We start from the raw sequence: 121,896 nt of genomic DNA, 5'->3' as shown, positions 1-121,896 counted from the left end.
TCAAGGATCAGGGTCAGTGACCTTGAGGCTGAAAATGGTTTTCAGTCAATAACTTTGGAATGCTCTGAACAAAAGCAGTTTTCCCTATGGTCAACAACTAATCATTGTTGTATTTTGGGGATCAGTGTATGTAAAAGTTTTTTGTCAGTTTCTGATTATGTACTGGAAAATCCCTGGAGCACCAAACTTGTAGGATGACTGCTTGTAGTCAGCATTAATTGACCCTTGTTGCATTTTGGGGTCATTACATGTAGGTCATGAAAAGACTGAAAAAGAAAACGAAAAGTAGTGTCCATGGACAGGTCCTCATAGGGTGTGTATGTGTTTTAATTAACAACTTGTTCTGGACGTTCTCATTAATAGTATTTTAACTGTGGCCTTTCTTTTTTCAGGCTGGGGATAAAATGTGGCCATCGGTGGAGGTAGCATACTGCAGGAAATGGAAATTTAAAGGGTATAGTAAGTAAAAAGATTTTTTTCCCTTTTTCAGATGTTTGTCATATCCCACTATGTGGCAAAATGTTTTAATAGTTCTATTAAATTTTACCAGATTCCTTCTATTTGAAGCCATTCATTCTCAGCTATAGTTGTCTTCTGGACTGTTGCGATCTTTTCAGAACTGTTATGGATTTGTTATGTTTGATTGTTTGTTTTGGGTTTAACACCATTTTTCAACAGTATTTCAGTCATGTAATGGTGGGCAGTTAGCCTAACCAGTGTTCCTGGATTCTGTACCAGTACGAACCTGTTCTCCGCAAGTAACTGCCAACTTCCCCACATGAATTATCAGAGGTGGAGTACGAATGTTTTCAGACACAATGTCTTTTATCAAATCATCACAGAGAACATACCCAAGGAGGCCCCCGATTACTGAAAGGATACACCAGATGACTTAATAATTTCTACAGATGCGTTAGGGATGCTATCCGGAACTCATCTGAAAGACCATCCCTAGCTTAATATATCGCTATGAATAAGCTTTATTGATAGCATCAGGTAGTTGATTTTGAATAAAAAAAACTGGGGAGGAAAGAACTTTTTGATAAGTTAAGTGCTCCCGGATCTTTATACAGTAATCAAACTAATTTTTCAATCCATTTTGGTCCTTTTTCCTTGAAAAAAGAAATAGTGATTAAAGATATTGCAATATGTACGTGCATCTTGTCAAGCTCAGCCATTTATGCACTTTTGATAAATATAAATTACCTTGAATTTAATGCATGCGCTTTTCAATCAGATGAGTTTTTCAATCAGACCATTACTCATTAGTTGGTGATGTGCAGATGTGTGGGCAGAAAACAGTAGTCTCAATGTAAGGTCTCATTTTTATGGGTTTGACTTTATGAACACAGGGATATAAGTTATAAAGTTAGCCCGCTTGCTAAGCTCAGTAGGGAGAGCAACGGTATATGGATAGCGGAGTCGCGAGTTCGATCCTCGGGTGGGGCGTATTTTCTCTGTATCAATTTGATCAAAGACATTGTGTCTGATATCATTCGTCCTCCACCTTTGATAACTCATGTGGAGAAGTTGGCAGTTTGTAACTTGCGGAGAACAGGTTTGTACTGGTACAGAATCCAGGAACACTGGTCAGGTTAACTGCTCGCCGTTACATGACTGAAATACTGTTGAAAAACGGCATTAGACCCAAAACAAACAAACAAATGAACATTTTTATCTCCTACTTAGACTAAGGTATTAGATTTTTTTAAGGTTAAGGAGTAATATCATCAACACTCACAAATATTTGATAAACGAACATTATCTTTACCAACATAATCTACCTGCAGAACATGTTCTGCAGTTCTGTCCCTGATGATAGATACTAAAAATATTCTGAAAAAGTTGTGCCCCTTTAAAATTGAATGCCATTTGTATTGTAGGAAATAAATATAAACAATTGCTGAAGACTATGTTCCGCTAGATTTGTGAAATTTCAGCTTTTGGACATCGTTGCAGATGCATCGAAAAAAAGATATAGTGCAACAGTGAGTTCTTTGAAAATGGTGAGTTTTTAACGGTGCTTAACTGTCCAAAATAGGTGACCACTTTATGCAGTCTTTTTTCTGGATTTCAATGTATATATTAGTATACTGACAATTGTTTCTCCAACATTAAATCACCCCTATTTGATGTACACACATATTGAGCATACTATATACTGACTAAAGGTTAGGGTTAGGTTTAACATAGGTTTAATAGTGAACATTCAATGGGTGTGTTTTATCTCAAAATGAGCACAATCTACTCAAGGTGAGAAAGATATGACTCTTTGTATTCAGGCCAATCATTAACCCTCTAATCAGAATTTCTGGGAGAAATTGAAATTTTTGGACATTTTAGTAGGAGTGTATGATTTGGTGTTGTTTGAGATTTTTATCTCAAAATGAGCACAATCTACTCAAGGTGAGAAAGATATGACTCTTTGTATATTGTTTGAACTTTAAAACCCTTCTTGAAAATCTTCTTGCCCAGTTTTGAAATAATTGCACGGAAATGCTGGTTTAAGGTCGTCCACTAGGTATCGATAGATTGATTGTTTTACTGCAGTATGGGGCAACAGTCACGTTTCCCTATTTGTATGTAGTTGGTTCTTTAAAAATATTCGTGTAAAAACTGCTTGTCCAATTTTGAAATAATTGAACGGAAATGCTGGTTTATGGTCATCCACTAGGTAGATAATTCATTTTTCTGCCATAAGGGGCAACAGTTAGTTTCCCTATGTGTATGTAGTTGGTTCTTTAAATATATTCATGAAAAAACTGCTTGTCTAATTTTGAAATAATTGCAAAGAAATTCTCCTTAAGTGGTACTGGAAGATTGGTCAAATTATGGTTTGTTAAAAAAAACAAGGTCGTCAGAGGGTGTAGTCATTTTTATGTACATATCGTGATCTCTGAAAATATTCTGTAATTATTATGCTGCGTTTACACTTAGCCACGACATCCACGATTTTAAAAAAACTCGGAGCTTCACCATTTATTGCATGAATTTATTCATGCTTTCCTACACTTTCTTACACTCTCAGTACGTTTTTTTACTACCTGTAGCGTTTTATTATGAAACCAACATGATTCTGTTCAAGATCTGCCACGATTTTCATCACGTTCTCTCAAGTTCTCTTACGATTACCACGATATGCTATCACATTCTGTTTAGATCCCTCATGTTATCAAGTTCTTTTAAGCTCTCCTACGATTTATGGCCACGATTTGATCAAGATTGTCACATTTTGAGCACGATTGGAGTATAAATAGGAGGCATGGGTCATCCTCTCATTCTCTCCAGAGATTCCAAAGAGGAATGAGCTAGGCATCAAAGAGCTGAACAGGGTGCTGAATTGGCAATTTTCATATATGCCTAATAGTTACTCGTCGGCAGCAGCAACAAGGGACGGAACAGGGCAGGATAGAAGAGAGAGGAAGGAGAAGAAGAAATAGAAGGCCTAAGACCTGCTGGGTTATACCATGGTTAAGTGGAAAATGAAGGCAACAATTGGGACAATACCCTCAACTTTTCAACAGAGAACTCAGGCGTTGGCTCCAACGTCAGCTACGTAAGGATGCCTCCAGATCTAGTGGAACTTAGAATCGTGTTTCCAAGTTCACCAAAATCCCCCTAAGATGGAACATCAAGGTCTGATGCGCTACGTTAAGCTGCATTACGCTCTACAATGATTTCACCGTTCTATCACGCTCTCTCAAGATTTAACGATAAATCGGTATAATCGTGAAAATTTGGACTGTCAAAAATTTTGTCACGATCCTTACGATCATCGCGATTCCACCATGTTCCCTCAAGATCACCACGATTCGATCCCACAACCCCCCACGCTCACCACGCTTCTCTCAAATCATGGACATTGTGGCTAAGTGTAAACACAGCATTACACAGAAATGTTCATTATGTGACCTGCAGTGAATGAAAATGTTCTAATCTTCTTGACTGAACAAGCTAGTCTGATTTCAGAATAACTACATTCAGCAATTCCTTTCGAGACCATAGTTGGTACAATGTTAATTTGTTAAAAACACATAGCTGCCATTATTGTCTCTTCTTGTATTGATTTGGAAGGCTTAAATTTCAGATATGTTTTTGTGATCGCCCTGTGTCCGTCGTCTGTCGTCGTCCGTCCGTCCGTCATCCATTGTCAACAATATGACTGTTAACACTCTAGAGGTAACAATTTTGGCCCAATCTTAATGAAACTTGGTCAGAATGTTACCCTCAATAAAATCTTGAACGAGTTAGATATTGGGTCATCTGGGGTCAAAAACTAGGTCACCAGGTCAAATCAAATGAAAAGCTTGTTAACACTCTAGAGGTCACAATTTTGGCCCAATCTTAATGAAACTTGATCAGAATGTTACTCTCAATTAAATCTTGGACGAGTTCGATATTGGGTCATCTGGGGTCAAAAACTAGGTCACCAGGTCAAATCAAAAGAAAAGCTTGTTAACACTCTAGAGGTCACAGTTTTGGCTCAATCTTAATGAAACTTGGTCAGAATGTTACTCGGAATTAAATCTTAAACGAATTCGATTTTGGGTCATCTGGGGTCAAAAACTAGGTCACCAGGTCAAATCAAAGGAAAAGCTTGTTAACACTGTAGAGGTCACAATTTTTGCTCAATCTTATTGAACCTTGGTCAGAATGTTACCCTCAATAAAATCTTGGAAGAGTTTGAAGTTGGGTCATCTGGGGTGAAAAACTAGGTCACCAGGTCAGATCAAAGGAAAAGCTTCTTAACATTGTAGAGGCCACATTTATGACTATATCTTCATGAATCTTGGTCAGAATGTTTATCTTAATGGTCTCAAGGTCCAATTTGAATCAGGGCCATGTAGGATTAAAAACTAGGTCACCAGGTCAAATCAAAGGAAAAGCTAGTTAAAACTGTAGAGGCCATATTTATGACCATATCTTAATGAAACTTGGTCTGAATGTTAATCTTGATGATCTATAGGTCAAGTTTTAATCTGGGTCAGGTGAGGTAAAAAACTAGGTTACTAGGTCAGATCAAAGGAAAAGCTTGTTAACACTCTAGAGGCCACATTTATAAATTTATCTTCATGAAACTTAGTCAGAATGTTAATCTTGGTGATCTTTAGGTCAAGGTCGAATCTGGGTCATGTGGGGTCAAAAACTAGGTCACCGGGTCAAATCAGAGGAAAAGCTAGTCAACACTTTAGAGACAACATTTATGACCATATCTTAATGAAACTTTGTCAGAATGTTAATCTTGATGATCTTAGGTCAGTAGGTCAGGTGAGCGATACAGGGCCTTCATGGCCCTCTTGTTTATGATTTTATTAGCTTTGAAACTCTGGTGAGAGATCAAGGGCCATGATGGCCCTCTTGTTTCTGTGAAGGATCTTCACAAAACTTTGTCTTTAACACAGCTCCTCACACACTAGCAGTAGATATGACTGTTCATTAATCAGTCAATAAAAAGAGACCTTTCATCCAGATTTTTGTTGTCACCCACAGTAGTCTGATTGAAAAGCTATTGCATAATATTCAATTTAAAGTAATTTATACTTATTAAAAGTGCATCAATGACTGAGCTTGACAAGATGCACGTACATTCTGCAATATCTTTAAAAGTTTAATCATATATATCTTTTAATCTAATACCTTTGTATCTTAAAAAGGATCAAAGTGGATTGTAAAAATTAGTGTGATTAATATTTAAAGATCCAGGTGCACGTAGCTCATCAAAACTTTCTTTCCTCCCTATTTTTTTAGCTCGACTATTCGAAGAATAGTCTAGCTATTCTACTCACCCTGGCATTGGTGTCGGCGTCGGCGTCGGCGTCACACCTTGGTTAAGTTTTTGCATGCAAGTACATACAGCCATCAATTAAAGACATATAGCTTTGAAACTTATTTTTTCTTTTTCTAGGTCAATTACCAACCTCTCTGGGTCAAGTCCTATAACTCTGACATGTATTTTGAGCAAATTATGCCCCCTTTTGGACTTAGAAAATTTTGGTTAAAGTTTTACATGCAAGTTACTATCTCCAAAACTAATGCAGATATTGATTTGAAACTTCACATGTGTCTTCGGGGTTATAAATCTAGTTGATAGCAGCAAGTCCCACAACTCTGACCTTCATTTTGACCAAATTATGCCCCCTTTTGGACTTAGAAAATTCTGGTTAAAATTTTGCGTGCAAGTACATACAGCTATTTCTAAAAGGCATATTGATTTAAAACTTATTTTTTTTTTCTAGATCAATTACCAACCTCACTGGGTCAAGTCCCATAACTCTGACATGTTTTTGAGCAAATTATGCCCCCTTTTAGACTTAGAAATTTTGGTTAAAGTTTTACATGCAAGTTATTATCTCCAAAACTAATGCAGATATTGATTTGAAACTTCACATGTGTCTTTGGGGTTATAAAACTAGTTGATAGCAGCAAGTCCCATAACTCTGACCTTCATTTTGGCCAAATTATGTCCCCTTTTGGACTTAGCAAATTCTGGTTAAAGTTTTGCGTGCAAGTATATACAGCTATGACTAAAAGGCATATACATGTAGATTTGAAACTTATTTTTTCTTTTTCTAGATCAATTACTAACCTCACTGGATCAAGTCCCATAACTCTGGCATGTATTTTGGGCAAATTATGCCCCCCTTTGGACTTTAAAAATTCTGGTTAAAGTTTTACATGCAAGTTTCTATCTCCAAAACTAATGCAGATATTGAATTGGAACTTCACATGTGCCTTCGGGGTTATAAAACTAGTTGATAGCAGCAAGTCCCATAACTGATATGCATTTTGGTCAAATTATTCCCCCTTTTGAACTTAAAACTCTTTTGATATTTAACCTTTTTGGGTAATATTTTCCTGCTTCTGGGACAATATTTCGAATAGTCGAGCTTGGCTGTCATACGGACAGCTCTTGTTTTTATTCAAAATCAACTACTTGCTGGTATCAATAAAGCTGATTCATATACTTACTAAAATACACCTTTTTTTCCGAAAGTAAAACTTTTTTTTTGATTTTCAAATTCAACTATTTACAGTAGTCAGTAAAGCTATTTCATTTCAATTCTAAATTGCTGTCTTTTTTATACCCCTGAAGGAAGGCATATAGTTTTTGAACCGTTTGTCGGTCTGTCAGTCTGTCCGCAATTTTCGTGTCCGGTCCATATCTTTGTCATCGATGGATGGATTTTCAAATAACTTGGCATGAATGTGTACCACAGTAAGACGACGTGTCGCGCGCAAGACCCAGGTCCGTAGCTCAAAGGTCAAGGTCACACTTAGACATTAAAGGATAGTGCATTGATGGGCATGTCCGGTCCATATCTTTGTCATCCATGGATAGATTTTCAAATGACTTGGCATGAATGTGTACCACAGTAAGATGACCTGTCGCACGCAAGACCCAGGTCCGTAGCTCAAAGGTCAAGGTCACACTTAGACGTTAAAGGTCATTTTTCATGATAGTGCATTGATGGGCGTGTCCGGTCCATATCTTTGTCATTCATGCATGGATTTTAAAATAACTATGCATGAATGTGTGACACAGTAAGACGACGTGTCGCGCGCAAGACCCAGTTCCGTAGGTCAAAGGTCCTAAACTCTTAACATCGGCCATAACTATATATTCATTCAAAGTGCCATCGGGGGCATGTGTCATCCTAGGGAGACAGCTCTTGTTTCTTCACAAGTACAACTTTTAATATGCCCAAAGGGACTTAATTATTATGTTATGACGCCAGTGTCCGTCCGTCCGTTAGCAATTTCATGTCCGCTCTGTAACTCTTGAACCCCTTGAAGGATTTCAAAGAAACTTGACACAAATGTCCACCACATAGAGGCCACAATTTTGGCTCAATCTTAATGAAACTTGGTCAGAGTATTACCCTCAACAAAATCTTGGACGAGATTGATATTGGGTCATCTTGGGTCAAAAACTAGGTCATAAGGTCAAATCAAAGGAAAAGCTTGTTAACACTCTAGAGGTCACAATTTTGGCCCAATCTTAATGAAACTGAGTCAGAATGTTATCCTTAATAAAATCTTGGACGAATTTGATATTGGGTCATCTGGGGTCAAAAACTAGGTCATCAGGTCAAATCAAAGGAAAAGCTTGTTAACACTCTAGAGGTCACAATTTTGGCCCAATCTTAATGAAACTTGGTCAGAATATTACTCTTAATAAAATCTTGGACGAGTTCGATATTGGTACAGCTGGGATCTAAAACTAGGTCACAGGTCAAATCAAAGGAAGCTTGTTAACACTCGAGAGGTCACAATTTTGGCCCAATCTTAATGAAACTTGGTCAGAATGTTATCCTCAATAAAACCTTGGACGAGTTTAATAATTGGGTCATCTGGGTTCAAAAACTAGGTCACCAGGTCAAATCAAAGTAAAAGCTTTTTAACACTGTAGAGGCCACATTTATGACTGTATCTTCACAAATCTTGGTCAGAATGTTAATCTTGATGGTCGCAAGGTCCAGTTTGAATCTGGGACATGTAGGATCAAAAACTAGGTCACCAGGTCAAATCAAAAGAAAAGCTAATTAACACTGTAGAGGCCACATTTATGACCATATCTTAATGAAACTTGGTCAGAATGTTGATCTTGATGATCTATAGGTCAGGTTCAAATCTGGGTCAGGCGGGGTCAAAAACTAGGTCACTAGGTCAAATCACAGAAAAAGCTTGTTAGCACTCTAGAGGCCACATTTATGACTGTATCTTCATGAAACGTGGTCAGAATGTTAATCTTGATGATCTTTAGGTCAAGTTCAAATCTTGGTCATGTGGGGTCAAAAACTAGGGCACCGGGTCAAATCAAAGGAAAAGCTAGTTAACACTTTAGAGATCACATTTATGGCCATATCTTTATGAAACTTGGTCAGAATGTTAATCTTGATGATCAATAGGTCAGGTGAGCGATACAGGGCCTTCATGGCTCTCTTGTTGTTTAATCAAGACTTTTACTTTAGTTTACACTATTTATATTAGCTTAATTGTAATGAAATCTATGAGCTTATGTAAATCACTTGGGTTCACTTCCTGGAAAAACCAGCACCGGGCTCTTACTCATCAGCATTTTAAAGCCTGCTGGCAGCAAGTGATAAGTGATTCTGCCTTTGTGACCAGAGCAAACCAAGATCAACCAGCATGTCCGTGCGGGCTGATCTTGGTCTGCACTGGTCACTATTCAGTCAGTAATGTTCAGTGAACACCCCTTTGAATAATAGTGGTACTTCCCAAATTGAATGATGGATCAGTCCAATTTAAAAATTTAGCAGAGTAAAGGTTAAAATGTCTCAATCATGAACCACTTGATGGGTCTTCACCAGTCCTGTTCATCAAATTTGGCATGCCAAAGGTATTTTCATGATCATTAAATTTTTTTCTCCTATGTATACATGATTGCTATAGAAACATGTCCCATTGTTATTCATAGAGAGATAGTGATTGTTGAAGCAATTAACCCTTACCCTGCTAAATTTCTATAATGAACTCATCCATCTTTCAATATGGACAGTACTATTAACTGTTAAAAACCAAAGGAGATACTGACTGAATGGCAAACAGTGCAGATTTTGAATAGACTGCACAGATGTGCAGGCTGATCATGATGTACACTTGTCTCAAAGGCAGAATCAGTTGTGTCCAGCATGATAAGGGTTAAAGGAATGTTAGTAATACATAAAAAATGCCTTGTGGGTGTGGCCGGTGGGGAGAGGGGGTGGGGATTTCTGCGGGCCTAAAAAATATCTGATTTATCTAGGGTTCTTTGTGAGTAATTGGTGTTAAATGATTTATCAGTGTTCTATTGTTGATTACTGTTTTTTGTACAAAAGTCCAACAAGTATATGACACCCTTATCCTGGTGATATGTAAAAAGTCGTATTTTGTAAGAAAATTGAACATGTTTAACATGCAACAAAAGAATTGACATATATCTTGGAATCCAGAAAAAGACTTCAGGAAGGGGTCTTATTTCTGGGTAGTATAATACTCAGCCACATTGTAGTCTTAGAATTATAAAATGAATAACTTTTAAGTATTTGCGATAATTTCTGAGCCTGAAAATTGAAAAATAAGTAACTTTTTTGTTGCTTTGATTTTTTTTCTAGTAGTCCAACTTATATATAATGTTTGAAAAAATGCCATTTGCAATGAAATCTAACTATTGTAAAGAAATGAACATAATATTAATAACTTTTAGGAAATCGACATGATTCATTCATAAAAAAAAGGAAAAATAATGTACATCTTAAAATGAATTTCTCACAATTATTGGTAAAGGACCATGTTTACCAATAGTCTTAGGGCTGTAACAAGTATCCGAGTACTCGGACATCCACGAGTTTGACCAGTAGTTCGAGTACGGATATTCGTCATTGTCAGGATCGTTGGATCACGATCTTTTTCAATAATACATGCAATTTGTAAAATTCTATCAATAAAACTATATTCAAGCCACATTAAACGTCTTCAATGAATTTTCTTGCACATCTAAAACGATTACAAGTTTTTAGATTCTAAACAGGATGTAAATAAATGTCTTAGGTAGAGTTAGCATCGGTCCTATTTTCGAACTAAAGTTAATATGGAATATGTCAAAACAGTGAATAAACATTTATCATTTAAGTAATTAAATTCAATAAAAATTTAGATACGAAATTTCTGTCCAAATAAAATTTTCTTATCAAAAAATGCAAAACTGTTACTAAATATTGTGATTATTAATGACTGACGTCATCGTTCATCTGCAAGAATGGCCGAACATTACAGAAGTCCACCAGAGAATCCCGACTTTAATTAATGAGCAAAACGTTAAACATACGTCAAAACTATTAAACTGAGCACTATGAGAACTGCAAAGCTTTGATTCCATAAAGAAAACAGTACAAAAATAACAGGCTTGCATTTTTGTATCATTATAAGTTGTTGGTGATCCGTGGTTTGATCTGTGAAACGTCAGCCCCGACTCGCAGATCGGATCGAATTGCCTCTTGTCTGACGATCCACAGCCCTAAATAGTCTACCTGCCAGTATATGTTTTGCTATACTGTCTTGTACTGTTCTTTTCTTCTGGATACTTAAAATAAAATCTCAAAAAGTTGCCGTCTTTTCAAAAAAAAAAAGGGCATTTGAAAAGAAATAAAAATAAACAGTTTTCAGACTCGCTTAAATTGGTATGTAAAATATTAGCACTGGGATGTTGCAAAATGCATCAAAATGAATACATGTAACTTACAGATGAGTTTTCAAAAGTGTTGATTGTGTCCGGAAATGTGCACTGGTCCCTTCCTGAAGTCTCTTACAAAATTCATGGCATATATCAGTAAAATAATAGTTGTTTTGTACAATGATAATGCTTTAAAGCTATTCAAGTTTCATGCAAAACAACTATTTCTTAAAATTCAACGGTCTGATGGTATTCAAATTTCTTGTAAAAATGTACATCTAAGCAAAAATCAGACACTTAAAGTACCTGGAAAATTACATATTAGTCAGCATCTTCCCATAAATCATGATTAAAACATTTTAAGTGGAATTTTTTTATACTTTAATCAATGTACTAATACTGTAATGGAAAATTCCCTGAAAACACAAAATAACAAGTGATGTAAGTTATATTTTATGTTTTCTTAGAATTAAATCGTTTCAGCGATTTCAAATATTAGTTAAACTGTTCAGGGGATTTTAAGTGTCATTAAATTTGTACGAAATGACACTTTTGTGCAGTAAACTGTTGTTCTTTGTAAATTATGTCTAACAAAGGTCTCTTTAAATGAAGACAAAAAAAAGCTAATTATAATATAATTATAATAAATTCGTATAATCATTACTATGACTGCAGCTGTGATACATATAATAATTATATGAGCTGCACCATGAGAAAACCAACATAGTGCGTTTGCGACCAGCATGGATCCAGACCAGCCTGTGCAACTGCACAGTCTGGTCAGGATCCATGCTGTTCGCTTTCAAAATCTGTTGAAATTAGGATGCGCAGGCTGGTCTGGATCCATGCTGGTCGCAAATGCACTATGTTGGTTTTCTCGTGGCGCGGCTCATATTTTAATTGTCAGGCAAATTGATATACTGTGAAATCATATTTTTTTTGTGAGGGGGACTAATTTTCATGACTTTTATGGTTAAAAAATATTGTTTCTGGTATCATGCTAAAAAATTAGGGTACTCGTAGGTAGGTCAGTAAATTTTTTTTTTGGGGGGGGGGGGATTCCTTGGCCACAAAATTAAATGAACTGCTCTTATCAATTCAATTTTAAAGGAAGATCATTTTTAGCCAAAATCTGGAGTACAGTCCCTCTATATAAATATCTTTAAAAAAAGTAAAAACAGCTAATTTTTGTTGTGTGTAAAAAAAGAAGCTTTGAATACATGCAAAATGGCCATATATTTCTCAAAAATAAGTATGTTTATCTTACTTAAAGCAAAAATTGCATTTTTGCCAATACTTACAAAGTAGTCATTGAATAAAGAATTGTAAATAAATGTTTCGTTACTTAATGCAGTAATGCCAAAATTCCAAATTAAGGTCCCATTGAACTTAATATTTTTCTTCTTGCTACTTGTAGCCATTATATTGAATGTCACCTGTATTAAATCATTGATCCAGGCACTGGCTCCTGATGGAGACAGTAAAAATGTACTTTTTCATGCATAAATCATGAAACTTCATGAGTGATTTCACATTGTACCTTATGTTGATGCTACTTTGTTTTCACCACACATTTCGAATCAGCTTTTATCATTCTAATGTCTGTAAACTGTGAGTATTTTTCATTGACTAAAACTTTTGTTGCTTGTTTCTTTTTTGTTTGAGATCTCAAACTGGCAGACTGTTAACTGTATGTGGAAGGTTTTGAGATATCTGACTTGCAAACTGTTAATTCTAAGTGGAGAGTTTTGAGCTTTAGCAGCTCTATGTGGAAGGTTTTGAGATATCTGACTTGCAAACTGTTAATTTTGAGCTCTCACAACTCTATATGGAAGATATTGAGATATCTGACTTGCAAACTGTTAATTCTAAGTTGAGAGATTTGAGCTCTTGCAACGCTGTGTGGAGGGTTTTGAGATATCTGACTTGCAAACTGTTAATTTTGAGCTCTCGCAACTCTATGATGAAGGTTTTGAGATATCTGACTTGCAAACTGTTAATTCTAAGTGGAGAGTTTTGAGCTCTAGCAGCTCTATAATTATGGAGGGTTTTGAAATATCTGACATGCTAACTGTTAATTCTAAGTGGAAAGTTTTGAGCTCTTGCACTTTATGTGGAGGGTTTTGAGATATCTTACTTGCAAACTGTTAACTTCAAGTAGGGAGTTTTGAGCTCTTGCACGGGCAGACTGTAAACTCTGTGTGAGGAGGATTTTAAAAGTTCTGACTGGCAGATTACTAATGCTTTTAGTGGGCTTTGACAAGATTCAAATTCTATCTAAAGTTGATGTGACATCTCTGACTGCAACAGTTAACTGTAACTGAGGATTTTGTGAACCCCATTTAACTGGCATACTGTTAACGCTTTGTGTAGGGTTTGAGGTCTCACCTGGTGTACTGTTAATGCTAAGTGGAAGGTTGTGAGATCTCTGACTGGTAAACTGTTAACTGTGTGGAGGGTTTTAAGTTGTTTGTTGACTGGCAAACTGTTAACTGTGTGAAGGGTTTTGAGTTGTCGTTGACTCTGTGTGAAGGGTTTTGAATTGACGACTTGCAAACTGTTAACTCTGTGTGAACGGTTTTGAGTTGTCGACTGGCAAACTGTTGACTCTGTGTGAAGGGTTTTGAGTTGTCGACTGGCAAACTGTTGACTCTGTGCGAATGGTTTTGAGTTGTCCTCTGGCAAACAGTTAACTCTGTGTGAAGGGTTTTGAGTTGTCGACTGGCAGACTGTTAACTGTGTGAAGGGTTTTGAGTTGTTGACTGGCAAACTGTTAACTGTGTGAAGGGTTTTGAGTTGTTGACTGGCAAACTGTTAACTCTGTGTGAAGGATTTTGAGTTGTCGACTGGCAAACTGTTAACTCTGTGTGAAGGATTTTGAGTTGTCGACTCGCAGACTGTTAACTGTGTGAAGGCTTTTGAGTTGTTGACTGGCAAACTGTTAACTCTGTGTGAAGGATTTTGAATTGTCGACTAGCAAACTGTTAACTCTGTGTGAAGGGTTTTGAGTTGTCGACTGGCAAACTGTTAAGTCTGTGTGAAGGGTTTTGAGTTGTCGACTGGCAAACTGTTAACTGTGTGAACCGTTTTGAGTTGTTGACTGGCAAACTGTTAACTCTGTGTGAAGGGATTTGAGTTGTCGACTGGCAAACTGTTAACTGTGTGAAGGGTTTTGAGATGTTGACTGGCAAACTGTTGACTCTGTGTGAAGGGTTTTGAAATCTTCAACTTGCAAACTGTTACTGGAAGTAGTGCATGGAATTGTACATATAGCTGAAGCCAGTCTCAGGAACACCTTTCCTTAAAACATGTCTGTCAGATTTTTAATTTTCTTAGAGTGGACACAGTGGTCCATTGGTAACACTGTTTGACTACGAAACCAGGGGTTGTGAGTTCGAGTCCCCGCATCTCCAACTAAGGTACACATGAAGATTAAAAAAAGTGGAATATGACATTTCATACAAATAAATACAAATACATGGCATTTATATAGCGCAAAAATTATAAAATATTCTATTGCGCTTTACAATTACATAACACACATTTAACATATATACATACAAAATATGAACAGGATTCTAGAACTTAGATTTAAAGATTTGGACATATATATATAACTATTTTACACCACTTCTGAATATTTTGTATTTTAACAAGACTACACTCATTGTTCATAAAACTGCCTAAATAAATGTGTTTTCAGTTTTGATCTAAAGCTGGCTTCAGACTGAATGTTTTTCAGATAGCTAGGCAGATCGTTCCACCATTTGGGACCAACGACCGCCATAGATCTGTCTGCTAGTTTTGTTCGCCGTCTAGGGATGTTAAAGTTAGTGTCACTTTGTGAGCGAAGTCTGTATCGTTGTCGAGTAGGTACAAACATTTCCCTCAGATATACTGGAGCTGTACCATTGATGACACGGAAGACTATTACTAAAACTTTGAACATGACTCTAGCCTTAACTGGAAGCCAGTGTAATTCTTTCAGAAGTTCGGTACTTGGTTTTTCATAGGAAACATTCTTGACTACTCTAGCGGCATGATTTTGGACTCGCTGTAGTTTATTGATTTGGTAGGCTGGAATTTCTGTAAATAAACTGTTGCAGAAGTCAATGTGAGAATGAACCAATCCATGCACTAATGATTCAGTTGACTTCTGTGTGAGATGTTTCCGTATAGCCCTAAGGTTTCGTAACTGTACATGAGCTATCTGACACTTTTTCTGAATGTGATGGTCAAAGTTGAGTGTATTGGTCATAGTTACACCTAGGTCTCTGACATGATCGACGCATTTTACGTCACACCCACCAACGTTTACACTTGTGATGTCCAATTTCGCTAACTGTTGTCTTGTTCCATACATAATAATTTCAGTTTTAGACTGATTCATTTTCAGTTTGAAGGTTGTCATCCATTTTATGATTTCATTTAGACAACTGTCGAGTTGTTGAAGAACAGTTGTCTCATTTTGAGAATTTCCTGCTTGAATTTTTAACGCAATCTTGTGGTCGTCCGCGTATCCATAGAGATCAGCTGGATATTTCTGCACCACTCGGTTAAGAGCCGATATATACAGGGTAAAGATCACAGGTCCGGCACAAGAACCCTGCGGGACACCAAACCTTAGTGGCTCCGTGTCAGATGCTGACTGTTCGACTAAAACTTTCATTGTTCTGTTCGTGAGATAAGATTCTATCCATTTCAAGGGAGTGCTATGTATACCAAAGTCATCTTGAAGGATTTGAATCAGTATCGGGATATCGATGGTATCGAACGCTGCACTCAAGTCGATCATGACCACGATTGTTATTTGATTTTCATCTATGGTTTCCAAAAGATCATTATACATTTTGACCATTGCTGTTTCAACCCCATGATACGTTCTATAGGCACTTTGGTAAGCTGGGAGGAGATTGTTAGCTTCAATATGCTTGTTGATTTGATTTAGTGCAGCTTTTTCAAGAATTTTGGAGAGGAATGTTAAATTTGACACTGGGCGATAGTTTTGCAATTCAAGTGGGAGACCTTTCTTCTTCAACAAAGGTTTTATCACAGCACTTTTCCATTCATCAGGGAACACATAGCAATTCATAGCAATTTTCGAGTGTTATCCTAACCTGGCATACAAAAGTCAGGTTAGCAAAAATCATGGAAATTGTGCTCTTATGTGGTCAGAGTATAATTTTTTTTTTTTTTTATGAAGAATGTAAATAAAATGTGAGAAATATTATATTTACAATAAATAAAACAAATTTAATCTTTTGTCAACTTTTCTACCTGTATATCCCTTTAAGCATGGACATATTGTCAGTAATTACAACAGATGTAAGTGAGAGAATTTGACATTATATTAAGAAGATGTATAAATTGTGTTATGCACGTCTTTAATTGCATCCCATCTTTTAATGGTAAAGCGTTTTATTGTTCTTCTTGACAGAAAGGTTTTACAGTTCTCTATCTAATAAAAAGGTGTGGATTTCTCTTTTGTAGGGTTAGAAGTAAATGCATTGTAATTGTTGCTTTTAAGTATATTGTGTTCCAGACAATGTCTTAATTTTGCCTGGGCCCTGGGGTTAGGTTGGTTAAGATATATCTATATATACATCAGTATTATCTATTGTGTATTAAAGAAAGGCATGGAATAGCCCCAAGGACAATGAAACTTTTATGAAATATATATGTGCTTGGAATTTTGTTTAGGTTCATTTAAAATGTGACGTAAGAAATAGTGGGTGAAATTTGTTATAAATGACTGAAATCTTATACGACAAACAGTAGTTTGGAAATTTTTATTGTGCAACATTGCGGAAGAAAAGGTAAGTTTGTTTTTAAAATATTTATTGATTTTTATTAAATGGCTAACAGTTGGTTATATGATCAAAACTGGAAAAAGATATAGCAATGTTTGATTTGTAAACTGATGATTTTTTCGTGTAAAGGTGTTGTAAGCTTTAATTCAGTTTTTGAGACAGTATTTTGGCATAAGTCATGATTATTCTCTAACAAGCTAAGAAGTTGATCAATGGAAATTAAATTTATTTTTACAACAATTTTTAGAATTAATGTTTTTAATTGAGGTGATATCTATGGAAAGCCTGGGCGCAATTCTTTTTGCGAAATGTGTCATGCTTTTTTGCAAAATGCGAAATGCTTATTGCTAAATTCTTTTTAAGAAATGCTTTTTACTTGTACATAGATGGTCATACAACATACTTGTACAGTATACTCAACAAATTCCTTATTGTAGTCTAATATAATCCAAAATGATAATTTATTCGCACGAAATTTTACATATGTTTATTTGTTTGAAATAAAACATTGGTTGTTTGCAATGAAGTTTGCATTCTTCTTAAACAAAGAATGTTCATCAAATAATTCATTAGCAATCATTTCAGTTGGTGTATTAACATATTTTTGTAAAGATATGTGTGTAAACATTATTTCAGAAACAAAATTAAAAAATTAGACAATGTATGCTAAAAAACTGGTTTTCCTCACTGGGCATTTCGCAAAAAGCATTTCACATTACAAGTATACTGTATAAGCTTCTATGTACAAGTACAAGCAAAAAGCATTTCGTAATAAGCATTTAGCAATATTAGCATGTCACATTTTGCAAAAAGCATGACGCATTTCGCAAAAAGCATTGCGCCCAGACTTTCCATAGATATCTATGATCATTAGAAGAATTTTGCAGTTTATTTCATCAAATTTGATCAAGAAATTTAAGTTTAATTTTTTTTAGTTTAAAATTTTCCAATTACCTTCCCTGTTGTGTCACTTGCTGTCACCTTTCAGCTTCAAGTACAAAAATGCACTAACAAACAGATAATAAAATGCACAAAAGGACTAAATGAACTCCCTAATCAGTTTGTCAAAAGTGGATAAACGTCAAATGTAAGAGATAGATTAGTTTGTATTTTGCAACAAAACTAAACAGGGAGTCATTACCAAACATATTTTGATAGCACTTATGCCTATACCAAACAAGTTTTGTGGGCTATAATGGTCATCTGTCTGTTGGTCAGTCCTTCCATAGTTCCATCTGTCATTTAAGACAATAACTCACTTCGCTTGAGGAGGAAATTCATGTAACTCATACGATCAAAGGAAGCAGGTGGTACAATGATTAGCAGGTTAAACTACAGCGCCAGTGATCCAGGTTCGATTCCCGGTCATGCCTGATATCCGGGCTACTAGTGTTCATTGCTGGGTGATTTATTATACCCCCACCAAACATGTTGTGGGTGGGGGGCTATATAGGAGTCAGTTTTGTCGCATCGCGTCGCGTCACATTCCGTCCCGAATCTATATTTCAGTTATTACTAAATGGATTCAGTTCAAACTTAAATGCTCCACCTTATCACCCACATCATGTGACACAAGGTGCATAACTCTGACACCAATTTTTCATGAATTATGCCCCCTTTTACTTAGAATTTAAGGTTAATTTTGATGCATTTTCACTATATCTCAGTTATTACTAAATGGTCTTGATTCAAACTTAAAATAGATGTTCTACGTTATCACCCACATCATGTTGCAGAACAGAAACACATGACAAATCGACAGACTGGAACCCAGGCTACATCACCCACATCATATGAGACAAGGTGCATAACTCTGACACCAATTTTTCATGAATTATGCTCCCTTTTACTTAAAATTTAAGGTTAATTTTGATGCATTTTCACTATATCTCAGTTATTACGAAATGCATTTGTTTCAAACTTGAAGTAGTTGTTCCACATCATCACCCACATCATATGACACAAGGTGTATAACTCTTGCACCAATATTTCCTGAATTATGCCCCCTTTTTGCTTAGAATTATACTTATATATAGTGTTTTGATACACCTTATCTTTACCTCTCTTATTATTATTTGATATTTTTTAACACAGACTCAAGCTGTTGTGCAATATCCATCCACCATTGGAGTCATTAAACACTCCAGTGACAGTTCTTGACAGATTTAAATGTTTTTGGTACATAGGTGTAACATCATAAAATATAGGTAAAGTTCGACTTTGGTTACAAACCGCCAATTTTATATGTAGTTATAGCCCCTTTCCAACTTAAAATTTGTCAAACTCATGGTTGCCGGACAATAACTCACGAAAGGCTTGATAGATTTAGATAAATTTTGGTACACAGGTGTAACATCATAAAATACAGGTCAAGTTTGATTTAAATTGCACCTTCTTTTGGCCATGTCTTTCTTATGGTTGCCATTTTTCTTTGACAAAACCGTATTGTGGGGGTATTCGTCCACCTGTGACAGTTCTAGTTTAAATTGGTACTACTTCCATTAGTATCGCTGGGGCCGTATATATTACATGGATCATTGCTGACTATATAGTATTCATTGCTAGGTAATTTTCTTAAAGCGGAACTGTTTCCAGCAGTATCGGCCAAGACTTGGTGCTGGGGAGGTAAATGTGACATTTGCCATGGGTGGGACTGTAAATAAGTTGTTCCATCGGTATACTACTAAACAAGGTATAAAAACCTTTGCCTTTACATGACATCAAGAGGAAATGAGGATCACAAGAAACATTACAGAGGTTGTAAATGTTACCGAGGATTAATTTGATAAGAAAGAAATAGTTACTGTAAATGAAAGAGCTGAAAACTCAATAAATATAAAAAAAAACAAGTAAAGATAATTTTCTGTTCAACTCTTGGTTTGTATAACAAGTATTTGCTACTCAAAGAAAATGTAACAAATGATCTGCACTGCAGACAGCTAGGTGACTCGGGTCCATATTTTGAAGAAAAAAAAATATTGAAACAACACCAAATCATAGAAAGAGCTGTTTTGCATGAAAATTGAACATCATATTAAACTGGTATATTACTCAACAAACAATTGCCAATTTTGTAATATATGTGCATAGGGACTTCATAAAGGTGCCACACTTTTGGACACTTCAGCGCCTTTAAAAACTCACCATTTTCAAAGAACTGACAAGTGTTACACATCTTTGTTTTGAAGAATTTGCAATAATGTCCCAATGCTGAAATTTCACAGAACTATTAGGTTTAACATAGTTTTCAGTGATTGTCTACTGTTATTTCTTCACAGATGGCATTCATTTTTAAAGGGGGACAACTTTTTGAAAATGTTTAAAGTTAAAAATCCAGTCTTATGGGGCAGTACAGTAAAATATATATTGGATAGATAGATTGTAGGTGAAGATGCTGTTTGTATGCGATTTGGTGATATACTGCTAAATCTTAATTTATACTGTGATTGTAATGTACATCTACTGCACCTGCAAAGGCAGAAATATATGGTAGTCATAGACCTATATGGGTGTGGCTGACCCAATGTGTTTCATATATTTGAATTTGGTATCACAATCACTAGTTTTGAAAAGATAAGTGGGAATTGCTGTATCATCAATATTGACAAATTTGGACCATATTTTATTCCAAAAAGTGGGAGATAACAGTTTGAAATTTGGTCCAGAATGCATTGGGTGTAACATGCAGGAGTGCAGTATCTGTCATACACGTGTGTACGTCATGGGTAATCCTAAATACATAACGTGACACCAAACCTGTAAGATGTACAGTTGTAAGTCAGAACTGTTAAGAGGCACCCTTCACTACAAGAGTAAACAAACTTTGATAGGTACGTGATTTCTTGCATGTATTCCAAACAGAATGTATTTATATATTATTCATGACTTAAGATGAACTGTATTATATAATTTGGTCAGATGTAATATGTCTTTTGCTAGTATTAAATTAGCTGTATATTCTTATAGTCATATGCCACATAAATTCAGTGTAAACATAAAATTTCGTGAAATGAAAGATATTGTAATATGAGAGTAAAATGAATGCAGTTAATAAACAAAGTACAACAAATATTTTATACCGCCTCGGTAGCCTAGTGGTAGAGCGTCCGCTTCGAGTGCGGGAGGTCGTGGGTTCGATCCCCAGTTGCGTCATACCAAAGATGTAAAAAATGGTACTAGCAGCTTCTTCGCTTGGCGCTCAGCATTAAGGGGATAGTGCTAGGACTGGTCAGCCCGGTGTCAGTATAATGTGACTGGGTGGGGTATCATGCCAAGTGTCTTTATCTGTACCAAGATAATAGAGGAGAAATGGATGAAGAAGCTTGCAACGAAATTTCCACATGGTTGCAATGTTAAATATAACACATAAATTGAGTGACAGACACATGTGAAATAATACGGGAAGTGACGTTACGTCGTTTGACGTCGTGTTTACAGGAAATGACGTCACGTCATTGAGACAAAACAAGTATTATAATATGGATGTTACATAGCTGTATCAATGACTTTTCATGTTTTGATAAAGGCCAGGTGGCCGAAAATTCAATAAAAGAGTGATTTTTAATGAAACATTAAAATAGTTATTAATTTAACTGGAAGTCATGGGTTAATAAATTTATTATCCATATAGATTACAACTTTGTATTTTAATTGATAAAACTGACAGCAAGCTATCTCAATTAATAACTGGCTGAGTTGTGAAAATTCTTGAATAGATAAAATTCTACATTGTGGATTTTTAGCTTGACTATACGAAGTATGGAAAGCTGTCCTACTCAATCTGGCATCGGCATCAGCATCTTATCACATCCCCAACTTGGTTAAAGTTTTGATGCACTTTCCCTTTATCTTTATAATACCTTGATTGATTTGTTTCAGACTTTGAATAGTTGTTCCTCATCATCGCCACATCATGTGGCACATGGGCCATAACTCTCACACCAATATTACATGAATTATCCCCCCTTTTACTTAGAATTTAAGGTTATTAATAAAGTTTTGATGCCCCTTCATTCTGTCTTTAAGTTATTACTAAATGGATTTGTTTTAAACTTAAAATAGTTGTTCCACATCATCACCCACATCATATGACACATGGTCCATAACTCTAGCACCAATTTGTTATGAACTATGCCCCCCTTTTACTTAGAATTTAAGGTTAATTTTGATGCATTTTCACTATATCTCTGTTATTTCAGAGAGGATTTGATTCAAACTAAAAATAGTTATTCCACATCATCACTCACATCATATAACACAAGGGCCGTAACTCTTGCACCAATATTTCATGAATTATTCCCTTTTTACTTAAGACTTTCAGGTTAAAATTTTGATGCAGTTTCACTCTATCTCAGTTATTACTAAATGGATTTGATTCAAACTTAAAGTAGTTGTTCCACATCATCACCAACATCATATGACACAAGTTGCACCAATATTTTATGAATTTTTTTGATACACTTTATCTTTCTTATTATTAATACTTCAAACATAGTTATTGTGCAATATCTTCATCCACATTGGAGTCATTAAACACTCCAGTGACAGCTCCAGCTTCCTCAGAAGTGCTCAGTTTCACTATATATCCAGCATCGAAATAGTCAAGCATGCTGTCTCCTGTGACAGCTCTTGTTTTTATCCCAGCACGCAGAAAAGCTACTGAAACACTACTTTTGCATAAAGAAATTGTTGACAGTTTAGACAGTATTTTAGATATGTTTATTGGAGTAAGAAATCGTAAATTTTCCTGTCATGTTTGTTGTTGACAGAAAACTAGAAAACACCATTTGTTAAAGAACTGTAAACATCAGTTATTTACTAAAATATCCATTCTAGTTTTTCCAGTAAAATTTCCTCATTAAATTTTCAATTAGTATGTTTATATATTTGTAGCACGTTTTAAACATTTTTGGCACCATAAAACCTTTACTTTGTTGGAACACTATAAAACCCAAATCAAATTCAAATCAAATTCATGCTGACTGGCTTATCTTTTAAGGAGGAAAGATGGGGGAGTCGGGTTTTCACCAGAGTCGTATGTAATCTTTTATATGATGTGCAATGCAAACAAATCCATTTAGGGCCTTTAAGTAACTATGCAAAAGGACCCTGTCGAATCTGAAGAACAAAATTATTCACATTTGTTAGTATGGTTACCTTCTGAACAAAATACCCACACCCCACTCAGTATGTACAACTTAATTTCAGACTCTACATCCGTCACTTTCCAACAGTTTTCAGTATGTATAACTAAATAGGTTCAGACTCTGCACCACAAACTTTCCAACAATACCAAATAATATTATGTACAACTTGAGTTCAGACTCTGCACCCCACACTTTACAACAATACCCGATATGTACAACTTAAGTTCAGACTCTACATCCATCACTTTCCAACAATACCCAATATGTACAACTTAAGTTCAGACTCTACACACCACACTTTCGAACAATACCCTGAATATGTAAACTTAAGTTCAGACTCTACACCTCACACTTTCCAACATTACCCAATATGTACAACTTAAGTTCAGACTCTACACCCTACACTTTCCAACAATTCCCAATATGTAGAACTTAAGTTCAGACTCTGCATCCATCATTTTCCAACAATACCCAATATGTACAGCTTAAATTCAGACTCTACAGCCCACACTTTCCAACAATACCCAATATGTACAGCTTAAGTTCAGACTCTACAGCCCACACTTTCCAACAATACCCAGTATGTACAACTTAAGTTCAGACTCTACACCCCACACTTTCCAACAATACCCAATATGTACAACTTAAGTTCAGACTCTACACCCCACACTTTCCAACAATTCCCAATATGTACAACTTAAGTTCAGACTCTGCATCCATCACTTTCCAACAATACCCAATATGTACAGCTTAAATTCAGACTCTACAGCCCACACTTTCCAACAATACCCAATATGTACAACTTAAGTTCAGACTCTACAGCCCACACTTTCCAACAATACCCAGTATGTAGAACTTAAGTTCAGACTCTACACCCCACACTTTCCAACAATTCCCAATATGTAAAACTTAAGTTCAGACTCTGCATCCATCACTTTACAACAATACCCAATATGTAAAACTTAAGTTCAGACTCTACATCCAACACTTTCCAACAATACCCTGAATATGTAAACTTAAGTTCAGACTCTACACCTCACACTTTCCAACAATTCCCAATATGTAAAACTTAAGTTCAGACTCTACACCCCACACTTTCCAACAATACACAATATGTAAACTTAAGTTCAGACTCTACATCCCACACTTTCCAACATTACCCTATATGTACAACTTAAGTTCAGACTCTACATCCATCACTTTCCAACATTACGTCGCAATCATATAACACCGGTTCTGAAGGAGCTTCACTGGTTGCCAGTGAAATACAGGGTGCAGTACAAGGTTCTGACCCACACCTTTAAGGCGTTACACAATCAGTCCCCTGCCTATATTAGGGATATGCTAGAAGTGTATAAACCGGTCAGGACCCTAAGATCGCAAGACACGCTGTCACTGGTTATGCCATAATCTAATACCATGATGTATGGCAATCGCAGCTTTTCGTGCACTGCTCCAAAGCTTTGGAACTCTCTTCCTGTCAAAATCAGGGAAGCTGACACGCTAGCTGCTTTCAAAAGCCTGCTCAAAACCCACTTCTTTGTACAATATTTTGTTAACTGACCGATACATTTATTTTTTTTTATTATCTTGTGTGTGTTTTTTTTTTTTTTTTTTTTTTTTTTTTTTTTTTTTTTTTAAATTATACTTGTTTTCATTCATGATTTTTGTTAATGTGGAATGCATTATCTTTGTATACGTATTTGTTTGTATTTTTGCAATTTATTCTGTAAAGCACTTTTGAACGTGTACAAGTGCATGAAAAGAGTGCTATATAAATGTGGTATAATAATAATAATAATTACCCTATATGTACAACTTAAGTTCAGACTCTACATCCATCACTTTCCAACATTACCCTATATGTACAACTTAAGTTCAGACTCTACACCCCAGACTTTCCAACAATACCCAGTATGTACAACTTAAGTTCAGACTCTACATCCGTCACTTTACAACAATACTCAGTATGTACAACACAAGTTCAGACTCTACATCCGTCACTTTCCAACAATACCCAATATGTACAACTTAAGTTCAGACTCTACACCCCAGACTTTCCAACAATACCCAGTATGTACAACTTAAGTTCAGACTCTATACCCCACACTTTCCAACAATTCCCAATATGTACAACTTAAGTTCAGACTCTACATCCATCACTTTTCAACAATATCCAATATGTACAACTTAAGTTCAGACTCTACACCCCACACTTTCCAACAATACCCTGAATATGTAAACTTAAGTTCAGACTCCACACCCCACACTTTCCAACAATTCCCAATATGTAGAACTTCAGTTCAGACTCTACATCCATCACTTTCCAACAATACCCAATATGTACAACTTAAGTTCAGACTCTACACACCACACTTTCGAACAATACCCTGAATATGTAAACTTAAGTTCAGACTCTACACCCCACACTTTCCAACAATTCCCAATATGTAGAACTTCAGTTCAGACTCTACATCCATCACTTTCCAACAATACCCAATATGTACAACTTAAGTTCAGACTCTACACCCTACACTTTCCAACAATTCCCAATATGTAGAACTTAAGTTCAGACTCTGCATCCATCATTTTACAACAATACCCAATATGTATAGCTTAAATTCAGACTCTACAGCCCACACTTTCCAACAATACCCAATATGTACAGCTTAAGTTCAGACTCTACAGCCCACACTTTCCAACAATACCCAGTATGTACAACTTAAGTTCAGACTCTACACCCCACACTTTCCAACAATACCCAATATGTACAACTTAAGTTCAGACTCTACACCCCACACTTTCCAACAATTCCCAATATGTACAATTTAAGTTCAGACTCTGCATCCATCACTTTCCAACAATACCCAATATGTACAGCTTAAATTCAGACTCTACAGCCCACACTTTCCAACAATACCCAATATGTACAACTTAAGTTCAGACTCTACAGCCCACACTTTCCAACAATACCCAGTATGTGGAACTTAAGTTCAGACTCTACACCCCACACTTTCCAACAATTCCCAATATGTAAAACTTAAGTTCAGACTCTGCATCCATCACTTTACAACAATACCCAATATGTAAAACTTAAGTTCAGACTCTACATCCAACACTTTCCAACAATACCCTGAATATGTAAACTTAAGTTCAGACTCTACACCTCACACTTTCCAACAATTCCCAATATGTAAAACTTAAGTTCAGACTCTACACCCCACACTTTCCAACAATACACAACATGTAAACTTAAGTTCAGACTCTACATCCCACACTTTCCAACATTACCCTATATGTACAACTTAAGTTCAGACTCTACATCCATCACTTTCCAACATTACCCTATATGTACAACTTAAGTTCAGACTCTACATCCATCACTTTCCAACATTACCCTATATGTACAACTTAAGTTCAGACTCTACACCCCAGACTTTCCAACAATACCCAGTATGTACAACTTAAGTTCAGACTCTACATCCGTCACTTTACAACAATACCCAGTATGTACAACTTAAGTTCAGACTCTACATCCGTCACTTTCCAACAATACCCAATATGTACAACTTAAGTTCAGACTCTACACCCCAGACTTTCCAACAATACCCAGTATGTACAACTTAAGTTCAGACTCTATACCCCACACTTTCCAACAATTCCTAATATGTACAACTTAAGTTCAGACTCTACATCCATCACTTTCCAACATTACCCTATATGTACAACTTAAGTTCAGACTCTACATCCATCACTTTCCAACATTACCCTATATGTACAACTTAAGTTCAGACTCTACACCCCAGACTTTCCAACAATACCCAGTATGTACAACTTAAGTTCAGACTCTACATCCGTCACTTTACAACAATACCCAGTATGTACAACTTAAGTTCAGACTCTACATCCGTCACTTTACAACAATACCCAGTATGTACAACTTAAGTTCAGACTCTACATCCGTCACTTTACAACAATACCCAGTATGTACAACTTAAGTTCAGACTCTACATCCGTCACTTTCCAACAATACCCAATATGTACAACTTAAGTTCAGACTCTACACCCCAGACTTTCCAACAATACCCAGTATGTACAACTTAAGTTCAGACTCTATACCCCACACTTTCCAACAATTCCCAATATGTACAACTTAAGTTCAGACTCTACATCCATCACTTTTCAACAATATCCAATATGTACAACTTAAGTTCAGACTCTACACCCCACACTTTCCAACAATACCCTGAATATGTAAACTTAAGTTCAGACTCCACACCCCACACTTTCCAACAATTCCCAATATGTAGAACTTCAGTTCAGACTCTACATCCATCACTTTCCAACAATACCCAATATGTACAACTTAAGTTCAGACTCTACACACCACACTTTCGAACAATACCCTGAATATGTAAACTTAAGTTCAGACTCTACACCTCACACTTTCCAACATTACCCAATATGTACAACTTAAGTTCAGACTCTACACCCTACACTTTCCAACAATTCCCAATATGTAGAACTTAAGTTCAGACTCTGCATCCATCATTTTCCAACAATACCCAATATGTATAGCTTAAATTCAGACTCTACAGCCCACACTTTCCAACAATACCCAATATGTACAGCTTAAGTTCAGACTCTACAGCCCACACTTTCCAACAATACCCAGTATGTACAACTTAAGTTCAGACTCTACACCCCACACTTTCCAACAATACCCAATATGTACAACTTAAGTTCAGACTCTACACCCCACACTTTCCAACAATTCCCAATATGTACAATTTAAGTTCAGACTCTGCATCCATCACTTTCCAACAATACCCAATATGTACAGCTTAAATTCAGACTCTACAGCCCACACTTTCCAACAATACCTAATATGTACAACTTAAGTTCAGACTCTACAGCCCACACTTTCCAACAATACCCAGTATGTAGAACTTAAGTTCAGACTCTACACCCCACACTTTCCAACAATTCCCAATATGTAAAACTTAAGTTCAGACTCTGCATCCATCACTTTACAACAATACCCAATATGTAAAACTTAAGTTCAGACTCTACATCCCACACTTTCCAACAATACCCTGAATATGTAAACTTAAGTTCAGACTCTACACCTCACACTTTCCAACAATTCCCAATATGTAAAACTTAAGTTCAGACTCTACACCCCACACTTTCCAACAATACACAACATGTAAACTTAAGTTCAGACTCTACATCCCACACTTTCCAACATTACCCTATATGTACAACTTAAGTTCAGACTCTACATCCATCACTTTCCAACATTACCCTATATGTACAACTTAAGTTCAGACTCTACATCCATCACTTTCCAACATTACCCTATATGTACAACTTAAGTTCAGACTCTACACCCCAGACTTTCCAACAATACCCAGTATGTACAACTTAAGTTCAGACTCTACATCCGTCACTTTCCAACAATACCCAATATGTACAACTTAAGTTCAGACTCTACACCCCAGACTTTCCAACAATACCCAGTATGTACAACTTAAGTTCAGACTCTATACCCCACACTTTCCAACAATTCCCAATATGTACAACTTGAGTTCAGACTCTACATCCATCACTTTTCAACAATATCCAATATGTACAACTTGAGTTCAGACTCTACACCCCACACTTTCCAACAATACCCTGAATATGTAAACTTAAGTTCAGACTCCACACCCCACACTTTCCAACAATTCCCAATATGTAGAACTTCAGACTACACCCACACTTTCCAACAATTCCCAGTATGTACAACTTAAGTTCAGACTCTACATCTGTCACTTTCCATCAATAACCAGTATGTACAGCTTAAGTTCAGACTTTACATCTGTCACTTTCCAACAATTCCCAGTAATATTATGTACAGCTTAAGTTCAGACTCTACACCACACACTTTCCAACAACACCCAATATGTACAACTTGAGTTTAGACTCTACATCTGTCACTTTCCAACAATACCCAATATGTACAAGTTAAATTCAGACTCTGCATCCTTCATTTTCCAGCAGTCTCCTCCAGTACATGTATGTACCACGTTCGGAATACTCACCACTATAATGAGTGTTATGATATTATCAGATAAAATTAGATGTTTTAAGACTTCTTCTTGTTTTGATACTGTATAGGTGTAGGAATGGCCAAAGTATAAACAATCGCCTAATTCGCCATTAACAAATACTCAGATAGCTTAAGTGCATACTAAACTATACCCTTTACCAAAATATCATCCTGTTGAGCCCTTTTTGCACTTAAGACTGATTTCTCCTACGCAGATAGTGAGATGTTTCAATGTAAATTTTCATTGTCTTTACAGAATATAAACAAACACCATATATGGTTATAAAGTACTCTATGGTCAATTTTATAAAATAAAGGTCACGAAAAGGACCGTGAACAGTTGACGTACTTTCAATGTTTACATTTAGTCATAATGTGCGGTACTTTGGAGGAAATCGGCAGTTTATAATTGTTTAAACTAGTAGATAACCCTTTAAGATGTTACTATGTCATAAACAAATATTTCAAAGTATTTGTTTTTGGAATTTACCGTACTTATGTCAATAAGAGAAATCACACATTAGCATTCTAGTCATTGACAAATAAGATTTTATCAAATAGAAATACCAAGTTCAATATCCTGAAAAGAAGTTTGCATAAATACAAGACAGGGAGCTTGCACAATCTGAAGATTTTTTGTCTTTTTTTTTTTTGAGTTTTGAAAACCCTTTTAAAATTATGCTAAAATATGAGATTCTGAAAGACTTATTTCAAGCCAGTGATGAAGGACTTTCACCAAATGGTTAGTTTAAAATGACTGAAATTAATCTGAAAAGGAAAAAAAATCAGAAAATATGTTGGTGATGAAAATGAAAGGCTTAAATATTTACAAAAGATGTGTAACTTTCTCTTTCCAATTTCAGTGCCATTTAAATGTTGTGTCACATTTTATGTCTGTAAATTGAAGAAAAAATCTACTTAAGGTTATGGAGGAGAAGATGACTCCAGTCCTGATGAAATTTTAAACTATAGTTATATTTAAGAACCCTGCTGCTGCTCATTTGCAAATGGAAAGAACATTTTTATACATTATATACTCACAGTTTGACTTAAAGGCTCATAATAAATTTGTTTATAATGTGACGGCCAAGATTTTTGTTATGAACATAAAATACATTAATTTTTTTATCATATCTTACATTTGATAATTGTTTTCTCATATATTTGTCAAACATTTGAATATTTTATTCAGTTAGTAGGAAATATCATTATACTCTGTTGTTTTTTATTACCTCCCTTTGTTGTGCTCATCATGTAAGAGCATGTCCAATAATGAAAGAAGTGCTTTTCTATAACCATTTCATAATTCATACTCCCTATTTGAACAGCTGCTTTATCTGTTTTTTAACATTAAATTAAAATTTTAGCACTACTTATTTTTTTATTACGCTTTCCTCATTTACTGATAGGTTTGTGATAATTTTGAGGCCCTTCGTGACAATTTTTACATGTAAAGCATTTTTATTTTTGTTTAGTGTTAATATATTATTTTGCATGAAAACATTGATGGTTGCAATCATACACTAAATATTTATTATCAAAACTATATAGTCTTATCTGGTTGTATATTTATCTTAAAATGGTGTTGTGAACGAATTCTTTTAACTTATAAATATTATCCACTATGCGAGCCTCAAAAGCCTGATCATTTACAGTTAGAAAGTATGTTTTACTGTACATACTAAGGTACCGGTAAATTGCTGTGTTTTTCTAGTTGCATAACTTGAATGTTGATGCGTGATGAATAGATGTCTTTAACATATATATATATATATTTCAGGCCATATTGAATTAATTGCTGGATTATCATCCACTCCCCCACCCCCACTCCATTCCAATTCCTTGTTAAGCCTTCACAATTTTTTTTTTTTTTTTTTAAAGTGAATCAGTGATTTATTATAATAATTAACATATTATTTTGTCATTCAATAACTATTGATTTTTATAAATACATAATTAAACATGATTCTTTTTATCTTAGCTCATCATTTTGGGCATTTTTTATACAATATAGATCTGTTACAGTAAAATAAAAAGATAAATCCACCGATCATATGGAAAAATAAGAAAATGAAGAAGAAAATTTTTCATGCTTTTCTGAAATTACACTTAATATTTAACCTTTCAGTATGTTAAGACGAAATTGTATACGAATTAATGTTATTTAATGTTTAGTTTTCCATCCAACTGTTCAATATCATGTGGTACTTTTTAGCAATGATGGTTTGTTCTGGCCAGTCAGAATATGTTTATTTATAGTTTATACAAAAAGAAACATTCATTTGAGATTCTACAGAAAAAGATAGTATAGAATGACGAATAATAGAATGGACAAAAAACATGTAATGTTGAAAGTAAAAAAGAAAAAACAAGAAAACTTTTAGGAGAATGATATCTGAGAGTTCGTATTGGCTTTGTTGTTGTTTTTTCTCTTGAAAAATGCTTGGATGAACATACCTTCACTTTTACAAAGAAAGAGCTTAAGTGTGATTAAGTTCTTACTTTCCATTTGGGACTTAAAACACTTCTGTCAAAAGATTTGGCCTCACATTTGTAAAATAAATAACAAAACGTGTATCAATTTTTTGTCTGATTTATGTTTTGTCTTGTGAAGACACTTGACAAAGCAAACATAGGGAGAAGTTGTTACGTTTTTTTGATAAATGATCAAATAATACCTCATTTATTTGAGGTGGTAAGCCAATGGGTATGTGCCAATACCGTAAAATGTCTCCTTGATGTACGAATGCAATTGACACTGATACCGGGATGTCTTGAGTAACGTAGGAATGCCAAAATGTAACTCCCTCACTTCCATCATGGTATATAAAAGTTTAAAACTGGGTAGTTCATTCTTAAATTGAAAAGTTTGAATGAAAATTTGTTTTGAAAAAGGAAGGCATTTAGAATAAGTTGAGTAAATAGTTGAAGAATAAAAATTGGCACTTGAATTTTTATGACATTGATTGTGATAAGTTAAAGTTTGTAAGTCAGAGATAGGATTTTATTTAACTGAATAGGTAGAAGTTACTGGATAATAGAAAAAAGGTACAGTATGGATATTTTTGCCTCTTTTTGCTACAGTTTAGGCATTTATTGTGTCTGTACATGATAGCTTGGTTTAATTTTAAGAGGTTATGCTTTTTTTTTTAACTTTGACTTGCTGGATCCACTTTATTTTCATTGCGTTATAATCTTGTCAAATATTAATATTTTCTATTCTAACAAGACCTAATATGTTCTATTGTATGAAAAAAGAGGACTCCTGAAAATGTGACAATTTGTAAGAAATATTTCTCAAACAGTGGTTTGTCATTGAATAAAGTCATAGTTTGGAGTTCAGACACGAAGGAATTACACCATGCAGGTGCAGTCATAGTGATATAATAATATGCAGCAGAAGGACAATGATTTTATTCAAGAGAAAATCAGTATTTGAAATACATTGTTTTGATTATAACATGATCTCTAGCATTATTATTTGCATACTTGCTGACATCCACAAAATATTTGCCTGATTTGTATTATTTTGTGTGGTTTTCTTTTCCAGTGCTTCACTATGACATCTAACGCTATGATGTAATGATTGTGACTACTAACAATTAGTTGCTTAATGGTACACGGTTTCAGTCTTCTTTGTTTAACCAGGAAGATATATGAGCCGTGCCATGAGAAAACCAACATAGTGGCTTTGCGCCCAGCATGGATCCAGACCAGCCTGCGCGTCCGCGCAGTCTGGTCAGGATCCATGCTGTTCGCTTTCAGAGCCTATTGTAATTAGAGAAACTGTTAGCGAACAGCATGGATCCTGACCAGACTGTGCAGATGCGCAGGCTGGTCTGGATCCATGATGGTCGCAAAGCTACTATGTTGGTTTTCTCATGGCACAGCTCATATACGATTGTGTTGCAATATGCAATAAAAGTCATTGTTCATACATCATAGTGGCAAACAGAATGCACTATGAAAATAAAAACAACAAAGAATGCACCCTTATATAATTCCTACATGTCTGTACTCCAAACAATGATTTTATGATATGTTTAGTATATAATCACTCCAGGAGAACTACGTTCCAACGTAAGTCAAGTCTCATCGATATCATGTGACATACCTCAACGATGAAGCTACGGTATCGCTTCGAATGACCTTGTTGATTCACTTATTATGTGTAATTAAGCGTATATTTTACGTTTTCATAACTGAAAAGATAAGTTTGATGTGTGAAAGATATATTAGCTATTTGCAGCATTTTTCAAGATACAACGAACTAGTTACAAATACACTCATGTAAGCTACATAAATGTTGCAAGGCCGCAACGATAACATACATTATGTGACAACGTCTCACATACAGTGTTGCAAAGTCTCAGCATCATAATTACCATTTGAACTGGTAGAAAATTACACTTATTGGATAGTACGTACATGCGTACGCCGGTAATCAATACTGTATAGATAATCAGGATCGTAAAGCATTACTTCAAGAACTTTCCACAAAAATTAGCTATTTCGTAACAAATGTTTTCGACACCATGTGCAGGCGTATTGCTCATTTTGTCCGCATATAATAATTATTATTACGTCGTGCAAATGTATTAGGAACCTGAGACGTCATAACTCGTAACCATACAAGGCGCAAGTGCCCTCAGGACGGATATTTCTGTCGAGTTCGTAAACACATAACTGAATTTTTTCTTTCATATTGTATAAAAATTAGCGTTTCATTCTGACAGATCATTTTTGTTGCATGCCGTATTTTACAAATAACAACATAAATTTTAAAAGCAGTTAGAAACACTTCATTTGCAGTACTCATTCTTATGGCAGAGCATGCACCCACAGCGCGGGAATTGAACGTCCGTAAGCCGAAGTGACGTCCTTACATTCAAGTGAAGCACAATAACACAGTTCCACTTTAGTTTTATCGTTTAAAGCGTAACGTTATGTTCTTTTCGTAAAATAACGTATTTCAGACCGACAAAAATACCACATTTAAATAGGACGAAGAGAAGGTCTCAAAGAACATGATATTGTCTAAGTTCACATATACAATACCATATAATATCAAAGCAGCACAAGTTGTCATAACCAGCACGAGAGCCTTCGCATGGGGTGCCAGATGGGTTTTGCAGGCATTGGTAAAGTCGACGGAAAGGCCAGTTCGGTGTGCAAGAAATATTTTTCCTTATTACGTATCTGAAATTATTTCAATTGAGTTTCAGTGGACTGCGATCGTGCACTATTTTTCCTCATTATATACGTTACTATAAATAGTAACAAAAAAGCCGTTTAAAACGGTCATTACGGCTTCTGTTTATGTATCTATAATGGCACAGTGCGCCTCTGGCGTCATAACCATAACGGCCCCGGGTAACCAGAACGTCAGCGCGTTCTGATGTTGACATCATGAAGCAACATTATTTATGGCGATTGAAAGGTCGCTGAATCAGATCGATTGCCAAATATTGATGACATTGCTGATAAAAAAGCAAAAAATACAATTCTTTTAGGTGTTTGGAAAATATATAAAATGAAAATACCAAGATAAATATGAAGTGAACGTATATGATAAAAAAGTCAATAAACGGCTGGTTGTGCCTTCTAGCCGCAATGGCATATCGGAGAGTAATGTTTTCTAAACTTTTAAATGGAAAGAGTCGCGTGATGTCCATGACGTCCACGCGCACGTTGCGACATCTATTTGACGTTTCAACCTGCGGAAAATATGAATGCGCGTCAGCTTGATTTGTTTATTAGATTTCCGGAGAAATTCTTCTCGTATTTTTCCTGTTTTTCGTACCAGAACGAAAATTTAGACATTACTTGATAGTATTAAAGTCGCGCAATATTACTGATGCAGAACAAGTGCATTATATCCACATACAAAGTTAATAACCTATAAATATTGACGTTTTGGTTTTATTTCGGGTGCGTGTCGTCAATTGTGACGTCAGTTTTCATGGATGTCGCCACGTTTTTAAGTTCTTTAACTAGGACATTTTCAGGTCCAACTGGGTTAAAGAACACTTTCTTATCATTGATATAATGAATAATACATACGTAGTAATTATAAAAAGTTTTTTAGATTTGCATCGATAAATAAGCATTCATTCTTCATAAAGTCGCGCAATATTTCTCTATTTCCGCTGCAGAACGCGTGCATATACCTAAATACAAATCTAATAACCTACGATTACATGCTCACTTCAGCGTTCTTAGTTGCGTCCTGTGCTTCAAAAGAATCTTTTTACAGAATAAATAATAATTAAAGTGTGCGCATGCAATAGTATAAGTCAACTCCGCGCTACCCCGTACATATTGCTAGTAAGATATCTTGGGAAACCGTCAAATGATAATAAAAGAAACGGATAAAAAATACTAGTACATATGTACATACTTTGAACAAAATCTAATTTTCAGTCACAGACTTGCTGGTACATTTCTCTCGAATATAAGCAATGTTCAGCCGCAAGACTTCGATGAGTGTCAGTAACGCTTGCCTATGTCGCGTTTAGAGTTAGTAACATCATCGGTTAGAATGAGGAACATGATATTAAATAAATATTGCCTGTTTATGATAAAGCAGTTGCAGTAATATATTTCTAAGATTAACTGGCATTGCCTTTAATCGATCATTGACTGTCAGTAAGTATTGCTGTTGAAAAATGTAGTATATTTGTTTTATTCTGGAAAATAGCAAAATGCTTCTATTTTCTAAATCACAGACAACTGTTTTTAAAATTTAAATGCTTTGATAAATTTATGCGATTACTTTTAGAATCTGAATACATGTTCAAGTCAAGACATAAGGAAATATCATAAAAGTAATTGCTATATATGAAAATAATATAAGCCGTGTCATACTGAGTGATACCGTAACCAGAAGTCGTTGAGATATGTCACATGATATCGTTGAGACATGACTTACGTTGGAACGTAGTTCTCCCGGAGTGATAATATTCTTAGAGGTAATATTGTGCGTTTTATTCGACCTGGCTGTGTGGATTTAATATCTGAGTTATGCAAATAATGGTAATCTCAAAAAACGAGCAAATCCCGTAATCTTTGGTAGCCAATGACTAAACTTCAATGCTATATTGGGTTAATGTACTAGTAACATAATAATGTAGTGGACCATCGTGAAACCCTGCCCCGCCAGGTTGAATAAAATGCACAATACAGTCAAACCTGTGAACAAAGACCACTCTTCGGAACAAGCAAAAGTGGTCTTTGTTCACAGGTGGTCTTTATTCGTGGGGAAGGGTCACTTCTCAGTTAGCCATTATATCATGTTGATAAAAAGTATTTTTACAGCTTCTTGCTTTCTTCATGTTCTATGTATTAATTTGCCCGGTGCAAACTTGCAAATTTTCAATCAAGCAGTAATTATTATGTTTGCTATAAGGCGAAAGTCGTGAAAATTCGGCAGATTTCAAATTTTTTCATGCCGGAACGGTCCAGCTTGGTCGTTATTGGGGGACAAATATGACCCATGGGAATGAATTAGGCCGGTCACTGGTCGCGGTCGCCAGGTGGTTGTTATTCATGGCCTTTTTATGCCATCGGGATTACCATCATTTTCCTACGGGGGGACCATAGACTGGTCGTTGTCGACAGGTGGTCGCTATTCACGGGTGGTCGCTAGCACAAGTTTGACTGTACTATCTTCTGGTGATAAGTTCAGTAATGATGAAAGTGCATTTTATTCTTTCAAAGGTTCTTGGTTAATGAACCCTGCCAAGAATAGAACTTGTCTACTTTGAAACTAAATTATGATGGCGTGATTTCTGTACTGTTTAATCAACATGGAAATCTGAACAGATTTCACAAAAGTACCCTCCTACTCAGAATATCAATCCTTGCTGTACTTATTTTCGAAAGAAAAGTTAAATTGTAACCTCACCTTCTGATCTGTCATTTTGTACTTTATGATCCGTGTGATACAGATCAGGTAGACCCCTGTATCAGTTTTAAAATGATTTGCGATGGGCTATAGACGTAATTGCAGCTTGCCTTCCAGGACAGAAGGTGCGTTTATATAAAATAATTAACAGCGTCATATAATAAAAATTGTAGGGACTTTGTACTAAAAGTAAAGTGCTCACAATTAAGACGGAACATGACAGAAATGAGATAAATATATTTATCAGTTTGATGTCGCAGGAGTGAAATAAAGCCATAACATACAATTGATAATACACTAGTGTAATAAAGCTTTGACTTCGATGTCGTTTTAAGTATAGGAGACAGTAGTCAAATTGATTTGTTTATAATAGTTAAAGAAAGTAGAATATTTGATGTTTCGGCAGGAAAAGCTAACATGTGATAAAAAGAATATTACATTTTGTGACTTTCCACATTGAATTTATTACTCTCGTTGAATAAAATTGATAAATTGCTTGGAAGAGCCTCACATTATATTATTTTATTTAACTCATTTAATAAATTCAATATGAAAAGACACTCGTGTAATAATCCTCTATTTATTATGTACCTGTAAATATTTCATAATTTAAAGTATGGCTTGTATGAACTTGGATACTGGACCACCAACCCAGTATTCCAGTATCTGCTGAGGGTTGATTGCTGTGCTGGGGTACACTGCCTAGTGAATTCCCTAATCCAAAGAACAAACTACATGAATTACTGCCCTGACGGCGACCCCCAGTCATTATATATTTCACAAATAAAAACTGACAGAAGTCAAAGTCCATATTGTACCGGGCAAAAATTCAGTGCTGTATCATACCGGTGTGAAGACGAACTTTCAGTCTTATTGTTGACCAGTTGAATGAATAGAGTCATTACAAGTTTGGATAGAAATAAGATGGTGTAACAAAAAAACACATATACTGTAACAGGTTCATCGTAGCGTGATCTGGAATGTACTTGGCTGAAACTGTAGACCTGGGCCCAGTTGTTTGAAACTTTATCAGGCCATTAAGCTAATGGGTGATTAACTTTTTGGGTTATATTTCAACATTTTATAAGACTTAGAAAAACAGTTATAAGTTAAGAATTACGAACACTGAAAGGTCTTTACAGTAAATTTTCATCATGATAGTATTACTTGTGTTTCCCACAGAGACTAAATATTGGATCAAAATTTAACTGGCGGTTAGTTTAACAGCCGGTTAAAGGCCCTGGATTGGGTTTAACCAGGCAAGATCTAATGGAGTGTGCAATAGTGTGATCTGGCCCTGATCAAGGCAGAATCCACTCAAGCCATTTCAACATCCAATATAAAGCTACTGTTGTTATTGGGAGACAATCAAAATCCCCTTGATCAAAATCCCCTTCACTAAAAAATGACAGGGTGTTACAAAATCCCCTTCAATAATTTGCAGGTATCATAATCCCTCTAACATTTTTACTTATTCATGCAAGTTCAAATACAACTAAACACCATTTTAAACGTCTACTGCATAAAGCACGTAAATACAATGCCTTTACCAAACATAATATAATTTAGAGCACTGATATCTATATATCTATAATGAAAATCACAGAGGGGATAATGATACCCCCTGCAAAAGTATGAAGGGGATTTTGTAACACCCAGTCATTTTTCCATGGAGGGGATTTTGATCAAGGGGATTTTGATATACACTCGTTGTTATTACCCTATCTTATTAGTGAATCCAAAATTGATCTAAAAAGATCACGTTTTGGAATTATGACAATTTTCACATGAAATAACTGCAATATTACACTGACTTTGGAACATATTGTCCATGCAGGCAAGCATAATATCAAATAAAAGCCATTTTATATAGAAATATTTTATAAATATAAATTTTTGTCTGGCAGTTGGTAGTTACAAATATTGCTTAGCGTATCGTTCAAGTATAATTTGGATTTCAAATTTTTATAAAAGATTCTAATTTTGTCAACCAGCACTGTCTTTAAGAATTTATTCATGATTTGTCAAAGTTTGATTAATAAACATGGTGACTCAATTGAAGGACATTAATTTTGGTTAGGTTGTTTAACAATATTTTCACTTAGAACCATGTTTCATTAATAGCTTTCTATATACCATTGAATAAATGAGCCGTGCCATGAGAAAACCAACATACTGGCTTTGCGACCAGCATGGATCCAGACCAGCCTGCGCATCCGCGCAGTCTGGTCAGGATCCATGCTATTCGCTTTCAAAGCCTATTGCAATCAGAGAAACTGTTAGCGAACAGAATGGATCCTGACCAGACTGCGCGGATGCGCAGGCTGGTCTGGATCCATGCTGGTCGCAAAGCCACTATGTTGGTTTTCCCATGGCACGGCTCAAATGCTCCTTGAGGTGTTGCATTTGGCAAAACGGTATGTAGGTGGGGGATGGGGTGTGTTTTTATTTATGGACCCAGTTCCCCTCCCCTACCCCACTACACACACACTCCTTCAATAAAATAAAATTTAAGGGAGCAGGATTCAAGTTGTCCTCATATCAAAAGTTAAGATCAAGTATCCTATACCAAGTTACTTTTCTTGAGCAGTATACTATGGATTGTCAGATCCGGCTAGCAAAAAACAATTTACCTAGTCTCGATTCACTTTAATAACACACCTGAATAGATACAGGATAAATGTAGTTACATACGACTTCTACTATTTCATTATTTTTTTTGTCAGATACAAAACATGTAGTATGTCTACTACATATAGATTTTTGCTTATTCATTTTCGCGATAAAAAAAAACGTATCAGCAAAAAAAAAAATGATATTATATAAACTTAAATTTGGATGATATTCATTACATTAGATATTGCTGTCGAGCATCTGACGACATAACATTTTGATTAGACTAAAATGAAAATATGTTAATGCAGTTATATTAGTTGCTAGAAATATGTGAAAACGGGTTTATTTCAGTTGGAATATTTTTAATCTTGATGTATCCGTACTAATGATACTATCATAAAAGAAGGTATGATAAATAATTTTACCTTTCCATAATGACAAGCCTAATCATTTATATACATGTTAAGATGTGTAAGAATTAATTGTTATACTTTTGTGTTGAAATAAGTTGTTAGACTTTTTGTTTCCCAGAATTTAATGTCAATTTTATTGCAAAAACAGTTTTATTTTGACAGAATGATATAACAATAATAATAATAATAGTAACTTTATTTATAGAGGAAGGCTCAGCTGAGGCCTGCGGTCCTCTTTTAAACATAATTATAATGTTTATATCTTTTAAGTAGTTAAATAAATATTTCACCACATGTTAATTATATTTTGTTTGTTTTGGGTTAAACACAATTTTTAAACAGTATTTAAGTTATGTAACAGCGGGCAGTTTAACCTAACCTCAGTTGCCCTAATACTAATACTGTAAAGTCATTTAATTTCGTGGGCATGAAATTTCGTGGTTTTGGTCAAAACGGCAATTTTCTTGGGGTTATGAATTCGTGAATTTCAACTTTTGAACATAAAATGAATGGGAATTTTACTTGTTTGTTGGGATTAAATTTCGTAGATTGACTCAACCATGAAATCCACGAAAATTAGTCCCCCATGAATATTAAGGATTTTACAGTGTTCCATTTTGGCTGAATTACAAGAGGTCTTTAAACAAACACTTAGTTCTTTGATTAAGTAACAAGTATTGATGACAGTTACCTGAAAAAATTGCATACTGTGAAATTATTTAATTTCCTTGGCATGAAATATTGTGGTTTTCGTGGTTTTTGGCCATAATTTAAAAAGAAATATCTTGGAATATTCTTTGTTGACATTTGACACAAACATGAAGTCCATGAAAAAAATTAGTCTCCCATGAACATAAGTGATTTCTCAGTAGTATTTTGTAATTGGTTTGGTTTTATTAAGTTACAATTAAGTTTTTTACAAAAACAGTTATTCATTTAAAGATGATTGATGCAAGAAATTGTGACCACAGTTTGAAGGTAAATGTGCCTTATTTGATTTAGGTCATTGTGTTCTGTCAAATTAAGGGTATGGGGAGGAATAGGTTTTGAATATGTTGTCAGAATATCAAACTACTGACATTCATTATTTGTTGATTTGATGTAGATTTGTCATCGGTCATTGTATTAATTTGCTGACATTTTTAGCTCATCTGATTTTTTGAAAAAAAATGATGAGTTATTGTCATCACTTGAGCGGTTGTCGGCGTCGGCGTCGGCGTCTGCGTCGGCGTTGCCTGGTTAAGTTTTATGTTTAGGTCAGCTTTTCTCCTAAACTATCAAAGCTATTGCTTTGAAACTTGGAATACTTGTTCACCATCATAAGCTGACCCTGTATAGCAAGAAACATAACTCCATCTTGCTTTTTGCAAGATTCATGGCCCCTTTTGTACTTAGAAAATATCAGATTTCTTGGTTAAGTTTTATGTTTAGGTCAACTTTTCTCCCAAACTGTCAAAGCTATTGCTTTGAAACTTGGAATACTTGTTCACCATCATAAGCTGACCCTGTACAGCAAGAAACATAACTCCATCTTGCTTTTTGCAAGATTTATTGCCCCTTTTGGACTTAGAAAATCAGTTTTCTTGGTTAAGTTTTATGTTTAGGTCAGCTTTTATCCTAAACTATCAAAGCTATTGCTTTAAAACTTGCAACACTTGTTCACCATCATAAGTTGACCCTGTACAGCAAGAAACATAACTCCATCCTGCTTTTTGCAAGATTTATGGCCCCTTTTGGACTTAGAAAATATCAGATTTCTTGGTTAAGTTTTATGTTTAGGTCAACTTTTCTCTTAAACTATCAAAGCTATTGCTTTGAAACTTGCAACACTTGTTCACCATCATAAGCTGACCCTGTACAGCAAGCAGCGTAACTCCATCCTGATTTTTGCAATAATTATTGCCCCTTTTGGACTTAGAAAATCATTTTCTTGGTTGAGTATTATGTTTAAGTCAACTTTTCTCATAAACTATCAAAGCTATTGCTTTAAAACTTGCAACAGTTTTTCACCATCATAAGTGGACACTGTACATCAAGAAACATAACTCTATCCTGCTTTTTGCAAGAATGATGGCCCTTTTTAGACTTAGAAAATCATGGGTAGGACAATATTTCTATTACACAAAAAAAATCAGATGAGCGTCAGCACCCGCAAGGCGGTGCTCTTGTTTAAAGTAATATCGACCAAATATATCCCTTTTCACATCCGTCTTGAGTGTAGCGAAAATCTGTCGTAACTTGTGCATTAAATTCAGTGAGTTATAACAGTTTTCTGTTCAGCCCTCGGTCTTTATATTCATTTTCAAATTTTATTGGATGAAAATTACAGTCGTTATCATACATGTAGTTTGCGGACCCACGTTATGCACTCAGTGTTTTCAAATTAGTCATGCAGGGTAATATTACATTATTGTATATCATTATATTTTTGTTTCGTGGACTTTTGGACTAATGATATACATTTGGAGAAAGGAATTTTTCAAGGGTCACAACTCCTGATATCATTTTCAGTAAATACCAAATAAAGAGATATTTTGCCGGGGGACCTTTTTGTTAGATTTAATTTCTAGAGCTGACAAGATTTTGGTTAAATTAATATTTGGTGTACCTATTTTTCTCATTTTTAATTTCAGCTGCTGAGTGATGAAAATTCCCTGTTCTGTGATTGTACTGTTGATTGTACTACAGTATGCCACACTGTCTGATGGAGGTAAGTTTTCTCTGCTTCAGTATTCTACACTGTCTGACGGAAGTAAGTTTTCTTTGCTTCAGTATGCCACACTGTCTGATGGAGGTATAAGTTTTCTTTGCTTCAGTATGCCACACTGTTTGACAGAGGTAAGTTTTCTTTGCTTCAGTATGCCACACTGTCTGACAGAGGTAAGTTTTCTTTGCTTCAGTATGCCACACTGTCTGACGGAGGTAAGTTTTCTTTGCTTCTGTATGCCACACTGTCTGACAGAGGTAAGTTTTCTTTGCTTCAGTATGCCACACTGTCTGACGGAGGTAAGTCCTTTGCTTCAGTATTCTATACTATCTTACAGAGGTAAGTTAACTTTGCTACAGTATCCTATATAGTATACCGCTGATGGAGGAAAGTTTTATTTGCTTCAGTGTGCCACACTGTGTGATGGAGGTAAGTTTCCTTTGCTTCAGTATTCTATACTGTCTGACGGAGGTAAGTCCTTTGCTTCAGTATTCTGTACTATCTTACAGAGGTAAGTTAACTTTGCTACAGTATTCTATACTGTCTGATGTTCCCATAGTATATCTCTCATGGAGGAAAGTTTTATTTGCTTCAGTATGCCACTGTGTGATGGAGGTAAGTTTTATTTGCTTCAGTATGCCACACTGTGTGATGGAGGTAAGTTTTATTTGCTTCAGCATGTCACACTGTGTGATGGAGATAAGTTTTATTTGCTTCAGCATGTCACACTTTGTGATGGAGGTAAGTTTTATTTGCTTCAGCATGTCACACTGTGTGATGAAGATAAGTTAAATGTAACTTTCCCATATCATGCAACAATGTCTGATAGTGGAAAGTTGTCTTTGTTTCAGTATGCCACACTGACAGAAATAAGTTTAACAGTTTGGTATACTTTGCATAGGTAAGTTAACCTTGCTACAGTATGCCACACTGTCTGCAGAAGGTAAGGTTTGTGAGTGAGACAAGTAAAACACTTCTACCACATTTGATGGAAGTGAGTAACTTTGCAACAGTATGCCACATTTTCTAACGGAGGTATGTTAATTTTGCTACAGTGTGCCTCACTGTCTCATGGAGGTAAGTTAACTTTGCTAAAGTATGCCACGTTTTGTGATTGAGGTAAATTAACTTTGCTACAGTATGCCACACAATCTGATGGAGGTAAGCAAAATTGAGCCACAGTATGCTGCACCGGTGGTAAGTTGAACTGTACTAGTCACACTGTTGGATGGAGGTAAGTTAAAGTTTGCTTCATTCTATCATACTGTGACTGTCTGCTGGATTTAAGGAACTCTGCTGCAATGGGCCACACTGTCTAAAATAAGTTAAGCAAAAGTATTTTGTAAGTTGACACTGCCTTATGACCACATTTTACAAGAAGAAGCCTGTCAGATATGCTGATTAAAATTTTAAATGTTATTAATGCAGTTATTAAAATTTTATTACTTCATTCCCTCTTGAATTTTGTTTAAATAAAATTGAAAGGTAAATAAAGTGAAATGAGATTTTAAAATAAGTTCATGAATTTTGAGTATCTGCTACTGAAATTAAGATATTGGATAACCAGTATAGAGATAACGTTTCTTTGTACCTCAGTTAATAGTCATTACTTTTCAAGATGTCATTAAAGACCATTTAAAAAAACCTGTCACAAAGTAAATGTTAGTTTTTCATTAAAAAGATGTTGGCAAGTTTATTCCTGATTTTGTTGATTATTTCCCATACTGGTCTTTAATCTGAAAGTGGAAAAATAACTGGAAAAGATGATGAGGATATTAATTCAGTGGAGGTAGACTTACCATATGCATATTAAACTTTTAAAGTACTGTAAAAGTACATGAGCCACGCCATGAGAAAACCAACATCCGTGCAGTCTAGTCAGGATCCATGCTGTTCGCTTTCAAAGCCTATTGGAATTAGAGAAACCGCTAGCAAACAGCATGGATCCTGACCAGACTGCGTGGATGCGCAGGCTGGTCTGGATCCATGCTGGTCGCAAAGCCGCTATGTTTGTTTTCTCATGGTGTGGCTCATGTTTTGATATCTAAAAGAGACTTATGTGTGACTACATTATGATAATTTTAAAATCAGACTTATCACTGAGTATAATTATAATCATGAGTTTTAAAAAAGAGACTTATGCCTGAGAATATATGATAATTTTTAAAAGAGATCAATGTCTGAGGTGATATCAAAAAGTATTTCACCGTATATAATGAAATTAATAAAACATCAATTTTCTGATATTTGCTTAGTGACATTACAAGTGGCCTTTTATGTTGGGGTAAACATATTATTTAAATAAGAAAGTGACACATACTGGTAAAAATCTCATTGATACAGAAATAATATTGATATGACAGAAAGATGAAAGTTAAAATGATCAGCCTGACCTTATTCAGTTTTTGTTGGATTTGACAAAGTTCCAAAAGATAATGAAAACATAGATTTGTCCTTAACTGTACTTAAAATACTGGCTGTTTTAATAGAAAATTTTGTGTTATTATTGTACAATTTTGTAGTACATTTATTTTGATGCAAAAGTATATTTCTGTCCAAAAATGACCGAAGAATTCAAACCATTTAACCTTATTCAGTTTTTGTTGAATATGACAGTTCCAAAAGACAATAAAAAACATAGATTTGCGCTTTAACTGTACTTTAAATACTAGCTGCTTTTAATAATAGAAAACTTTCATTTATTGTTGTACAATTTTTTAAATATTTTATATTATGATGCTTTTCCATGAACAAAAGTTATTATATTGCAGTCTTCAAATGTGTCATAAAATTACATTTTTATACAAAAGAAAATTTTTTTTTTAGAAATTCATGTTGATATCAAGTTTCAGCTGTACGTATTATCCACTAGTAAAATCAGCCACGCCATGAGAAAACCAATATACAAATGTAGTGCGTTTGCAACCAGCATGGATCAAGATGCGCAGTCTGGTCAGGATTTGTGCTGTTTGCTTTCAAAGCCTATGAGGACCATTAGCTTGTTACTTCCCTTGAAAAGTTTTATGGTAAAGCACAAGGATAACCAAATATTACATTGGTCCCTGTCAGTTGGATTCCTCTGACTTTTTCGTTATAACCTTTATCCAAGATGTTGCGGTTGGTCAAAATAAATATGCTTTTTATGTGTAGTTTTCTAAATAAAAATGATTAATCAAACCTAAATTTAGCAGAGGGCCACTAAAAGAAAACCTGTCCTTGATTATTTTCCAATCCAATGAAATTTAGTATAGATATTGCTTTTGAAAATTACAAAGAAGTCAACGATAAAAACAGAGGAAGGACCAATCTACTTCTTGGACATTATCAGGGGAAGTAACTGACTGATGTTCCCCATTGCAATTAGAGAAACTGTTAGCAAACAGCATGGTTTCTGACCAGACTGCACGAATGCGCAGGCTGGTCTGGATCCATGCTGGTTGCAAAGCCTCTATGTTGGTTTTCACATGGCGCGGCTCATATGTATTTGAATTTAAGTAAATGTCCATATAATTATGGTATACATTGTATTTACAGGTTTGAGTTTTCTACAAACACTGTTAGAGAGTGCTTGGACATCCTCGGACCCACTTGATGACAACACCGAACAGATTGGTAAGTGTTTGCCACGTCTGCAGCACGTCTGCAAAATGTCTGAACCAAATAATGCAGTAGTGCAGGGCATGTAAAATTTCTGTATGTGTTCCCATTAGGATGGTCTACAGTTTTGTACTGACTAGTTCAGTATACTTTGAAATTAGTAATGTTTATGGGGGACTAATTTTTTTGGTGATGGAACTCAGGGTTATGTCAGTGACGCAATAAACCACTAAACTTGCCAAGCCAACAGAATTGATAACAATGTTTAGCTCACCTGAGCCAAAGGCTCAAGGCAAGCTTTTGTGACCGCTCTATGTCCGTCTTACGTCGTGTGTCGTGTGTCAGTCATTTCTAAAAAAATCTTCTTCTTCAAAACCACTGGGCAGATTTACACCAAACTTCTCAGAAATGATCCTTGGGTGGTCCCCTTTCAAAACTGCCCAAAGAATTGAAATCCATAAAGAACTTTTGTCGCCATGGCAACTGAAATGAAAGATTAAAAAAACCTTCTTGTCCAAAACCGCAAGGTGCGGAGCCTTGATATTTGGCGTGTGACATCATCTTATGGTCCTCTATGAAAATTATTCAAATTATGCCCTTGGGGTGAAAAGAGACCCCGCCCTAGGGGGTCCCAAGTTTTACTTAGACTTATATAGGAAAAACCTTTAAAATCTTCTTGTCTGAAACCACAAGATCTAGGCCTTTGATATTTGGTATATAGCATTGCCTTATGGTCTTCTACCAAGAATGTTCAAATTATCACCCTGAGGTGAAAATAGGCCTTGCCCCGAGAATTCCAAGTTTTATTTAGACTTATATAGGAAAAAACTTTAAAAATCTTCTTGTCTGAAACTGCAAGGCTTAGGCTTTTGATATTTGGTATGTTGCATTGAATAGTAGTCCTCTACCAAGATTATTCAAAATATGACCCTGAGTTGAAAAGAGGCCCCACCCAGGGGGTCCCAAGTTTTACATAGACTTATAACATCACAATGTTCCATTATGTTTCGAGTTTGTATCATAATCTGTAGCATACTACTATTGTAGTTTCCTTAAAATAATTTTTCTGAATCGAGTAACAAAGATGCTTGATTTTTGTTTGCTTTTAAATGAGAAAAAATAAAAAGATAATGCACAATTTCTGAAAATTAAATGTAGTCTGATAGCTGTTAGCATTCCAGCACTGATGACAACACAAGTAACCCCTTTCCATTATGCAAGAAGTCCTAAGATGTCATATTTGTAACCACATACAACTGATGTTGTAGCAACATTTTCTTCGTCTGTAGCAACCTTTTCTCCATTTTTAATCCCCCGCCACGAGTGATGCGGGGTTATAAGAATGGTCTCCGTCCATCCGTCTGTAACATTTCGTGTCTGCTTTGTATCCCCTAAACCCCTTAAAGGATTTTCATGAAACTTGGGTCAAATAATCACCTCATCAAGATGATACACAGAACCTATGAGTCAGCCATGTCAGATCAAGGCAAATGTCACAACTCCAGGTCAAACGTTTGAGCCTTCTCTTTCGTGTCTGTCCTGTATCTCCTAAACCCTTTGAAGGATAATCATGAAACTTGGGTCAAATGATCACCTCATCAAGACGATGTGCAGAACCCATGAGTCAGCCATGTTGGCCCAAGGTCAAGGTCACAACTGGAGGTCAAAGTTTGAGCTTTCAGTTTTGTTTCCGCTCTATATCTTCTAAACCTCTTGAAGGATAATTAAGAAACTTGGGTCAGAAGATGACCTCATCAAGACGATGTGCAGAACTCATGAGTCAGCCATGTTGGCTCAAGGTCAAGGCCACAAATCAGGGTCAAAGGTTTTAGCTTTCCATTTTATGTCTGCTCTGTATCTCCTAAACCCCTTGAAGGATTTTAATATGACTTGTCTGTAATGTTCCCCTTATCAAGACAATGTGAAGAATTCAAAATTCACCCTTGCCAGCTTAAGGTCAAGGTCACAACTCGAATGTTTAATGGTTCTACACAATACCATCAACCCTTTCACTATCCATAACAGTGGTGGGGGACATAGCTGTCTTTCTGACTGCCTTGTTAGATTTTATTTCTAGTTTTGTTCAGCAGTTGCACTGAAATGTACTAATAAGCACCTCCTGTTGTTTTCATTCAGAAAAAAGTTCTGCTGTGTAGATACAAATCATGCTTTGCAAGGGTTTGTACTGGTTCTTGATACAAGTCAAATGTCTTAATGTAGGTTCGATTTGTACATCATTATAGTAAACATTGTCATATCGGTGAAATATCAAATAATTTGAGTAATCACTGCCAAAGATTTTATATGGACAAACATTGTTCTGTTTTATTTTTACAACACCTGCTAGACATACTATTATCTTGGTTTTCACTTGAGTGAAAATACTTAAAATGATAGTATTTTCTTTAAAAGGTGCTTTTTTTGCTCATCTGCATTACTTTTATATATGATTACATCTTGATGAAATTTCAAGAAAATAGTTTTTTATAAAACACGTTTTTGAACATTTAAATGCAAGGCAGTAACAAGTTAAATATTCATTCATAAAACCAAATCTTGCTTAAAATATTAAATTAATGCACAATAATATTACATGATTCAAAAACAAATTTAAAATGATGTAAAATAGATTTTGCAATAATACGTTGAAGAGTATGCATTTTTTTTTCGGCAGACCATAAAAGTAATAAAATTCAAAAGATACCCGAGTTGTCGTAAACTGGTTGATAACCCATGTCTATGTTATTATAAGATTTCTGCAAACACTGTATCAATATATCTTTAACATGCACGTAAGCCCTCGTAAATTTTCGGTATTTATGTTTGATATTCACATTTGACAGTTTATATCTTCATGATTTAATGTCCGTTTTAAGTGTTGAGATATTCTAAATATTTCAGAAGTTTATATATTACCTTTAGCAATAATGATTTGATACAGATGAAAAAAAATGAACAGTACACTACTTAATATTTTCTTGTGTACTTTTTAAAAGTTTTTACTCTTATTGTTGATCCAAAAAGCCTGAAAGCTATTTTATCTGTACATTGAGATGCAAATGAAATGTTATTTAGGGTAACCTTCTTAAATGGCTTTCCAGTCAGAGGTCAAAACTACTGCTTATTGTCTAAGGTCCAAAAGATCAAGGGCCAATGTTTTGACTATTTGCATGCATTAGCCATTCAATAAGTGTTTTGTAACGGAACAACAGAAATTAATTTTCAGTTTTTTCTGCAAATTTTTGATTACCAGTCCAGTTATCATGTGTTGAAAAACCTGTAACAAGCTATGGACCTTGGTTTATATAAGGAATCACATAATAATTATGTCGAGACATTGTTTTTGCCCTGTCCGTCCGTCCATCGTCCATCACACTTCATTTCCGAACAATAACTGGAGAACCATTTGCCTAGAATCTTCAATCTTAATAGGATGGCAGGGCTTATGGAGTAGACGACCCCTATCGTTTTTGGGGTCACTCCATCAAAGGTCAAGGTCACAGGGACCTGAACATGGAAAACAGTTTCCGATCAGTAACTTAAGAACCACTTGACCCAGAATGTTGAAACTTGATAGGATGAATGGTTATGTAGATTAGATAACCCCTATTGATTTTGGGGTCACTCTGTTAAAGGTCAAGGTCACAGGGGCTTGAACATGGAAAACCATTTCTGATCAATACCTTGAGAACCACGTAACCCAGAATGCTGAAACTTCATAGGATGATTGGACTTACAGAGTAGAGGACCCCTATTGATTTTGGGGTCACTCTAGTAAAGGTCAATGTCACAGGGACTTGAACATGAAAAACCATCTCTGGTCAGTTACTTGAGAACCACTTGATCCAGAACATTGAAACTTCATAGGATGATTTTACATGCAGAGTAGATGACCCCTATTGATTTTGGGGTCACTCTATTAAAGGTCAAGGTTGCAGTGGACAGAACATGGAAATTCATTTCTGGTCAATAACTTGAGAACCATATGACCTAGAACCTTCAAACTTCATAGGATGATAGGACTTACAGAGTAGATGACCCGTTTTGTTTTGGGGGTCACTCTATCAAAGGTCAAGGTCACAGGGGGCTGAACATAGAAACCTCTTTCCAATCAATAACTTGAGAACCACTTGACCCAGAATGTTGAAACTTAATGGGATGATTGGACATGCGGAGTAGATGACCCCTACAGATTTTGGGGTCACTCGATCAAAGGTCAAGGTCACAGAGGTCTGATCATGGAAAACAGTTTCCAGTTCATAATTTGAGAACCACTAGGCCCAGAGTGTTGAAACTTAGAGGGATGATTGGACATGCCAAGTAGATGATCACTATTGCAGCCAACCATCAGTGTCTCTTTGACTTCCACTCCAGTCCCTTATTGACTTCTTGCCTTTACCACTATGCATTGGGGGAGACATGCGCTTTTCTACAAAAGCATCTTCTAGTTTGCATTGTGTTTGAATAGCACATTTATTAAGAAGATATTTTCTTAACCTTAATGGTGCATTAAACACATTCTGCATTAAATATTCCTATCACAAGACGTCATTTTTTATGGGTACTTAAATTATAGTAAAAGCTTTAAATTTACACCCCCTCCCCCACAAACCTTTTTTTGGAAACTGTTCAAATTGTATTAATAATTTACACACACCTATAAAATCAAAAGCCATTTCAGACATTCAGTTGCAATGTTGATTCCCACAAAAAATTTTTTTAAAAAAATTTCAGGGATTTGGCTTGTATGCCAACATCTTAAAAGTTACTGAACGTACTTTTATGAAATTATGCACACAATTAGCCCAACATGTTTTAAAGAGCACCTCAAAATTTCAAAAATATCAAAATCACACGAACATGTTATTTTATTTATTTTACTACCACACCCCATTTTTGAAAAGTCACAAAAATACACATAAAGTTGTGTTTTACAAAGATGAGTGAATTCTATTTATAAGACTACGGAGGTGTAGATTTTGATTTTATCCTAGAAAATCATTATGTATCATCAGATATTAAATGCTTTTCTCAATAGGGTATGACAAGGACATTTTTATACCCCCCAAAACAAAGTTTGAAAGGGTATACAGGAGTTAGCTTGTCGGTCGGTCTGTTGGTTTTCATATTTCCAGACAATAACTCATGAAAGGCTTGATAGATTTAAATAATTTTGGTACATAGGTGTAACATCATAAGATACAGGTCAAGTTTGACTTTGACATTAGAAGGTCAAGGTCACAATGACCCGTTGAACTGTTTCCAGATGATAACTTGAGAACTCTTGGGCCAAGGATCATAAATTTTGGTACACGGGTGTAACATTATAAAATACAGATCAAGTTCGACTTTGAGGTCAGTAGGTCAAAGGTCAAGGTCACAATGACCCGGAACAGTTAAACGGTTTCCAGATGATAACTTGAGAATGCTTGGGCCTAGGATAATAAATTTTGGTACACAGGTGTAACATCATAAAATACAGGTCAAGTTCTACTTTGAGGTCAGAGGGTCAAAGGTCAAGGTCACAGTTTCCAAGAACATTTAAACCATTTCCGGATGATAACTTGAGAACGCTTGGGCCTAGGGTCATGAAAGTTGATAGGAAGGTTGATCATGACCAGCAGATAACACCTAATGATTTTGAGGTCAGTAGGTCAAAGGTCAAGGTCACATTGACCCGGGACATTTAAACCGTTTACAAATTTCTCTAAGGTTATGCTAAATTTTAAAAAGATACTTTCAGTAGTTTTATAGATATTGACAAAATAACAAATGCAGGGTTAGCTGCTGTGTTTAGTGCGTTATGTTTGAGAGTTAAACAAATGAAAAAATTTTGTTGTTTTTCTTTCTCTAGATAATCCTTGCTGTTCATTTCCATGCGAGAACCGTGGTGTATGTATGACAACTGGTGTTGGTAGATTCGAGTGTGACTGCGAGGGGACTGGCTATTATGGACCAACATGCGAGAAACGTATGTCTTCGTTTTCTTATGAATCTTTACCTAAATTTCTAAAATGGACTGGTCCATCATTCAATTTGGGCAGTACCAATTATTATTTAAAAGGGAGTTCACTGAAAATATACTGACTGAATAGTGGAGAGTGCAGACCATGATCAGCGTGCAAGGATGTGCAGGTTGATCCTGGTCTGCACTGATTGCAAAGGCAGAATTACTTGCTGCCAACAGGCTAAAGGTTAAGTACAAGCCAGCAAATTAAGTACTGTGTACCAGTATAGGATGGCATGGTGTAATAGCCATATTTCATATTTTGTAACTGGATGGTAATATTTAATTGAAATTTAGTCATTTTAAAGAAATGCAAAATTAAAAATGTTTCACCGAGAGATTTTTCAAATTTTATCATTTTGGGAGGAGATAATCGGTATTGAAGTTAACATTGATGCCTATGGGAAAAATATAATTTCTTTGATTAAGAGAATCTGAACTTGAGTTTCGAGAAAATGTTTCGGTAGAAAGCTGCATTATATGATTCTGGTACAAATATCAAAAAGAAATTTAAAATTCTCCATAGGGAAAATGAGAAAATTATTATTTTCTAGTTTTCAGGGGAGTTAACTCATAATAAAGCAAAATTATCAGGGGAGGTAATCTAAAGGAAATTTGTGAGAACTTCTGTCACTATATAACTTGTCAATATGCTCCTTATTTCTATCGTTTGACATTTTCAAAGCTTACATTATCAAGTTGTATGTACGCTTTTGGTGATCAAAATTGAGGCCTATTACGAGTAGTAATCCTTAAGTCTGTCCGATTGGCTAAATATAGGAAAAAGTAATCTACATGGCACCAGATGATGCGAGCATTCTCTGCCATGGTGGTTGGAAGTGGGGTGGGGGGTGGGGGGATAGTGGCCCAGTGGTTATTGTCACAGGCTTCGACCTTATTTAAATGAATGTGTTTTTTGCTGGTGGAATGTATTTTATAAATCAATAAACTTCATTGAACTGTAGTCACTCTGTTAAGTACACTATAAACAAAACTTTAAAATTATCAAAATTACAGGGTAAAAGTATATACATTTAGACTTTTAGTTGTAACAGTTTATCAAATGTTCCTTTAAATATGTGAATAAAAATGTTGTCATATAAAATACTTGCATACCAAATTGTTAAAAGAAATTTTATGTCGGTGCTTTATATTTAAGTTTAGTAAATGTGGCAATTTTCAACCCACACATTATTGACAAAAATTCCTGCTTCCTTTTCACAGAGGACTGGTTGTATCTATTTTTGATAACATAACCATTATATTTGAAATATGATTTTGATAAACACATTTTTGATAAAATTTTATCACCTACAAATTGCTCTAAAATAGGTCGCTACAATTTTAGAATAAATTAACAAAATTAAAATGGGCACCACCATATACTTGTTTAATAATTGAGTGAATGTGTTGTTAAAATTTTATCAAAAAATCATTTAATTTCGTGGACATAAAATTTCATGGTTTTGGGTAAAAATGGCTATTTCATGGCGATATAAATTCATGGATTTCAAATTTTGAAAATAAAAAGAATTGTAATTTTACTTGATAATTTGGATAAAATTTTGTTGATTGTCTCATCCATGAAAATCACAAAAATTATATGTTCCACATAAAAATGTTTCCACAATATGTACTTAGTATGATCTTAGTCAAGTAAATTGCAATGACATGTTAAAACATCTTGGGAGAAATCTATTTATTATTCAATCCTTAAGCAGTTAATATAAAAACTACATTATTATAAGATTTTTATATAGATAGCGTAATGATTGATACTTATTGTAACAGGGGTCGAAATAGAAATTGTATTTTTGGGGGTGCATTACCATTTAAAAAAATGAACATAAGATAACCTTGCTTTAAAAAAGTTGAAATAGAATTGTATTTTGGGGAGTAGACAGCTACATTACCATTTTAAAAAAAATGCCTGGTTATAGCTAGGGGGTAAAATAGAATTGTATTTTAGGGTGTATTACCATTAAAAAATGTACAGAAAACAAACATATTACTTATTTATTATCCAAATGGAAATTTAGATTCCATGTACTTTCTGTATTTCATGTACATGTACTGTGAATAAAAAAAAAAAATTGTTAGGGGGAAGTAATTTTCATGGACTTCTTTATTGTATCAAATCATGAAAAGAAATTTTCCATTTGTTGTGACTTTAAAATGTGGAATCCAGGAATACTTGTCCCAATGAAATAGCAATTTTTGTCAAAACCATGAAATTTTTTGGCCTTGAAATTAAATGATTTTTGAGCATGTCTAATTCTGGGAGATTCTCATTTTGACATAAGTATATGCCCCCACCTCTGACTGTTCCTTGCAGGGAGTAAGTTGCTACTGGGTCAGATTCCTGTAAGACTGAGGTCTTTAACCTTGACATACAGTACAGTTAACTGAACTACTGTTATAATGGCTTAACAATGGTATCAAATAAATAAAATATATTTACTCTGAAGACGTACCCCAAACCTGATCACCCCTTGTCCAGGATCGGAAAGTGTATTTAAATAAATCACCCAGATATCAATTTCCCCTGACATTATCTCTAGACCATCTTTAATCATACATAACTTGTAGTAAGTCTTTGTTATGACATTTTAATATTTGAGAGTACTGAAATATGTACTATTAAAGCTAGGCATTCACAGCATTTTGGGAAAAAAAATGTATAAAGTCAAAGTGGCTTCATGTTTAATCTTTAGTCAGCTGGTGGCAAGTGATTCTGCCTACGCGACCAGTGCAGACCAAAATCAGCCTGCATATCTGTGTTTTCTATTCAGTCAGTAAATTTTCAGTGAACACCCCATTGAATAATAAGTGGAACTGCCCAAATTTAATGATGGACCGATCCATTTTAGAAATACAGCAGGTAAAGGTTACATGGGTTTACAGTCGGCAGTTTTTGATGTCATTACAGTCAGACCTGTATTAAGTAGCCAGCCAAGGGGGCAACACAGTCTGGTTGCTTAGGCAGTTGACTGCTTTAGACACATTTTAAGTTAGTGCAATAAGTCTGTTTGCAAAGTTAGATTACTGGCAGCTTAAGGCAAGTGGCAGTTTAATAAAGGTGGCCGCTAATGCAGGTACAGCTGTACATATTTTTAAATGATGTTTTAATGTTAATTTTGACTTAATAAACTCGTACGATGGGTGTTGAAAAAAAAAAATCTGGAAAAGTGCTCTAATTTATCTTTATTTCTGGTCCAAATTCTTGTAAAATTTGAAGAACATAAAAAATCATTAAATGCGAATATATAAATAACAGATTTCAGAACATGCACATTATTTATTTATCATCTCTATGGCAATGTCACTACCTCTAAAGCGAAACAAGGTCATTATGATGATGTCATATCACACACAATTAATCAAAATGAATACAACTCATGATTGCAAGTGGTTAAGTATTTCTTGTCATTGCATGCATTTTCTTACACCTTCCTACAAACAAATAAATACTGTTCATATGACATTACTATCATACTGATGAAATGGGACATTGAACCGTGTGGACTGCAAGTCATCAGCAATATTCTCCTTTTAAACTTTTAAACCTCCCGTACCACTAATAAAAAATTGTTTTCTTCAGGGCATTGACTCTTAAAGCATTTGTCTTTTTCATTGATTTTTTTTATTCAAAACAAAAGATGTTACCTCATGTCTACGTTCAACACAGATATTCAAGTGATGATCAATGAAATATGCCTGCCAAACATTTAAAAAAATATATAAATTAATGATGTGACATTTATAATTTAACCTTGTTATTAGTGTAATGCTTATATTTCACATTAATATTCAGAATGAAAATAAACAATGTCTTCTTGTGGTTTATTTAAGAATTAATATATATCATCCAGTGATTTGTTGTTGAATAAATCATTGTTTACAGTTCAGATGCGAAGGAATTATGTCGTGAGGGCGTAGCCCGAGTGATATAATAATACGCATCTGAACGACAAACAATGATTTATTCAAGAGCAAATCACTAAATGAGATATATTATTTCGATTCTAACACGTTACAAAGGATTTTAAAGTACATTCTTGATGACATGCATTAAATATTTGCCCATTTTCAATCGGTTTCTTTTCCAGCGCACCGCTATGCCGTTTGACGCCATGACGTAATAATTGTGACGTCAGAACAGTGATTTGTTGTATGATAATTCACTGCTTTCTTCCTTCTTTGTTTAATAGGAAAATGAATTGGATCGTGTTAGAATATCTGGTTTACCACAATTCATCATTCAGATGCTTAGATACTTAACCCGGCCCTCATTGTTTAATTCCTTCACATCTGGACTCTGAACCATTGTAAATCAAGCAATAAACAATGCCAACACATTGATTATTTTTTAAAAGGTATATTGAATATTTTCACCCCATCTGTGAACATGTAGCTTTAATGAAATAAAAATGTCATGTTTTACATTCTGTAAAGTCATGGCTCATAGGCCATTAGCTTCATAAATATGTCTTTTATTTGCTCTGGGTCAGAAAGATTGTATTGCCTAAATAGTCATTAATATATGAATAAGCGGCCCAAGCATTTCTTAGTGTGTGGTTATAACATTGATGTTTATATGCATGAAATGAATGACAATTTTTGGCAATAAAGAATCATTTATAGAATGTTTTTAATTCTTAACAATAGGAAAAATTTATTCATAACTGTAATCATCATTTTGTGTTTTGTACTTTACTAAAGTAAAAGCGCAGTTAGAAGCTGAAAATTTATGATAATATTACTTTTAAAATGTGTATACTGATGTTTAACTAGATACAATTACGTAAAATAGCGCAGTTATACGGTGGGAAAATTTAAATGTGAAAGTGCGATATTAATATGAAGTCTTCCCGTCATGTTTTTGCACCATTGTATCATTATTATCTTCACATCTTCTTGTCGCATTATCACCATTATAAATCTCTTGAGGCGAAGGGTCAGAATAATGATGTCCGTAATGGAACACCATACCAAACAGAAAATTGGCATACTTAGGACTACGGAAATGTCAGCTTTACAGTGGTTTGTAAATTTTAAAGTACTAATGAATTTCAAAAAGATGTATATTTTGTATATAAGTTACAAAATGAGCCGTGCCATGAGAAAACCAACATAGCGACTTTGCAACCAGCATGGATCCAGACCAGCCTGCACAGTCTGGTCAGGATCCATGCTGTTCATTTTCAATGCCTATTTCAATTAGAGAAACCGTTAGCGAACAGCATGGATCCTGACCAGACTGCGCAGATGTGCAGGCTGGTCTGGATCCATGCTGGTCGCAAAGCCACTATGTTGGTTTTCTCATGGCACGGCTCAAATACCAAATACAGTCAAAATTTGATGTCTCCAACCTGCTTATCTCTAAATTCCAGCTGTCTTGAAGACATTTTCAAGCCCTGTCCTGAAAACTAATGCACAAAATATAATTTTAAGTCGAATTTCTGTTATCTTGAAGTAAATCGCTTGATCCCTTGGAATTCAAGATACTGAATATAAAATGAGCCGCGCCATGAGAAAACCAACATAGTGGGTTTGCGACCAGCATGGATCCAGACCAACCTGCGCATCCGCACAGTCTGGTCAGGATCCATGCTGTTCGCTGACAGTTTCTCTAATTGCAAAAGGCTTGAAAGCGAACAGCAAGGATGCTGACCAGACTGCGCGGATGCTCAGGCTGGTCTGGATCCATGCTGGTGGAAAACCCACTATGTTGGTTTTCTCATGGCACGGCTCAAATGTATATTTTTTTTAAAAACTGTTATTTGTCAGAAACACCAATCACTTGAAGCAGTTCAAATATAGAATACCGGTATGTATTTAGGGAAACGACTGTGAACAGCATAAACTGTTCAAGTTAAACCATGTTTTACTGAATTTTGTCCTTAAGTTGAGAATGATCAGGCATGATGAAGGAAAATGATGTAAAATGCTTGCTGTCACAACTTAAGAAGTACCAAAATTGATGTAACAGCTTTTTAATTTGATCAAACTTTGGACTTGTCAAATTAAAAATACTTTAACATCCCACTATCAGTTACAAAGATGATTTACTCTACATACTGACATATCCTTTTTCTTTTAATCTTTGTATATATCAAACAAACTGAGAAAAAAGATGTCTATTCAGTGAAATGAACAGTTTTCTACCACCCAGTGTCATCTATAGTTTATGAGATTTCGGTCTCCGCTGTACAAGTTTTAATTTAACGTTCAAATATTTTTTGTAATAACTTTGGGTATAAAATGCTTTGATGCATCATTGTACAGATGTAGAAAATATTTGAATGTGAGTTTATCTCATTATATATATCAAAAGCAATTGAAATAACTTTGTTGTGCGGCTATGAAGGAAAAAAAAAAAAAGTTTCAGTCAGATTGACTCACTTTCCCTTCACCTATGACTATGCTGCAATATACAGAGTTAATAATCTATTATATGGCCCTTTATGACTGTACTGGAGTATAGAGAGTTATGGCTCTTTGCTATGAAGAATCTTGTGTATTCAACTCGTCACTTTCTGAGTAACTGTACAGAATTACTCTAAGGTACATGTAGCATTTTCTGTTATTCTAACATAAGACAGCTCTATTTGGCTTGGGCACTAACCAGTCCCCTGGAATTCTGCAAATATTATAGCAAGAAAGAACTTGGATTATTCTAGTATGTTTTTCTTAGCATTGAAATATAGTGTACAGCCACTTTTCCAGGGCTTATTTGAGCTGCACCATGAGAAAAGCAACATAGTGGCTTTGCGAACAGTCTGGTCAGGATCCATGCTGTTCGCTAATGGTTTCTCAACTTGCAATAGGCTTTGAAATTGAACAGCATGGATCCTGACCAGACTGTGCGGATGTGCAGGCTGGTCTGGATCCATGCTGGTCGCAAAGCCACTATGTTGGTTTTCTCATGGCGCGGCTCATTTTCTTTTGTTATGTTTCCGTTTGTAAAGTGTCATAACTGAAACCTTGATAAACAAGTGTGCTGATTTGTTACTTGCCGTTACTGCTTCTTCCAGAGAAACTGACGGTGACCCCTTTACGGAAGCAAAAAGTCTTCAGGTTCAGTGTTATATGTATCAGGAACTGAACTACTTTTTTGCAGGTTCAAAGTATGTGAAGAGGTTTACTCATGTACCTGTATTATTAATGCAGGCAACTAAGTGATGTATCTTAAGCTTGTTCTTTCTGTTACAGCGACATTCTGGAAGCGTGTTGTCTGGTTGATAAAGCCAGACTCAGACTTCGTGCATGAGTTACTGACTGAAGCAAAACATAGCTGGATATGGACCATTGTGAACAGGATACCTGGGCTATCTGATGCTGTCATGAAAAGAATATACCTGAGTAAGTTTAGCCGTGCCATGAAAAAACCAACATACTGGGTTTGTGACCAGCATGGATCCAGACCAGCCTGCGCATCCACGCAGTCTGGTCAGGATCCATGCTGTTCGCTTTCAAAACCTACTGGAATTAGAGAAACCTATAGCAAACAGCATGGATCCTGACCAGACTGCACGGATGCGCAGGCTGGTCTGGATCCATGCTGGTCGCAAACCCACTATGTTGGTTTTCTCGTGGCGTGGCTCAGTTAGTTTTTTAAGAATGGTAGAAGATACTGATCATTCTGTCAGTTATGAATGTTTCTTTTGAAAAAGAAATAAAAGATTAAATTTTGTACTAGATTAAACGAAAATAAACCTTTTTGTTTTATTTACTTTGAATAATCATTTGAACCAAGAAATGTTACAAGTGATCAAAATGTGATTTGTAAGAAAATGTGGCGATGATATGACAGACTTTCACTAACCTTTATTGAATAGCCATCTTGACCCAAATAACAATATTTGATGTCCATGATATTAAATTATTTCACAGTACACTTTTTAGTTCCTAGCTGTAATGAATGAATGAGCATGAATTTTCATATTTTAAGATTATAAATTCTTAAACTTATCTAGTCCAGTATAGTTTGCGTTAGTTATTTTTAGGCACGAGTCTTTAAGATTGACATTTATGACTTACAGTACGTGGAGCCATGGTAGATTCACCAGCCACCTACACATCGGAACATGATTATATTACTTATGAAGCTTATGGTAACAGATCTTATTTTGCACGTGCACTGCCTCCCGTGCCAAAAGATTGTCCTACACCTTTAGGAGTTGTAGGTAAGTTTCTCTTGGTTCAGTTCAAGTTTTTTCTCTAACCGGGCCCCCGTCTGTAGAATGTCCATGGACAAGCAAAGTTTTCCATGGAAAGTGCTAGGGAATATTTCTTGGTGTACCAGGGAATATTTCCAGGGATACTATGGAAATATTCCAGAAACATTAACAGACTAAACCTTTCAAATTTTCCATGGAACACTGGATTTTTTCCATGGAAATCTGTTCCAATCCCTGGACATTCTACAGACAGTTGACCCTTTTATCTGGTTGCCTTGAGAGAGCAGTAAAACTCTCTAAGACAAATTGCTTTGACAATTTGTATGCCGACTGCCACACTATCAATAATTATTTTGTTCTTTATTTAAATACAGTTATAATAATAGTTTCGTCATTGCTGTATGACCTAACTTGTGTTGATATGACTTAAAAGGTGGTTAGCTGGTTAACTGCCCAGTGGTTAATAACTGAAATGCTGTTGAAATATGGTTGTTAAACCCAAAACAAAACAAAGTTAACCATAATTTATAAGACAGAAAAGGTATATGAAATGTCTCTGTTCATACGCAGGTGCTAAAGAACTTCCAGATGCAGGTATGATAGTGGACAAACTGATGAAACGTACTGTTTTCAAACCTGATCCAAGAGGTTCCAATGCCTTGTTTACATTTTTTGCACAACACTTTACCCATCAGTTCTTCAAGACAGATTTTCAGCGTGGACCTGGGTTCCAGTGGGGAGGACATGGGGTAAGTGAGGTGTCTTTAAATTTACTGTTTAGAATCATTTGATTTTTATCCCATTATACTGCAACCACATTGGCTCAGTGGTCAAGCATCCGCTATAGAGTTTGGGGTTTGCACTCCACTCCGGTCATGTCGACAGTGTTATGAAAATAGATCTAGCAGCCTCCTCTCTTGGCGATCAGCATTAGAGACTGGTGAGCCCTTAGGTCAGTATAACGTGACTCCCTTGGGTCAGTATCACGTGACTCCCTTAGGTCAGTATAACGTGACTCCCTTAGGTCAGTATAACGTGACTCCCTTGGGTCAGTATAATGTGACTCCCTTAGGTCAGTGTAACGTGACTCCCTTGGGTCAGTATATCGTGACTCCCTTGGGTCAGTATAACGTGACTCCCTTAGGTCAGTATAACGTGACTCCCTTAGGTCAGTATAAGGTGACTCCCTTGGGTCAGTATAACGTGACTGGGCAGGATATCGTGTCCTATGTCTTTGGCCTGATATGCCAGTGAGGCAGTATGATGAAGCTGGGTATTGTTTTTTTGCTACAAGTAGAATCTTGTCCTTATATGACTGAAAAATCACCTAAAAAAAGATGTTAAATTCAAAATTACCCATACAGAGTGATCTTAGCTAACTCAACTTCAGATACTTAAACCATAATAAGGAAAGGTGGAACACATAACTAAACATCAAATGAGCCGCGCCATGAGAAAATCAACATAGTGGCTTTGCAACCAGCATGGATCCAGACCAGCCTGCGCATCTGCGCAGTCTGGTCAGGATCCATGCTGTTCGCTAACAGTTTCTCCAATTCCAATAGGCTTTAAAAGCGAACAGCATGAATCCTGACCAGACTGCGCGGATGCGCAGGCTGGTCTGGATCCATGCTGGTCGCAAAGCCACTATGTTGGTTTTCTCATGGCACGGCTCAAATGTAAATAACTGTCATTTTGTTAAATCTGACCAGTTTTCAGGCTATTTTAGCCCTTCATCTGGGATACCGGATACATATAAAACTTCAGAAAACTAAAAAAAAAATGTGCAATAATTTTAAATCGTATTATTGCATCTTGCTTAGTATTCATAAATTTTCCTGTTCTTTGAAATACGATGCAACATTTATGTTTCATTACGTACATTTAATATTATTTAAAATTCAGTGTAAAGTAGATTAGAATATTTTTTATATAAACTTTTGTAATGTTTTGAATTGAAATAGGAATATTTTATAAAACTGAGCAGACAAAAACCGTATCGTATAGCTACTAATAATCAGATATGATACAACTTATTTCATTTTTACATAATTGGTAGTGTATTTGTATGTAATCGATAGTGTCTGTAGAAATATGATAAGCCTTTCAAATAAAGGTAAAAGCAGTGCGCTTACATAAAAAAGATGTTTACCTTTATAAACTTATTGTCTGTTTTTATGTCATAATATTTGCAAGATTTTAGCTATGTGTATTTTCAATAATCTTATCTCACATGGTTATTGTTTTCTCAAAAATGATACTGCAAGCAACAACAGTTAACAACAAGGCTATCTGTTATTAAGCGATCAAAAAACATACAGGAAACTAAAACATTGAATGCAGGAAATTTATTGTATTTTTTTTTTACAGGTGGATGTATCCCATGTGTACGGTAAAGACAAACATGTAGAAAATATGTTGAGAAGTTTTGAAGATGGCAAGTTAAAAATGCAGGTAAATGCATCCACTGCAGGCAGTAATTCATATTGGCTCCTTAACTTTTTAAAAATCATTTAATATTTTTTTACTAGATTATACTAATTTATTTTAGGTCAATTGTGAAGTTCTACAACTTATATTAATCACTCTCATCACCTTATTCCTGATGGAATCCATCGCCACGTAGGTAAGAGAGAAGAGAAGCCAGTGTCCCTTTTAATGCTGAGTGCAAAGCAGGGGAGCAACTGGTACCATTTTTCATATCTTTAACCAGGTTTTCAACGAAAACCTGAGTTATTAGATTGGGGTATGTCGTCGGTCAGGCGGGTGGGCGGGCGGGCGGATGGGCGGCGGCGTCAAACTGGTGTTTCCGGTCAATAACTTTTGTTTCGGTAAAGATATTTGAATAAAACTTGGTATGTATGTAGCTTATATCAAGACAAAGGCTGGGATTGATTTTGGGGTTTTTGGGGTCAAGGTCAAGGTCACTGTTACTTAAAATAGAAAAAGGGTTTCCGGTCAATAATAACTTAGGAATGAGCTATCATGATGAAACTTGGTGTATAGAAAACTTATATAAAGTTGTAGCTAGGGATTGATTTTGGGGTTTCTGGGATCAAGGTCAAGGTCATTGTTACTAAAAATAGGGTTAGGGTTAGGGCTGTGCTTTAAAGTGGTGCACTGTGATTCAGTATACTTTTTTATTCTTATGAAAAGTGTTGAAAACCTGGTTTTCGTGGCATTGCCGCGTTTCTTGTTGGTATGATGCGACTGGGGATCAAACCCCTGACCTCCCGCACTTGAAGCAGACGCTCTACCACTTGGCTATTGAGGCAGTTAATTTTTTACTAGTGATAAATGTTCCCAAAGAAGTGACTCAACTAATGCCCAGAGCAAAACTGTCAGGATTATCAATTCAAGGTCAAGGTTGAACAGGTTGATCCAAAGTAGGTAGAATTTCATAGAGAACATGTACAATGTCACGTACAGCATAGTCCCATGCCCACCATTGTGACTTCAGGATATTTATGTTTGAAGATTTGATAAGATCTGTAAGACCTAAAAATTTCTTTATCTTTTCAAAAATTGTGGTTGTGTATCGCAAAATTATTTAATGCATGGGTGTGAAATTTTGTGGTTTTCTTATCAAGATGAAATGAGTGGAGATTTTATGTTTTTGTTGAGATTTTATTTTGTGGATTGACATAGCCAAGAAATCCATGAAAATTATCCCCCCCCCCCCCCCCCCCCCCCCCCCCACCACCTCCCCATCCCCCACCCACCCCCACCCTGCGAATATCAGTGAGTTCACAGTATTATCGATAGTATATAATCTACATCATTGTCTTTATTGAAACGTAGTTTTTACCTAATAATTTCTGATTAGACCCATTGGTAATTTACATCCTTTAATGCTCAGGTGGTCAAGTGTTGTTCCATATCAGGGAAATTATATCTTGATAAACTTCATGTGTTATCATATTACTTCACATTTTTGGTAATTGTAAAAAAGAAAGAAAAAGAACTGACAAATTGGTCCTTTATAGTAATTTATGTTTTATACAGTTTAAAACATAATTTTGGACTCTTATTTACATAATACTCTAAATAAAATGGGAAGTCATTTATATTCATGAGGAGCAATGTTTTATGGATTTTATTACTGCAAGTCACAAACAAAAATCCCATTCGATCTTCTTCAAAAGTTTAAAGACACAGATTTATATCCCCTTAAAATAGTCATTTCAGCAAAAGCAATACAAATTTCATGCCATGAAATTGAATGAGAAAGATTAAGTATAAATCAAACTTAAGAGTTACTGTCCAACTGAAGTACTCTTCAAATTAAAAAAAGAAAAAAACACACACACACATACTGTTCTTTATGAAGAGAATTTCAATTAAATAATTTATAAAAAAAAATTCTGCATGTACCTCCATATTTTAGATATATTTTATTCTTCCTTTCTTTTTTGAATAGACGATAAATGGAGAATCATGGCCACTCCTCCTGAAAGATGTAGAAGTGCCGATGCATTATCCTCCGAGCGTGCCAAAGGAAATACAGTTTGCCCTCGGACACAAGGATTTTGGCTTGTTGCCAGGATTATTTATGTACGCTACAATATGGATGAGGGAACATAATCGGGTCTGTGATATATTAAAGGGAGAGCATCCTGAATGGGACGATGAAAGGCTCTTCCAAACCACAAAATTAGTAATTTTAGGTAAGGGGTCAGGTGGCGTAATTTTCTTTTAAAGAGAACTGCTGTTGAACTATTTTATTTCGTAGATAGAAAGTTTTTTGTTGTGGGCCAAAATTAAGTGGAATTTTTCTAGTTTTGGGTCAAAATTAAGTGGAATTTTTCTTGTTTTGGGCCAAAATTAAGTGGAATTTTTTTGTTCGTTGGGATTTAATTTCATACTTTGTCTAAGCCGTTAAATTCATGAAAATTCATGGTACGCAGATATTAATGGTTTCACAGTTTATCAGTTTAATTTATTGCTGAAATTAAGACATCTTTTCAGCTGTGTAGGCAATGAATAACATGTTCTACCTGTGACAAATTTGAAATCTTTATATAAAACTAAGCAATGTATTCAATTGTGAGAAATGAACATAAATTGAAAAGTAGTATATTTATTATCATATTGTTTCACATATTTCTCTGTTTTATATTTCATCCGTAACAAAAGAGATAAGAAATATTCATTTGAAAGACTGTTACATCTAATAATTATTTCTTTATTGATGTTTTTTAAGGTAGTGGATCGGTAATGACAGTTGGCAGTTTCCATACATTTTCGTATTTGTGTCTGTTATTTTGGTATTCTTCAGCCATAAATATAGTTCATACAAGCAGTGGTTTCCATAACAACAGGAGACTGCCAAAGTCCACAATGGAGAAAAGGTAATCGAAGGGAAAATTACGGATTTTCATGACGGGTCCACTACCTTTAAATTAAATCTCTATGTCATAATCTTACAAAATGATTTTTCTCGTGTTTTTCAGGAGAAACCATAAAGGTTGTGGTAGAAAACTATGTACAGCATTTAAGTAATTACAATTATCAATTGGTTTTTAAACCAGAACTACTTTTTGGGCAGTCGCATCAGTATTCTAACCGAATTACAGCCGAGTTTAATCACATGTATCATTGGCATCCATTAATGCCAGATGAGTTCAATATCTCTGGGACTACTTACACTGTGAAAGATTTTCTCTTCCGTCCTGATATAGTTCTGAAACATGGAATGAGAGATTTCGTTGATGGACTGGTACATCAGAGAGCTGGCGCAGTAAGTACATATAAAGTTGTTTTATAGACTATGTGATATGTATAGTTGCTGAGTGGTTACGGTGACTGATGTTTTTGAATCACTGGTCCCTTTCTGTTGTAGGTCAAAACCTTGCTTGAGGTGTAAATTTTTCTCATGTAAGGAAGCTTGCCAGCTGGCTTGTGAAAAGTTAGTGGATCTACTTGTCTGCCCACCCAGAGGAGAAACTGGGGTCTCCCCTCGACATTAAATGTTGCAGTATGGCATAGTCATAAATTGTACTGGAGACTTGAAACCCAAAAAGCCGAACAAACAAAACGAAATATATACTTTGGTAAAAGACAATATAGAACATTTTGAATGCTATTCAAACATCTGTAATCTTCAGATCTCTTTGAACATTTTACATCCTGTTTAGGTCTATACATATTGTTCATTTATGATAAATCTACAGTTTACTAATAATTTAATTATACTGTTCCAAGGTCAGTATGTATATATGTTAATCTGTACAAAACAAATGGTAAAAAAAAAGAATTAAAAAAATTAAGAGATAGCTTTCCAAAAGGACTAAGTGTAGAAGTTGTGTTTTTATCAAAGTAATTACTTAACCCATTTTGTTTGTTTTTTTTTGGAAAGGGAGACAACTCGGAAATTTTATCTTTTATAGTTATAGTGGGAGTTATCCTTTTAAAAAATTAAGAGATAGCTTTCCAAAAGGACTGTTTTTTTATCAAAGTAATGTTCTTCTGAAAGGGAAACAACCCTGAAATTTCATCTTTTATAGTTATAGTGGGAGTTATCCTTTTGTGACATATTTTTTTGTATTCTCTTTCAGTTTACCCACCATAACCACAATTTTTATACACTTCCTGTTGCCAAGCAGACTATTTTACATGGAAGAGCACTTAGATACCAGTCCTTTAATCAATATAGGAAAAGATTTAGTCTACCACCTTACCAAACATTTGAAGATTTAACTGGTATGTATTTAATTTTATGAAAGAAATGACTACAACTAAAACATGTGTTAGGGTTTTGCGACCAGCAAAAATCCATAACAGTGCATTTCCATACTGATTTTAGCTCGACTATACGAAGTATAAGGAGAGCTATCCTACTCGACCCGGCGTCAGCGTCTTTCCGCGTCCCCACCTTGGTTAAAGTTTTTTTACACTTTCTCTTTTTTCAACTTATCTCTGTAATTACTTGATGGATTTGATTCAAACTTGAAATACTTATTCCTCATCATCATCCACATCATCTGACATAAGGGCCATAACTCTGGCACCAATATTTCATGAATTATCCCCCCTTTTCACTTAGGTTTTCAGGTTAAAGTTTTAATGCACTTTCACTCTATCTCTGTTATTATTGAATGGATTTGATTCAAACTTAAAATAGTTGTTCAACATCATCACCCACATCATATGACACAAGGTGCATAACTCTGGCACCATTTTTTCATAAATTATTCCCCCTTTTTACTTAGAATTTCAGGTTAAAGTTTTGGTGCACTTTAAATCTACCTCTGTTATTACTGAATGGATTTGATTCAAACTTAAAATAGTTGTTCAGCATCATCACCCACATCATATGACACAAGATGCATAACTCTGGCACAATTTTTCATGAATTATTCCCCTTTTTACTTAGAATTTCAGGTTAAAGTTTTATGCACTTTCACTCTATCTCTTGTTATTACTGAATGGATCTGATTCAAACTTAAACAATTGTTCAACATCATTACCCTTATCATATGACACAAGGTGCATAACTCTGGCACCAATTTTTCATAAATCATTCCCCCTTTTTACTTAGAATTTTAGGTTAAAGTTTTGATGCACTTTCACTCTGTCTCTGTTATTACTGAATGAATTTGATTCAAACTTAGAATAGTTGTTCAACATCATCACCCACACCATATGACACAAGGTGCATAACTCTGGCACCAATATTTAATGAATTATGCCCCTTTTTGCTTAGGATATACTTATGTAGTTTTTTGATACATTTTATCTTTACCTCTCTTATTACTTTAAGTTGATATTTTTGACATAGACTCAGGCTATTGTGCAATATCTTTATCCACAATTGGAGTCATTAAACACTCCAGTGACAGCTCAAGTTTCCTCAGATGTGCCCAGTTTCACTATCCAGCGTCGAAATAGTCGAGCGTGCTGTCTCCTGTGACAGCTCTTGTTTATCAACTTTTCAAACTTGTATGCAACTGATAAAGCAAGACTATGGATCCAGATCAGACTGCATGGATGTGCTGGCTCAAAGTCCTAACACTGGTCTTTGCACAGTGGTGCTCAAATATTTATATTCGCTGCCCCCTTCCCATGCAGTCTGATCATGATCTGCACTGTTCGCCATTCAGTCAGTATCATATGGTATGCACTCCTTTTAACAGTTAATGGTAATGTCCAAGTTGAAAGATGGACAAGTTTATTATAGAAATTTACAGGGTAAGTGTGAAATCACTTAATTTTGTGATTCATCAAAAAGTTCCATTTCCTGGCAATCATTGTTTTTGAAATAATTCAAAAACAGATGGAATTAAAGGGAATTGTATGTGTTCTTTGGAATTTAATTTTGTGAATTGACCCAACCATGAAATCCACTGAAATTAGACCCTAATAAATATTGATAATTTCACAGTAAATGTCCAGCAGTTTCTTTCAGGGGAAGTCTTTTATCTTTGTAAACAGATAACTAGGTAAAATTTTAAGGTTTAAAAAGCAAATACATGTACAGTATATTAAATATAAATCCCTGTGCTTTGCTTCATTTTGTCATACCAAAGTGTCTGAAGGCAATTTCAACAACAGAAGTCGCTTCCATTCACATTATGTGTCATGGGACATCTGTGTTGGAGTGAGAAGGATATCTGACTTTGAAATGCCCCTTATTACCTTGAGGTGTTTCCATGTCTGTTATTGAACTCTATCATCCAGCTAGCTTTTGGAAGAGGTCTATCAAATTGTCTGTTTGTACATGGAACAATGTCTGAAAGGGTATCTAAGCTAGGTCTTTCACCAGATTTGTGATACTCTAAATCATTCATATTTGTAGGAGACCATCATGGATTTTGTATTTTGAGTTGATTCACAAAAATAAATCCCAGCAAACAAGTCAAAATTACCAACTTTAGGACCCATGAAATTAAATAGTTTCCCAGTATGACTGCAGCTGATTGTTTGACTGAAAATCCAACAAAAAAAGTAACTATATGTACAATAAAAATATATATATTGTGAATATTAAAAATTTTGAAGTAAATTTTATAAATAACATAAAATAATTTGTTTTCCAGGTGATACAGAAGTAGCAAAAGACTTGGAAGAAATATATGGTGATATAGATGCTGTAGAATTTTATGTTGGTATTGTTGTGGAAAAAACTAGACCAAAGGCGATATTTGGATCAACTGTGATAGAACGGGGAGGACCTTTTTCTGTAAAGGGGCTTTTATCAGCCCCTATTTGTAGTCCGCAGTATTGGAAACCATCCACTTTTGGTGGAGATGTTGGGTTTGACTTAGTAAAAACTGCATCATTAGAGAAGTTATTCTGTAAGAATATGGCAGACTGTCCTAAGATCTCATTTGAAGTTCCAAAAGGCTCTGAAAGTTGTACGAAAGAAACCCAAAGCTGCACAAAGAATGAGTTATAGCAGATGTTTTTCAACACAGTATGAAGGAGATCTGGATACGTGACTGAACTATACTATTCTGAATTAACTGAATTAAGAATCAGTCCAGCTTAAAAAACCAGCAGTCACTATCTTTCACAGCAGATCCTCTGTTGGGTTTTTCTGATTTCTGACATGCCTTGTCATCATCAAGATAGTGCTTGTGCAAGAAGTGGGTAAGGGGACGATGTATCAGCGCCAAAAAAATCTAACAGCATGAAAATCTTATGCAGTGTGTTAACTGCAGGTACCACTGATGTTTTTATATAGTCTAGATGGCTTTTTATTGATTCAATTCAGAGCAGAGAGAATGTGGGACATATTTGCTGTGTTTCATATCATCCAGTCAATTCTGAACCTGCGTTACAGGCAGATGTGAGGAATATTGTTTTAAGTCTTTAAAGAAAATCATTATATAATTTGTTCAGTTTGCTTTGGGACCTCATTTGCTGAGGGGTGAAGGTCCCTAGCTTAGAATCACCTGTCTCTCATTTCTGTGGGTTTGAACACTACTTAGACCATCATATGAGGAAGCCATCCAGCCAGCTTGCAGAAGGTCAGTGGATCTGTTCAGGTGCCAGCTCATGTTTGAGATAATGTCAAGAGGATGGCACCTGGGCTTGGATCTTTTTCATCATTAAAGCTAGCAGTCAGTCATAAAAATCCATATGAATGCAAATTTTGATGTGAATGTTTGTATGTCTGTAATTGTACTTTGTCTTTACTAGAGTGTTTGAAATATTTTATTTTTGGAATTTGCAGATTAAGAAAACCGAACTGATTGTGAAACTGACCTGTCAATGTAGACAGCACTTGAATTTCCAGGGATAATTTAAAACTAACAGATTTTGTAAACTTGCCTTGAAATGCTTCATGAATTAATGTACATGAAGGAATCTTGAATTTGTATATGTACTTGAATTAGATATTGTTTATGTTATTAATAAAAATGCCTTATATTTATACAAATCATGTGTCTCATATTACTTCACACCTGTCTTAGATCACACAATATACCACAGACTTGTACACTTTATTAATTGTTGAAAGATAACATAAAGGCATTTTAGCACTGTTGGTCCCCTGCTAGTTGTAAGGCTTGCTGCCCTTTCCCCCAGTCTTCTGTCCGGTTATAAACACTAAACATAGGATCTTACATTTGTGAAAGATGGTGTAATTTAGTCAGATTATCAGATGTTCCTCAACTGTGATAACTTGAAGTGTGTGATAATGGAAAATAAGGAACTTATGCGCGTCCTTTTATTTTGCTGGTATGTGAAAAACAGGTTGCTATGGCAACTCCTATTTAGAAAAAAACTTGAAAATGTAATCACTGATAACTTAAGAAGTGTAGGAGGATTTTTCAGGAAACATGAAGAATGCAATACAGAAAAGATGCAAATTATTTTATTTTGTTTTTCTGCCAGTTTGTCCGTCTGTCTGATTACCCTTTAGTCAAACAGGTTCAACGGATCGACTGTAATAGCCTGGTTCATAAATGATGGGTAATTTTGAGGATATGCAGTACATGTATATTGTATTTGGTTGCAATGATTACATAACGGCAGTATGGAGAATATGCAAACCATTACAATTGTTTCGCCACATCCAAAATTGTTTATGCTGTAGTAACAAAGTGTTATTCCGGTAGAAGACTTTGACCGCTCGAATGCTTTACAGCTGATATTCTCCTACTTTTCTTAAACAGTCATATCCTGGATTGACACAAATGTAAAAAAAATGGGGGATTAAAGAGGTAGTCAGCGCAACGCGAAATTATATAAAATGGTTAAAAAACATAAACAAAAATCATTGGAAGCATAGGCTTAATGCAACCAAGTAGAATAATAACAGACTCGATTTGATTGAGTCTTTTTAACAGTGCAATGCCCCTCACACTGCCAGCTACTAACGGCTTAAGCGGGTGTCTGTTGTCAAAAAAATGAATGGACTCCCATGATGCAAAAGGATCAGAAATGGTAACAGCACTGAGTCGAAGTACGATTCTTTTACTAACGACTTTCGGGACAGAAATGCACTCACTATGTCCAAGAGTCACTCATATTCTATTCTATTCTGCGCCATACCTTTTCACAATCCATTTTGTTAAAAACCCTATCGGAACCGACGCTTAAAATAGTAACAATCGTGTGAGTCACGTGGGATAATCACCTCGGTACGAGTATCAGTACCTCCGACCAAGTTGAATGTTTTATTAGCTCGTCTGATTTGAAAAAAAAAAGAGGTATTGTCGTCACTTGGTCGTCGGCTTTGGCTTTGGCTTTGGTTCAGATTTTTGTTTAGGTCCACTCTTTTTCAAAAACTATTAAGAGCTATAGCTTTGAAACTTTGCACACATTTTTACAATCATTAGTAGTAGAGTAAGTAGACCAAGGATCATAACTCTCAGTTGCTTTTGCAGAATGTCGACCCTTTTCGTACTTATACAATTTTAATTTCTTGGTTGAAAGTTTTGTTTAGGTCCACTTTTCTTAAATACTATAAGAGCTATAGCTTTGAAACTTTGCAGACTTTTTTTTTATCATTATTAGGTGGGTAACTTGATTAAGAACCATAACGCTGATATACATTTTGTCAGAATTGTAAGATAAATTTCAAGAGAGAATACGAACAGTGAAAAATGTCATAAAATGCTGCTTAAATGAGATTAGCCACTTTTCAGTTGCCACTGTAGTTTCCACACGTAATATATGAGCCGTGCCATGAGAAAATCAACATAGTGGTTTTGTGACCAGCATGGATCCATGCTGTTCGCTTTCAAAGCCTATTGTAATTAAAGAAACCGTTGCGCAGGCTGGTCTGGATCCATGCTGGTCGCAAAGCCACTATGTTGGTTTTTCCATGGCACAGCTCATATATTTGGCCATATCCTCTGGTGGTCGTGTGATTTGACGAAACGTTCCTGTAAAGTTTGACTGAATCCTGTAAACGCTGCACTATGCTGTCGGACGATGGGCATGGTGCGATTGCAAGTGCTCGGGTGATCTAAAAACATTTATTTGACATACATGTGTAATACAATTACATTGTAAGATATGTTTATTACGTATCACTATGTCACATTCTTTCTGACTGCAGTATACTAGTACCTACGAAAACAGATTTTAATTATCTGCAGCTTTTAATATTAGAAAGAATAACTAGATTTTCTCTGAGAAGATATAAATTAGTATTTCTATGTTTAGAAATGTTTCAAAAAAGCAAGGCTAAAGCGATTAGCATATCAGAAAATCTGAATACACCATTCTACAAGACAGTTTTACTTCAAATGAGTAGTGACACTTTTTAGTTGTCTACCAATTGTTTTTTGAGTTGTTTGTCAAGTGAACATTATCAGAATCTTTCACTGGAAGGTGCGGATGGAAATATCTGGTTCGAGGTTAGCTGTTTAGGCAGTAACGAGGCTCTGCCGAGTTATCACAAAACAGTTATCCCAATGCAAGATATTTCCATCCATACACTCAATTAGTGATATATTCTTTTTCTTGCATTTCGTATTCCTCAATTAAAATAAGAAATAAAGTAAAACTAATGTTTTTATAGTATGCCAATGCTGGAAAACCCCGTCTTACACCCCAGATGACTCGCGTGCTGAATGCGTAAATTCTTACGCTACAATAATAATATTGTGCTCAATAGATCAACATTCGTTTGACATATTCTTTCACTTTGTATCTAGCATTTTTAACACGCATTTAATTACAATTCCGTTTTAAAATGTAAAACAGGTGTACCAGATTGTCAGGATATGTATAGACTAGTATATTTCAAACAAAATGAGAACTGTATGAAACGTGCAATTATGTTTCTTCAATTATGTTCGTTGTAAATGTGACAGACTGCAAATGTACTGATTATTATCGAACTGTAAAATAAGATTTACTTCATTATAAAGTACGTTAGAAGAACTATCATTCTAAAGTGTGATTATTTCAAAGACGATATAGGCTGCAAGTTGTGATTGTATGAAACATAACAGCATGCTGTTAATGTTGAAACAGACTACTGGTTTTACAGCATTCACAATACAGGGCATTGTATTTATTCAATAAGGGATGTATAATGTATATAAGACTCCCACTTCCAGTAGAGAAAGCCGCCAAAACTTCAGTAATTTATAGCATGAACAACAGCATTTTATAGGATACATTTATTGTCATGATATCTTATCCGACCATATTTTAACAGAACGGATTTTCAGTGCAGCGTCCTCTCCATTCCAAGTATCCCTCCATTTATCTCTCGACTCGTAAAACTTTTTTGCCGCCCGTGGGTCCCTGTTGCACCATGGCTTCTCATAGCCAACATTCTGCACGAAATCTGGAAAGTAGTCATTGGTTCCCCCGACAGCCAGGCTAAATTGGAGACTAAACTGAAAATTTGGCATGAGATAATATTATGTGGAGAAAATGTATTCTTAAAACATGGACATAGCAGTTTGCATTTTTTATTTTCAAAATTTCAGACTGCTCTAAAATAATCATACTTTAATGTCAATAGAATGGCTTTGCGTAGATGTAAATTTTGTAAAATAATATCTATAAAGTCCATTTTTACAAAAAAAAATGCCTTGCATATATACCTCTCTGTCAAAAGGCGCATTTTTTCCACCATCACACCAAATGTTATCTCCATCAAAAAATCCTTTCTTGAAATATCCACCTATAGGAGTTACTGATGTCATTACTGGTACGTCATCTACTCCAAGTCTATCAAGAGGAAACAAAAGTCTGATCAGGGTGTTTTGGTATTAATTTTTCAATGAAATTATGTTACTTTCCTGTTAAAGTAATTTTAAAAGTCTGAATGGCTGTGCAATACCAATTTACAAATTATACGTAATTCATCAACGGGAGAAAATAGTTTGTTCAACATTCTGTAGGACTTCAAATATGTTTCTTTCGATGTTAATGGTGTGTGAAACCAAATATTTCAGTCTTGTTTGATGCCATAGTACATGTACTATGTTGATGCGCCGTTAAATCAAATCAAATGAAGTTATTAAGGTATGGACGGTGCGTGGATAGCGAGACCAAACTAATGTAAGCAATCTATTGGTAGCTTTCTGTCGACTTTCTCGCATCAAAGTTTTAATATCTTGCCCGAGCCAACACTTGTTAGAAGCAAATGATCTAATGTCAGCGATCCTAACAAACAACACGACTACGGGGCCACAAAGACACTATACATGAATTCATATAATATTGGCTGGATCCAGGTCAAATTGGTTGAAAGTGCTCTCACCAATTTTATATCTAGTTATTATAACTTGGAACACATACATACGTTATATGATCAGGAGTCCAATCCATGTAAAATGTGTGAAAATCATCTCCCCATGTTTCAACTGCAGATTCCTTTTTCAATTTATAAACGGTACAATTACTTTTATAAAATTAAATTCAATTAATTTATGTACATTACAAATATCTATTTTGAAACCAAAAACCTTCCTAAACAAAATTAAAAATGCAAGTTTTTAAAAGTGAAATGTTAATTTACTGTGCCGTAAGTTTTTTTATCAGGAGTTCAAAAACCAAACTTCCGTCCATTTAATATTTTTTTAAAAGAAATAAAAAATACGCACTTCTGACCAGTTGTCATTTCCCATCTATTTTCATTCCACTGAGTTCCCCAGTGAAGCGTGCATGTTACGTTCTCTACACCAATTCTTCCATAGTTAAGGTTACCTAAAAAAATTATGTACTTCACAAATGCCGCCAATTTCTGTCGGGTTGGGACGCGAGAGCCGTAAAATAGAACTATAATATTCTGACGTTTAGTTTGCAATATTATATGCTTACACCACACAAGGAGGATCAAAGGATTTACACTGCTGGGCACCGCCTTTGGACGGTCTATAACGGAAACACTTAAACCGATTGATTGTGCTTTAACTGTCCAAAGTTAGGGTTCAAAAATTATTTTGCTCTACTGCGTTTGAAATAAGACTCTATGAGTCATAGGCTTTTCAGTTAAAGTAAATCGTGAAACATGCTTCTTTAAAGCCTGTATAAACTAAATACCTCTGCTTTCAGCCATAACAATCTGTCCTGAGCTTGGCCATTCTCCATAAACATTGTCTCGAGGGAGCAATTGAATTGCTGTGGAAAAATATACTACATCTTGCAGGTTTTCAATACATGAGAAACCTTAAAGTTCTATAAGGCTTTAAATTTTGTGTTAAAAACTGATGAAACAGCTGTCCAAATATATGTTATGCAAAGTTATATCGTTATAAAAGCGTTACTCTTAATACTGCACATGAGACTGTACAGATAGAGATACAAAGGGAGGTAATTAAAGACAAAAGACTACTACATTCATCAATATTCAAACCTTTGTAAAATTATAGAAAACAATTATCATACATAGGATTTCACAAGAAATTAACATATTTTATGTTAATAACGAAAGAAAAATGTGGCTGCCACATTTAAAACAAAGGCATTATGAGCCTTAATGATCTATAAGGTGATTTAATTGTGCGCACCTATTAAATTGGTTTTGTGTATCTGAGTATCTTAAGATATGCATCATTAAAAGAATTGTTATATTATATTAAACATTAAATGAATGGTCTCAATTTCACTTTAATACCTTTGTTGTTGCATACATCAGACGAAAATACTTACATGGCCGTATCCAATCCCCTTTTGGCATTTTAGCCTCAACTTCCGCTCGACCATACCTGAAACTGAACTTTTCTTGCAACATCAATTTGGCCGACATTACCGGTGATATCATGCCATATTTTGAATCTCGATATCCACCATAAAACTTGGTGTTTGTACATTCTCCCCAGATCTCTGAAGCATAATTATTTGATTTGTTTAATTTTGATTTTTTCTTTAAAGATATACGTACGACTGGGTGTCAAATAAACCTGTGAATAACGATCGCATGCCTTCTTCATTTATGCTTAAACTCGGCCCTTATGTGTGTATATCCGTTATTTATTTTAAATCAGCTTAATTTAATAGTCATTTAAACTGTGAGATCCACTCCCAGAACATAAACACGACCATATTTGAATTTCAGATAGCACTTATTACATTCTGTCTTTTACACTGACGATTAAAAACAGAGAAGACTTTACGAATTTTATTTGAATTTCTTAATCCCTTTACTCCAGTCAAAATCTGTTATTGGCATCGTGTTACAAGCATCTTTGATAGTTCTCAAATCTGATTCTGAACGTATTACAATATCTCAAAACTCACCTTCAACGTCTAAAATACCATGGTATAGAAATTCCTCACCAAATTTTTCAGCTGTTAATGTCTATGAAAACAATAAATATTTTTAGAACTGGTATTACAAACATGATTGTTAAACAAGAACAATGACTTATTTTACGACAGTTTAATTAAAAAATAAAACAGTAATTGATACGTACTGAACAAGTTTCTTCAACAATAAAATGAAACTTACGGGACGGAGATATAATACATTGTCCTTGATGAAGCTGTTGACTTGTTCAGGTGAGTATATCTGGAACTCCCAGTTCTACATTTTAAAAGGATAAAAATATAACAATAGCATTAAAACTACAACGGAAGTGCAAATAGCCATTAATTCAATCTTGAATGTGTAAAGGCAAAAGATTGTTAGTGGAACACGACTAATTATTCATTTTCCTATTTTATCTGAAGAACTAAAAGACCGTTGATATCAAATTATTAAGTCTTTTCTTTGCTGCTGTTGGTTCAAGCTTTACCTATAACTAAGCTGAGAAGATTATCTTGCGTTTTTCCATACCATTAAAACTAAAACTTAAAGATAAGAGTAAACTGTGTTGATGTGACTTGATGCCAGTAATCAAGGTGCTTTTTGTTACACTGAAGTTTAATTCGCAAAATTGCACATGCTGTAGCTATATTCTTTGTACATTAAATACATATTTTACTTAGCTACCTTTATTTTTAACCTCACATCATATTAAGCTGTAAGCAGAATAAATATATGTGTCTTAAATACATCTATGACATATATAAGTATTACTAACATCAGAATGTATTACACATATTAGTAAACATATCGGGCACATTAGCTGAACTACCCTTCATCCGGATGTAAACCTTTCATACTTCCATTTACTTCCATTAATAATGTTTTTATCGAACTGTTTTTCCATCGTATGGTATGTTTGTTTATATTAATTTTTCCTCCAGATGCAGATAATTCATGCTTCTATGTATTTACTTCAGCCGTCAAACTGATATGAAAATATCATATTTCCGTCTCATATTTTTATACTCATCCCTCCCCAAGATGCAAATATTCTTGCTTCCATTTGCTGGCATGTATCATGTTTCAATCAAATTGATAATAGAAAAACATATTTCCGTCATATTTTATATTTATATTTATACTTACCCCTCCTCCAGATGCAGATATTTCATGCTTCCATTTACTTGCATCAATCTCATTACCATCAAACTGATCAGAGAAGATCAGGTTTTTGTCATATCTTTCCTGTGGATTTGTTTGAAGATTTACTGTTCTCCTTGAAAATGTATTTCCTGGCTGTGTTCCTAGTGCATTTTGCACGCTGTTAACTATACCATATCCAGCTAAGATAATTTCAGATTGGCATGATTTTGATTAAATTTAATGTGATTTTTCTACCGGCAAAAATAAACATGAATTACAAACATTTTATAAGCTGTCACTGACTTATATCATATATATTCAAGTATATTTAATTAACCTGTTGAAGACTGAACCAACAATACGACATGTAGTTCATTTCCTAAAATGTTTAATACCTACCATATTTGCCGCCACACATGAACCATAAAACAGTGCTTCCCTATTTCATCTACTTGTTTACGTAAAAGAAAATTGGAATCGAAACAATATGTAGCAAAACCATATTCTAATATATCTCAACAATATGAATTGGCCATATACCGCGTGTGTAAGTCGCTCGGGCTACGTCCCCGTGAAACTATTCCGCAAACACATAACCACCTAATATAATTGAAACATATTAAAACAAGTTTCTGTTCTGCTATAACATTTTTTCTTAAATGAAACTTCAGCGACTGTATAACAATTCTACGGTGGTATGTTTAGGACATGCAATTATTTTTTTAGGATTAAATTATCTTGAGCGATCAACATCTTATCTCGTGCGCACGACATCTTATCTTGAGCGATCAACATCTTATCTCGAGCAATCAACATATTATCTTGAGCGATCAACATCTCATTTCGTGCGCACGACATCTTATCTTGAGCGATCAACATCTTATCTCGTGCGCACGACATCTTATCTTGAGCGATCAACATATTATCTCGAGCGATCAACATATTATCTTGAGCGATCAACATATTATCTTGAGCGATCAACATCTTATCTCGAGCGATCAACATATTATCTTGAGCGATCAACATTTTATTTCGTGCGCACGAAATCTTATCTTGAGCGATCAACATCTTATCTCGAGCGATCAACATATTATCTTGAGCGGTCAACATCTTATCATGAGCGATCAACATCTTATATCGTGCGCACGACATCTTATCTTGAGCGATCAACATATTATCTTGAGCGATCAACATCTTATTTCGTGCGCACGACATCTTATCTTGAGCGATCAACATCTTATCTCGAGCGATCAACATATTATCTCGAGCGATCAACATCTTATCTCGAGCGATCAACATATTATCTTGAGCGATCAACATCGTATCTCGTGCGCACGACATATTATCTTGAGCGATCAACATCTTATCTTGAGCGATCAACATATTATCTTGAGCGATCAACATCTTATTTCGAGTGATCAACATATTATCTTGAGCGATCAACATATTATCTCGAGCGATTAACATCTTTTCTCTGTCATCTTATCAATATCTATTAAGGAGCTTTGTGTGAATTCAGATCATTAGTAAAAACATACGGCTGCCACCGTTTTTGTTTTTATTTATATTATACTTATAACCGTTTCACATGTTTGCAGGGTTAGACATTTAAATACGGAAACTGATAAAAAAGGCAGCAAAAAATCAGTGATGATGCAAAGAAATAAATTTAAGTCCTTGACAAAAAAAAGTATGTAGGCTTCGCTATGGAAGCCCTGGAGGGACAATTGATTTCCGTCGTTCCCACTTCTGACTTCTAACATTTTGCACTTCTCACTTCCAACTTCTTGACTTCCTACTTCCTACTTCTAACTTCCACACTTCTGACTTCTAACTTCCACACTTCTGACTTCCAGCTTCCTGACTTCATACTTCCGACTTCCAACTTCCACACTTCTTACTTCCGACTTCCAAAAAAGGAAAGTTGGCAGTCAGAAGTGCGGAAGTTGGAAGTCGGAAGTCAGGAAGTTAGAAGTCAGAAGTGTGGAAGTTAGAAGTCAGAAGTGCGATAGTTAGAAGACGGAAGTAAGAGGTCAAGAAGTCGGAAGTAAGAAGTGTGGAAGTTGGAAATCAGAAGTCGAAAGGCAGGAAGTTAGAAGTCAGAAGTGCGGAAGTAAGAAGTCAGAAGTGCGGAAGTTAAAAGAGGGAAGTAAGAAGTCAAAAAGTCGGAAGTAAGAAGTGTGGAAGTTGGAAATCAGAAGTCGAAAGTCTGGAAGTTAGAAGTGCGGAAGTTAGAAGTCAGAAGTGCGGAAGTTAGAAGAAGGAAGTAAGAAGTCAAGAAGTCGGAAGTAAGAAGTGTGGAAGTTTGAAATCAGAAGTCGAAAGTCAGGAAGTTGGAAGTCAGAAGTGTGGAAGTTAGAAGTCAGAAGTGCGGAAGTTAGAAGTAGGAAGTAGGAAGTCAAGAAGTTGGAAGTGAGAAGTGCAAAAGTTAGAAGTCAGAAGTGGGAAGTACGGAAATCAATTGTCCCTCCAGGGCTTCCATACTTCGCCTATATATTAAACGATTTTCCTTGTTTTCCCTTAATTCATACATGCAACTTTTCTGCGCGAATTTATCAGTCGAACTGAAATTTGTTGCTGTTCTAACATGCAGTATGCATCATTGGTTATGTTCATTTGATTTTGAAGATAGGATGACCAATTATATGCATTGCTTTTCCAATTGATGTGATCAACTTGTACATGTACTTGTGGGAAGTTTAGATAACAGCGGAATAGGCGGGACCCTAATTAACAACTTGTCCGTATGTTTTACTGATGACTTAAATGCACACACAAAGGGCCTTAATATATATAAATTAGATGTCGTGCGCTCGAGATAAGATGTTGATCGCACAAGATAAGACGTTGATCGCTTAAGATGATATGTTGATCGCTCGAGATAAGATGTTGATCGCTCAAGATAATATGTTGATCGCTCGAGATAAGATGTTGATCGCTCAAGATAATATGTTGAAGGCTCGAGATAAGATGTTGATCGTTCGAGATAAGATGTTGATCGCTCGAGATAAGATGTTGATCGCTCAAGATAAGATGTCGTGCGCACGAAATAAGATGTTGATCGCTCGAGATAAGATGTTGATCGCTGAAGATAATATGTCGATCGCTCAAGATAAGATGTTGATCGCTCAAGATAATATGTTGATCGCTCGATATAAGATGTTGATCGCTCAAGATAATATGTTGATCGCTCGAGATAATATGTTGATCGCTCAAGATAAGATGTTGATCGCTCGAGATAATATGTTGATAGCTCAAGATAATATGTTGATCGCTCGAGATAAGATGTTGATCGCTCAAGATAAGATGTCGTGCGCACAAAAATAAGATGTTGACCGCTCGAGATAAGATGTTGATCACTCAAGATAAATATGTTGAGCGATAAGATGGTTTTTCACTCAAGATAATATGTTGATCGCTCAAGATAAGATGTTGATCGCTCAAGATAATATATTGACGCTCTAGATGATATGTTGATCGCTCGAGATAAGATGTCGTGCGCACGAGATAAGATGTTGATCGCTCAAGATAAGATGTTGATCGCTCGATATAAGATGTTGATCGCTCAAGATAATATGTTGATCGCTCGAGATAAGATGTTGATCGCTCAAGATAAGATGTTGTGCGCACGAGATAATATGTTGATCGCTCAAGATAAGATGTCGTGCGCACGAGATAATTTAATCTTAAAAAAATAACATATGACCTAAACATACCACCGTACAATTCCGACTGACTACATGTAAATATAAACTTGTCTTATAGACAATAAAGACATAAAAACTTTATCAAATGTTTTGGGACACCATGTTGATTGCCTTATATGCAAGGTAATCACATTACTAGTATATGTGATTGCAAATATCTCATTCTAAACAAATTATCAAAGCTCACAAAAAGTCAATGGCTTCTGTAGTTTGCTGATAAACCAACGAAAGAGTTCCACCTGTTTTGTTATAAGTATCATCAAGCTCTTTCTCTTTATCGGTAATATCTTTTCCCATCTCCACGCATTCCAGCAGTTCAGCAAGCTTAGACTGATTTGATTTTCTTAGGTAGGATTTGAAACAATTAAATGCTGCCTGATCTTTTGCCCTACTCTTTGAGAATTTCTTCATTTTTCTCAGAAGTAAAGGAATTCCTTGATACAATAAGAGGATGCATAATATTCCCTTAAATTTACTGAAAATTATATTTTTTAACCTTTTACTTTCTACGTATTCAATGGAATGAATTAATATTGAAAGAATGATGAATAAAAAATTGATTTTTATATAAAAAGATACATTTCTTTATTAAGTATACTGTCAAGAAAACAAAACATACAGCTTTACTTTTAAATAGGTTATTGCAAGGGGACACTGGGAATCAAAACAGCCTACCTATGTAAAATATAGCATTATGAAAATGTTTGTTACTACAAATCATCCCGTATATTTTATACCTACAAACCCTTTTACCTTTTGTGCCATCAGAAATACTATCAAGAATAAAAACAACATGCACTTTCAGACAACAACAGACCAACTAACCTTTAGATCTCTGATGACACTGTAAGGGAAGAATGCTTCTTGGTTTGCGTATTCTATAATTGGTGTTGGATTCATATAATCAGTTAGTTTCTTCCACTGTTATCAATTGCTCTCTTGTGTGATTGCCCTAAGTAACAATCAAAGGGGTTGAGTAGCCTGCACCACATATATATATATAAAATATCGTTACCAAATTACACTTACTATATGCTAGTTATAGAAACAAAATTATACAGGGTTGAATTTCTTTTCCCATGCCAATACAATGAAACTATACGATTAAGATATAAAAGATGTGCGTGAACTTAGCCAGAGTAGCCAGAGTTCTGGCTACCCTGGCTGAACTCTAGCTGAACTCTGGGTGCACTGGCTTACTTCACGTATATGTATAAATGTGCTATTCTAAAAATAATGACAATAGTGGTGGAAAATGGTACACAGTCTGTGTATAGACCTTAAATTCAAAGTATTCACCCTTGACTTCCACTTCAGCAGTCCAGAAATCCAAAATGTGAACGCTGCAGAGTAGTTTTCCCCCCCCGATATGGTCTTTAGTAACTGAAATAACTAGTATAAAACTTCCAAATGCCCGATAAATATTTGTCTCCAGCCACATATTTTTCAGCCTTGAAAGAGTAAAACGTCGCAAGAACTTAGATCTGGCGAATAAGCGAATGATCGATTTGTTCCATTTTTTTTTATCTTCTCAGAAATTTTGAACGATGACACTTTTTTAGCTGCAGCGTTGGTTCAACTTGATACTGCGATTACCAATCCTTTGTCGCATATTTTTGTATTTTGTTTAACAGCTTTCACTACATTGTCTCTATAAAACGTTCAAGTAACTGACTTTCCTGACGGTGTTGAAATTTGTACAACAGTACCCCTAGAGTTAAAGAAAATGTATACAAAACAATTTTTGACACATAAAGTTCATTCCGCCCTAACTGTCTTTCGCTCGAGGGTCCACCTTTTTGGCAAGCACACCCTATGTCAACACGCAAAGCTGTGGCGCTCAAAAAGTCTATCCGTTTCATCTCCTTTAGTAGCTGTCCTGTGCGAACATTCTACAATTTAGAATCGTTCAGCGTTTCTTAGCATAGTTGATTCCTGTTGGCGTTTTTGCTCACTCTGTTAGAATATGTGAGGTGGGTCGTCGCCGCACTTTGGCAGGCAAACCTTTCTTTGATGCTCAAGCGCTTGGTAAAAATCTCGACGAGTTCTCCCCTGTTGACATGTCCCAGGAAAAGACGCTATATCGAGACATAGTTCCTGTGCCCTCATTCATTAACCGCCATTACAGGGCACAATGTTCTTTGTTGTCACTTGCAGTTTTGGGCCTGTCAGAACATAAGCCCTTCTTTAAGGACTGTTTGTTCATATCTTAATTTTACTTACCCACCTGATAAGCAGTTTTTCCTCTTCTATGCTGTTCACTGAGTAAGCTGCCTTACAATAATTTAAATTTCTCACGAACAACGAACTCTAATGTAAACGCTCTAATTTCAGATTTTTGTTCGATATTCAAACTACATGTATTTTGCTTAGTGTATAAAGACTACACCCTGATACAGAAACTAAAAATCTCCGAAACGGATACGTTTTTCTACAAGATTTGCAGGATAATATAAAGTCAATCCCTGTATCATCCGTATTTCTTGCGTTTCAAATTCTACGCATGCGCGCACGATTGTCATTATTTAAAGATGACCTCGTAAATTAAATAAACCTTATTTAAAAATGGCAAAGGTGTGCCTTTTGTGATTAACTACTTCAGCACGAGGTTACATTTTAGAAGAGTATAAAACATACGTTAAAAGCTATGTGTAGTGTTCATTGCCGTAAGACAACACAGGAAATAAAAACATAGCAACAAACACATTATTTCTCACGACATTGTAAATACCGTTGTCCAGTTAGTATCTTCCTACTGTGTCTATAGGCTGCATTTCCTAGGCTATCAGGCAATTCATACCGAATAGATACATCGGAAGTTGATCCTAGGAGGGTCAATCTTGTAAGTAAGAAAATTCGTCTATATCCTTATATTTTTAAATATGTGTTATTATAAAGTCTAAGATGGCATAGAAACTGAGAAGTCTCTAAATAGAGGAAATATTTCCATAAATAACATTGTTAGATCAATTTGGATGCAAAACATACGAATTTTATAAGCACAAGAAAAGCATGAGATGTTAACAAAAACACTATTTATTGTTATTTATGAGTTAATTGCAACCTTAAATTAAGAAGAGCATGGTGGCAGATAGTTTGACACGCCAGCCCCCCATCCCATCCCACCACCACAATATGGTGGTTCATGTCTGAGCTTGCTACTACTAGTACAGCTATCCATATTTGCCTTTCCATGGGCAAAATCTACTGTTTTGTCAAAATAAGTGTTTTTTAACATAATAACTTCTTTTAAAAAACAAAAGCGAAGATAAACACTCTGTAGAAAATATTATATAGAGATTCAAGGCTTCCATCAATTTGTGGTGTAGGCCAATCTTACCCTTGTCTTTTCCAAATGAATATAATTTGCGTAGTTATAATTTGTTGTCATTATGCTTACCTTCTATTAACTCTTCCGACTAAGAAATGACTGTGAATGACTGTGGCCGAAATACGTCCAATTCTCACTTAGACAAACTGGCCATATATGGTTAATCACAAAAGGTATTTCGGAAAAAAGTATCATATGAATTATATATATTTCCAATATTAACATGTGATCTGTTAAAAATAGTATACAAAAATAATGGTCCCTGAACAAAACATAGTAAACAGCAATCATGTCATTTTTCCGTTAAAGTTATCAATCAACGTTATTGTTCAGTAACAAAAAAGACATTCCACGCACTGAAATAAGGTCGATAAAACATATAAGCTTCTGATGTCGTTGCTTTTTGATGTCGTAGCTTTTTAAACGTGAGCGAGTAAAAGCGCGCAAATTATATAGTTTTGTTTAAAAAGTGATACACTAAAATAAAACTTGTTTAAAATGTTATGATCTATGAGAGTAATGTTTACTAGAATTACATGTATAGCATTCGTATTAGAAACAATGATTCACATTATAATTTAGAGACCTCACGAATCTAAAGGTCGTTGACTCTTTCACGTTAGTAGTATAGTAATTGTTTTTAGAGGCGAGCGTTATTTACCTGCCCCCACTGAGCCCTTGTCCCTATTCTATTAAGTGAACTTTAACCTTTGCCCTAAACTTTAAGTTGAAAATACCACTTGCTATCCCTAATACCTGAAAACTTTAAATCTTTAGTTAAACACCGAATGAAACCTTGTGTTTAACCAAAAAAAGATTATTGAAAAAGATATAACCTGCTAGCTTAACTGTCTTATCCGCTATAAAATTTTAGAACGACATGCACCAATGTCCGATTTTCTTAACAAGTTATCAAATCAATATCGTTGTGATTCAAATGTAAAGCGACAAACCGGTGTGTTCTATTGTATTTACTTTCATCATAAAAACCAATATGTTTTACATTTGTAGTACAAATCGTTTCAACTTCCTTGAGATTCGATTTAACGTTTTACAGCTTTGATTTAATTATAAGTGTCATATTAAATCCCCCCAAAAGTGGGCAATTATCTGAAATGATAATGTGGGAAACACAAATTCAACCAATCAAAAGCCTGCCTATTATCCTGCCAAGTTGGCAGCCAAACTGTCATTTGCTTTTAACTTTGGCCGAATGCTTTGGCACGAATCTTTGCAAAATTTGGCAGATTATATTTAATAATAAAATGTAAAGGTTGGTCTAACGAATTACGGCCCCGGAGCAGAAGTCCTCTGGTCTTTGATGCTTATTTTCAATTAGTAAGTATATTATTAGGTACACATAGTAATTAAAACTTTAATTAAACCTTTAATTAAGGCTTTTAATTAACTTTTAATTCAAAATTCTGTTTTCTGATCATAGGATAAAGATCATCGCGATATTGTAGAATCTGATGTAAACTATCCCTCATAAGCATAATGTAAATTCTGTAGATGCTGAATCGTTATAAGGATGAATATCAAACATTGTCCCTTGTTTTTAGATAATTTTAATTTTTTTCTTATACATAGATATTAACCGCGATCATGTGCAAGTCCTCAGCTGCCTCGAGCTGTTTATATTTACATTTAGCAAATAATCAAAAGAAATAAACAATCAACTGAGGCCCCTATAATTCCGCCACCTAAATATAAAATGTGATATTGGGCCTTTAGTCGGTTTATCGGAATTCCACTTATAGAGCTCACCTAACCTTTAATAAAAATTTAATATCTATTAATAAGTTCCCGGGTTTTTTCTGAATCCTATAAACTACTACCACTCAAGTCAAGCATATCTTGTAAATCTATTACTCTAATTACCTTTTGGTCCTATGAGTATAAAATCTTCATAATCTAACGTCTAATTTCAGGTCTTACTTCAAATTCATTAAATAATTCACAAACCGGTCCCCTAATTTTCATAGTTGAATTATCCAGGCACCCACGCCGGTCAATTACATTTTTCATTTTGTATTAATCAAAAGGATGATTATATAGTATTCAAAGTAGAAACACTTCATGTCTCACTTCTCACGCCCTTTTTTTCTATATTCCCAGTCTTTACTTTTTAAGTTTAATAAGATATTTCAGCTAAATCATTCAAGACGATTGTGTGGCAACTTCAGAAGCAGATAAATTTGTCAACAACACCTTTGTTCTAGCTAATTGTGTTTCTTGTTTTAAAAAAATCATTTTTACTTTTGTAATTTCTTCAGCATTATTTGGTAAAATATCTTCGACATTAGTCGTTATTGCTTTAGTATTAGGTCAGTAATTACTTGGTATTAGTAAGGCAGTGATTGATTATCCATGTATAATCTGATTATATTTAACTTACAGAGTCAAATCATTATTATTTTTTTAATTTGATCATTAATAATCTAAATTGCTTCAGTATTAGCAGTAATTAATCTCCTGTTTTAACTGGATTTTTCACTACAAGTGCGCAGTTCATTTTATGTTCTTCAACTTTATCATTAAGCTGCGTCATATTCTTCATGTAATTTTTTTGTAATCTTACTTAATTCTGCATCATATTATTAATTATGACGGTTGTCAACAATACTACTCCAAGTTTCTAATTTGTTTTTAAAGTCCATCTATTTAGAATTAATATTCTCCATTTTAAAGATGCCTAATGCGTGTTGATGATCATTGAGTCACCTCGTTTGTGAAGTCTGCCATTCAATTCAGATTTATATTCTCTGGTCAAATTTATTTGAAAATGTATCCGAGAAATCTTGATTCCCTTTTGCCATTTCAGAATTTATTTATTTATTTCTGATCTAATTCTAACTGAGATAACATATTTTGTAACTTTTTCTCAGGCTTCAAAAATCTAGTCTTTAGTTCTTTCTTGTTTAATCATACTATCTTCTTAAATTCTTGAACTTGAATGTATAAAACTTTCAAAATTGCTTCTAAATACTTATTGTTTATAATTCATCTGTCAAATCAGATTCTCTCAAGTTCTTTAATAGAATCATCATAGCTTTCATTTGCTTCTTCCACTTTAACCTTTGATAATTGATTAATAATAAAGAATTCTTTTAAAATCTTGTTAATTCTTCAATATCTTTACCTTCTGCTTCCAGTGTTTGTTTGATACTTTGACATCTTCAAGTTTAAATAGTCATCTATGTACACTTTAATTTTTTTTATAACACAAACCCTTGAAACTGCATCGTTGGGTTATCAGGGATTCCTAGTTGATTTTTCATTACCTTCCATATCTAATGCTCTTATCAATTTGTGTTATGCAAGTTCCTTATTTCTGTGAAGATACGATTTCGAATCCTTTTAAGCTGTTGAATTGTATTTTAGTAGCATAATCAGATTTCTTAAAGATTCATATCAAATTTTAACTTACTTATACTGTCAGGTCAATCAGCAGTTGTCTTATTTGTTTTACACATCATTAAAAACTCCCATTATAATAATTATTATATAATACCAGTAAAGTTTTTCTAAAACTTCCGTTGGTTTGTCATAAATAAGAAATCATATTTTGGGGGGATTTGTTTGCATTAGCAATGAATCACGATCTATATTTTGTTCATTACAAGATCCTATCATTTTCCATTTTACCTGACCTTCAAACAAATATAATGTGAACCGTTAATTCGAATATGCGTTTGGTGTTTTAATAAGTAAGACTGACTTAAATAAATAACATGCAACAGTTTTTGTGACGATCCTTTGAATAAAGTATTTTGTTATTTCATTTGAACTTTTTTATCTCCACAATAGCAAATCATCAATATTACTGACTTTTGTTTTTCTGATTCAAGATTCTCACATGGTTCAATTGTTGGGATCAGCTGATATTCAAGTATTGTCATTGGTATCTACTTTAATTTTTTTTTTGGGCAATTTGGCTTAAGATTTGTTAATTAATCCTGATTTAGATTGTTTTAGGTTTTAGCATACAAGGTACAAAAAAATAAAAAAAAAAAAAAAAAAAAAAAAAAAAATAATTTATCATAATATATAAGAAGGTTTTTCGAATTATATGAGCATTAATGTATTTGTTTTTCCAGATCCAGAAGATCCACATAATAACATTCTAAAAACATGAATCATGGCATAAAAGGATAATATTGTTAAAAGTTATTGATTTATCACTTTTAGTTCATAATTTGGATTACCATTTATATAATATTACATTATTTACAATAACTTTCATATTTTAGCATTAGTTTAACATTATCTCTAACATTATTATATAAATGCAATCAAAACTTAATGAAATAAGAAAAAGAAAAAAATTAGTTGGACAAAAGATAAGAATCTAGAGAAAGAAATAATGAGAGAAAAAAATAAGAAAAGGCTACAAATCGGATAAGTACACTGAAATTTATTGAAAGGGTGGGGTTGGGGGGGTGTTGTGAGAAAGTCCAATTACTGAAAAAATGAAAGTCAAAGAAGAACAATTATCAAGTCCGTTAAAGCATTACTGGAATAAACAAATATTAGCGTTACTATAGGTAGAAATGAAAGACAATACACACATAACCTAGGGATACCACAGCTATTCCAAGAAACGCAATACGATAATTGCTCACCTAAAAGATCATAAATTGTTTGAATGATGAAGAATGATGAGTATTGAAGACACCTAGAGAATTTCTTTCCTGAAGAATTAGCAAGAATAGTGAAACAACGGATGAATCAGAAAAGAATTTGTGGCAAATTTAGATATAAATATCGATAAAGATGTATTGTCAGATTGGACTTACCTGTATTATCAGAGTTAGCAATAAACAAAGATAAAGATGATTGGATAAAAACAAGAAAAGAGGTTACCGAAAAATTTAAAGAATGTACTCGTAGAATAAATGGAACACAGGGAAAAAAAATCCAGATGAAATAGTTTAGAATTTTAAAGATGCAGAACCGATTGCTGCAGGTGAGTATGATTCGGAGTTAAAAACAGACAAAGAAAACTAAAAGATATTGTGAACGCTTTTCACAAATGATGAGGAGGAGGGGGGGGGGGGGGACTACGGGAGAGGTATTAGGAAAGGAATAAAAATCATAACCCAAATAAAGTTTTACCAAATGGACAATATGTAATTTAATTATTAACTTAAATAAACTTTATGCAAAACAAATTAGAATTAATTGCTAAGGATAGTAATAACTGTGAAAAGAAGTCATTAACACTAAAGTAGATAATGATCCTACATCAGATTTGATTAATAAAAGAATATAACAATAATACAAAACATTCAATTCTTCAAGAAACATATTCAAAGAATAAACAAAAATCAGGATTACCTATGCAATAACAGATCTATGAAATTTTACAAAAGAAATTAGAGGACAAGGTTATGACGTATGTCCATGTAATCCACAAGAATTGGTTAATGGACTTGGGAATTAATTTGTGGTTCAATTAAATGGCTGGAAATAATAATGAAGAACTAAAACATGAAGGTTATAGAATAATTATGAACTCTTAAATGAATTCCCTTTTTCCAGAACAACATGAAATGTTAGATAAAAATTGTTTTTTCTTGAATTTAAAACTTTTATTAAAGTTTTTAAACTTAGTTTTTAATATATCTAAATGGAACAAAAAATAGTAATAAGTTCTGAAACAGAAAAAGATAATAAAAATACTCCGAGTGATATTACATCAGATTTAGTCTTTCTTTAATTTTAGATAAAAATAAAACTTAACGTTAGTTGGTTTGAGGTAGTATTAACACTATGACCTAATGCTTGCATAATATAAGTGATGAATATGACAATAAAAGAATTCGTTACAATATGATGGGGTAAAGAAGGAAAGATATTATATTTACAAATGGTGTTTCTTACAAGTTAACACAGATATTAATAATAATATTAGGGAAACATTAATAAGGTAATGATGATTTTGGAATTTATAAATCAGAAATTGGCTCCAATATAGTTTGGACTTTGATTTAAGTAGTTTTAAAAGATATTGATTCAATTACAGATAAATTTTAAGTAGGATTTGGAAATATCAAAATTTTCATACGATTGCTTGGATTGAGAAAAAAAAAAATTAGACAATACTGAATGGGAACTAACAACACCAAATAAAACTAACTCAGTGGATGCAATTTACATTCAATGTGATCTTATTGATAATTCACTTGTTGATGGTAATTTCATGATATTAACAATGCTTTAAGTACTGCAGATTTAACAAGAGCTTATCCATTTACAAAAGAACCACAAAGAGTTGGATATTCTGAATTAATAAATATATTATAAATTCAATTAGAATAAATTCCAGATGTATATTGGTAGAATAATAAATTTTAATGGTTGAAACAAGTTTTACACTAATTATAAAAGAAATTAATTAAAACTAAAGTTTTAAAACTTTAATTAAAATTTTATTAAATTTTGATATATATATATGTACAAAAAAGTTTATGACAAAAAATAAAGGAATATTTAATTATTTGATGCTCACACGGAAAAGAAATCATACACGGGACAGGTATCTTTGAACACATTATGACTTACTGAACTTTCTTTCAAGCGGAGTTGCGGTCTTCCAATTAGCACCGGCTGAAAAAAAAACTTTGGAAAACAGCAGGAAAAGCAGCATTGAAAGTGGAAACAAAAAAGGTGGAACAGAAGTACTGGAAATTTAGCTGCAGGCAAAGCTAGTTGAAAAACTTAATAAGAAACCTCTCCCGGCAGTTGGTAATTTAATTGGCCGAAGGAACTACAAGAAAAGAATAACAGTAAAAATCATAAGGAGGAGGATATTCATATAGAATAAATAGAATATTGGTCAGATCGGAGTCTTTAGCTCCAAGGTATAATGCTCGGGCTGGAACTTCATCTCAACAAAACGTTATTAACAAGATTAATTTATAAAAAATAAAATAAAAAATAAAATAAGAAAACCCTAACACTTAAAAAATATATAATCATATACTTTTTAGAACAAAACAATATTGCGAAAGATATGAATTAAACTCCTATCCATTAGATACAGCTTTAATATCTGTCCTTGGGAAATAATGTTAAGCAACAAAAAAACGGATAATAACCATTTACAATTAATGATAAATTTCAATTTTGATTGGTTGTAAGCTATTTTGAAGTAAGTTTTAAAGTAAATAAGCTTGCTAATTGGGTAATAATTACGGTGATGGAGATCAAATTGCTCTTAATTAATAATGCAAAGGCTTCATAATAATCATTAGTGATAAAGCAAAATGGAAAAATTGTATATTGATTGTAATAATTTATACAAAGTAATAAATGTAAAAAATTTAGTTAACAATCTGACAATTATGCAAAACAACTGATCAAATGAGTTTTATGTTATTTAGATATAAATGATACTGCTGAGGAGGCAGGAATGATCAAGCAAATAAATTCGGGGTTGCCCCAAGAAAAACATAATCGAAGGTGGTAAGAGGTAAAATGCAAAGATTCCATTTTTACATAATTATTCAATTTTTTGCAGGGTTTAGAACTAATATTTTACCTCCAAGTCCATTCAAAATAACACTGGCAGCTTACAGATGATGATGAAACAAATTTATAGACTAATGCTGCTGATCCTGGTAGAGTAATTGTAACAAAAATTAATTCTATGGGTTCCACGTTTGGTTTTTAATGAATTGGGTTTATGATCTAATTACTACTGAAAGATTTAAAAAAGTCATATGGTCAAACTCTTAGGGAAAGTGACGCAATCACCTGAATGCACGACCGACGAACATAACGATCTTAGATAACAGCTGTGTAACAAAACCACAACAAGTATTTGTTTAGTAACAACGACTTCTGACAAAAGTAATGCACAAAGACAGAATCCACCATTTATTAGATACATTTAAAGTTTGATGGTCTATCGATAGATAATGTATGTACTTGAGCTCTTGTCGTACTTGAAGTGGTAATGGTGTTTTTTATCCAAAACAGAATACCCCAAGTATATCCAGAAATATATGATTGAATGTAAATTAATTCATTATTATAAACAAAATAACAAAACTACCGGAAGTCCATACATAGATACAAATTTTCTAAATTTGTTGGAGTTGATCATTTTAACATAGAATATAAAAAGGAAGAAACTACAGAAGATCCTAACCACATTACATAAACAGCAAAAAAAAAATGTTCGGCCGGCAGCACATTTCCGTGTTTATGCATTGTATGTACGAGGGAAAGCAGTTTACATAAATACAATTGGAAATGAACTGTATATTGTTTAAATAAAATAAATATAAATTTAAATTAATGAGTATTAAAAACACTGGTTTGTAAACAAGCCACACATCAAATTAAATGAATATTAAAAATTAACCTTACTAGATGGACAAAAGAAAAATTTAGCACAAAGCTTATAATAATAAAATTCCACACTAACTTTTAGATAAAACATGAACAATTACGTGGAAACTACCCCTTTACTTTTAACAAAAACACAAAATAATCAATTAAAAAAGCTGTTGGCAAATAAGAAGGGATTAGAATTTACAATTTCAAAGAACAAATGTCGCAGTCAAGGTCAAAATGGTGGATTGTTAAAAAAGGAAGGAGCTTTGGCTGGTTTGTTAGGAAAATAAGCAATACATGTGTCTTCAATGGGGCAGCAAAATAGCTCCAAAAATATTAGCCCACTAGGCATTGGTGCTTTCTGGGTTACAGTACTGGTGTTAGCAACTCACCTAAATACTTGGAATGGTATGATATCAGTAGCTAATATAATACAATATGATATTCACCATATCGTACACCCTAATCAAAGAAAAGCAATAAGTAGGATCTGGAGTGGATTAAAATTAACGCATCAAAAACAAAAACAAGACGGTGGGTTTTTTATGTATGTTAGTCTGCTAGTCTAGGAATACCTTTGATTATCATCTTTGTTAAGTGGAAAAGGACTACAGATTGTTTCAAAAAGGAAAACCAAAGACAATTTCCCTATAGAAAAAAAAAAAAATTTTTTATAAAAAAAAAAAACCAAATTTCAACTTTAAAATTTTAAACAAGGGGTTTAAAAAAATTTAAAAAATTTAAAAGAAATTTGGGGGGTGTATTTAGTAAAAATAATTTCCCAAAATTTAAAAGAAAAGGCGAAGTGGAATTAAAAATTTTTTTTGGCCCGATTTCTTTGGTCCGGGAACACTTTGGGGTTTTTATTTTAAAATATTTTGTTTTTTCGAAAAAACCAAAGGGGTTTTTTCTGAAAAATTGCTTTTATTTCGATAAATAAAAAATTTTTTCTGAAAAGTTTTTTGGTACTTTGATCCTTTTGGGATTTCCCTCCCCCAAAAAGAAGAAATTTCCCAAATATCCCAAAATGAAAAATACAACAATGTTCAATATCAAGCAAAACAAGTTTTGCTTTGTGGTTTTTAAATTGTTTTTTTTTAAAAAAATTTTACAAGAAAAAGTACCTTTGGGATGATTTTTTTAAATAAATTTTAAAAATTTAATAAGGGAAAACAAAAAAAACAAACTTTTAAATTTTTTAAAAAAAAAGGCCCATGAAAATTTAAACTTATTTAAAAACTGTTTTTTATTTAACTGGAATTAATTAAATAAGGGGAAAAAATTAAATTTAATATAAAAAAAAATTAAATAAAATAGAAAAAAAAATTAGAAAGATGGACGTCGGGGTTCCCTGAGATGGAAGCTCAAAAAAATTTTAAAAAGAAAAACCCCCATTGTTTTTAACATGTTATACTCAAGAACCGGGGTGGATTATTTCAAGGGGAAAACTGTAAATCAAGTCCGGGTTTTAGTTAAAAATGGTAATAATGTTTAAGGAATTTTTTTTAATTGCATCTTAATTTTTCTTTTTGGGAGAAATTTAAAATTAAAAAAGGGGTGAACCCCTAAATTAAAATTTTAAAAATAAAGAAAATGTAATTTTTAAAAAAGTTATAATTAAAAAAATAATAAAAAAATAAATCTTTTTTTTAAATTTTATGAAAATAAATTTTAAAAAAAATGATGTTATTTATTTTAAATTTTTTTAAAACCCTTAGAATATTATTTAAAAATTTAGGGTTTTCTTTAATTTAAAAAAAAAATTTAAAATTAAATTTTTAAGAATAAGCAAATGTATCAATCCCATTACCCCAAAGAATATACTTTTATCGTCATAAATGATAAAAAAGTTTTTTTTATAACATAACGGGAAAAGATTGTGTTTATTAGAAGGGAATTTAAATTTTAAAGGTGTGTTTAAATTTTGGGGGAAAAATTTAAACAAAGAAATCTTTGAAATTTTTTTAATAAACTATTGTTTTCTTAACAAAAGTTTTTTAAATTTTCCTTTCCCTTTTTTTAAATGTTAACTTCATTTTTTTAATAAATAAAAATTTCTTTTTAAACTTTTAAATCCAAACAAATTCAACAATGGGAATCCCGGGGAAAGCTTAATTTTTAAAATTTTCCCAAATTATTTTTTTATTATTATCGAAAAAATTTTTTGGGAATTTACATCATAATCACTATTATCAAATAAATCTTTGCCCTTTAAAAAAAAACCCCTCAAAAGCATTTTTGGTTTTTATTTCATAACAAAAAATGTTTAAAGGGGTCGTAAACAATAATTTAAAATTTTACCCCTTTATTTTTCCCTTTAAGAAAATTAAATAAAAACAAAATTTAAATTTTTTTGAAAATTCTAGAATCACATTCCAACATAACAAGGTCTTTTTAAATTTAAAAAAACTTTCTTTTATTCAAATAAATTTTAAAAAATTTTGGTTAAAAAATCGTTGAATTTAACCCAAATGAAGGTTTGGTATGTATTTTAATAAAAATTTTCATCATTTTTAAATTTTAAAATTTTAAACCCCCTTTTTGGGGTTTTTTTCCCCATCGTCTTCCGAATACAGAATTTTTTCATTAACTTAAAAAAGTCTTTTAAAAGAATTTTTTGCTTTAGATTTTTTTGGGGGAGTAAAAATAAAATATACTTTTTTAAACCCCGGGATTTTCGACAAAAATTTAAATTATTTTATGTTTTTTTTTTACTTTCAACCCAAATTTGGTATAATTATGATTTTTTAAGGAACTACATAATTTTTTTTTTTCTTTAAAAGGGGGGGAATAATTTTTTTAATTATTTTTTCCTATTTTCAAATTAAGTTTTAATTTTTTACAAATCAAAACCCTTTGATCTGATATTTTAATTTTTTCGGGGCTAAAGGATAATCGTTGTGGGTTTTATGAAATTTCTTTTGGATATTAAGATAAACATTAAAACTTAAAATTTAAATTTTTTACATTTTGCAATTAATTTCTTAAATTTTTTTTTGGGGGATAAAAAATTTTAAATTTTTCCAGGGGGAAAATTTGCCCACATACCCCAAACCCGTAAATTATTGGCCGTCGGGGTTTCATAATGTATTTGCTTTCTTCTTTGAATTTTTAATTTTTCCATATTTTTATTGTTTGTTTTTATTTGTATCTGTTTAAATATAACTTACCCTCCTTTTCAGTTTTTTTCATAAAAAAGATAATACCCAATATCATTTTAAACTAATTTAATTCCAGTCATTTTTAAATTTGCTTCCCAACAAAACCCGGGGACTACTGAAATAATGAAAAGGATCAAAATTTGTAGTAATCCAAACATATTTTCAAAAATTTTCAAAACTTCAGCAAAAATTTTAATACGTCTTTTTTTAAATAAAGATCAGATTTTCCCCCATTTTTTTAAATTTTTAAAATTTTTTTTCCAAAAAAAACATTTTTAGCATTTTTCTTTTTTCGTTTTTTTTAATATTTTTCTTTTAAAAAATTGAAAAAAACTCTTCTTTAGAAGGTTTTTCCCTTTTTTTTTTAAAATTTTTTAAAAATTGAATCCATGAAACATATGGAAAAAAACCTTTTTTTTTTAATAAATTAATGCTTTCACAAAACAAATTCTTTAGATAAATATTTAAATTCTGGGGAAAATTTTTTACTAAGTTTTCCAATTTATTGAGACATAAATTGGGAAAGAATCAATAAAGGGAACCAATTTAGAAATCATAAAGGCCTTTTATCTTTTAAAATTGTTAGGAAAAAACATTAATTTTTTTTTTTTAAATTTCCCCAATTTTTTGCATAAAAAAAAACCCTCAAAAAAACCTTTAAATTATGAAAAATTAAAAGGAAAATTTTTTGTGTTAGTTTTAAAAAATTTAAAATTAAATTTGAGTGGCACTTTCCCCTGAATTTTCCTTTTTTGACAATGGGTCCCGGCCCTTTGGGCCGTTTTGGGAAAAATTTGTTTTTCTTTACGTACTGGCACCCTTTACCCTTCTATAAAATTTTTTTTCCCGATATACAAAACTTTTGTTTTTTAAAAATTTACTTTTATCTTTTTAGACATTCTTAGTTCTTTTTTTTAAAATTAAAAACTAAATATTTCTTTTCAATATTCCTTTCCCAAGCTTTTTTTTAATAAACTTATAAAAAAACATTAGGGGCCCCTAAAAAATTTTGGGTTGGTTTGTATATTTTTTCGTCAAAAACAAACAACTTTATAGCCGTAACCACAAACTATTTTTTTTTGATATGCTTCAGTAAATGAAGATTCAGTTGATGGAAAGCAGTTAAAACCTTTTTTTGGGTTTTGATTCAAAAAACAGCATAAATTACAAAAGGTTTCTGTAAAAACCCTTTTTGAAAATTTTTAAATTGTTTCTTTTCTTCCCCCTTTTTGGGATTTTTACACCTTGGGTTCCATTTAAAAGCTTAAAAAATTTTGGGAAAATTTTTTAATTTTAAAATTCTTTTCTTGAGTAAAGGGTTGCAAAAAGATCTAAAAATGTTTCTTGTTTAATTTTTTTTTTTGTTATTCATTAATTATTAAAGTCTTTTATCCAAACATAAAGTTTGGGCTACAGTTCGGGGGGGTTACCCGTATAAACAGTTATTTTTTAAATTTTTTTTTCATTAGTAAATTTGCAAAATGGCAAAAGTGTTTTTTCGTATTGGTTTTTTTGTTTTGTACAAAGGTTTAAAAAATTTTTCTTCTTTTCCCCAAAAATTTAAAAGTATTTCATTTAAAAATTTATTTTTTTTTTTTGATTTAATGTAACAGGAAAATTTTTAAATTTCCCTAAATCAAATCTTTAAAATTTTTTTTTTTTTTTGAAATTTTTTTTGGGGGGTTTTTTCAAAAGGAAAATTTTTAAACTAAATGACCCAAACTAAAACATTCGTTATCATCATTTTTTTATTTTTTTAAACCCATTCCATTATTGGAAATTTTTTTGGTTTTTGGGAAATTTTTTCCCAAATAACTTGAAGCAGCCAAAGGACTATACTTTTATTATTTATATAATGAGCATCAACTGATCTATTCTCCCGCCCCTTCCTTCAGAAAACCAAAATTTCCAATTATTTTTTTTTATTTCATCAAAACTTGTGTAAAAATTTTTTTATTTCGTTTGTGTTAAAAATTTTTAAAGCCTTTTTATTGAAAAAAAACTGATTTTTTTATTGGGATCAGTTTTATTTCCCTTTTTTTCAAAATTGTTTTTTTAAAAAAAGTTTTTTTTTTTTACCTTTTAAATTTTAAATTTAATTTAAGTATTTTTATAAGGTTTTTATAGTTTAAAAAAATAATTTATTCTTTGGTTTTTTCTATATGTAAATTTTTTTTTTTAAATTTTTGATAATAAATTTTTTTGGTTTGATCTCTCGATTTCCATTTATTTTATATTAAAAAAAAAATCTTTAAACAAAAAAGGGTTAAAAAAAAAATTAAAAAAAAAATTAAAAAAATAATAAAATAAATAAAGTTTTAAATTTTCTTTAAGAAGAAAAAAAAAAATTTTTAAAATTTTTATCTTTTTCCTTAACTTTTTATTCCCCTTTTTCTTTGTTTTTCCCCTTACAACACTTTTTTATTAATCCCGCATTTAAAACCAAATTTTTTAGATGCTTTGTAAGTGCTTTTTTATGTTTTTTTTTTCATTTTGTACACAAACGGTTACAATAACTTTTTTTGGATTGTTTGATTTAAATTTTTTGGCTGGGGGCAATACATAATCTTTCCCCCGCATTTTTTTCTTCTGTTAAAAAAGACAACCACATCCCAAAAAAAATAAGTTTTTTACGAAGATAAGGATCTATAACATTTTGTTAAATTTTAATAAAATGATTTTTTATTCATCGCTAACTATTTTATTTAAGTTTTGATTTAAAAACGTTTTTCTTTTAAGAAAATTTCTTATATGAATTTTTGTCTGGATTAATTTTTTTCCTTTAAAATGCTAGATAATTTTTTACATAATCATTTTTTCTACCTTTTTATTAAAACCCTCTATAATAATTTTATAGAAAAAAAACTTTAAAAAAGCACCTAATTTAAAATTTTATTGTTTTTAGAAATTTGTTTATAAATTTTTATATCTTTTGGGAAAAAGATTTTAAAGTCATTTTTTCAAAAATTGGGTTTTAAATGTTAAAAATTTTTAAAAAACCTTTTTGAAAAAAATTTTGTTTAAAAACCCTTCTTCGGGGTTTTAAATTTTTGTTTGTTTTTCTAAATAAAACTAAACCCAACTTTTTTTTCTTCCGTTTGTTTCTTTTTTGAAGTCTTTTAAAACATATTTCTGGTCGGTTTTTAACATAAACAAATCCATCAATTGGATTTTTTCCGTATGGTTTTATAATATGGATCAGTTTAGAAAAGATTGTATCTGCCCACTCGGGTTCATTTATAACACCATTGTCGTGATGCTGTTTTGTAAAAACGTTACTGTTAGTTAAATAACAAACGTTAAAGGCAGAAACACCCATCAAACGTTTAGCAGAAGATAACATTTTTATATGACTGTTTAAAGTTGTTAGCTGAAAAGGAAATAAATATTTGGAAGGTTCTTGAGCAGCAGTTCAAAAAGGGTTTATTATGAATTATAACTTGGTCAGAGGCTTGTCTCCGAAGGGGCGTAGCCCTGTCCATAACATTTTGCCATTCGTGAATTGGTTCTGGAATTATATTAAAATTAGGATTATATTCTTTAATAATATCTAAAAACGTATTTTTTCCCTGATGCAATATTACCTTCAACTGATATAATTTTTCTCATTTATATAAAATACTTTAGAAAAAATCTTTAATTAAAGTTAATACAATCTTCTTCTTTTTTACTTTTATATCCGTTAAGTTTAAATTCCTTCATTGCATTTAAAGAGGTGTTGAATAATTTTTTTCTTTCTGCATTTCTAATAGTATTGTAAAAATATCCTGATAACTTTATTTGGATCTTCTTTATTTACTTTTCCCAAATTTCCGTGCTTTGTTATAAGTTGTTTTATTTTATGATGATGTGCTTTTAAAATAAATTTCTTGTCGTCAAGTTTTAGTCTGTTAGTAAATATGGTAATTACTGATGGAACAGCGCCAGCAACTGCTACAAATATAGGAATAGCTGGAACAAGTGCTAATGCAGCTGAGAAACCAAAAATACCTGCTGTAATATAAAAATCCAGTACTTACTTCCCACAAAATTTATAACCTTTTTCTGTAAGCAGCACCCTAGTTTGTTAATGAATAATTAATTGATCTATTTTTTCTTTTTCCCATTTTTAAATTAGAAATTAGATTTTTATTGCTCATTTATATAATTAAACTTTTTATTTTCTAAATTAAATTTCTTCCAATTCACAAAATGGTACCCAACTATTAAATTTTTCATTGTAACCTTTCCATTTTACTAAAGTTTGGGTTTTTTCTTATAGTCTCGTCTAATAACTTTTTAAATTCTAAAAATTCTTGTGTAGTAGGTAAAAGTTCTTGTTCATAAAATGAACCTTGAATTATTTCATCATTTAATCTTTAATAGTGTATGTTCTGGGATTTGTATTATTATTTTATAAATTAAAATATTTCCCTGTCCGTTTGGTGTATATCCTTTTTCAAAAGGGTCTTTTAAGTTTGCTTAAACGAACTCGATCACCAATTTTAAATTTTGTTTTACTCTTTGGTATCTTTAAATCACCATAAAAATTTAAAAAGTAAACAGTACCTTTATTTAATTTTTACTGCTTCGGTTGGTGTCATTTTTATACTAGAATGTTTTGTTTTGTTATATTTATCAACCATATCCTGCAACTTATCTAAATAAGTAAAGTATTATTTGCTGTAAAATATTTCCACATTATTCTTTTTAAACTTCTATTAAATCTTTCTATTACTACAGCCTTTCCTTCATTAAAAAGTATGATTACATATTAATTTTATTTTTATTCAAAAATGATTCAAACTTTTTATTATAAAATTCTTTTCCTTCATCTACCCATAAATTTTGTGGAATCCTTGCAGTCTTCGGGGACTTTTTTCCCTGAATTCTATCTTTTAAAATTATTTTTTTCAAATGCTTCTGTAACAGATTCTCCAGTTTTTCTTTAATGGAATAACCCAAGCATATTTTCTAAATATATCAATAACGGTTAACAAGTACTTTATCCTTTATTTATTTTTAAAAAGCTTGCATGTCAACTAAATCAGCTGACCAAGTATCATCAATATCATTAACTATCACTCTTCGTTTCCTAAATTTTCTTTAATGGGTGTAAATTTTTCTGCTAATTCATCGCTCAATGGATTCCGGGGGTATACTCTACCCCCTTTTCCCGTTTTTTGACTTTGTTTTTGTCTGGGGGGTTAAGCCCATGGGAAAATGTTGTTTCTGGGCCCAACCCAAGTTGTATTTCGTTTTGATAGCTGGTTTTACAACTAAATGTTTTGCAATCTTTCTCCAAATGTTTTTGATTTAGTTTTTTTTTAAAATTGGAAAGCATTTGCTTATCACATGTAACCCTTTTTACACCACTGTCATAGCAAAAGTCATGTCCATACATACTGCATCCAGTTCATTGACGGGGGTCCATTATCTAGGGGATTTCCTGGCCCACAATAATTATATCCTGGGAGTGTTAAACCTTTCTTAGGTAATAAAGGTAACATTGCTTTGTGAATATCTAAATTTTCCCCCCGTACTTTTAACAACTTTTTATTTTATTTTTCCACAAGATGAACAAGTTGCCCCTTTTCATTTTTCTCCCGTTTTTTGTTGTAACATAATGAGGATTTATATTATCAGTAAATCTTCTTTCTTTCAAACAATATATTTTATTCTGTAAACTCATCTATATCATATGTATTTAAAACTTTTAATTGGGTTTAAAACCTGTGGGTTTTAAATTGTCCGGCATTGGATTTTTTAGAATAGGGACAAGGGGTCAGTCCGGACCAAAGACTAAATCTTTTTTTGGTTAAACCAAAGGTTTTCATTCGGTTTAACTAAAGATTTAAAAGATTTTCAGGGTATTAAGGGTAGCAAGTAGTATTTTAAGTTTAGGGCAAGGTTAAAGTCCACTTATAGAATAGGGACAAGGGGTCAGGGGGTCAAATAACGCTCGCACAAACAATTACTATACTACTCACGTTGTAATTATATGCATAAATGTAAACACACGTAGCAGGTTAAATCTTGTTACTGTCAAAAGAACATGGTGATTCGTGTATGCATAATAATAATAATAATAATATTAGAATAAATTAATTTCTTTCGAAACATAAAGAACAACATTTTTAAAATAGAGGCAGTGTAAATTGTTTGCGTACGAGTGTGTTCAGAACTACCTTTTAATAATACTTTCATTTATACGCTGAAGATGATCCCTAAGTAGATTACAGACCTTTACATATATACAAATGTTCGGTAAAGGTAAATTTTGTCCAAGGAATGTTCGAGGCTATTAATATAAACGCACTGGAACTAGTTCTGTTCTGACAACGTTATCAAATGCAAATTGACTTCATTCTAGCATCCGTCTAAGACTAAGATATCAAAGTTCGTATAGTTATGTTTGATCAAAATGTTACACACAATACATATAAACGACCAATTTAGGAATGGATTCTTTTGACTCAAAATGTCTCTTTGTGAATATTCTCTTTAACTTTTAGAATCGGTACTACTTTATTTCTGAGGATATCATCACGCATTGTTACTTCAAGTAAGTATTTACTATATACCATCTACCTCAAACACTGTTAGATCTTAAAGTATGTATTCAGATGTATGAAAATATCTAAATGCGAACTTGTCATAGGAAACTAACATTAATCAAACATCTCAGAAAACACATGAAGATCGGAGCCATGAGGATATAGAAAAAAAGCGTATCCGCTAATCGTCAACGAGCACGAAAAGTGCTTTTGGTCAAGTTTCCAAGTAACTAATATTATGGTATATGAGAGAAAGTACAGTTGTACAGTGATTTTAAGCCAGCGACCTTAACCACCGGCCACGGAGGCCCCAAAGAAGAACTGAATCATATGTCCTAGCAATGATATATTTACAACACTAAAGTAAGAAAGTAGTAGGTTTTTGTGTAATAATACAATTTAGTATAGCCCGTCCACTTAGTTCAATAGGGAGAGGGCTGATCTACAGATCACGGGATCGGGAGTACGATCCTCGGGTGAGGCGAATGTTCTCCACGACGATTTGATAAAGATATTGTGTCTAAAATCTTTTATCCTCCTCCTCTGATTCATGTGGAGAAGTTAACAGTTACCAGCGAAGAACAGGTTTGTAATCCAAAAACACTAGTTTGATTAAATGCCAGTAATACATTTGAAAAACGGAGTTAAACCCAAAACAAACAAAGAACCAATTTGGTAAATGAGGTAAACACACTTTAGCCGTCTCAATTTACCAAAAGGGTGGTGGGATAAAACATTTTAGATATTTGATATAATAATGAAAAGATGTTCAGACTTTTCTAAATAAAGGGAATAAATTAAGAGGTATTGGAGATACATACATATTATACATACATACATACATACATAGACATTGCATGCAAATATTTACTATGTTAAAAGCCTAGGGTGAAACGATAACGATACAGTTTTCTAGAAAAAACAACCAATAATAAAGAAAGAACAATATGTTTATATGTTGTTTTTTTAATCGCAAATAAATCCAGACATATTAGCCAAAAAGCGACATGGCATGATCGGAACTATAGGACCATATTTTGACCGAACGGACTTTAAGTGCCGGATCCTCGCCTTTCCAAGTTGGCATCCATTGGTGTCTGGACTCATAAAACTTTTTTGGCGCCTCTGGATCATTGTTCGACCAAGGTTTGGCATAGCCGCCATGTTGCACATTGTCGGGGAAGAAACCGTTTGTTCCACCCACGGCGACATTCATTTGTAAATAGAACTGAAATGGAGATAAGTGTATGAAAATAGATTCCCTTTCTGACATTTTTACAAAATTATCAAATAGTATATAACCTTGCTTTCAGATTCTTAGAACTTTATTTTGATATTGGAAATGAAGTTACAGTGTGATGTTTATCCGAGATTACTAGTTTATATATCTTAATTAAGACCTATGCTATTATGCCATTATCAAAGATCAGAGGAATAGGTATTCTCAGAGTTATTATTTTTTCCATTTACCTCACGATCAAAAGGCGCATCATTCCCTCCGTTCTGCCAAATATTACTGCCTGAAAAATGACCCTTCTGAAAGTATCCTCCAGGTGGAGTGGCTGCTGTAAGGACTGGCTTTCCGTCGACGCCCAAGCTGAAATAGTTAGTTAAATCTATCAGAAATGCAGCTCATGTAAACTTGGACGCAATGTAGTTATATTTTCTAGTTCTTTTTGGTCATGGATTACATTCATGTTTACAGTCAAACCGAGTTTTTTTTATCAGGTTGCTTGGTTGCGCTCTGTGCTCCAAAGGACTTTTCATATATTTTATTAATATGATATTGTATAGCACGTTTTGTAATAAATTTGTTCTATTCATGCAAGACAGGTTTCTTTATTTGTATAATTTCTTGATGGATTTTGATCAGTCATTTATTTCTATTTGCACTTTTATTTCTTTCTTCTTTTTTTTCAGATGCAATGAAACACTTCTTTTATTGTTTCGTCGCATTTTCCTTTGCTATTTTCATAATCTTTTTTTTTGACTTAAGAAGTACACACGAGTGCAACTGAGTAAAAACAATATGTCGGATACTATGAGAATTTGCAAACAATTTAGATAAAGAAATTCTTGTTTTATGCAAAAACTTACCCGGGATGTTTGTTCTCTGTATCATTCAACTGATTAAAAGAAAGTTATGTGTTTTTAAAAAAGTAAAGTTTATTTAGAAGCTGAGTTATGAAATTATGTTTCTTTTATGCATTGTACACGTACACAAATATTCTGTTGTATCGCTAATATTATGGCTGTATATATAAGATATAAAAACACAAGCATACATGATATGGTCAGCAGTCCAGTCCATATAGTATGTATGGAAATCGTCTCCCCATGTTCCAGAAGACAAATCCCTGTAACAGGTGAAAATACACTTTTCCAAGTTTGACTTTATAATGCGCTGCTCGGAAATATTAAATTTGCGTATCACAAAACTGTTGATTTCACTGTAGTTAGAAAATTGTTTAAAAAAGTGGAAAATATTGTGTACTCTTCTTTGAATGAAGTGAAAAATATAATAATCAGAATCCCAAATTTTCACTTCAATTTGCGTTCAAATTTTGCAGTACACATTTAATACCATTCAGATACAGATAATATTACCGATGTTGTGTCGTCATTCCCCATCTGTCTTGATCCCAGTTTGTTCCCCAGTGCAGTGTTGACATCATTTGATGTATTCCAATGTTGCCATAGTTACGATTTCCTGGCATTATGCATACATTATATTGCATTTCTAGATATGATTACTGCAGTAGCAAACATAATATATGTCTTACGTATACTTATTTTGATATCATCAATATTCACACTACCTTAAGAAATGAATTTAATTTTTTTGTAGCTCATGCGAAATTATTTCAATGTGATGGACAAAATCCATAAACTGCGTTTTCCTTACTATAGTATAGGTGGGTGTCGTCAAGAGTGGCACGTTATTACTCAGCGGCGTTACTTTTGCAAATCAAGAAAAACAAATGTTTTAATTTTCAATGGAACAATTAGGCAGAATGTATATATATAGATCTATATTTACATTTAATATATTTACATTTACTCTGCGTGTATTGAAAGAATTAATGTTTATTTTCGTATAAACAGCATTGGTGCAGCTTGTGTGATCTGAAGTGGTTCACTGTCACAAAATAAATAAACAAAATGGCGCTACAAATATGTCCATTGAAAGGCTGCTGCTTTTTAGGCGTTTGGCATTTCTACAGCTATGAACCACTTTGGGACTTCTGGCAAATCATCAAAAACTCACTAGCGCGCTTCATGATTTTGCAAGAAGTCCACATTGGTTTTATACAAATATAATGCATTTTAAGAAAATACAATTAATAATAATATGTTCAGCTCATAAACGTATACGAATAATAACTATTACACATTAATAGAGCATTATTAGCAACATATAGAATTCATGAAATAAGGTTTCTACGACACGCAAAACTTCTATAATTGCAAAAAAAAAAACCCTACGTTGCTTTTCAATGACAATCCAGTTAGATTAAACAAATTATGAAAATTTCCATTTGTCTCCGACCACCCCACCATCTGTTTTGAAGGTATTTTCATGCAGCTTGAAGAGGGTGACATACACTTCATTCAGTCATTAACAATATTAAACTATCTATCGGTAACAATAAAAATTCTGTCTTGTAAGAATACTTTCTAAAACATTTTGTATATTGTATAACATGGTATATTCATGCTAAAAAGAAAAATGCTGACGTTCATCATAAATTTCGAATAAGGCCACTTTTATGTGATGAGACATTAGGTATTTAAACAGTCGATTAAACTTCAAATTTTAAAACACTCCTCTATTGAAATTCTTGCTGAAATAGTTAATCGTTTACCTCTTGTTTCTACTATATCAATTTCTCCTGATCTTGGCCATCCACCATAATGTTCATCTCTTGGCATCAACCAGATAGCTAAAATAATATGATACAATGAGTTAGTATGTTCTACAATAAGACAATACAAAGCAATGTCTCAGAAATGTTACAAGAAATATACTGAACCAATATCGAAAGGGGTTGAAAATATACTTCGCTACGTTTTATTTTATATGCTTCGGTGACTTATTGTCACAGGCCATTGAGCGCGATTTGTTTTATTAGATCATTTGATAGTTTTAGGCATCATTTAATTATCAGCGACCGAAATATAGTTGTACAGAAAAAATGACAGAAGTAAAGAAAGGAAGACGATAGTAGTCCGTAGTCATCCCTGAATAATATGTCGCCAAAATGTAATGGACAGGAGTAACTGATAGAAGTAAAGAGAGTCCGTTTTTTTTTAAAGTAAGTGGATCTGTTCTGTATTTCTCTCGGTGCCAGTGTAATCTTGACTGTTTTATCAAGGTGACATTCGTGTCTGAAATGAAACCCTTAATCCCTTATTTCGGGATAAGAAAGCTTAGGACTTTTTCGTTGTTTTAAACAAAAAATCTATCGTAATACAAACCTGTCGAAACGGTCGAAATAATGGAGACTGACTTGACCGTGACTTTTTCAAACAGATCATATACTTTATATTCTCCCTGTATAAAAACATTAGGGTTTGCTGCAAACTGTAGATCAGATTGGTTATTTATTAAAGTTTCAAGGTTTCAAGGTTTGTTCGGCAAATTCGGCATTATACATGCCTTTGGCCATTGACAAATATAAAAAGAACATGGCATATTAACAAATAGTACAATACAGATATAAATATATAGTGCAAAAACAAAATAAAAGTGTGTGCATACAATAAACAAACGAATAAGTTACAAAAGTATGTTAGGAAACATCCAAACAAACAAAACATAATTATAACAATTTTCGTGAAATTATGTGGTATTATTTTTAAGTGTATTGACTACATATTGTGTGGCTTCTTTAATAAACTTAGCTATCTTAACAAGCAGCTTAGCATTTTTCGAAAACATTAAATTATTAAATTTCTGAATAGTGGGCCATTGTGTAATACCAAGGTACTTCTTTCTAATATCTGTATATTTACTACAACAAAGAATGAAATGATATTCTGACTCCACAACAATTTGGTTACATATCTTACATAGTCTGTTATTTCTATCTATATTATTATATCTACCCGTCTCAATTTCAAGCTGATGTGAACTTAATCTTATGCAAGTAAACCTTTTTCGTAAATCAGTATTTTTTTTATTTCAAAACAGAATGACGTTTTATATTTACAGTAACTTTCCAATTTAGGCATAGCATTTATAGATTCGCTCCACTCTTGAATGAATTGATCATATAATCTGCTTTTCAACAACGGGAAATAATTCAAATTATTATCAAAGTTCATGCGTATATCAGTGTAACCAAGGTGATCTGTAATAGAGTTAATTTGACTTGACCACCGTTAATAGTTCTACACTGGTCAAGATAAATGCCATATAAAGCAGATTAAGGATGTATTCTTTTGTTGACGTTTTTCTACCAAAAATGGGTCTGTCTTTTCCTTTTAAATATCACTGTTACCTTATTTGGCATACAATAAACTATTTTTACCATACAGCATAGTTTTCATGATTTAATATAATTATTTAAACTTTTCAGTTGAATCAAAATGTTATATACCTGGTTTGGTCACACCATTACACTTTCAATTTCATTGTAGATTTTTGTTCTATCACCATCATAAATATAATACCTGGCCATATCCAATCCCCTACAGGCATTTTCGCTTCCACCTCCACTCGACCGTACTTGAAACTGAATTTCTCATTAGTAATCAGTTTAGAAGACATTATGGGCGGGATAATGGCGTCTTTAGAGTCCCTTCGACAACCATAAAACTCCTTTTTTGTACAAATTCCCCATTGCTCTAAAATTGATTGCATACAATTTTTCACATTGAAACTAATATTAAAATAGAAGAACAGTTACGCAAAGGCAGATTCTAGGACAAAAGTCATTTCCAATAAATATGATGCATTTTAAATATTATCAAAATTAACACGAATTAACAAATAAGGAAGACGTTTTTTTTCGTTCAACCTAAATTCCCAGTTTAACATACGTTTTTAATAAGCATATGCCTTTCTTTGTCAGAATTAAAAAATGGTATACCTTTTTGTACTATTTCATTAAAATATGTATACAGTGAAAGTAATAGATAGAAAAATCTTACGCTGAACATCAAGCACACCGTGGTAGAGAAAATCCTCACCAAATTTATCTGATGTTAGTGTCTGCAAAATATATAAGTTAAGAACTAAAAACTAGGTTCGCCAGTTTCAGATTTAGGAATACCAAATATCCAGATTGTAATGACTTTGCAAATAGAAGACCTTGTAAGTGTACTGTTTAGCAGAGCTGTATGCGCTTACTTAATAATGACATGGGAAAAGGAGAAAACTAGACATTTTAAAAGCCTACGTACGTCTAAATTTCAGACATGACGTTAAAAATACACCCCTAACCGAGTTGCATGACTGCCAGTACATAATAATTTCTTAAACAATTTAATGGTAGTATTGTTAGTGAGACTGGCATGACTGCCTGGGCAAGCCATATTTAATATGACTGATAACAGACTGCATTTAACAATGGTGGTTCCGGAATTTGGGTTTATATGGTGCTGTTGCTGTTTTCCAAGAAATTTTTCATGTGTTCACACTCTCATATCTGAGTTCGGGTATTTGTTTCAGTTGGGTTGAATTTAACACTTTATACCTATGATTAATATACTAATAATTATGAATACAATACCGAGCTTCTTCTTAATGAATAAATGTACTCGTGACAGATCTTAGAGCAGGACCGCCATCCATTGTATAGGTACTTACCGGTAGTAAATACAACACACCATCCCTAACGTAACTGTTGGCTGGTTCAGGAGAGTATATCTGGCACTCCCAGTTCTACCAATATGAAAATGTACAGAATAATTGTATTATTTAATAATTAAAGAATAAAGGTACTTTAGTTTGAACAAAACTAATGGAAATATTGAACCCCTGTAGGATATGTAACTGTAGTATTAGTTTAGCTTATATAGTCGTCCTAATTTGTAACGATCAAATATTACCCATTATATTACAAAAATATATTTCAATAGAGATTTGTTTTCTAATTTCACTCACTCCGCCTCCAAATGCCGACACGTCGTGCTTCCATTTAGTTTTATCAATTGTGTTTCCATTGAATTGGTCAGAAAAGATTAATTTCATGTTCTGGCTTTGACTTGGATAAGTTTGCGGTATTGTTGTTGTTGTTGTGAGCGGGTGCTGGCTATTCGCTGAAGCTGATTCTGTGCTTAAGCCACCAAAGGTGTTATTGGTGCTTGTACTAGAACTGGTTCCCGTCTCTGTATTTAGGAAGACATACCTTACATTTGAATCAGTCAGAAATGTGAACCACCAAGAAAGTTCTCACAAATATGTTTACACGATTTACAGAAACAACCATTTAGTAATATTTAATTTCCATATATGTTTATATGTAAACCTAATACATGATTTTAGATACTAGTTATTACAAAGAAATAAGGCGTACACAACAGACACCAGAATAAAAGATATCTTGATAATTATAAACTAGAACTCATTTCGGAATTCAATGAAGCCTAGTAAAAACTAAAGTAAAACCAATTAACGAAAAATATAATATTAATAGCAATAAATAAATTAAAATATGAAAATATTTGTTTCTTTCGGTGTAAGATCAAAATATCTTTCACCGATACAATATTTTTACTAATGGTGTAGTCACGAGTGAAATGTACCACATGGTATTCACTCGTTAGGTAGTTTGATCTAAAATGTAACACAAGAAAAACCTTTGCATTTCATGTTTATCTAAATTTCACGGAAAAGAAATCTGTATTTCATTCTACTATTAAAAACAAAACAAAAATAACACGAACAAAAAAAAAAAAGAAGAAAAAGAAGAACAACAACAAAACACACACACACATACGAGCTTTCCAATGCAAATTGCTGATAACTTCACCAATTCCGTTTATTTTAAAATACAGGGCATAGCTGATCCCATCTCCCGGATTCACTTGTACATTGTTGTTCTCGTGTGTCCAAAAACCATCACCTGAAGAATAAACCCGGAGTGGTCTTTCAATAGATTCAATTAAAGAAATGTTCAAGAATAAAAATGGACAGAAGACAATTCTTAAAGAGGACTACGAGTTTCGGATGAAAACAAACTGGTTACGTTGATTTTGTCACAAATCCTTTTCACCAAAATCCAGTTCCATTCACCGTGCTTATATTGTACCAGAATTAAATCATTTTAACGTGTATATCGAATCTAAGTTAATGACAAAATAAAAAATAAGATATCATATACCTTTTAGAATACTAGTCAATGGCGATAACTTTTACAGTATTTTGAAATATTTCCGATGTCTAAACACTTTTTTTTCCAATTAGAAAAGACTCGTTATCAAAATTTACTCCTTTTTTGTAAGAAACGACAACACTCGGAAACAAGAATACTAGAAGTTATTTGATGAATATAACTTTTCACATTAAAAACATTGCCCGTATATACTGTACATTGTATACATGCTTTCATCACGAATGTATGCATCGGTCACGGCTCACGTATGTGTATTTCATTTATACATTAGCCTGACAAGTAAGAAAGCGTGAAACTAGATATTTTGTAACCATTGTTACATTATTTTGGCTGGGAAACATTCGTATAAAATCCAGATATCAAAGAATATTACGTGTCATCATTAGTGATTGTCATATCCTTTATCAAAAATAAATTTATCACACATATATATAACATTTATGAACAATACATGTATCAAAGTTATGAATAAAATCATGGTTTCACTTCCTGCTATGATTAGTTTGAATGAATATATTGCAAAGTAAAAGAACACTCAATCAAAACAAGATATGCAGTATCAAAATAAATGGCATTAACAAACATGGAACTAACAACTACAAACAAAAAGAATGTGTAGTTATGATGATAAAACACTTTTAATTTATACTAAGGTTTCATATATTGACTTTTATAAATTAGAAGATTTATATGGTAGCCAAAGCCAATACAGCGGAAAATTATCCACGCCAGTCCTAAGAGAAAACAAATACTTGATCCTGGTAAAACAGCTGAATGTCATATTTGATATGAAAAAGATGCAGAATAGAAACGAGAAAAAATATAGAATACAGCCAATAAAGACAATAATCGTTTAGAAAAATACATACGATATCGAAGAATCTCAAATGTGTTAAGGTGTGACAATAGCGTTATTTCCTAAGGCGATGCCATAACCATAGCTTTGTGTTAATGACAAGAGTCTAACCAGTTATAAAAAGAAATAATAAATATACAGGTTATACAAAAATATGGAGCGACCAGTTTGGTGCTCGGAAATATATCGGAACACAAAAAGTCAATAATAGTTGAGAATTGGCAATTCGATGCTAATATCTTTGTCACTTGGTGATAAAGCTTCTTTGGAGAACATACACATTCTACACAAACAGTTTGTTTTGATGGGCATCCTTTACACTTCAGTCTAATTTATGTAGTTTAAAAACAATCATATTTGACCCAAAATTTAGCAAATGTCAATCCACAGGGATACTCTTGTCAAAAAATTAAACATTATTAAATATAAAATGCATTATTTTATTCATTTGAATTATATATAGTTTATCTTTCAAAAAGAATAAAACATGTAAATTAGAAAAAAACACTTTTAGAGATGTGCCACAGAATAAATTACAATGATGGTGATTATACATGATTTGCATCAAGAATAATTATTGTAAAATACAAGTATCAAATTACAAATTGACATACGTTTATTAGGCCAAGACAATGTGTTTAATGTCTTAACATCATTTTCTTGAATGAATGTAGCAGTATGCACAGTGTACAATGTATTACTTTGAGTTTCAACAACACATTTATCTATGCTTATAAAAACTATACTGAAAAATGATTGACGAAGAAGTTTGCAGATGAAGTTATGAAAATACATTAATTCAAGAAAGTCCTGAATTGTCCACTTGTTATCTCGTAGTATGTATTATACCGGTATTATCAGAATGATTTTCACGAAGTTCAGGTAGGGAGAATTAGGTCGCTTTATATGCTAGGTTGTGATGGGTCTTTAAAAACTCAAAGTTTCTTACCTGACTTATGATATACTTCATAATTATAGTCCCCATTCGTATACGGAAGTACTTTGTTGATTGTGTAGTGATATCCAACTTCCTGCAAACCTGGTATATCTGAAAGTAACAGTTGGAGCTAAATGTAACAGCAAAACGTTAGAAGTCACGATGATAGAAAGTGACTCATCAAAGCATATTTTGCTTTACCCTACCCTATGATGTTCTCAGGACAAGTTAAACACTTCAAGTCAAATCAACCAATCAATGTACATGCAAAGGCAAACATTTCACATTTCAAAATACTAGTTGATATGGTGGTTTATTTCCGCCATTTTGTGTTTTCGCCCCGACACAATGACACGAAAGGACGATAACTGTCTATTAGTTGTGTCTTCGTCTAGTCGCGTTTCGGGACAAATACACTAGGACGCGATACATTCAAGGCAAATAGACGATATATTTTACTGGCAAGTTGTCGTGTTAGCGGGTTTATACCGTCATGTAGTCGCCATATGTTGTGACTTTGTGTCTCCACCCCGAGCCCACAAGGACATAAACATACGACAAGTTAGCAGTTTGTCATCTTTTCTTGTCCTTGTGTCTTCGCCACGAGAACCTAAAGACACGACAAACTGGTATTTTCCCAGCCAGCATTCTATATCAGCCCGATATCAAACCGATCATATCGTTGTCGCGAAATAGTGTGACACGCAGTGCTTCTTCAAAGTTTTCTTCAAATATACACTTTAATAATTCTCAGAGTAATTTACTTGAGAACAGATGTGTCTCGCATCATCAGGTGTATGACTGTTATTTGATTTTATTGATATGATATTTTCCACAACTATATACTACACGTTTTATACAGTTACGTAAGTTTTCTGCATATTCTTAACACTATTAAAATTGTTCAATTAGAATTTTAAACATATTTATATTTTATTTTTTTTTGCAAATACAAATATTTCTATGGCGGTATTTTACATAAACTAAAAATGCATCTTAATTATAACCTCCCTTTATTACATATAAAATTTTGATAAATACCGTCTACATATTTTGTTTGGAACCTAGTTTGATTAATTCTGGCATACATAATATTTGCTCAATAAATTAGCACACATAAACAATTAGATTACTTTTTTACGTTTATCAATAATATTTTGAAAACTATAGCTATATAAGAGAATCCAATATCGGCCCGATGTCAATTCAACTTACGAAATAGTTACATTGATTGATGACGATCTACCGATTTCAATATTTTGCGGCATTTCAACGGTTCGATCTCAGAAATATATGATCATTTTGTGTCGATCCGCCGTAAAACCTAACTCACTAACTCACAACGGCCCGACGTCGGCCCTACATCGGCACGTTTTGCCGACATTCCGTCATTATACATACATCGGGCCGATATAGTCATGCTGGCTGGGTTATCATCCTTTCGTGTTCTAATGTCTTCGCACTAAGCATACAATGACGCGAAGTGTCGGAAATGTTTCATATCCTCGTGTCTTTGCCTCAGTAAACGAGGATATGAAAAAATGACAAGTCAACAATGTTTCATCCTTTCGTGTCCTCGCCCCCACCCAAAGATACGTGACGACTGAAATTGGTCACCGCCCACCCGCTAAACTCAGTAGGGAGAGCAGATATCTACGGATCGCGGGGTCGTGAGTTCGATCCCCGTGCGAGGCGTATGTTCACCGTGTTGATTTGATAGAAGATATTGTGTCTGAAATCATTCGTCCTCCACCTCTGATTCATATTCATGTAGGGAAGTTGGCAGTTACTTGCGGAGATCAGGTTTTTACAGATATAGAATCCAGGAACACTGGTTTGGTTAATTGTCCGCCGTTACATAACTGAAATACTGTTGAAGAACGGCGTTAAACCCAAATAAACAAACAAGAAATTGGCTAGCATAAGTTTACCTTTAACTTTGATTTGAAGACCTCGTTGCGTCAAGAGAGACAAATGCACTTCAGGTGTCAACGCCTCTGCGTAAACCAGCGAAAATAAGAGCAAAGCAATCCCAACCATAGTATCACAATAGAAAAACTTGGCGTCTTTAATGTAGGTCAAAGCGACAAGAGAAGAGCAGCGTTGGTTCCATTATCAATTTAAGACTAAGTGATATAAAGACTATATTTCTTCTTATCTGTAGTAAACTGTAAATAGATAACAGAATTTTGAGAACGATCTATCGAACATAAAAGAATAAAACACGAAAAAACGTGTTTCTTTTTTAAAATTTCTTTATTACTTTATTAAAAGTCTTCTAATATACTGTGAAGTTTCTTTAGATAAGTACTCGTACAAGTCGGAAAAACTAGTTTTGCGAAATTGTTTTATACTCTTAATTTGATCAATACGCTTCGAATGCCCAACAGTTTCTATGTAAATATATTTTACAATATTTCCAGTGAATGTTAGAAATTTCTTACATACTAAGAAATATATATTTTGAAATTAAATATGAAAATTTCAACAAAATCGAGTTGAGCTTTGACTTCAATTTTATCAGTCAATAAATTTATTATAATAATACCTATATAAACTTTGTCAAAAATATGGCTTGTATTTCACAAGTAAATATGACCAGACAGAAAAAAAATCGTATTGTACCTTTCGTATAGTATGTTGCAAGACTACTTTCATTTAATATGCATGACCTGAAATGGCCGGAGGTCAATATATACCACACAATTCATCAACTATTTGCTTTGAATCTATATCAAGCCTAATGCGTCATTTACCATAGCTATGGATTTAAGTCTATTCGTCCATTTTACAATGTGACAGGTAAATTGGTCAGTGTATAAGACTGCATGTATTTCAATTTCAAGTAACCCGGTCACTTGAAAAACAATTTGCACGTAATAAACGGATATCAGTAGTTAGAAACATGATGGTTTTGAAACATCTGACCCCCCATGACCCCTTGTCCCTATTCTAAAAAATCCAATGCCGGACACTTTAAAACCCACAGGTTTTATCAAAGATACAAGCTGAAAATCTTTTAAATCTTTAGTTAAACCGAATGAAAACCTTTGGTTTAACCAAAAAAAAGATTTAGTCTTTGGTCCGGACTGACCAATGCTGGAAAATTAAAAACCCACAGGGTTTAAACCCAGTTAAAACCAACTAAAAAGTTTTAAATACATATGATATAGATGAGTTTACAGAATAAAATATATTGTTTGAAAGAAAAGATTTACTGATAATATAAATCCTCATTATGTTACAACAAAAAACGGGAGAAAAATGATAAAGGCTACTTGTTCATCTTGTGGAAAAATGAAATCAAAGTTTGTTAAAAGTACAGGGGGTAGTTTAGATACTCACAAAGCAATGTTACCTTTATTACCTAAGAAAGGTTTAACACTTCCAGGATATAATTATTGTGGGCCAGGAAATCCCCTAGATAATGGACCCCCTGTCAATGAACTGGATGCAGTATGTATGGACCATGATTTTTGCTATGACAGTGGTGTGAAAAAGGGTACATGTGATAAGCAAATGCTTTCCAATTTAAATAAAACTAAATCAAAAACATTTGGAGAAAAGATTGCAAAACATTTAGTTGTAAAACCAGCTATCAAAACGAAATACACACTTGGTCTCGGACAAAAATCAAAAAACGGGAAAAGGGGGTAGAGTATACCCCCGGAATCACATGGAGCGATGAATTAGCAGAAGAATTGCACAAACCAATTAAAAGAAAATTTAGGAAACGAAGAGTGATTGTTAATGATATTGATGATACTTGGTCAGCTGATTTAGTTGACATGCAAGCTTTTTCAAAATATAATAAAGGAGTAAAGTACTTGTTAACCGTTATTGATATATTTAGTAAATATGCTTGGGTTATTCCATTAAAGAATAAAACTGGAGAATCTGTTACTGAAGCATTTGAAAAAATAATTTTAGAAGGACGATTACCAGTAAATTTTATGGGTAGATGAAGGAAAAGAATTTTATAATAAAAAGTTTGAATCATTTTTGAATAAAAAATAAGATTAATATGTACCATACATTTAATGAAGGAAAGGCTGTAGTAATAGAAAGATTTAATAGAAGTTTAAAAAGAATAATGTGGAAATATTTTACAGCAAATAATACTTATACTTATTTAGATAATTTGCAGGATATGGTTGATAAATATAACACAAACAAAACATTCTAGTATAAAAATGACACCAACCGAAGCTAGTAAAAACTTATATAAAGGTACTGTTTACTTAATTTATATGGTGATTTAAAGATACCAAAGAGTAAAACAAAATTTAAAATTGGTGATCGAGTTCGTTTAAGCAAACTTAAAAGACATTTTGAAAAAGGATATACACCAAACTGGACAGAGGAAATATTTATAATTTATAAAATTAATAATACAAATCCCAGAACATACACTATTAAAGATTTAAATGATGAAATAATTCAAGGTTCATTTTATGAACAAGAACTTTTACCTACTACACAAGAAGTTTTTAGAATAGAAAAAGTTATTAGACGAGACTATAAGAAAAAACAAGCTTTGGTAAAATGGAAAGGTTACAATGAAAAATTTAATAGTTGGGTACCATTTAGTGAATTGAAAGAAATTTAATTTAAAATATATATTATATAAATGGTCCATAAAAATTTAATTTCTAATAATGGAATAGAAACATTAGATCAGTTAATCATTCACTTAACTAAACTAGCTGCTGCTTACAGAAAAAGTTATAAATTTTGTGGGAGAGTAAGTACCGGATTATATATTACAGCAGGTGTCTTTGGTTGTTCAGCTGCATTAGCACTTGTTCCAGCTATTCCTATATTTGTAGCAGTTGCTGGCGCTGTTCCATCAGTAATTACCATATTTACTAACAGACTAAAACTTGACGACAAGAAATTTATTTTAAAAGCACATCATCATAAAATAAAACAACTAATAACAAAAGCACGGATTGGAAAAGTAAATAAAGAAGAAGAGAAACAAGTTATTCAGGATATTTTTACAATACTATAGAAATGCAGAAAGAAAAAAAATATTCAATGCCTTTTGAAACGTATATGAAGGAATTTAAACTTAACGGATATAAAAGTAAAAAAGAAGAAGAGCTGTATTAAATTTTACGTGTGTTTTTAGAGATTTTTTTCTATAAGTATATTATATATAGATGGTTAATAGAAAGGTAGATAGAATGATTATGCCAAAATTATCTAGCACTTTAGGAGAAATAATGAATCCAGATAAAAATCCATATAAGAAAGTTCTTAAAAGAAGAAATGTTATTAAATCAAAACTTGATCAAATAGTTAGCGATGAATATAAAAATCATGTCATTGATAAATTACAAATGTTATAGATCCTTATCTTTTAAAAAATAATTTATTTGAATGGAACTGTGGTTGTCTATTAACTGAAGAAGAAAATGCTGAAAGATTATGTGATTGTCCCAGACCAAATAATATTCGAAACAATCCTAAAAAAGTTATTGTAACCGACTGTGATACTAATGAGAGAAAAAACATATAAAAGCAATTATGCAGCGTCTAAAGACCTTGGTATTAATTCTGGGTTAATAACAATGTGCTGCAAAGGAGAAAACCGAGTAAAATGTGGAATATCAAAAACTAATGGAAAAAGATATAGATTTAAATATTTTATTTCTTCTTAAAGATAATTTAAAACTTTATTTATTTTATTATATTTTTTAATTATTTTTTTAATCCTTTTTTGCTTAACGAATTTTATTTTCTAAATATAATATATAGATGGAAATCGAGAGATCCATGGAAAAACATGGTTAGCATAATAATGTCATAACAGTTAAGTCAGTGCAGATGGGTTAATTCTAAACTTTGAAGTAAGAACGTTTGAATCTCAAATTATCTAAGACGATTAGACACTAAAGCAAGCTGCTTTAATAATTGAATAATAAAAGAAAAATATTATGCCTTAACTGCAGTATTCTTACAGCTGCAATAACTTTGCAAACCCAAAAAATGAATGCATTATTTTTCAACAAACGTGATGTAATACTCTTGAAAGTATATAGTATTTGTCACATTTTTGCAGTAATATCATGAATTTTGATGTGGTATTTAGAACAGTGCAAAATTATTTTAATTATATTTAATCAATCAAATAGTAACAGTTATGCTAATGGTAGGGTGCGCCAAGTTTTAAATGTTTGGAAACGATTAATATCTATGTCTTAAAGCTCTACTCTACTGAAATCTCAAACGGTGTTAGATGTATTGAAAATGATCGTAGATTTATTAATATAACTACATTTAAGATTCTATTTCAAATTTTATTGTTTCATATGTACCGATATTATTATCATTTTGGTAATTATATAGTAAATATTAGCTCATTGAACAGCGATTATTATTATGAGATATTAGGTCGTAATTAAATTAATTAGAGTTTGAAATCCATCTACCCGCTCCATAAAGCAATTTTAGAATTTAAAATGAAAATAATGTATGCCCCTTTCAAAGACTGTAGATGGATTGACAAAGCCGGTTGATTGATTGATTGATTCATTCATTGATTCATTTACTGATTGATTAAGTGATCGATTGATTGATCAATCGATCGATTGGATGGATGGATGGACGGATGGATAAACATCAAAACACCTGATGACATTACACAGTATTTATGAAACATATATTAGGAAAAGGTTAGATTTATATACAATGTAAATGAGTAATGCAAAAATTCAAGTGCAAAATTAATTTATTATTCGATTAATTGATAAACATCAAAACGCCTAATGATATTACACAGCATTTATGAAACGTATATTAGGAAAAGATGAGGTTTTTGCAAATTAAGAATGCAAAGACGGTTCTTCAAATCTATATTCAGCTCAAACACAATGTGTACATGCATTAACTATGTAAGAACGATAACAAAACTCTGTTAACTGATATATTTCCTGTAAAGGTGCCCATACCACAATATTCTTACTGCAACTCGAAGCTTTTCCAACAGATATCCTTTTAATTCGTCCCCTATCGATTGATGCTATTGTATTCAGAAAGGAAGTTTTTCCAGCTTCAACTGGTCCCAGTAGCAAAATACGATTGTTTGAAAAACCTGTTTTCCTTGAGTCTTTTTGCCGTATATCACGTACAAGTTCATCAGCATACTGGAAAGTAATTACTATATGTGTCTTTTAAGACGTTAAAATAATTGTTAAAAAATATTGCAACAAAGTTTCTTTGGGATTCGTTTTTCATGCTATGTCTTGACGAGGCAGACCGATATGATACACAACTGAACAACATTAAAAAGATCATTCCATCTAAGCCAATAACTTTCGATACTATAAATGCCTTTGCGTGTTTTAAGTCTAATACACTATGGTTAAGAGATAACATATGCATGGCCTTAACGATATAGTGAATATGAAGGACGGAGGAGGGCCGTCTGTGATATGTTGTTTGTAAACAAGCAATATATTACAAGTTACCTGTTTCGTCCAGCCGCCTCCTTTATCTAGACATCTCCATTGGCCTTTCAAAAAAACAGGTTTTACAGTAAAATAACAAATATTAATAGCGCGTTTGTATGGCATGTCAAACGTTGCTAAATTATATATGTATGTTATTATTATTGTATGTTTGTTATTGTTATTCAATGTCTTGTCATTCATATTCTAAAAGTCATTATTGTTATTCTACATTTCGTGATTCTTATTGTATCTTTGATATTGTTACTCAATGTCGTGTCATTCATATTCTATGTCTTACCATTGTTAGTGGGCGGATTTGGCTAGTTATGAAACATGGCTAAGGTCTTATGGCCAAACACATTTTGTTTAGGTTTGGTGAAGATCAGATGAGAAATGTTCGACTTAGAGAGCGGACAAGAGTAAAAAGGCGGATTTTTCAGTAATTAAAGGGCCGTAACTCCAAAACGCCTAGACCGATTTGGATAGTTATCAAACTTGGCCGAGGTCTCATGGGCAAACACATTTTGTTAAAGTATGGTGAAGATCTGATGAGAAATGTTTGACTTAGAGTGCGGACAAGAGTAAAAAGGCCAATTTTTCGATAATTCAAGGGCTGTTACTCCAAAATGCCTGGACCGATTTGGCTAGTTATCAAACTTGGCCGAGGTATCATGGTCAAAAATATTGTGTTCAAGTTTGGTGAAGATTGGATAAGAATTGTTTGAATTTGAGTGCGGACAAGAGTAAAAAAAAACGATT

At 33.5% G+C, this 121,896-nt stretch overlaps 3 protein-coding genes across 8 annotated transcripts; 1 reads left to right on the top strand and 2 right to left on the bottom strand.

Annotated features, from left to right (window-relative positions):
• Positions 1-1,984: 1,984 nt before the first annotated feature.
• LOC123553411 (prostaglandin G/H synthase 2-like) lies at positions 1,985-70,182 on the top strand. Of its 6 annotated transcripts, none has more exons than XM_053525150.1 (12): positions 1,985-2,006; positions 42,792-42,868; positions 46,400-46,477; positions 52,317-52,433; positions 59,685-59,834; positions 60,515-60,658; positions 61,223-61,401; positions 63,023-63,106; positions 65,073-65,319; positions 66,106-66,392; positions 67,210-67,354; positions 69,691-70,182. In XM_053525150.1, the coding sequence occupies exons 2-12, from the start codon at positions 42,802-42,804 to the stop codon at positions 70,047-70,049; spliced, it is 1,857 nt and encodes a 618-aa protein (XP_053381125.1). In that variant the 5' UTR covers positions 1,985-2,006; positions 42,792-42,801; the 3' UTR covers positions 70,050-70,182. The 6 variants fall into 6 exon arrangements, with proteins under 6 accessions (XP_053381125.1, XP_053381121.1, XP_053381124.1 ...); XM_053525146.1 differs by lacking the exon at positions 1,985-2,006 and adding an exon at positions 16,685-16,989; XM_053525149.1 differs by lacking the exon at positions 1,985-2,006 and adding an exon at positions 31,996-32,045.
• A 4,041-nt stretch (positions 70,183-74,223) lies between these two features.
• LOC128549061 (beta-1,3-glucan-binding protein-like) lies at positions 74,224-82,556 on the bottom strand. Its single transcript, XM_053525144.1, has 9 exons — positions 82,411-82,556; positions 78,468-78,664; positions 77,523-77,597; positions 77,312-77,372; positions 76,724-76,897; positions 76,115-76,192; positions 75,676-75,778; positions 74,671-74,797; positions 74,224-74,460 (listed from the first exon to the last, which is right to left on the bottom strand). The coding sequence occupies exons 1-9, from the start codon at positions 82,466-82,468 to the stop codon at positions 74,245-74,247; spliced, it is 1,089 nt and encodes a 362-aa protein (XP_053381119.1). The 5' UTR covers positions 82,469-82,556; the 3' UTR covers positions 74,224-74,244.
• Positions 82,557-104,397: 21,841 nt separating this feature from the next.
• On the bottom strand, positions 104,398-115,787 carry LOC123552682 (beta-1,3-glucan-binding protein-like). Its single transcript, XM_045342425.2, has 12 exons — positions 115,612-115,787; positions 113,693-113,791; positions 111,492-111,617; positions 110,657-110,880; positions 110,360-110,434; positions 109,702-109,762; positions 109,222-109,395; positions 107,412-107,489; positions 106,153-106,255; positions 105,831-105,902; positions 105,016-105,142; positions 104,398-104,773 (listed from the first exon to the last, which is right to left on the bottom strand). Exons 1-12 carry the CDS (start codon positions 115,718-115,720, stop codon positions 104,537-104,539), a joined length of 1,485 nt encoding a protein of 494 aa, XP_045198360.2. The 5' UTR covers positions 115,721-115,787; the 3' UTR covers positions 104,398-104,536.
• Between the last annotated feature and the right edge of the window lie 6,109 nt (positions 115,788-121,896).

The sequence above is a fragment of the Mercenaria mercenaria genome, chromosome 15, assembly GCF_021730395.1.
Source record: "Mercenaria mercenaria strain notata chromosome 15, MADL_Memer_1, whole genome shotgun sequence".
Taxonomy (NCBI): domain Eukaryota; kingdom Metazoa; phylum Mollusca; class Bivalvia; order Venerida; family Veneridae; genus Mercenaria; species Mercenaria mercenaria.
The sequence above is the reverse complement of the archived record's forward strand: the minus strand, read 5'-3'. Positions and strand labels throughout refer to the sequence as shown.

Excerpts from the sequence above, each read along its gene's own strand:
- LOC123553411 (XM_053525150.1), top strand. The coding sequence starts at position 42,802 with ATGAAAATTCCCTGTTCTGTGATTGTACTGTTGATTGTACTACAGTAT. Across the intron at positions 60,659-61,222 it reads TACACCTTTAGGAGTTGTAG|GTGCTAAAGAACTTCCAGAT; the intron begins GTAAGTTTCTCT and ends GTTCATACGCAG. Across the intron at positions 63,107-65,072 it reads ATGGCAAGTTAAAAATGCAG|ACGATAAATGGAGAATCATG; the intron begins GTAAATGCATCC and ends TTTTTTGAATAG.
- LOC128549061 (XM_053525144.1), bottom strand. The coding sequence starts at position 82,468 with ATGGGAAAAGATATTACCGATAAAGAGAAAGAGCTTGATGATACTTAT. Across the intron at positions 77,373-77,522 it reads ATGTATTATATCTCCGTCCC|ACATTAACAGCTGAAAAATT; the intron begins GTAAGTTTCATT and ends TTGTTTTCATAG. Across the intron at positions 76,898-77,311 it reads TGGTATTTTAGACGTTGAAG|AGATCTGGGGAGAATGTACA; the intron begins GTGAGTTTTGAG and ends ATTATGCTTCAG.
- LOC123552682 (XM_045342425.2), bottom strand. The coding sequence starts at position 115,720 with ATGGTTGGGATTGCTTTGCTCTTATTTTCGCTGGTTTACGCAGAGGCG. Across the intron at positions 111,618-113,692 it reads TGAAGTATATCATAAGTCAG|GTGATGGTTTTTGGACACAC; the intron begins GTAAGAAACTTT and ends TTTATTCTTCAG. Across the intron at positions 105,143-105,830 it reads TGGACTGCTGACCATATCAT|CTTGGGCGTCGACGGAAAGC; the intron begins GTATGCTTGTGT and ends TAACTATTTCAG.